General features: G+C 43.6%; 8 protein-coding genes across 17 annotated transcripts in view; 2 read left to right on the forward strand and 6 right to left on the reverse strand.

The window, feature by feature from the left end:
* sh3yl1 (SH3 and SYLF domain containing 1) overlaps window positions 1–11,466 on the reverse strand; it is a 15,836-nt gene extending 4,370 nt beyond the window's left edge. Inside the window, exons 1-7 of the mRNA XM_055008331.1 lie at window positions 11,327–11,466; window positions 8,774–8,884; window positions 8,586–8,699; window positions 3,189–3,253; window positions 1,706–1,818; window positions 399–527; window positions 181–325 (exon numbers count right to left, since the gene is read on the reverse strand). Of these exons, the coding sequence (XP_054864306.1) occupies window positions 181–325; window positions 399–527; window positions 1,706–1,818; window positions 3,189–3,253; window positions 8,586–8,699; window positions 8,774–8,884; window position 11,327 (678 nt within the window). The 5' untranslated portion in view covers window positions 11,328–11,466. The remainder of the gene's footprint in view (window positions 1–180; window positions 326–398; window positions 528–1,705; window positions 1,819–3,188; window positions 3,254–8,585; window positions 8,700–8,773; window positions 8,885–11,326) is intronic.
* A 13,321-nt stretch (window positions 11,467–24,787) lies between these two features.
* alkal2b (ALK and LTK ligand 2b) lies at window positions 24,788–34,255 on the reverse strand. 3 transcript variants are annotated; one of them, XM_023284470.3, is made up of 6 exons: window positions 33,899–34,254; window positions 33,039–33,271; window positions 30,981–31,034; window positions 30,798–30,878; window positions 25,474–25,550; window positions 24,788–25,226 (listed from the first exon to the last, which is right to left on the reverse strand). In XM_023284470.3, the coding sequence occupies exons 2-5, from the start codon at window positions 33,259–33,261 to the stop codon at window positions 25,486–25,488; spliced, it is 423 nt and encodes a 140-aa protein (XP_023140238.1). In that variant the 5' UTR covers window positions 33,262–33,271; window positions 33,899–34,254; the 3' UTR covers window positions 24,788–25,226; window positions 25,474–25,485. The 3 variants fall into 3 exon arrangements, with proteins under 3 accessions (XP_023140238.1, XP_054864325.1, XP_023140237.1); XM_055008350.1 differs by having other exon boundaries at window positions 24,788–25,550; window positions 33,886–34,255; XM_023284469.3 differs by having other exon boundaries at window positions 24,788–25,550; window positions 33,899–34,252.
* A 10,297-nt stretch (window positions 34,256–44,552) lies between these two features.
* nhsl1a (NHS-like 1a) lies at window positions 44,553–69,185 on the reverse strand. Of its 7 annotated transcripts, none has more exons than XM_035954713.2 (10): window positions 65,225–67,486; window positions 59,226–59,333; window positions 56,358–56,455; window positions 55,361–55,435; window positions 54,880–55,114; window positions 53,781–54,238; window positions 49,707–53,700; window positions 48,174–48,261; window positions 48,018–48,079; window positions 46,972–47,112 (listed from the first exon to the last, which is right to left on the reverse strand). In XM_035954713.2, exons 1-9 carry the CDS (start codon window positions 65,853–65,855, stop codon window positions 48,055–48,057), a joined length of 5,712 nt encoding a protein of 1,903 aa, XP_035810606.2. In that variant the 5' UTR covers window positions 65,856–67,486; the 3' UTR covers window positions 46,972–47,112; window positions 48,018–48,054. The 7 variants fall into 7 exon arrangements, with proteins under 7 accessions (XP_054864235.1, XP_035810604.2, XP_035810608.2 ...); XM_035954714.2 differs by having other exon boundaries at window positions 46,975–47,112; window positions 48,026–48,079; XM_055008260.1 differs by lacking the exons at window positions 48,018–48,079; window positions 65,225–67,486 and adding an exon at window positions 69,107–69,185 and having other exon boundaries at window positions 44,553–47,112.
* A 2,752-nt stretch (window positions 69,186–71,937) lies between these two features.
* On the forward strand, window positions 71,938–75,902 carry LOC111574198 (chromosome alignment-maintaining phosphoprotein 1-like). 2 transcript variants are annotated; one of them, XM_023278648.3, is made up of 3 exons: window positions 71,938–72,098; window positions 74,366–75,048; window positions 75,288–75,902. In XM_023278648.3, exons 2-3 carry the CDS (start codon window positions 74,367–74,369, stop codon window positions 75,647–75,649), a joined length of 1,044 nt encoding a protein of 347 aa, XP_023134416.1. In that variant the 5' UTR covers window positions 71,938–72,098; window position 74,366; the 3' UTR covers window positions 75,650–75,902. The 2 variants fall into 2 exon arrangements, with proteins under 2 accessions (XP_023134416.1, XP_054864303.1); XM_055008328.1 differs by lacking the exon at window positions 71,938–72,098 and adding an exon at window positions 72,870–73,006.
* Window positions 75,903–76,200: 298 nt separating this feature from the next.
* Window positions 76,201–85,115, reverse strand: fbxo3 (F-box protein 3). The gene is made up of 12 exons (XM_023278635.3): window positions 84,982–85,115; window positions 83,902–83,991; window positions 83,658–83,821; window positions 82,379–82,493; window positions 82,103–82,307; window positions 80,537–80,582; window positions 80,369–80,453; window positions 79,709–79,831; window positions 79,523–79,638; window positions 79,294–79,401; window positions 79,115–79,197; window positions 76,201–78,774 (listed from the first exon to the last, which is right to left on the reverse strand). The coding sequence occupies exons 1-12, from the start codon at window positions 85,080–85,082 to the stop codon at window positions 78,625–78,627; spliced, it is 1,386 nt and encodes a 461-aa protein (XP_023134403.2). The 5' UTR covers window positions 85,083–85,115; the 3' UTR covers window positions 76,201–78,624.
* A 1,786-nt stretch (window positions 85,116–86,901) lies between these two features.
* On the reverse strand, window positions 86,902–93,928 carry LOC111574205 (cyclin-dependent kinase 5 activator 2-like). The gene is made up of 3 exons (XM_023278661.3): window positions 90,104–93,928; window positions 89,342–89,479; window positions 86,902–87,613 (listed from the first exon to the last, which is right to left on the reverse strand). Exons 1-3 carry the CDS (start codon window positions 90,617–90,619, stop codon window positions 87,242–87,244), a joined length of 1,026 nt encoding a protein of 341 aa, XP_023134429.2. The 5' UTR covers window positions 90,620–93,928; the 3' UTR covers window positions 86,902–87,241.
* Window positions 93,929–94,057: 129 nt separating this feature from the next.
* Window positions 94,058–113,027, forward strand: fmnl2b (formin-like 2b). Its single transcript, XM_055008279.1, has 28 exons — window positions 94,058–94,692; window positions 96,457–96,540; window positions 96,655–96,735; window positions 96,854–96,930; window positions 98,532–98,615; window positions 99,242–99,385; window positions 99,467–99,593; window positions 99,858–99,934; window positions 100,608–100,701; window positions 101,335–101,409; window positions 101,501–101,611; window positions 101,796–101,945; window positions 102,031–102,132; window positions 102,213–102,433; window positions 102,679–102,782; window positions 103,056–103,241; window positions 103,358–103,378; window positions 103,662–103,786; window positions 106,146–106,348; window positions 106,651–106,885; window positions 107,142–107,210; window positions 107,346–107,426; window positions 107,558–107,687; window positions 107,993–108,148; window positions 108,242–108,348; window positions 108,495–108,593; window positions 108,675–108,798; window positions 110,969–113,027. The coding sequence occupies exons 1-28, from the start codon at window positions 94,576–94,578 to the stop codon at window positions 111,055–111,057; spliced, it is 3,273 nt and encodes a 1,090-aa protein (XP_054864254.1). The 5' UTR covers window positions 94,058–94,575; the 3' UTR covers window positions 111,058–113,027.
* A 91-nt stretch (window positions 113,028–113,118) lies between these two features.
* On the reverse strand, window positions 113,119–119,903 carry rgn (regucalcin). The gene is given in 9 exon segments (XM_055008372.1): window positions 113,119–113,667; window positions 113,813–113,967; window positions 114,319–114,450; window positions 114,543–114,657; window positions 115,022–115,116; window positions 115,208–115,328; window positions 118,075–118,166; window positions 118,263–118,474; window positions 119,718–119,903. Coding segments are annotated over 8 exon segments (924 nt in total). The 5' UTR covers window positions 118,426–118,474; window positions 119,718–119,903; the 3' UTR covers window positions 113,119–113,616.
* Window positions 119,904–122,028: the final 2,125 nt, after the last annotated feature.

Raw genomic sequence — 122,028 nt, forward strand, 5'->3', positions numbered from 1 at the left:
AGAAACTATACAAAACTACAAAACAGCCCATAACTGTCATAAACTGCCCACAGTGGGATGCAAAGCAACACAAAACTACCAACCAAAGATGCAAGATGACGACAAAAACAACCACAAAGTCCAACAGATGCTAAATATCCCCAGGGGGACCACCAACAGGAAGTAAAGACTGTCCACCACCTTCACCCTGGGGTTCTTGCTGGTCCAGTCTGCGGTGTAGGCCTCGGCGTAGGCATCCAGGATGTGGTAGAGGTCGTAGCACTCCGACGGCAGCTCCACGTCTCCGTTCAGAATGGCCGACGCTCGGATGTCCTGGCCATAGAACCTGCGATGGGATGACTCGGTTAAAGATTTGGACTTGAAGAAGGGAGCTACGAAGGTGGTGGTTATCTTCGTACTTGCGGTTGGTCTCTTTGCGTTCGATCAGGTAGGATCCCTCCAGAGAAATCCCAGCAAACAACCCTCTGGACCTGCAGTAGGTGAAGACTGCCGCCGTGCTGCGCAGAGCCACGTCAGCCTCCACGTTCCTGATGAGAACATGTCACCTCAACGTCACGACAACAACACATGAATCCATTAAAAGAGCAGGTAGGGTTAGTAGGGTTAGTAGGGTTAGTAGGGGTAGTAGGGTTGGTAGGGTTGGTAGGGTTAGTAGGGTTAGTAGAGTTAGTAGGGGTAGTAGGGTTAGTAGGGTTAGTAGGGTTGGTAGGGTTAGTAGGGGTAGTAGGGTTAGTAGGGTTAGTAGGGTTAGTAGGGCTAGTAGGGTTAGTAGGGGTAGTAGGGGTTAGTAGGGCTAGTAGGGTTGGTAGGGTTGGTAGGGTTAGTAGGGTTAGTAGGGTTAGTAGGGCTAGTAGGGCTAGTAGGGTTAGTAGGGTTAGTAGGGTTAGTAGGGCTAGTAGGGTTAGTAGGGTTGGTAGGGTTAGTAGGGGTAGTAGGGTAGTAGGATTAGTAGGGGTAGTAGGGGTTAGTAGGGCTAGTAGGGGTAGTAGGAGTAGTAGGGGTTAGTAGGGCAAGTAGGGGTAGTAGGAGTAGGAGTAGTAGGGGTAGTAGAGTTTGGGTTAGTGTTAGAGTTAGGGGGTGAGAGTTATGGGGCTGGGATTAGGGTTAGTGGTGTTCCACAGGGCAGGATCCTGAGTCCTCTGCTGTTCTGGTCTTAACTGGAGACACAACATTCATCTCGTCACAAAAAACACACACACACGTTTGTGGAAGCTTGTGTTGGTTTCAGAGAATGAAAAGAAGATACACAAAATGAAACAACTAACAGACACACAACAACCACATAAAGATGCAAAACTAATAGAAGCAAAAGAACTACAAAAACAACAAAGCGACGCAAAACGACCACAAAGGGACTAAAAATGGTTACAAAGGGATGGAAAATGATGGAAAACTAGGAAAAAAATACACAAAGACAAACTAAGCAACTACAAAGAGACACAAAAAGACACAAAACCACTGTAGAATGTCCTGGTTTGTGGCATCTGCCTGCAGGTGTTCATGATCCGGCTCCTGCTGATGTCATCATTCACCTGGGAGCCACATAACTGGCCCCTCCCACACACACCTGCCGACACATGTGCTCCTAAACCTGTTGAACTGCCCTGAAAGGCCTCTGACCTCCTCCTTCTAAAAATAACCTGCCGAGTCACAGGAAGCCTGAAAACACAGACTGTCATCAAACGCCTCGTGAGGCTCCACCTACCGGCCCATCGGCCCCACCGCCACCGTGCAGTTCCCACCCAGCGTCAGGTTCCCGCCCTTTGTGAACGCCTCGATGGCCCGGCGCTGGTTCAGGATGATCACCAGGTCAGATACCTGGAGGGAACCGACCAATCAGATGTGATTTAAGCAGGTAGGTGGTGCCTTCAAGGACAGACTGAACACGGGCAAAGCACTGCATTCAACAGCAAAAGAGATGCAAAGAAACGCAAAACAACCACAAAAAGACACAAAACAATCACAAAGAGACACAAAACGACCACAAAGAGACACAAACAACCAAAAAGAGACACAAGATGACTACAAAGAGACACAAACAACCACAAAGAGACACAAAACAACCACAAAGACACTCAACAACTACAAAGAGACACAAAACAACCACAAGAGACACAAGCCATCACAGAGACACAAAACAACCACAAAGAGACAACAAACAACCACAAAGAGACACAAGATGACCACAAAGAGATGTAAAACAACGACGAGACACAAACAACCACAAAGAGACACAAAACAACCACAAAGAGACACCAAACCACCACAAAGAGACACAAAACAACCACAAAGAGACAAAAAAAACACAAAGAGACACAAACAACCACAAAGAGACACAAACCGACCACAAAGAGACACAAACAACCACAAAGACACAAAACGACCACAAAGAGACACAAATAACCACAAAGAGACCCAAGATGACCACAAAGAGATGTAAAACAACGACAAAGAGACACAAACAACCACAAAGAGACTCAAAAATAACCACAAAGAGACACAAACAACCACAAACAGACACAAGACAACCACAAAGAGATGCAAAACAACCACAAAGAGATGCAAAACAACCACAAAGTCACAAAACAACCACAAACAGACACAAACAACCACAAAGAGACACAAAACAACCACAAACAGACACAAACAACCACAAAGAGACACAAACAACCACAAAGACATAAAACGACCACAAAGAGACACAAACAACCACAAAGAGACCCAAGATGACCACAAAGAGATGTAAAACAACGACAAAGAGACACAAACAACCACAAAGAGACACAAGATGACCACAAAGACATGCAAAACAACCACAAAGAGACACAAAACAACCACAAAGAGACACAAAACAACCACAAAGAGATGTAAAACAACCACAAAGAGACACAAAACAACCACAAAGAGACACAAAATGACCACAAACAGACACAAAACAACCACACAGACACAAAACGACCACAAAGAGACACAAACGACCACAAAGAGACGCAAGACAACCACAAAGACATGTAAAACAACCACAAAGAGCCACAAAACAACCACAAAGAGACACAAAACAACCACAAGAGACACTAAACAATGACAAAGAGACACAAACAACCATACAGAGACTAAACGATCTGGAACTCATGATTTACACAATCGATTTTATTTTTTCTCCTAAACTAAACCAGGAAGTGACTCACCTCCACGCCGATCTCGAAGCCTCCGCCCAGACCAGCGATGCCGATGGCCGAAGGTGCCGACCACCCTGGACACACAGAGACACACAGAGAAGCCCTCCAGATCAGCCGTTTGGGTCCAGCGTCCTGCTTTAATGTGAAAATCCAGAAAACCGACGGTTCGCCTGCAGACCAGCAGCAGATTTCTGGCAGCGCATCAAACCGCAACATCTGCCAGCTGCCGTGAAACACCCGACGCCTCAGCTGACTGCAGTACGAGCCCAGCGCCGTGGGGACGGCCGTTACCGCAGCAACGCAGGGCAACAACAACAAGAGCAGTGAGGTTACTGTGGGACACAGGAAGGTCCAAGAGACAGACCAGGACAGGGACCAACACAACAGAGGACACGACAAAACAACACAAGACTCAGTGACAAGACACAAGACTGGACGCAACATGAAAAGACACAACAAGACAAGACACAAGACTAGACGCGACATGAAAAGACACAAAGACAACAAGACAAGATACAAGACTGGACACAACATGGAAAGACACGACAAGACAAGACACAAGACTGGACACAACATGTAAAGACACAAAGACAACAAGACACAAGACTGGATGCAACATGAAAAGACACAACAAGACAAGACACAAGACTGGACACAACATGAAAAGACACAACAAGACAAGACACAAGACTGGATGCAACATGAAAAGACACAAAGACAACAAGACATAAGACTGAAAGCAACATGAAAAGACACAAAGACAACAAGACAAGACTGGACGCAACATGAAAAGACACAAAGACAACAAGACACAAGACTGGACGCAACATGAAAAGACAAAGACAAGACAAGACACAAGACTGGATGCAAAATGAAAAGACAAAAAGACAACAAGACAAGACACAAGACTGGACGCAACATGAAAAGACACAAAGACAACAAGACACAAGACTGGACGCAACATGAAAAGACACAACAAGACAAGACACAAGACTGGACGCAACATGAAAAGACACAACAAGACAAGACACAAGACTGGACACAACATGAAAAGACACAACAAGACAAGACACAAGACTGGACGCAACATGAAAAGACACAAAGACAACAAGACACAAGACTGGATGCAACATGAAAAGACACAACAAGACAAGACACAAGACTGGACGCAACATGAAAAGACACAAAGACAACAAGACAAGACACAAGACTGGATGCAACATGAAAAGACAAAAAGACAACAAGACAAGACACAAGACTGGACGCAACATGAAAAGACACAAAGACAACAAGACACAAGACTGAACGCAACATGAAAAGACACAAAGACAACAAGACAAGACTGGATGCAACATGAAAAGACACAAAGACAACAAGACACAAGACTGGACGCAACATGAAAAGACAAAGACAAGACAAGACACAAGACTGGATGCAAAATGAAAAGAAGAAAAGACAACAAGACAAGACACAAGACTGGACGCAACATGAAAAGACACAAAGACAACAAGACACAAGACTGGACGCAACATGAAAAGACACAACAAGACAAGACACAAGACTGGACGCAACATGAAAAGACACAACAAGACAAGACACAAGACTGGACACAACATGAAAAGACACAACAAGACAAGACACAAGACTGGACGCAACATGAAAAGACACAAAGACAACAAGACACAAGACTGGATGCAACATGAAAAGACACAACAAGACAAGACACAAGACTGGACGCAAAATGAAAAGACACAAAGACAACAAGACAAGACACAAGACTGGACGCAACATGAAAAGACACAACAAGACAAGACACAAGACTGGACGCAAAATGAAAAGACACAAAGACAACAAGACACAAGACTGGACGCAACATGAAAAGACACAAAGACAACAAGACAAGACACAAGACTGGACGCAACATGAAAAGACACAACAAGACAAGACACAAGACTGGACGCAACATGAAAAGACACAAAGACAATAAGACAAGACACAAGACTGGATGCAACATGAAAAGACAAAAAGACAACAAGACAAGACACAAGACTGGACGCAACATGAAAAGACACAAAGACAACAAGACACAAGACTGGACGCAACATGAAAAGACACAACAAGACAAGACTGGACACAACATGAAAAGACACAACAAGACAAGACACAAGACTGGACACAAGATGAAAAGACACAACAAGACAAGACACAAGACTGGACGCAACATGAAAAGACACAACAAGACAAGACACAAGACTGGACGCAACATGAAAAGACACAAAGACAACAAGACACAAGACTGAACGCAACATGAAAAGACACAAAGACAACAAGACAAGACTGGAGGCAACATGAAAAGACACAAAGACAACAAGACACAAGACTGGACGCAACATGAAAAGACAAAGACAAGACAAGACACAAGACTGGATGCAAAATGAAAAGACAAAAAGACAACAAGACAAGACACAAGACTGGACGCAACATGAAAAGACACAAAGACAACAAGACACAAGACTGGACGCAACATGAAAAGACACAAAGACAACAAGACACAAGACTGGACGCAACATGAAAAGACACAACAAGACAAGACACAAGACTGGACGCAACATGAAAAGACACAAAGACAAGACACAAGACTGGACGCAACATGAAAAGACACAAAGACAACAAGACAAGACACAAGACTGGACGCAACATGAAAAGACACAACAAGACAAGACACAAGACTGGACGCAACATGAAAAGACACAAAGACAATAAGACAAGACACAAGACTGGATGCAACATGAAAAGACAAAAAGACAACAAGACAAGACACAAGACTGGACGCAACATGAAAAGACACAAAGACAACAAGACACAAGACTGGACGCAACATGAAAAGACACAACAAGACAAGACTGGACACAACATGAAAAGACACAACAAGACAAGACACAAGACTGGACACAAGATGAAAAGACACAACAAGACAAGACACAAGACTGGACGCAACATGAAAAGACACAACAAGACAAGACACAAGACTGGACGCAACATGAAAAGACACAAAGACAACAAGACACAAGACTGAACGCAACATGAAAAGACACAAAGACAACAAGACAAGACTGGAGGCAACATGAAAAGACACAAAGACAACAAGACACAAGACTGGACGCAACATGAAAAGACAAAGACAAGACAAGACACAAGACTGGATGCAAAATGAAAAGACAAAAAGACAACAAGACAAGACACAAGACTGGACGCAACATGAAAAGACACAAAGACAACAAGACACAAGACTGGACGCAACATGAAAAGACACAAAGACAAGACAAGACACAAGACTGGATGCAAAATGAAAAGACAAAGACAAGACAAGACACAAGACTGGATGCAAAATGAAAAGACAAAAAGACAACAAGACAAGACACAAGACTGGACGCAACATGAAAAGACACAAAGACAACAAGACACAAGACTGGATGCAACATGAAAAGACACAACAAGGCAAGACACAAGACTGGACGCAAAATGAAAAGACACAAAGACAACAAGACAAGACACAAGACTGGACGCAACATGAAAAGACACAACAAGACAAGACACAAGACTGGACGCAACATGAAAAGACACAAAGACAACAAGACACAAGACTGGACGCAACATGAAAAGACACAACAAGACAAGACACAAGACTGGACGCAACATGAAAAGACACAAAGACAAGACACAAGACTGGACGCAACATGAAAAGACACAAAGACAACAAGACACAAGACTGGACGCAACATGAAAAGACACAACAAGACAAGACACAAGACTGGACGCAACATGAAAAGACACAAAGACAACAAGACAAGACACAAGACTGGATGCAACATGAAAAGACAAAAAGACAACAAGACAAGACACAAGACTGGACGCAACATGAAAAGACACAAAGACAACAAGACACAAGACTGGACGCAACATGAAAAGACACAAAGACAACAAGACACAAGACTGGAGGTAACATGAAAAGACACAAAGACAAGACACAAGACTGGACGCAACATGAAAAGACACAAAGACAACAAGACACAAGACTGGACGCAACATGAAAAGACACAACAAGACAAGACACAAGACTGGACGCAACATGAAAAGACACAAAGACAACAAGACAAGACACAAGACTGGATGCAACATGAAAAGACAAAAAGACAACAAGACAAGACACAAGACTGGACGCAACATGAAAAGACACAAAGACAACAAGACACAAGACTGGACGCAACATGAAAAGACACAACAAGACAAGACTGGACGCAACATGAAAAGACACAACAAGACAAGACACAAGACTGGACACAACATGAAAAGACACAACAAGACAAGACACAAGACTGGACGCAACATGAAAAGACACAACAAGACAAGACACAAGACTGGACGCAACATGAAAAGACACAAAGACAACAAGACACAAGACTGGATGCAACATGAAAAGACACAACAAGACAAGACACAAGACTGGACGCAACATGAAAAGACACAAAGACAACAAGACAAGACACAAGACTGGACGCAACATGAAAAGACACAACAAGACAAGACACAAAACTGGACACAACATGAAAAAACACACAAGACAAGACACAAAAAGATGCAACATGACAAAGCACAACAAGATGAGACACAACACATAAAGACACAAAAAGAAAAGACACAACACGACAAGATACAATGTGAGTCAAACCACAATAAGTTGAGACACAACACAATGTAACAACACAAGACAACAAGAAAAGACACAAGGCACCAAGAAAAGACACAAGACACAAGAAGACAAAACACAAAATGAAACAAACAAGAAGACATAACAGAATCGAACAGTTTGAACTCCATTGAGAGAAGCTTTGATTTTACAGCCGTACGTCTGTCAGGGAGACAGAGGACACAACAAGACAACAAGACGAGACAACAAGACAACAAAATGAGACAACAAGACAACAATACAAGACAACAAGACAACAATACAAGACAATAAGACAACGAGACGACACAATAATACAACAAGACAACGAGACAACGAGACAATGAGACAACAAGACGAGACGAGACGAGATGAGACGAGATAACAAGACAACAAGACAACAAGACGAGACAATGAGACGATGAGATGAGACAATGAGACGAGACAACGAGACGAGACGAGACGAGACAACGAGATGAGACGAGACAACAAGACAACAAGATGAGATACAGGATGAGACAATGAGATGAAACAACGAGAAATAATGACAAGGTCTGATGAGGTGACAAGACATGAAAAGACAAAAAGACACCACAACAACAGAACCAAACAGAACAGAACAGAACCAAACAGAACCAAACAGAACAGAACCCTCTAGAGGAATCCCTGGACTTCCTTACGTCTGTCGGGGAGTCTGGCGATGACGATGCCGCTGCCTCCTCTGGCGGTGATCATGAACCCGGCCTTGATGACGGAGATGATGGCCAAACCCTCGGCCTTGGCGATGACATGAGCTGCAACACAGACAGAGTGCACGTTAGAGTGCACATTCCAGATCTCCAGGAGGAAGTGGTCCTACTGGTCCTACCGGGGATGAGCTTGTCCGGTCCGTTCCGGTTGGAGATCTCGGTGAACTCTCTCAGGATCTTGGCGGCTTTCTTGGCCTCGGACTTGAGGTTGGACGGGATGGGGTTGCTCACTGCGAAGACAACGCTCTGCTGCTGTAGGAGGCATTAACTGGGAAAGCTTCACCTTTCAACCATCAATGAGCGCCTTGTTCTCTAATCTTATCTCCATCTGCAGCAAAAAAAACTTCCTCAAACCGTCCGACACTCGCAGCCTTGTTCAGAACCCTCATTCATCCTCCACACTGACAGAACATCATTGATCCAACTATCTGCTGCGATTCATGTCCATGAAGAACAGTTGCACAAGCAAAGAACACTCAATAGCTGGACTTGTTTCATCCGACAACAGTTCAAAACCACAAAGACACAAACGATTTCTGTCCCATTAAACCAAAAAAAGCAGAAAATATCTGTTTATTCAGCTGCAGCCATTTTTACAGAAGACTAAATAAAGAAATGATAGAAATAGAGAAAAATTAAACCACGAAGACACACCAAACAGCCACAATGAGAGAAAAACAACCACAAAGAGACACAAAACAACCACAGAGACACAAAACGACCACAAAGAGACACAAAACCAACACAAAGAGACACAAAACAACCACAAACAGACAGAAAAAAAATAAAGAAAACAACCACTAAGTGTCAGAAAGCTGCTGAACTTCCAGGTGAAACTAAAACGTGTTCGGACCTAAACAGACTTACTGAGTAGAACCTCGACTGTTTAAGATCCTCTCATCTAAACATTAGAACCTGAAAGCAAACAGATGAGCTGCCGTTGTTCTGCGTTCTCTCTGTCAGACAGGTTCAGATCCTGTTCAGCAGCAGCAGCACATTCCTGAAACATGACAGCACCGAGGCCACATCCACAGCAGAACACACTGGTTCCCACTAGAACCACAGTCCTCATAGTTCCCACGGCCTGGATGAGTTCCCAAACACCAAGGATCCACCCGGAAACAACCCACAGCCAAGGGAACAACTCCAGTGGGTTCTAGTCATCTACAGAGTGGATTCACAGGCCTTTAAATGTTTCTACGGGTCTTTTTAAAGGGTTCTAGACGTGAATAAGGAGGTTCTATAGGTGAATGACGAGATTCTAGAGGACTATGTTGAGATATTTTAGTTTCTAGTCATCTACAAGGTGGATTGGTTGGTTATTGAAGAGGTTCTGTGTCTTTTTCCAAGGTTCTAGTCCTAAATAGAGGTTCTACAGGTGACTGAGGTCCCTCTTGTCATGTAGAAGGAGGTTCTATTGGTGTTCCGAAGAGATTCTTGAGAACTATGTAGAGATATTTTAGTTTCTAGTCATCTACAAGGCAGGTTGGTTGGTTATTGAAGAGGTTCTGTGTCTTTTTACAGAGTTCTAGTCCTAAATAGAGGTTCTACATGCGTCTGAGGACCTTCTTGTCACATAGAAGGATGTTCTATTGGTGTTCCAAAGAGAATCTAGAGAACTTTGTGGAGATATTTTAGTTTCTAGCGTCTACAAAGCGGATTGGTTGGTTATGGAAGAGGTTCTGTGTCTTTTTAAATTGTTCTAGCTGTGAACAAAGAGGTTCTATACATTTCTGAGAAGGCTGCAGTGAGAGCTTAGGTTCTACTTATTTATGAAGAGGTCTTTGGGACGGTTTTGACATGAACCAGTAGTTTCTATAGGTGGTCTCCACAGAGGTTCCTTCAGTCTTTCAGTCTACTCCTCAGTAAGGAGGTTCTGTTACTGGCTGCTGAGGTTCTGGACACGAATGAGGAGATTCCTAGTGGTCATTTTGGCTCTAAGTATTTTGAAAAAAGCAGAAAAAAATGTTGATGAATCATCAGAAAAACGTTCAAAACACATTAATAAAACTTGAAATGAAAAATCAATGAAATGCATTTTTAAAAGTCGATAACAAAATAAATGATTTTCAGAAAAACGTTGCAAAAAATAAATGTTTGGAAATCTGCTGATATTCTCAAAAAAATGTCTGAAAAATATGAATCAGATGGATAGAAAATTTACTAAATTCAACAGTAAAATCTATATAATTACTATTATTATTATTGTTACTAATTATTATTCAGTATTATCATTATTATTATTGTTATTAGTCATTATTATTATTATTATTATTATTATTATTATTATTATTATTATTATTCAGTATTCTGCTGAAATCATCTTAAATGATAGGAAGAGGTCCAAAGAACATCAATAAAATGTACAAAAATGACTAAAATGATTGAAAAACACAGAAAGTCTGAAATGCATCAATAAAATGTTTAAAATAAGAGCAAATAAAATATTAAATATTTAGAGAAAATAACAATAAAATCTGTATAAATCTTAAAAACACAGATTAAACCTTTAATTTGCTGCTGAACTACTTCCTGTTAGTTCCTCCTGGACCCTCTGGAGGGCCTCCACCCGCACGTTGAACCACTGGACTGGACTCTGAGAACTAGAACCAGAACCGGACCCAGAACGAGCCCCGGTGGAACCCAGAACAACAGAACCCTGCTCCACTTACTGTTCTCCTTCCCCTGCTGCTCCTCTAGATGTCTACCTGCCGACAGGTGAGCCGCGCGAGCCTCTCTCCGCTCCTCTTCACTTCCGCCTCACCTGACTCTCGGAGCAGCCGCAAACTGCGCGAGCTCACAGCCGCGGGAGTGCGTGAGGCGCGCGGGAAGGTGAGGTGGGCGGAGCCTGCAGCAGGTGTGCATGAGCGGACGGTCACGCGCAGCAGCTGGTCCCGTGCCCGCGCGTTCCTCAGGGAAAAGGGAAATGCGCGCTTTTCCCTGAGTTCAGACTGTCAGACTTTAAACAGTTTGTTTGTCTGTTTGTTTGTTTACAACATGGAAGTCTGTTGTTTGTTTTTACTGAAGCTGAAGGAAACTGTTGAGTAAATATCTAAAAAACAATAAATAAAGAATACAATGATCTTAAAAATACATGAATGAAAAATATGTAGGATGTATGTATATATATGTATATATATATATATATATATATATATATATATATATATATATATATATATATGTATATATATATGTATATATACACACATACATACACATATATGTATATATATGTATGTACATATACATACATATATATGTATGTATATATGTATATATATAATTTTATATATATGATTATATATATATTTATATATATAAATTCAATTATAAAATGTCTAAAAAATGTTTTAAAACATCTAAGAAATATTGAAAAAACTAAAACATTTTTAAAAATATTAATGCATACTTCATTTCACTGTGCAGAAAAATAATTGTTTTAAAAATATTTAATGAAATTTATTTAGAAAATGAATTAGTTCAAAAATAAGTTACAAATAATGATCGATGAAAACTTGTAAAATATCTAAAAATGAGTAATATCTCAGAAAATAAAATGAAATGTGAAATATAGAATTTAAGATGGAACATAGAAACTATTGGACAAATATTAAATATGGAAAACCTGTTTTTAAAATATCTGAAAAACATGAACGGAATCAGTGACTCTTATTGACTCCCAGTGACTCTTATCGACTCCCAGTGACTCTTTTTGACTCCCAGTGACTCTCAATGACTCTTATTGATTCCCAGTGACTCTCAGTGACTCTTATTGACTCCCAGTGACTCCCAGTGACTCTTATTGACTCTTTTTGACTCCCAGGACTCTCAATGACTCTTATTGACTCCCAGTGACTCCCAGTGACTCTTCTTGACTCTCAGTGACTCTTATTGACTCCCAGTGACTCTCAGTGACTCTTATTGACTCCCTGTGACTCCCAGTGACTCTTATTGACTCCCAGTGCCTCCCAGTGACTCTTTTTCACTCCCAGTGACTCTTTTTGACTCCCAGTGACTCCCAGTGACTCTTATTGACTCCCAGTGACTCTCAGTGACTCTTATTGACTCCCTGTGACTCCCAGTGACTCTTATTGACTCCCAGTGACTCCCAGTGACTCTTTTTCACTCCCAGTGACTCGTTTTGACTCCCAGTGACTCTTATTGACTCCCAGTGAATCTCAGTGACTCCTGGTTGTTCGAGGCGAATGTGATTTTGTTCTGAAAGTATCTACACATCCTGTCTGCAGCTGGTGATGCTGTGACTGATGAATCAATCACACGCTTCCATCACAATGAAGTGATGTTGCGTAAAATCAGCAGACTGCCGACAGAAACAACATGAACATCTGTTCTGTTCCTAGTGGTTCCACTAACATTGGTTCCGCTAACATTGGTTCCGCTAACATTGGTTCCGCTAACTTTGGTTCCACTAACTTTGGTTCCGCTAACTTTGGTTCCACTAATTTTCACTGTTCCAGTCTGATGCTTGGACATACGCGTCATCACCCACGAAACTTTGTATTCATGTGTTTTAACAGACATTTTATTCGTAACGTCTGAACATCTGTTGGACATTTATTAGTGTTTTTTTTTTTTTCATCAGATTAATTAATATTTTGGAACATTTTTTAGACGTTTAATTCCTTCAGACAAATTGTTAATAATATTTAGATGCTTTATTAATATTTCTGACTTCATTTTGACATTCACTTGTATTTTTCTTCCAAAATAATTCATATTTTGAGGAAATTATTCAGTTGTTTTGTGATTTTCTTTAAATATATTGAGTTTTAATCATACTTTTTGGACATTATTCAGACATTAACATTTTTCAGACTTTGTAATATTAATTTTTTGCACATTTGTATGACATTTCTAAACATTTTTTCAGCATGTTATTGATAATTTCCATTTTCTTGGTATTTCTGGGTTATTTACATGGAATTTTATTATTATTTTTTCGAGAAATTTTTTAAATAATTTGGTAATACTTGTTTTGAAATACATTTTTTGTAATACATTAAATTAATGTTTTTGGGACATCAGATGTTGTTCAAAAGTATAAATATTTCAACAATCTACTTTGAACATATTTGAGACATTTGTGAATATTTTTGTCAGACCTTTGTTAACACCAGAGTTAATATTTTTGTGGATATTTACGACTTTCTTATGCAGATGATTTACTGTTTTATTTCTTTAATTTTACGGATATTATCTTGATTAAAGCGAATTAACGATAGAAAATGAACCAAAGACGAAAAGTCAGAAATAAAGGACTCCTTGTGTTTTAATGTTTCTTTTCTTCTCCTGATCTCTATCTAGTCATCTCCTTGTGTCTTTATCTTGTTTCATGATCGAGTCTCTTTAACAGCTGGAAAAACATCAGTCGTATCAAAGCCATTCATAGACTGGAGTGAAGGACTAGATGGACTTGGTGAAGACCTGGGATGGGATGTGACAATTTTTAAAAATACTGGTATAAAGCTGTGGAACTAGGAGGACTGTTAGGGGACTAGAGGACTTGAAAGTGACTAGAGAACCATGGTGTAGGACTGAAGATGAATTGCTGTGGACTGAAGGACTTGGTAAAGACTTGAATGGGTCTATTGGGGGAGGAAAGGACTGAAGATGACTAGAAACCTACTGTACAGGACTGACGTTGACTTGTTCTGGACTGAAGAATTCATAGCACTCGGGAAGGTACTAGAGGACTTGAAAGTGACCAGAGAACCACAATGTATGACTGAAGATGACTTGTAGAGAACTGAAGGACTCGAAGGTCTTGACAAAGACTTTGGTGGTACTAGACAACTTGGAGACGGACTAGTGTGAGGTTGTAGAACCGGGAAAATGAGTAATAAAGACTGGAGGACTTGAAATTGACTAGAAAACTTGGAGACTGAAGATGACTTGTAGAGGACTGAAGGACTGGAAAGACTTGGTTAAGAAATTGAAGGGACTATTAGGGGACTAGAGAACCACTAGACTGAAGATGACTTTCAGTGGATTGAAGAACTGGATAGACTTGGTAACAACTTGGTAGGGACTAGACGGGCTGTGGAACTGGAAAGACTGTTAGGGGACTAGAGGACTTCAAAGTGACTAGAGAACCACAGTTTGGACTGAAGATGAATTGCAGAGAACTGAAGGACTGGAAGGACTTGGTAAAATAATTGAAGGCACTATTAAGCGACGAGAGAACCACTAGACTGAAGACTGAATAATTACACAGACTTGGTAAGACTTGGTAGGGACTAGAAAACGTATAGAAAGACTAGTATGAGATTGCAGAACTGGAAAAAGTATTAAGGGACTAAAGAACTTGAAAATGACTAGAGAACTTCAGTGTAGGACTGAGGATGACTTGTAGGGGACTGAAGCATTGAAAGACTTGGTAAAGACTTCAAAATGACTATTAAAAGACTATAAGACTTGCAAGCGATTATATACCTACTAGACTGAAGATGACTTGCACTGGATTGAAGGATTGGAGGGACTTGGTAAAGACTTGAATTGGTCTGTTAGAGAAGCAGAGGACTTGAGAGTGACTAGAAATTTTCTATACAGGACTGAAAATGATTTGCAGTGGTCTGAAAGATTGAACAGACTTGCTAAAAACTTCAAAGGGACTATTAGGGAACTAGAGACCTTGAGAGCGACTAGAAAACTACTAGATTGAAAGCAACTTGCAGTGGACTAAAGAATTGGATAGACTTGGTAAAGACTTGGTACTTAGACTAGGCAACTTAGAGGATGAGCTTGAGGTTGTACAAGTGGGAAAATAAAACTAGAGACTAGAGATGACTTGTTGTAGGCTGAAGGATTGGTAGGACTTGGTGAGGGACTAGGGCACTTGAAATTGACTACAAAACTAGAGATTACTTTTAGTTGACAGAATGACTTGAAAGACTTGGCTGAGACTAGAGACTAGCATGGTATTATTAGGGGACTAGAGGACATTAAAACTGCATCTAGGATTGAAGATGACTTGTAGTAGACTGAAGGACTGGAAGGACTTGGTTAAGACTAGGATGGGGCTTTGAAGAACCTGGAGGACTTGACAATGACTAGAAAACTACCAAATAGGACTAGAAATGACTTGTAGTGGACTGAAGAATTGGAAAGACTTGGTGAGGTACTGGGACACTTGACAGTGAGTAGAAAACTACTGTATGGGACTGAAGATGACTTGTAATAGACTGAGGGATTGGAAGTACTTGGTGATGGACCAGAGGACTTGAAATTGACTACAAAGTTAGAGATGACTTATAGTGGACAGAATAAGTCATTCTGTCTTCAAGTCAAAGGACTTAGCTGGGCAGGGGACTAGAGAGCATTAAAACTACATACAGGACTAAAGATGACTTGTAGTAGACAGAAGATTGGAAGGACTTGGTTGAGACTAGGACGGGGCTTTGAAGAACCTAGAGGACTTGACAATGACTAGAAAACTACTGAATAGGACTAGAAATGACTTGCAGTGGATTGAAGAACTGGAAGGACTTGGTGAAGGACTAAGGCACTTGACAATGTCTAGAAATGTACTGCATAGGACTGAAGAGGATTTGCAGTGGACTGTAGAACTAGAAGCACATGGAAGACTTGGTCGACTCCCAGGTCCACAGTCTCATCCCAGTCCTTTTCAAAGTTCTCTTGTCTCCCCCGAGTCTTTCCTAAGCCTTTCAGAGCACTGCAAGTCACCCTGGTAAAGAAACAGTGAAAGCTTCATGCCACCTGACATCATCAGCGTCACATCAGACTCGTAACGAACTCGTCTGACCTGCAGCCAAACCACGACACTGCCTGGCCACGCCCCCCACCTGTCAGTCAACCCTCCCCACACAGGTATGCCAGGCAGGCGGTCTGAGCGCGCTCAGTGCAGGATCGTGTTTATTTAAGGGAAAGCAAGTCGGTAGCAGACTTGGCACCAAGTCAGGAGGTGAGTCAGTGCCTGCCACAGGTGTGAGTCAGTCCTCTAGTCACTGCTGCCAGTTCACCTCAGTGACCTCACCAATCCTCAGGACTAGAGTGACTCGGTAAAGACTCGAATAGGGCTATCGAGGGATGAGTAGACTCGAAAGAAGATTTCTGCTAATTTTCAAGTCCTCAAGTCTCTCAACAGTTATCCTAGTTCCACATCCCAATGTGTTCACCAAGTCATTCTGGTTCTTCAGTCCATTACAAGTCATCTTTGGTCCTATAGAGTACTTTTCTAGTCATTGTCAAGTGTCCTAGTCCCTCACCAAGTCCTTCCAGTTCTTCAGTCCACTACAAGTCATCTTCAGTACCACACAGTAGTTTTCTAGTCATTGTCAAGTGCCCTAGTCTCTCATCAAGTCCTCATTCAACCCTTCAGCCTACTACAAGTCATCTTCAGTTCCATTCAGTAGTTTTCTACTCACTGTCAAGTGTCCCAGTACCTCACCAAGTCTTTCCGATTCTTCAGTCCACTACAAGTCATCTGTAGTCCTATTTGGTAGTTTTCTAGTCATTGTCAAGTCCTCCAGGTTCTTCAAATCCCCGTCCTAGTCTTAACCAAGTCCTTCCAGTTCTTCAGTCTACTACAAGTCATCTTTAGTCCTATATGTAGTTTTAATGTCCTCTAGTCCCCTAAAAATACCATGCTAGTCTCTAGTCTTAGCCAAGTCCTTCAAGTCATTCTGTCCACTATAAGTCATCTCTAGCTTTCAAGTCAATTTCAAGTCCTCTAGTCCCTCACGAATTCTTTCTAATCCTTCAGTCTACTACAAGTCATCTTCAGTCCCATACAATAGTTTTCTAGTTATTATCAAGCCCTCTAAGTTCATTCAAAGCCCCATCCAAGTCTTAACCAAGTCCTTCCAATCTTCAGTCTACTACAAGTCATTTTCAGTCCTGTACAGTAGTCTTCGTGTCCTCTAGTCCCTTAAAAATCCCATCCTAGTCTCAGCCAAGTCCTGCCAGTCATTCTGTCCACTACAAGTCATCTCTAGTCTTATGCAGGAGTTTTCAGTTCATTTTCAAGTCCTTTAGGCCTTTCAATGTCCCATCCTATTCTTAACCGAGTCCTTCCAGTTCTTCAGTTTACGACAAGTCTTCTTCAGTCTAGTCATTTCCTTGTCATTTTCAAGTCTCTAGTCCCTTAAAAGGGCCATCGTGGTCTTTACCAAGTCCTTCAAACCCTTAAGTTTATTACAAGTCATCTTCAGTCCTCTACAGTAGTTTACAAGTCACTTTTGGATCATCTAGTCCCTCACCGAGTCGCTCCAACCCTTCAAGTCGCCTTCAGTCCTGTACCTGGGTTGTGTATCTTCACAGGTGAGTTATTACCTGCCACAGCTGTTAGTCACCTCCAGCTGTTTCTTTATTGAACTTTCCGTCTTTGTCATACTGAGGCGTTCACACGTGACGGTTTGGTTTAAGCTCTAAGGGTTCGAAGATAAAAATATTTCAGTTTTTTTAATCTTACATAAATTTACGTAAAGTGCTTCTGAGGCGTCTTGTGAATATTACAGAATCCTGTGGACAAACTGTCTGCTGTGTCTTCGTTCTTTATTTGGTCAGACCTCAGAAACATTCAGCTGATTGACCCGTTGGCGGTTTGATTTTCAGGATTTCAGCGCAGAGGACAAAAATCCATGAATAAACCCACAACTGCAGAATCCTGGTTTCTGAGGCCTCAGATGAGCCAAAAGTCATCACAAAGTGACAAAAAGTGAAAGCAAACAGCTGGAAAACATCTAGAAATGACGTGAAACCAACACAGAAACACAAAACAATCACAAAACAACATGAACAGACGACAAACCAACACTGAACAATCACAAACTGACAAAAAACGACTTCATAAAACAACAAAAAAATTAAAAACGACCTAAAACCGACATAAAATGACCAAAAATGTAAATTAAATGAAACACAAACCAACATAAAATCAACACAAACTAACAAGATATTATTTCAAAACAAGATAAAACAATCATAAATCAACAAAAACAACTACAAATGGACATAAAATAACAACATACGACATAAAACTATCAAAAAAAACATAAATTGACAACAAACTGACATACAACAACATACGACATAAACTGACCACAAAACAACATAAATCAACTACAAACTAACACAAAATGACCACAAACCGACATAAAATGACAACATGCAACATGAAAGTATCATAAAACAACATAAAACAACTGCAAACTGAAATAAAATCAACACAAACCGATATAAAATGACAACATATGATATAAACTGACCACAAAATGACATAAATCAACTACAAACTAACACAAAATGACCACAAACCGACATAAATTGACAGCATACAACATAAATCGCCTAAAAACTGACATAAAAAAGACATACATACCACCTAAATTGAGCAAATAACAACAAAAAACAACTACAAACTGACATAAAATGACAACATACGACATAAAATGATCACAAATCAACATAAATCAACTACAAACTGACATAAAATCAACACAAACCGACATAAGATTATTACAAAATGACATAAAACAACCATAAACCAACAAAATCAACTACAAAAAAATGACATAAAATGACAACTCACAACCTAAAACTACCAGAAAACATAAATCGACTACAACCTGACATAAAATGAAAACATATGACATGAAACAACCTCAAAACAACATAAAACGACTACAAACTGACATAAAATGACCACAAATGGACATAAAATGACCACAAATGGACATAAAATGACAACAAACGACATAAAATGACCATAAAACAAGATAAATCAACTACAAATTAGCCTAAAATCAACACAAACCGTCGTCAAAAAACTACCAACTGAAGATGAAAACACAACATAATAAAATCAGTTCTCTTTGAAAGGAAACCAAACATTTTGGGTGTTTTTTCGACTTCAGGAAATAATTTTTCATGTATTGACAACCTCATCCTGTGACTAGTTTTAAAATATCTCTAAATCTCTACGTTTCCACAGATGAAGACCAGTTTTACTGAAATCTGTGGCACCGAGCCAAGAACACAAGAACGATACGACGAATGAGAGCTGCTGCCAAGACTGCAGATGAGCTGGTTGGACTGCAAACACACACACACACACACACACACACACACACACACACACACACACACACACGCACGCACACACACGCACACACGCACGCACGCACGCACACACACGCACACACACGCACGCACGCACACACACACACACGCACACACACGCACACACACACACACACACACGCACACACACGCACACACGCACGCACGCACGCACACACGCACACACACACGCACGCACACACACACACGCACGCACACACACACACACACACAATAACACACAAACACACAAGTGACAGTTTGACTAATTACTATTAAATGACTGAAGGATATTTTGGGCACATGGCGACGAACACAGACAGACAGACAGACAAACGTATAATTACCTCGTTAAAGCAGCTGTAGATATTATTACTCCAACTGTAAAACACGACTATAAACTGACATAGAGTCTACAGACTGACATAAAGAGACTACAAGCTGACATAAAGAGACTACAAGCTGACAACAGATGACTATGAACAACATGAAAGACTGCTAACTGAAATAAAATGACTACAAACCAACATTAGACAACCAAATGACATAAGACTACAAGCGACATTAGGAGATAATAAACTGAAGTAATATGACTACAAACCACAGTAAAAACTACAACAAATGACATAAAGACATTAAAAACTGAAATAAAATGACTAAAAACCAACATTACAGACAAACAAATGACATAAAAAGACTACAAGCGACATTAGGAGATAATAAACTGAAGTCAAATGAAAACAAAACATAAGAAAACTACAATACAACATACAGATCAACATAAAAAGACTACAAACTGACATTAAATGACCCCAGATCGACATAAAAAGACTACAAACTGACATTAAAGGACCCCAGATCGACATAAAAAAAATACAAACTGACTTTAACTGACTCCAGATCAACATTAAAAGACTAAAAATGAATGTTCAGAGCAGGATCTCTACTTAAACCAAGAGGAATTTATTTCAAACAACAGCTGGAAGCTCAGTCAAAACGACCACAAACGTCCAGAAAATGATCACATAACAGAAACTATCATCACTAAATGCTGAACACCATTTGTCACCGTCGGCACAAAAGAAGATAAACAAGCAGATTTATTTCCCAGATCAAAGTAAAGTGGAATTACCCTGAAACCTCCTTGAACAGAGCTCGGGTTGTTTTCAGGACAACAAAATTCCAGTGGAACATCCAGTAATTCACAGAGGCCTCGCGGCTACACAGTCTTGTCCTACAAAAAAAAAAATGAAATTCCTCTTTCAGTGAGTAACAAGGCCAAACAACAACCTGACAAAACTGACAAACAAAATGCAAAACAAATACAAATTGCATGAAACGACCTGAATCCAACAAAACGACCATGAACTGACAGAAAACATCTGGAAACTGACAATGACCAGAATGTGACATAAAACGACAAAACTGAATAAAACGACCAGAAAACAACATAGAACAAACACAAAACTGAATGAAATGACTACAAACAACAAAAAACAAACACAATGTGACAAAAAATGAAAATAAACTGACATTAAATGACAACAAACTGACAGAAAGCAAACGTAAACAGACATAAAAAAAATACAAAACTAAATAAAATGATCCCAAAAAGACATAAAACAACTACAAACTAAATGAAACAACTACAAACGACATAAAACAACTAAAAAACTGGATGAAATAATCACAAACAGCATTAAACTACTACAAAAGTGACCACAAAACCACATTGAACTGTCCCAGGACGGAGCTCTCTCCTCCTCCAGCTCTATTCTCTCTCTCTCTCTCTCTCTCTCTCGCTCTCAGGTGTGTGTTGGTGCAGAAGGCTGCAGCAGGTGTTCTGAGTTGGTGATTGGCTGATTGTGTGCAGGTGGAAGTCGTGAAATCAAGCTGCTCCCGCTCTGCTTATAATCAGATGCCACTCTGTGAACAACGAACAGTCAGTGCTCTGCTCAGTTCATGTCTGTGCTGCTGTTTTCAGTTCTCTCAGTAATCCTGTTTACTTTGTTTAGTGTTGACTTCTGCCTGCTTCTGCTCCCGGATCCTCCACCTGGTTTCCTACCTCCTTTCCATCTCAGAGTCTCCTGGATGAAACACCTGCTGTCAGCCAGACCTCGCCACCTGAGACGCCATAAACATCCAGACGGGTTACAACCTCGTGGAAAGCTTGGACACCTTGTAGCCATACTTCTGCTCCAGCTGCTCCATCGTTGGTCCAAACACCTGCAAGAGGATTCACTACCTGGACTGGTTGGGTCCAGCTTTCCCTCCATCCTGAACTCTGTTCCTCCATGACAGCCAGTTAAGTCTCTGTTCCTGAGTAGCATCAGACTATTATTGACCAACGTTGGTATTTATAGCCATTCGTTAGTCGTATCCTGTAATATTCTCTGGTAAATAATTGTAGTTTGTAAATAGTTGTTTTGGGTTTAGGATTAGTGGGTTTTGGATTACTGTTAGTACTGATTTTGTTTTTTTTGTATTATTTAGGATTCCTGCCTTGGTGCTACTAAATGTGGGTTTTCATAGTTGTCTTAGTTTTGTGATTATTCCGTCAGCCATCTAGAGGGGCTATCTCCGTTCAGTAGGTCCTGGTTGGTTATACTTCCAGTTCTGTTTCCTGGTTTCTTCTGTTGTATTTCCTGTTACATATTGTAAATTAAAGCATTCTAAAAACATTACATGTGTTTGTATTCTCTTCCCTCCACCTGAGCCTTTGCACTCTCTGTAACGTGAATAAACGCAAAACTGAAACTACTTCAAATGACATAAAACGACTAAAAAACTGAATGAAATGGCCACAAACACAAAGCGACTGAAAATGAACTGAGATTAAATGATGACAAACTGACATAAAGCAAATGTAAAGAGACACAAAAGCTACAAAACTGAGTAAAATGATCACAAATACAAAGTGACAGAAAATTAAAATATACTGAGATTGAATAATGGCAAATTGACATAAATAGACAAAACTACAAAACTGAAACGACCACATACAACAAAAACACAAAGCGGAATAAAATGAACTGACATTAAATGACCGTAAACTGACAAAGCAAATGTAAACAGACAACAACTACAAAACTGAATGAAATTACCAAAAATAAGACAGAACTATGAAGTGACAAAATGAAAACAGATTAAATGATGACAAATTGACATAAAGCAAACAAACTAAAAAGTACAAATGTATAAAACATCTACAAAACTGAAATGATCACAAACATTAAGCAACTACAAAAGTGACATAAAATAAAAATAAACTGAGATTAAATGATGACAAATCAACATAAAGCAAACGTGAACAGACATAAAACTACAAAACTGACTGAGATGATGACAAATGGACATAAAACAACTACAAAGTGACATAAAATGGAAATAAACTGAGATAAAATGACATGAAACTGATATGAAAGGATGACAAAACTACATAAAATGAAAACAAAACAAATAAAAATGACTACAAATGACAGACTACAAACTGACATTAAAAGACTACAAACCAACATGAAAGAACTATAAATCAACATAAAATAAACTCACATCGACAGAAAATGACTGGGCAACAGAGGCAACAGAACATGAACATAAAGCGATGACAAACTAAATGATGACCAAACATCGTATCGACATATCATTTGTCACCGCCAGAGCGAATAGACATATATAAGCAGATTATTTTGCAGACAGACCAAAATAAAATGGAATTACCCTCCAGCTGAACAGTTCTCAGGACAAGAAGTTCTTTCACAAAGCCTGCAGCACAACAACCAAAGCTAAAATTCTAAATATCCACCAAGTATGTGTTTTTATTCCTGTTCCAAAATGAATTCAGGTCAAACAACCTGACTAAATCTCAGAACTGACATAATGACAAATTGTCATAAAAGAACAACAGACCAACGTAAAACAACTACAAACCAACATAAAAGAACTACAAACCGAAATAAAGAACTACAAACCATCATAAAAGAATTACAAACTGGCATAAAACAAATCCAAACCGACATAAAAGAACTACAAAACAATATAGAAGAACTACAAACTGACAAAAAGAACTACAAACCAAGATGAGACCTACATAAAAGATAAAAGAAATAAACATATAAAAATTACAAACCGACATAAAAAACTACAAACCGACATAAAAAACTACAAATTGATATAAAAGAACAACAGACCAATGTAAAACAACTACAAACCGACATAAAACAACTACAAAACAATAAAAGAACTCCAAACTGACATAAAAAATTCCAAACCAACATAAAAGAACACCAAAATGCCAAAACAGAACTACTAACCGACATAAAACTACAGACCAACGTATAAGAGTTACAAACCAACATAAAAGAACTACAAGCAGACATGAAACGAATAAAATGACAGGAAAGAACTACAAACAGACATAAAAGAACTAAAAATCAACATACAAAACTACAAACCGACATAAAACAACTACAAACCGACATAAAAGAACTCCAAACCGACATAAAACAATTCCAAACCAACATGGAAGAACTACAAACCGACACAGAACTACAAACCAACATAAGAGAACTACAAATCGGCATAGAACTACAAACCAACATAGAAGAACTACAAACTCACAAAGAAGAACTACAAACCGACACAGACCTACAAACCGACATAGAAGAACTACAAACCGACAAAGAACTACAAACCAACATAGAAGAACTACAAACCGACATAGAAGAACTACAAACTGACATAGAAGAACTACAAACCGACACAGAACTACACACCGACATAGAAGAACTACAAACCGACATAAAACAACTACAAACCGACATAGAAGAACTACAAACCGACATAGAAGAACTACAAACCAACATAGAAGAACTACAAACTGACATAAAACAATTACAAACCAACATAAAAGAACTAAAAACCAACATAAAAGAACTAAAAACCAACATAAAAGAACTACAAATCGACATCTGTTAGCTACGGTCCACCACTGAATGCTGACGGCACCAAAACAAGAACCAAAGCCAGAGTCTCTGTGAAACGTTTGCCTTTATTCCTCAGCATCAACAGAATAAATACACAGAATATTGTTGGAAACATCAGTTTTTAAGAAGTGGCTATGAAGCTTTGGTCCTCGGTTCCTCTAGAAAAGAACTTCATGGTCCAGGAAACCAAATCAGCCGTCAGTTGCACTCTGTTAGAACCCAGGAGAACCAGGTCCAGCACCGGATCGCTGATCCAGATTCCGTCCAAATTTAACTCCAGAAAAAAAACGGATCCGTTCGGTCCAGAGGCGCGAGCTGATTGGTCGTCTGACAGAACAGCAGAACAACAAACAGTAAAGTCGGCCGAGCCCATTGGCTGCAGCGCTGAGTTTCTATTGGCTGGAGAACTTCTACAGTGATGAACCTCATCGGTAAGCCCCGCCTCCTCCTTCTCATTGTCACAGTAACACTTCCTGTCCAGAGTCTGTAAAGAAGACATGAATGAAGAATCAAGTGATCGCTTTGTGTCTCTGTGGTTGTTTTGTTTCTCCTTGTGGTCGTTTTGTGTGTCTTTGTGGTAGTTTTGTGTCTCTTTGTGGTCTTTTTGTGTCTAAGTCCTGTCATCCAGCTGTAGTTCATCCGTCTCCACTGTAAACTGTGTTCCGTCTGGTGTCCAGTGTTCAGGACGTATATTTAGTTTTGTGTAGATGGATGTCTGAGCAGAGTCGTACCATCGTCGGTGTTTATCTCTCCGTACAGCGAGGGCTCTTGGCCAGTTGAGTCAGCAGACGAGCACATCTTTTAAAATCTGCAGAGGAGAACGACAACACAGAGTTAATCTGCAGCCGGAAAACAACAACAAACACAACAACAACAACAACAATAAAAACAACGGAATCACGAGGTCCAGGAGGTGTTGAGCCTAGCTTAGCATCAAGACGGGAGGAATAAAGACCAGGACTATGCATTCACTGTGGTAGTCCTGGTCAGTTATTTGTCATCTGACCAAAGAATGTTCTCCAACATCCACCAGACTTCTTCTCATGTTCTTCAGCAAACTTTTATCAGGACGCTCTGATTAGTGGTACTATGACTCCTGGGGTCCGTTTCACGAAGCAGGTTCAACAAACTCTGAGTTTAACCCTGAACTCTGAGTTGATCTACTCTGAGATAGAAAACTCTGAGTTTTCGGTTTCACAACGGCTGATTCGAGTTGGTTAAATCAACTCGGAGTAGTTTCACCCGGAGTTAAGCGCGTGCACCACAACTCTGAAAAGCCAATATCAATGGAGCGCCGATTCGACGAGTCGCCACGGCAACGGGGAAGCGGAGGACTACACCGTTTGAATTGGAAATCTTAATGCGCTTATATAGCGAGTTTGAGCACGTTTTTAGAAAGAAGTGCAACACCTGCAGCTGCAAAAGAGAGGGAGACGGTGTGGAAGAACATTGCTGCCTTGGTCAATGCGTAAGTTTAAATCACAATAATATTACAGGAAAACTGTTTGAATAGTAGACTATTAAGTTATGCATGTATGTATGTGTATATATATATATATATATATATATATATATATATATATATATATATATATATATATATATATATATATACACATATATATATATATATATATATATATATATATATACACACACACACACACACACACAGAGGCTTGATGGCTCTGACAGGTTTATGTCCAGGGAAAACGACAAAGATCGTCATTTCAGGGCCAGGCACACTTTTCTGACCATCCTACATGCAGTTGTCTTACTGAAGTGCTCTGCATCTCCTACATTATATAAAAAACTTCCATTTGCAAAGAACCGCAGCACATCACACAATATCTGCTGGGATGTGAGAGCATGACTGCGGTTGGTAATGTTGTAAATGTAAGGACGGATTAGGATGCGTATGTAGATTATGGACTGTGACGTGAAACGGTACCGCTCTAAAAGATAATTGTCTGGAAATGCGAGACCTTCTATGTGCGGTCTGATAACAATCTCCTGACGAATATTTAATTCTCTGCACAGTAATGCTGCTCCTTCATCCACTGGATCTTCATAAAAGGACATGACATTTTGACACACGGCAGAAGGATACGCCAAAACTCACCAGCTGAATGAATGGATGAGGAAATCAAATAGCGTGTGTGGCTGAAAGAGGGCCGAGACAGAGAGAAACTTGAGGTTTACTGAGATAAACCTGGTCCCGACCAGGTTAGAGTCATAGAGTCTGTTACTATGGTAACTGACCGAGAGTTTAAGTTACCCCTCTTTGTGAAACAGGCTAGAGTTACCCCTCTGTCTCTGGTTTGAGTTACTTCCCTTTGTGAAATGGAAAACCCAGAGTTTCCCTCATTTCAGGGTTAACAAACTCAGAGTTTTCACTAAACCTGCTTCGTGAAACGGACCCCTGATTAGTGGTACTATGACTCCTGATTAGTGGTACTATGACTCCTTCTAGACCTCCTGATTAGTGGTACTATGACTCCTGATTAGTGGTACTATGACTCCTTCTAGACCTCCTGATTAGTGGTACTATGACTCCTTCTAGACCTCCTGATTCGTGGTACTATGACTCCTTCTAGACCTCCTGATTAGTGCTACTATGACTCCTTTTAGACCTCCTGATTAGTGCTACTATGACTCCTTCTACAGGCTGAAGAATAAAAACTTCTTCAGATCTGAGTCGGTTCATGTGACCTTTCCGTGAAGTTCCAGAGGGTGGATTCTCCTCTGTCTGGTTTCTGTAAACAAACACTGAACATGTTTGAACCTCCAGAGCTCCTGAAGCTGCAGCTGGAAGCACCGAGTCAGAGCAGGAAGACGTGCAGATAAACCCCAGGACGATATTTAACATATTTAAGTGTCACGGCTCCTAAATGTCACGCCGGTCCTCATACGTGAGCTGGAACACGCATTTCTGAGCTCACACGGCGTCCAAGATAAACAGCGAGCGACACGCATGATTTAAGATCACAGGAGCTGCTGCTGTTCTGACACGATGGCAGCGATAACACGGAGTCTAGAACATGCCTCGTCCTGCTGCAGGCCCCAAACACACGCCTGCAGCAGCTCGACACGCAGCGGGAACTGAACCGGCAACTCTCCAGAGGACGCAGGGTTCTAATGAGGTTCTAATGTGGTTCTGATGAGGTTCTGATGTGGTTCTGATGTGGTTCTAATGTGGGTCTAATGAAGTCCTAATGAGGTTCTGATGTGATTCTGATGTGGTTCTAATGTGGTTCTGATGTGGTTCTAATGAGGTTCTGATGTGATGCTGATGTGGTTCTAAGGTGGTTCTAATGAGGTTCTGATGTGGTTGTAATGAGGTTCTGATGTGATTCTGATGTGGTTCTAATGTGGCTCTAATGAGGTTCTGATGTGGTTCTGATGAGGTTCTAATGAGGTTCTAATGTGGTTCTAACGAGGTTCTGATGTGATTCTGATGTGGTTCTAATGAGGTTCTAATGTGGTTCTGATGTGGTTATGATGAGGTTCTAATGAGGTTCTAATGTCATTCTAATGAGGTTCTATTGTGGTTCTAATGTGGTTCTAATGAGGTTCTGATGTGGTTCTAATGATGTTCTGATGTGGTTCTGATGATGTTCTAACATGGTTCTAATATGGTTCTGATGAGGTTTTAATGTGGTTCTAATGAGGTTCTTATATGGTTCTGATGTGGTTCTAATGAGGTTCTGATGAAGTTCTAATGTGGTTCTAATGAGGTTCTAATTTGGTTCTAATGAGGTTCTGATGAGGTTCTAATGTGGTTCTGATGAGGTTCTGATGTGGTTCTAATGAGGTTCTACTGTGGTTCCGATGCGGTACTGATGTAGTGCTCATGAGGTTCTGATGTGATTCTAATGACGTTCTAATTTGGTTCTGATGTGGTTCTAAAGAGGTTCTGATGTGGTTCTGATGTAGTTCTCATGAGGTTCTGATGTGGTTCTAATGAGGTTCTAATGTGGTTCTGATGTAGTTCTAATGAGACATTGATGTGGTTCTGATGACATTCTAATGTGGTTCTGATGTGGTTCTAATGAGATTCTAATGTGGTTCTAATGTGGGTCTGATGCGATTCTAATGTGGTTCTAATGAGGTTCTGATGTGGTTCTGATGAGGTTCAGATGAGATTCTAATGTGGTTCTGATATGGGTCTAATGTGGTTCTAATGATGTTCTAATGTGGTTCTAATGTGGTTGTGATGTGGTTCTAATGAGGTTCTAATGGGGTTCTGATGAGGTTCTAATGATGTTCTGATGAGGTTCTAATGATATTCTCATGTTGTTCTGATGTGGTTCTAATGAGGTTCTGATGAGGTTCTAATGATGTTCTGATGAGGTTCTAATGAGGTTCTGATGAGGTTCTTATGAGGTTCTAATGATGTTCTCATGTTGTTCCAATGTGGTTCTAATGTGGTTCTAGTGAGGTTCTAATGATGTTCTCATGAGGTTCTCATGAGGTTCTGACGAGGTTCTGATGTGGTTCTAATGAGGTTCTAATGATGCTTGAAGCTGCACCAACCTGATATTTGTTGTTTTAAAGGTGTGTTTATGGTTTAAAGAGCGGCTCTTTCAAAGCTTTTATTGTTCTAATAGCCAAAATATTTTCATTTTATTTATTCATTTATTTTTAAAATGGGACAATTCGTATTAATGTACATTTTCATGTAAATACAACAGATTGTAGCCATACGGCTAATTTCCGTCTCAAGTCCCATTGGCAGATCAAAATTAGAGAACATCATATGAAAACATCAAGAACCACTTGGATCAACTAAACTTTTCAGATGTTTAAAACTCGTGTTTGTAACTCAGTAAGCAGCGATTCAGTGTTTAGAAATAATGAACTTAAAATTGTTTCTGCAGCCGTCCTGAATCACTGAAGAAGTTCAGGAAGCAATGAGTTTTAAACCATTTATGAACTTTCAAACTTTGTAATTCTGTAATTAGTGAGAAAATACCTTTCATTAACGAGGAAGTACTCATTAGAACAAGAACATTTTATTAGTAACTGACTTTAGAACCTGTCTTTATTCTGTCAAGAAATAAAAATGAATTAAGTCAATAAGTGAACACAATCAGGAACCAGCAGGAGCTAACAGGAGTTAACAGGACCTAACAGGCATTGACAGGCGCTAACAGGAGCTAATAGGCATTAACAGGAGCTAATAGGAGTTATGTTTAGCTAACAGGACCTAATAGGAACTAAAATGAGTTAACAGGAGCTAATAGGAGTTATGTTTAGCTAACAGGAGCTAACAGGAGTTATGGTTAGCTAATACGAGCTAACAGGTACTAATAGGAGTTATATTTAGCTAGCAGGAGCTAACAGAAGTTATGTTAAGCTAGCAGCAGGTGACAGGAGCTAACAGGAGCTAATAGGAGTTCACAAGAGCTAACAGGAGTTATATTTAGATAGCAAGAGCTAACAGAAGCTATGTTTAGCTAACAGGAGCTAATAGAAGCTAACAGGAGTTAACAGGAACTAACAAGTGCTAATAGGAGTTATATCTAGCTAGCAGGAGTTAACAGGAGCTAGCAGGAGCTAGCAGGAGTTATGTTTAGCTAACATGAGCTAACAGGAGCAATATTTAGCTAGCAGGAGCTAACAGGTTATTTGTAGTTCGGTGGTAAAACCTAAGGTGTCGTAACTCACAGACGATGTAAACTGGTGTGTTATTAATAATAATAATAATAATAATAATAATAATAATAATAATAATAATAATAATAATAATAATAATAATAATAATAATATATAATAATAATAATATTGAACATTTGTCTTTTCCTTGAGCCCAAACATCATTTTTTGTGTTTCTGAGGGCTGTTTCAGAGCTCAGACGTGGTTTTAGGATCCAGTTCATGATGACGTTGCATCAGAACCTGATTTCTGCATCATGGATAGAACCCTAACTTCTAACAGACTGGACCGTTGGAGACGCTGAGGGAATGGAACTGACGGTGTTGGTACCCTGAGTGATGGTGTTGGTACTCTAAGTGACGGTGTTGGTACCCTGAGTGATGGTGTTGGTACTCACAGGCAGGAACCATACAGTCCCTGGTGTTGTAGTACAACCTGTAGAACTGCTTCCTGCACTTTGGGTCGAAGGACAGCGGACCTGAAGACAGAAGGAGCAGAGCAGTAGATGAAAGCTGAGCAGCATCCAGTGGTTCATTTATTGAAGCTTTATTTCAGCAGCTGTGGGTAATGGTGGTCCTACCTGTCAGGTGGATGATGAACTTCTCCTTGTGCTGCCGATCTCTGAGGTGACCCTCTGAAAAAACAGTTCAAATATAGCATCAGCCGTAGCAGCAGTATGAAGACATTCACGTTTACTGATGTTTTCAAGAACAAACATTTAATTTCCAGATGATTTATGATCTCCATGTTCAACAACGTCTCTGAAATTTACTAGATTCAGTCGAGAAGCAAAGTTTCATCCACTGAAGTCCATCAACCCATCAATCTATAGACTCTACTGACTGCTAGAACTCTGGATTTATGATGGAACCATTGAAACATGAATAAACAACCATTCATTCTGGTTCGTTCTTAGATTTATTAAAGTTGTTCTGGAAATATGACTGCTGGATCATAAATAAACATCAATTTAATGATCAGTTTTGTTGATGTAGAACTTTGTGTTGATTAGATTTTGCTGTAAATGGTAGATAGTAGATTGTAGATGTAGACTGTAGATGTAGACTGTAGATAGTAGATGTTAGACTGTTGATCAGATTTTATTGGGTTCATGACCTCTTAACTTCTCCTGAGTGATTTCAGTCGACTACAGCTGCTGACTCCTCTGATCCAGACTGTAGATGGTAGACTGTAGATGGTAGACTGTAGATAGTAGACTGTACATTGTAGACTGTAGATGGTGGACTGTAGATGGTAGACTGTAGATGGTAGACAGTAGACGGTAGACTGTAGCTAGTAGACTGTAGACTGTGCATTGTAGACCGTAGATGGTAGACTGTAGACTATAGACCGTATACGGTAGACTGCAGATGGAAGACTGTAGATGGTAGATGCTCAACTGTAGACTGTAGATTGTAGACCGTAGACGGTAGACTGTAGATGGGAGACTGTTGACATAAACAGATGGTAGATGTAGATGGAGACTGTATTTGGTAGACTGTAGATGGCAGACCGTAGACGGTAGACTGTAGATTGTAGACTGTAGATTATAGACGGTAGACGGTAGACTGTAGATGGTAGACTGTAGATGATAGACTGTAGACTGTAGATGGTAGACTGTAGATGGTAGATGGAAGATTGTAGACCGTAGACGGTAGACTGTAGATGGTACACAGTAGACTGTAGATGGTAGACTGTAGACTGTACATTGTAGACCGTAGGTGGTAGACCGTAGATGGTAGACAGTAGACGGTAGACTGTAGATGGTTGACTGTAGATGGTAGACTGTAAATTGTAGACAGTAGACGGTAGACTGTAGATTGTAGACTGTGGTTGGTAGACTGTAGACTGTAGATGGTAGACTGTAGATGGTAGACCGTAGACGGTAGACTGTAGCTGGTAGACCGTAGACGGTAGACTGTAGATTGTAGACAGTAGACTGTAGATAGTGGACCGTTGATAGTAGATGGACTGTAGACGTTGACACGTTTCCATCAGAACTGACCATTTTCCAGCTAATCTCTAACTTTGTGGCTCCAAACTGTCCTGACTGAAGATCCTGAAGATGTTTGTCTGATGGAGGCTGTGAGAGACTTTCATGATCACTGAGTTTTCAATAGTCTTTTCAGTAGTACCAGTAGTATTTTTGTAGTATCAGTAGTATTTTCAGTATTTTTTTCAGTAGTACCAGTAGAATTTGCTGTTGTATTGTCAGTAGTACCAGCAGTATTTCAGTAGTATTTTCAGTAATACCACTAGTATTTTCAGTAGTACTCACAGTATTTTCAGTAGTACCAGTTGCTTTTTCAGTAGTATTTTCAGTAATACCAGTAGTATTTTCAGTAGTACCAATTGCTTTTTCAGTAGTATTTTCAGTAATACCAGTAGTATTTTCAGTAGTACCAGTAGTCTTTTCTGTCGTATTTTTAGTATTATTTTCAGTAGTACCAGTAGTATTTTCTGTAGTATTTTCAGTAGTATTTTCAATAGTACCAGTATTATTTTCTGTAGTATTTTCAGTAGTATCTTTAGTAGTATTTTCAGTTGTACCAGTCGTATTTTCAGTAGTATTTTCAACAGTATTTTAAGTAGTAACAGTAGTATTTTCTGTAGTATTTTCAGTAGTACCGGTACTGACCCAGTCCGTGGTGAGACCGGCCTCCTCTCTCCGGGGCTTTGGCTCCTTCAAGCCCCGCCGCGGCCCTCTCAGATCGGCCGACTGGCTCCAGCGCTCCCCGGCCTTCCTCCGGACCCTCCGGCCGGCTGCCGGAGCCTCTGAGCAGCGCCGCCGCGGTGCAGCGACCCGCAGCCAGCAGCAGGACGAGGAGGGCGGACAGAACCGGCAGCCGCGGGAGGAGCATCTCTGCGGGCCTGCAGGGACACGGACAGCCGGTGATTGATTGATTGATTGATTGATTGATTGATTGATTGATTGATTGATTGATTGATTGATTGATTGATTGATTGATAAAAATGTCTTTTCAGATTATTTTAATTACTACAATTAAGAACACGTGTTATTAAGTTGTTAAAGTTACTCCAGTTACAGCTTAAATATGTTTTATTATTATTATCATTTTAAATATTAAACAGAATAAATATGAGCTGAAATTAAAACCAACATTAAAACATTTTAAAAAGTTGGTAAATCTTATTTTAAAGCTGCTGCAAGTAGTTTTTTCCGCATTAATTAAGACAAAATTTTAAAAATGAAGTTTTTCCAGATAGTTTTTTTTCTTTTTCATGTTTTTGTTGAAATCATTGAACTCAGTGACTTTAAATGGCTAAATTATTATAATTTCACTCCAACTAACATGAATTAAATTACAGATCCAAACCAAAGTTCAGCAAAATAAACTTGATTTTTAAAGTTTTTTAAAGTTAAACTGAGTTTTTGCTGATATTGTTTCTTTAAAGTTCGTTTTCTCTTTTTGAGGATCATTTCACCTGTGAGTTTTCTTGCAGCATAAAGAGGAAACTCGGACCTGCTCTGCTCACCTCCGGCTCTCTGCGGCTCCTTGCGGCTCCCTGCGGCTCCGCCCCACGCCGCTCCCTCTCTGGTCCCGGGCTCTGCCTCCCGGTTCGTCCCGCAGACCGTGGCCGAGTGTGAGTGAGTCTATCCGGGGTTGGTGTGGATCAGAGCCGCGTGTGGAGCTCCGGGGCCCGGTGGCATCTTAGACTGGTCTCCGCGGGACCTTCATCACCATCAGCTGGCCCCACCTGCAGCAGAGGACGCACAGCTGCACGGGCTCATGCCTCTGACTCCGGTATCGATCCTCTATTGATCTGATTGATCAGCTGAGGGCAGCGCGCGCTCCGAGTCCTGCTGCGAGTCTGGAGCCTGAAGGATCAGAGTACGGAAATACAGAGGAGGAGGAGGAGGAGGAGGAGGAGGAGGAGGAGGAGGAGGAGGAGGAGGAGGAGGAGGAGGGGAGTGCGTGCATGCGTGCGTGTTTGGACAGTTAGCGTGCGTACCCACACGCACGCGCACCGTGTGACAGACGAGAGTAGCAGCGGTGCAGCACTCCCTCTCAGCGGGAAGAAGGAAAAACGCTGCAGCTCATCAGAAGATCAGTCAGAAAATCCAAGAAGATCAATAAGAATCCTAAAATCTGTTCTAGAATAAGAGGAACCAGCAAGAACAAGAACTTTAGAACGTCTGCATCATGGCTCCACGTGGAAAAGAACTGATCAGAGGAAGTGGAGTCATAGTGCCACTAATCAGGAGATAAGGAGCCATAGTAGCACTAATCAGGAGGTCTAGAAGGAGTCATAGTAGCACTAATCAGGAGGTCTAGAAGGAGTCATAGTAGCACTAATCAGGAGGTCTAGAAGGAGTCATAGTAGCACTAATCAGGACATAAGAAGGAGTCATAGTAGCACTAATCAGGAGGTCTAGAAGGAGTCATAGTAGCACTAATCAGGACATAAGAAGGAGTCATAGTAGCACTAATCTGGAGGTCTAGAAGGAGTAATAGTAGCACTAATCAGGACATAAGAAAGAGTCATAGTAGCACTAATCAGGAGGTCTAGAAGGAGTCATAGTAGCACTAATCAGGACATAAGAAGGAGTCATAGCAGCACTAATCAGGACATAAGAAGGAGTCATAGTAGCACTAATCAGGAGGTCTAGAAGGAGTCATAGTAGCACTAATCACGACATAAGAAGGAGTCATAGTAGCCCTAATCAGGAGGTCTAGAAGGAGTCATAGTACCACTAATCAGGAGGTCTAGAAGGAGTCATAGTACCACTAATCAGGAGATAAGAAGGAGTCATAGTACCACTAGTCAGAAGTCATAGTACCACTAATCAGGAGGTCTAGAAGGAGTCATAGTACCACTAATCAGAGCTTGGTACTGTGGTTCTGTAACAGCTCAGATGGAGTCCAGATGTTTGATGAGAACCTGACCAGAACTAGTCCTGACAGTGAAGCATGGAGGTGGGAGTGTGATGATGTTGAAGACATTTCTAGAAGCAGCATGAAGGTCTGAGGAGGAACCAGAATACTGGCTGACCAGATGAAGAAGAGGAACGTTCCAACAGGAGAACATCCAGAGAACAACATCACACCAGAACTTCTCCTCTAGAACCAAGTGGAACCAGAATGTCCTCAGTGACTCAAAGACTGATCAACATGACTTTAAATTGGTCCAAAATAAAACTGAAACTAATCATGAATGACACAAAATGTTTCTCCAAAATTACTCAAACCCTGAATGTTCCGATGGAAAACGGATCCACAGTAAACGCTTAGTCCTGACAGCGGAGAACAGAGTGACGGTTTAATATCAGAGGTCAGATTCTACTGTTCTGCTTTACACAAATGTACGACAAAGAAACACAAAGCAACCACAAAGAGACACAAAACAACCACAAAGAGACACAAAACAACCACAAAGAAACACAAAGCAACCACAAAGAGACGCAAAACAACCACAAAGAGACACAAAACAACCACAAAGAAACACAAAGCAAACACAACGAGATGCAAAACAACCACAAAGAGACACAAAACAACCACAAAGAAACACAAAGCAACCACAAAGAGATGCAAAACAACCACAAAGAGACGCAAAACAACCACAAAGAGACGCAAAACAACCACAAAGAGACGCAAAACAACCACAAAGAAACACAAAGCAACCACAAAGAGACACAAAACAACCACAAAGAGACACAAAACAACCACAAAGCGACGCAAAACAACCACAAAAACACAAAACCACAGACGCAAAACAACCACAAAGAGACACAAAATAACCACAAAGACACACAGAGCAACCACAAAGAGATGCAAAAAATCAAAAGAGAGATTCAAGAGATTCAACAAAAAACGACCAGAAAGCGACATGACACCAACCCAGAAAATGAAGAAACTAACCTGAATAGAAACACAACAACATGATGGAACCAAACAAAAAACCAAACAAAGGACCACAAAAGAGCCACAACAACAACACAATGACGCAAAATGACGACAACGAAGCACAAAAGGAGCAGAAAGAGACAAACAATGACCCTGAGGAACCCCATGTTTCTCCCCAGTCATCTTGATGACCTCTGAAACCTCCTTCAAAGACGTGAAGAAAGTCTGTAGAACGTCAGGACGTTCCTCTGAAGACGTCAAAGATCTTATCAGTCAGAAATCAAACAATCAGGAAACACACGAACCAACAGCCGACGGCTCTGGAGGCCTGAGCATCTCCAGCAGCTGCTCAGTCAGAAGGTCTGCAGGCTTCAGCGACCACAGGACACGCTCATTTCCTGTCACTGCACATCTTCAGACCAACATCTCCACACTGGAGAGGAGCAGCTGGACCACAACTAATTCACTGATTTCCACAGTACTCGGGGAGCTTTCAGAGGGCTTCTGAAGAACCGTTTGCACTGGTTTGACATCTAAAGGGGGTTTTATGGACGCTCTCTGGGGCTTTTGGTGTTTATGAGGATTCAGTAGGTCTTTGAAGGTCCCAGAGAAGGTCAAAGAGGTCCAACAAGGAGCACCTTTTCACCTGGACTTCTTTGTAGGAGTTTAGAAGCTTCTTTAAAAAGGTACCAGAGATTCTTGAAGAGGTTTCACAGGTTATTTAGGGGTTCCAGGAGGTCTTGCGAATGTTTCAGGGGTTTTCAAGGCACCTAGTGAGGTCTCTGAGAAGGTTTCAGGAGATTCCTGGAAAGTTTTGTTGAATTTTGACTCGTCTGGGAAATGTTTCTGATGTTCTCTGAAGGTTCCTTAGGTCTTGGAAGGTTCAGGAGCGTCAATGAGGAGCATCTCATTGACATTTTCTGATTTTGGAAACTCTTTGAAAAGATGCCTCTGATGCCTGAAGACATTTCAGTGGTTGGTCGTGGACTTCATCAACAGGTTTAGGGGAGTTCTGGAGTTTTTTGGGAATGATTTAGATTTTCCTGAAGATTCATCAGATATTTGAAGGTTGTCCAAAGGTTCTGCAGGTCCAACAAAACATATCTGAGGAGGGTTTTGCGATTATTTGTTCACGTCAAGTTATGAGACTCTGGAAGTTTAAACATCTGAATTCACTGAAGGGTGCACAAAAGAGCTTCATGTAAGAAAGTACGAGAACATTACAGTCAAATAAAACTGGTTTAAAGTCCACAAAGACACACAAAGCTATCACAAAGAGACACAAAATATCCACAAAGAGACACAAAACAACCACAAAGGGACACAAAATGATCACAAAGAGACACAAAACTATCACAGAGATACAAAACATCCACAAAGAGACACAAAACAACGACAAAGAAACAAAAACAACTACAAACAGACACAAAACTACCACAAAGAGACACAAAACAACGACAAAGAGACACAAAACAACCACAAAGAGACACAAAACATCCACAAAGAGACAAAAACAACTACAAAGAGACACAAAACTACCACAAAGAGGCACAAAACTATCACAGAGATGCAAAATGACCACAAAGAGACACACTCTAGAAGGTCATTTGGTTGTTCTGGTTGGAGAACTTGTGATTGTTTAGGAGAACGTTCAGCTCAAACCTCGGTGGAACCACAACACGATTAGATTGGCTCTAGAACTGTGAGGCAGGAGATGAAGAACCATCAGAGAACAGCTGCTGGTTCTGTTCACACGGTTCCACCCTTATTTGTTCTTCTACTGCCTTCACATCCTGAAGATCTCAACAAACACTGGAGATACGACGCAGGAGTTTCTGCTGAGGATCTGGAGGAACCGAAGTTATCAGGGCTGTAGGAGAGAACACGGCTGGGTCACGTGTGTGTGTGTGCGTGTATGTGTGTCTGTGTGTAGACTGTACGTGTGTGTCTGTGTGTGTGCGTGTGTGTGTAGACTGTACATGTGTGCGTTTGTGTGTGTGTCTGTGTGTGTGTGTGTGTGTGTGTGTGTAGACTGTACATGTGTGTGTGTCCATAACGTGTGAGTGTTTATTCCACCTGTATTTATTCAGGCTTTCAGGTGTTTGTTCATGCAGGTCACTCCAGTACAAACCAGGTTTCTCACGGCCAGTTACTCCGTCTCTCCGCATAGATCCAGACCTGCAGCGTTCCTCCAGGCTCTGCTTTGGAACATCTCCAAGAACCCCTGGAACCTCCCCTGGGAGCCCGTTACCTGCCTTTAAGGACACTTCAGACCGTTCTAACCTCACCAACGGACCTCTGGGCTCCCACAAGGAGGTCTACAGGAACCTTCTCAAAGACCCCACAGAACTCAAGAACCCCCTGATGTGTCTGGAAAGTTCTACTCAGGAAAACCTCCTTCATCACCTCTGGGTTGTCTTCAAGAACTCCAACTTTATTAAAAACGACAAAAACCTCCAAGAACCTCAAAGAGACCCAGAAACCCACTGATGGACTTCATCTGGAACGTTCTACGGGTCTCTAAGAGCACTAGAACATGTCGGAGGGTTCCACCTGACAGTCTGAAGGAACATTCGTTGGCAGTTTGGGACTGAGCGCACTCCGTTCTGCCAGCTTCACTTCCTGTTATCATTCCACACACCAATCTGCTGTCAGCACCCCGTTACCACGACGACAGAGCATTTACCTGGTGATGTCACGAACCAACAACACCAGGGGTGTCAAGATCTCTCCTGTTCTTTAGGCAGGGAGGAACCACAAAGAGATACAAAACGACCACAAAGAGACACAAAACAGGCACAAAGAGACACAATATGACCACAAAGAGACACAAAACAACCACAATGAGACACAAAACAGCCACAAAGAGACACAAAACAACCACAAAGAGACACAAAATGACCACAAAGAGACACAAAACTAGCACAAAGAGACACAAAACAACCACAGAGATACAAAACGACCACAAAGAGACACAAAATAGCCACAGAGAGACACAATATGACCACAAAGAGACACAAAACAGCCACAAAGAGACACAAAACAACCACAAAGAGACACAAAATGACCACAAAGAGACACAAAACTAGCAAAGAGACACAAAACAACCACAAAGAGATACAAAATGACCACAAAGAAACACAAAACAACCACAAACACATGCAAAACAACCACAAAGAGACACAAAACAGCCACAAAGAGACACAAAACAGCCACAAAGAGACACAAAACAACCACAAAGAGACACAAAGAGATACAAAACCACCACAAAGAGACACAAAACAACCACAGAGACACAAAACCACCACAAAGAGACACAAAACAACCACAAAGAGACACAAAATGACCACAAAGAGACACTAATCTTCACAGGTTTGGTTCTAATGATGATCCTCGGTGAAGAACATGAACTTGATCAGGTTCCTGCAGAGGAACAACGTTAGAACATTGAAGTTCTGCTGTTTTTTTCTCCACCATGAAGGTCGCTGAGGGTCGCAGTAAATCTGAGATGCTCTAATGCAGCAGAACCAAACGGTTTCGTCGATAAATCTGTCAGTGATTTACTTCATCGTTCCGCTCAGATGTGAAGCCTCAGAACCAAACTAACAGCCAGCAGTCACACGGTTCCACTTCCACCCTCACATTAAGCCTCATCGCTGAACGTCTCGTGTCTTTGGAGGGAAAAAATAAATGGTGTATGTTTGGGTTCTCCCTCCAGGACACTGCTGCAGCCTCCAACAGTACCACGATTGTCTGGCTGCTGCATCTGACCTCCACCACAGAGAAACAGCTGCAGGCCACCCCAGCTACAGAAGGTCCGCTTGTTCCGTCCTGGATCCACTTAGAACTGTGTGATGAGGCCTTTATGGGAAATGCCCTGAAATGTACTCAGAACCTGCTTCTTGTTTAAAAACATTTCCTCAGCCTCCTCAGACACCTTCAGAACACCGTTGGAGGCCGTGAAACCTCCTCATGAACCTGTGCAGTCAGCTTATAACCGAAGAAACATCTCCTCAGGAGATTGGAAACATCTCCAGAACTTTTTAAAGAGCAAGAAATGTCTAGAAAAAGAACGTTCAGACCCTCCTAAGATCTCTGTAATCTCACTGGAACCTCAGGAACATCCCCAGGAACCACCTAAACCTCCTCAAATACATTTTCTCAAATATAGGTGGAACCGCTGGCCTTAAAACTTGTGGAACCTCCACAACAACCTCACGAACATCACCAAGAACCTCTAAAACCTTGAGAATAAGCCTGAAAGCTTCACTCTTACAATCTCAAAATGGCCTATAAACTCTTATAAACCTCGACATCATAACCACATAAACCTCTCCAAATCCTGAAGAACTTGTTCATCATTCTCCTGGAGAACCTGTCAGACGCTGTAAAGCAGTTCTGAAGGCTCCTAAAGGATCTTCTAGTGTTCCAGAATATCCCCCGAACCCTTTAGACATCCTAAAGAACCATTAACTTCACAAAAACTTCTGGAACCCTTTTACTGGACAACCTTGGAACGTTCTTCATGGAACTCAGTCACGTAGAACCAAAAGCCATAAATCATCTTCAGATTTTAAAGAAGGTTTTCAGATTCTTTGCGCCTCTGGAACATCCACAGGAACCACTGAAGCTTGTTTAAGAACCTTTTTTCTTCTGGAACTTCTGCGATGTCTGAACCTGTAGAACCAAACCGAGCACCGGGTGCACCCAGGAGAACCTGTGGAACATCACTGCAAACATCTGGAACATTATGAGGAGTCTCTGTGAAATCCAAAGTTCTGAATTCTTTAGAAGTCTTTAGACCTTCTCCACCAACTACCTAAACTGTTGTGAACATCTGGAAGCCTCCAATAACAAGAACCTCCATGAAAACATTTTCTTCCATTTCTTAAAAGAGCCTTCTCAATCAACTGAGGGCCTCTAAGATCCTTTAAGCACTCAGAACAATTTCTTAAACTTCACAGCAGTTCACCGTGGAACCTCCTTAAAACCTCTCAAACACATCCACTCCCCCTAAGAACCTCATAAACATTATCATGGATCATCTAGAACCTCGTCGAGGTTCCAGACGTCTGCCAGGAACAGCTGAGGACTGGATCCGTGGAACACCGTCTGGAGAACTCTGCAGATCCAGGATGGATCCACAACTCCACCCAATGGTCAGAGGTCTGAACTGCACCCGAACGCAACAGCAAGTCTGTCTGCTGAGTTTTACAGTTTTAAAGCCATAGTAGTACTTCTGTTCAAGTACTTGTGGGTCTAAAGGATTTCTACGCTCAAATAGTACTTTCTAATAAACACATTATGGTTTAAAAGATTTAATTCCAGCCAAAATACTACATTCTGTCCATGTACTTGTAGTTTTATTGGTTTATTCTACTCAAAATACTACTTTCTGTCCAAGTACTTGTGGTTCTAAAGGTTTGCTACACCAAAATAGTACTTTTTAACTAATATGTTATGGTTTAAAAGATTTATGTCATCAAAATACTATGTACTGTCCACGTACTTGTATTTTTAAATGTTTTTTAATGGCCAAAATACTACTTTTTGTCCAAGTGCTTGTGGTTCTAAAGGTTTGTTACCCCAAAATAGTACTTTCTAACTAAGAAGTCATGGTTTAAAAGGTTTATGTCAGTCAAAATACTACATTCTGTCGATATACGTGTAGTTGTAAATGTTTTCTCCAGTCAAAATACACACGTGGACAAAATAGTTGGTACCCCTCGGTGAATGAAAGAAAAACCCACTATGGTCACAGAAATAATTTGAATCTGACTAAAGTAATAATAAATATAAATTCTATGAAAATTAACCAATTAAAATTAGACATTGCTTTTGAACCGTGGTTCAACAGAATTATTGTAAAAAATAAACTCTTGAAACAGGCCTGGACAAAAATGATGGTTCCCTTAACTTAATATTTTGTTGCACAACCTTTTGAGGCAATCACTGCAATCAAACCATTTGTGTAACTGTCAGTGAGACTTCTGCACCTCTCAGCAGGTATTCTGGTCCACTCCTCATCAGCAGACTGCTCCAGTTGTCTCAGGTTTGAAGGTTCCTTCTCCAGACGCCATGTTTCAGCTCCTTCCACAGATGTTCAATAGGATTTAGATCAGGGCTCATAGAGGCCACTTCAGAATAGTCCAATGTTTTCCTCTTAGCCATTCTTGGCTGTTTCTAGCTGTGTGTTTTGGCTCATTATCCTGTTGCAAGACCCATGACCTGCGACTGAGACCAAGCTTTCTGACACTGGGCAGCACATTTCTCTCTAGAATACCTTGATAGTCATGAGATTTCATTGTACCTGCACAGATTCCAGACACCCTGTACCAGATGCAGCAAAGCAGCCCCAGAACATAACAGAACCTCCTCCATGTTCCACAGTAGGGACAGTGATCTTTTCTTCATATGCTTCATTTCTGCATCTATGAACATAGAGCTGATGTGCCAGAAAGTTCCAGTTTTGTCTCGTCTGTCCACAGGACATTCTCCCAGAAGCTTTGTGTCTTGTCAACATGCAGTTTGGCAAATTCCAGTCTGGCTTTTTTATGATTTATTTTCAACAATGGTGTCCTCCTTGGTCGTCTCCCATGAAGTCCACTTTGGCTCAAACAACGATGGATGGTGTGATCTGACACTGATGTACCTTGACCTTGGAGTTCACCTTTAATGACTTTAGAGGTTGTTCTGGGCTCTTTTGTTTCCATTCGTATTATCCGTCTCTTCCATTTGTCATCAATTTTCCTCCTGTGGCCACGTCCAGGGAGGTTGGCTACAGTCCCATGGATCTTACATTTCTGAATAATATGTGCAACTGTAGTCACAGGAACATCAAGCTGCTTGGAGATGGTCTTCTAGCCTTTACCTTTAACATGCTGGTCTATAATTTTCTTTCTAATCTCCTGAGACAACTCTCTCCTTGGCTTCCTCTGGTCCATGTTTAGTGTGATACACACCATGTCACCAAACAGCACAGTGACTACTGTAACCCTATAAATAGTCCAACTGACTGATTACAAGTTTGTAGACACCTGTGATGCTAATTAGAGGACACACCTTGATTGAACATGTCCCTATGGTCACATTATTTTCAGTCTTTTCTAGGCGTACCATCATTTTTGTCCAGGCCTGTTTCATGAGTTTATTTTTTAAAATAATTCTGTTGAACCACAGTTCAAAAGCAATGTCTGATTTTCATTGGTTAATTTTCATAGAATTGTTATTATTACTTTTGTCAGATTCAAATTATTTCTGTGACCATTGTGGGTTTTTCTTTCATTAACTGAGGGGTACCAACAATTGTGTCCACGTGTGTACTACATTTTGTCCAAGTACTTGTAGTTTTATTGGTTTATTTTACTCAAAATATTATTTTTTTGTCCAATAACTTGTGATTTTAAAGGATTGCTACGCTCACATAGTACTTTCTAAATAATACATTATGATTTTAAAAGATTTATTCCAGCCAAAAAACTACACTCTGTCCAATAAATATTTTTAGAGGTTTGTTCAATCCAAAATACAACATTCTGTCCATATACTTGTAGTTTTATTGGTTTATTCTACTCAAAATACTACTTCTGGTCCAATAACTTGTGGTTCTAAAGATTTGCGATCCCAAAATAGTACCTTCGAACTAAAAAGTTAGGGTTCAAAAGATTTATGCCAGCCAAAATATTACAATCTGTCCAAGTACTTGGAGTTTTCAAATGTTTATTCCACTCAGAATAGTGCTCTCAGTTCAGAGACAAACTACAGACGAATAATCATATAAAAGTCCTGAACCAAGACCAGGATCCTACAGTGGACAGAAACCAGTAGAGACCAGTTACATTCCAACAGGACTCCTTGGATGTACTTCATCACAGACACACTGACCTGTCAGAGGTTTTCCTGAGGTTCTCCTGAGGTTCTCCATGTTTCCATGGGAAACACCTGCTGTGGCTTCATTCAGACCTGGAAGTTCCATGTTCTCAGTTCTCAGTTCTCCGACTATAACGAAGCAAGAATCAATTTTTAAAAAGTGAAGTAAAACTACTACAAATAATGAAATGATCATTTTAAAACACAAAAAAAACACAAAGAGACACAAAGCAACCACAACGAGACAGAAAACTACAAAAGATGCAAAACAACCACAAAGAGACACAAAACAGCTACAAAGAGACACAAAACAACCACAAAGAGACACAAAATGACCACAAAGAGACACAAAACAACCACAAAGAAACACACATGAAAATATTCCAGTACACAGACAGAATAATCAACACCTCCAGTCTTCTTTTGTCCTTTATTGCTTTCATTTTCACGTTTCGCTTTAATTTTTTTACAAATAACATTTCCATTCCATTCAGACTATTTCTTGTTTCGCTCTGATTGGTCGCTTCCTTTTCTTTCCTCTGCAGTTTCCTTTTTCCACTTACATTTATTCATATTAGGGTTAATACAGTAGAGCAGAGCCTCTCACATTCATACAGAGAAGAAAACGTCTGAAACGCTACAGAAAAAACGCCGTAGAAAGAAGAACAAACATGAGAGAGAAGGATGTATTAGGAGTATTTACAGCTTAGGACCAACTACAGGCAGTGTAGCTGGTGACAATTAGAAAAATCTGACTTTTATATGGTTAAAGTCAAAATAAAACATGAGTGGAATGAGTTCAGCAGGATTTAAACAGGAAGTAGAATCCTAAACCCCATATAATGACTCAGAAGTGAGCATTTCACCAACACTCAAAGCGTCTCTATAGGCTATAGATATTAAATCACATTCAATCTTTAATTATTGCTCGTTAAAATGATCCTCAGAGGAACTGTTTGGGGGATCTTTAACATATAACTGCTGTGTTTCTTTATGTTATTACATTCTAAAATGGGATCCCAAGAAAAAAACAAGCCCCTCATGAGATTAAAAATACATCAATTTCTGGTCAAAACTAAAATAATGTAGTGTCTTAATGAACTACAAGATCTTCTGACAGGAGAACACAATTCAAATTTAATTAGTTTGGTGTTTAAATGGTGCTTTTTGGGATTAAAAACAAATTAGTTCCTCAACCATTAGACAGAAACCATGAGGAAGAAGTAGAAAAACAGTTGTGGCGAGCCGTTTTAACAGTTTATAGTTGAGTTTGACAACAACATCATTGTTTTGACCCATAAGAACCACAGCTCAAGATCTTTTTAGTTTAGTTTGGGATTTGTTCCAATGAAAGTTGTTGAAGCCACTTATCAGACACTTATAGTTCAGTCCTGACATCCCTCGTTAGATGTTGCAGATGAGTTTAACTTCCTAGGATTAAAATTACAGACGTCAACAGCGTCATATTTACTAATTACACCATGACTAATAGTTTTTATTCCAGATATGTCAAACGTAACTCCGAACAGTTCAAATCCCAGTTAGAGATCTCTGTAACTGATAATCGCAAATACCACTTAGCAGACACTTAGAATGCAGCCTTGAATTAAAGTTACAGATATCAGTAACATCTTTTTGACTCATAAGAACCACAGTTTAAGATCTTTTTAGTTTAGTTTTACATTTCTTCCAATGAAAGTTGGAGACACCACTTGTCAGTGGAGTTTTAACAGTTTATAGTTGAGTTTGACATCAACAACATCATTTTAACCCATAAGAACCACAGTTCAAGATCTTTTCAGTTTAGTTTTGGATAATAGTTGTAGACACCACTTATCAGACACTTATAGTTCAGTCCTGATGTCACTTGTCAGGCATTTTAGATGAGTTTAACTTCCCAGGACTAAAGTTACAGTCTATTGACTAATTACACCATGACTAAGAGTTTTTATTCCAGATATCTCAAACGTAACTCTGAACGGTCCAAGTCCCAGTTAGAGATCTCTGTAACTTAGCATTTATAGTCGCAGATACCACTTAGCAGACGCATAGAATACAGCCTTGAATTAAAGCTACGGATATCAACAGTGTCGTTTTGACTAATTACACGATGACCAGTCAGATCTCAGACGTCATTATAACTAGTTGTGATGATCATGTGAGGCTTGGAACGTGGATGGGTAGAAAACGCTGTGCAGACCTCAAATGTTCTTCTTGACCAGTTAAATGACAGATATCGGCAGTACGCATCCAGTCTGGATGTTAAATCAGTTCACCGTTCACGTCTTTTTCCAGCTGCTTGACGAGATGTGCTTCGGTGCATTCAGTTCAACGATTCAGGTGTGAGTCAGTCCGTTTTAAATACATTCAGGTAAGATTTTTCTCCCAGTCCATCATGAAATCTCAACCAATCTCAGGTTCGATTCTCCGGTGTCTCTGAAAACCTCCTCCTCCTCGCCGTCCCCTTCAGAGATGGCCGTCATGGGGGTGGCGAAGAGGCGTCGGCGGGCGGCGAAGCGTCGGCTGGCCGAGCAGGGAGGGGTGAGGGAGCGAGGTCGCACAGGGGAGGGGGAGGTGAGGAAGTAGAAGGGCGAGGACGAGGAGGTGAGGAGGAGGTGAGTCAGGTCATTGTCGAACATCGCAGAGAAGTCCTGAACACTCGGAGACTTGGGCGGCAGGATGAAGGGCTGGATAGGGTCTGGAGGCTTCGTCTGGAGCTCAGCGGTGGGCGAAGGTGCAACTTTACGGAGCTGCTCGACCGCCGACACCCGAGACGATGCGTCAGTCCGACTCCCCTTCCTCAGCAGGAGAGCCTTAAAGCTTTCACTTCTCGGACACCTTTGGCCTCGGAGGGCTGCAGGTCGAGTCGGGCGAGGCAGGGGGTCGGTAGGGGTCACCGGAGAGGACGAAGAGGAGGACAATGAGCGGTTCCTGACGTCTTTCGAATCCCTTCGACCAAACATCTTCCTCTTAGACCTGAGGCACAAAGACAAGACGTCAAAACATTCAGGCAGAAGCTTCTTACATCAGGCTCCACCTCCTGATTCAGATGTCATTGGCCCATTGATGGAGCTCAGTTATCATCTTATTTAATGGTGGTTGAACCATGATTTTACACTTATAAAGAGGAATAACTGTTGTGATTTGTTGGTTGGAGGAGGCATAAGCTAGCGTACTTTTACCATCATGACTTCAAGACCCAATAGTTTTGACTTACATTTTTATTCATTGGTTTTAGGATGGTGTTTGGTTGTATTTAGGCACCAAAAATACTTGGTTTGGTTGCGGAACCAAAGATGCTTGGTTAGATTTAAGCACTAATACTACTCAGTTAAGTTTAAGAACCAAAACTATTTGGTTTAGTTTTGGCACCAAAAGTCCTTAAGAAGTTTAGGTGCTAAAACTGCTCAGTTAAATTCAGGAACCAAAACTTCTTGGTTAATTTTACATCTTGAAAGTACTTGGTTCATTGTAGTGACTAAAACTACTTTGATAAAATCTCGATGGTTTGGTTACAATACAGTCTTTATGTTACAAACCTCCATTTTGTTTATTTCCAGGGTAGCAACTCCACCAAAGATTTTACATGAACTCATTCACTTGACATCATTGGGGTTATTTCCTATTCATCACTGATCAGAATGGAAGATAAAGTGTCTACTGAGCCACTGGAAGGTGGAGAATGACCCTACAGGCTCTAAACAGAGAAGGTTCCTGTCGAAAAGGAAACAAGGTGGAGAAGATAGCTAGTTGGGGAACATTTAAAGACCAGAATCTTCCATCTAGGGTACAATAAACCAGGGTCAGATTCTAGATCTAACAGGAGAAAACCAAGGTTACTGGTGAAGGACTTAAACTCCACTTGCTACGACTTCACTTACAGCTTTACCTGCAGCCAAACCCCGACTACCGGAGCTTTCACGCCGTTCCTTCCCATACTGCACTGCTCCACAGACAGAGGAACCAAGCAGACATGTGAGGATGTGGTTTAAGGTTTGGCTCAGTAACAGTGTCCGGTAATGTTTGTGTGTTTCTACCTGTGGATGACAGCGAATAGATCCTCCGTGGTTCGGGGCTGACCGGGGACGAACATCTGATCTGCCGACACATTGACGAACAGTTCGGCTGGGAAACAAACAAAGAGAAAACTGAAGATTAATTGCTGTCGTTTCAACAGTTGAAGTATTTGTCTTAAGTTTTCCTAAAAATGGAGTCAGAGAGGTGATTAAACGAGCATTTTTTTCCTAATCTAGTACCAGACTCTGAATGTCAGGGTGTGTATTACAAGTTTAAGCAGATTATTATTCCACAGACCATTTATAGCAGGAATCTAAGCTCTTATTCAGCAGCTTTCTGACTCAACTGGACCATGCTGGATATCTTATCTCCACTTACAGCTTGTTTGAGCAGAAACCTGGCCTACTTTACCACACACCTGCAAATATATCAGGTCTACTGAAATTTATCATGGTGGCCCTGAAGGCAGCAGAGGAGCCCAGTTTAAGGACAACTGGTACTTTAAAGGTACAGCTACAGAAAACACCTGCATAAATATCTTGACTCTCATGGAAAAGGTCCCAAACTCAGGCTAGGAGTACATAAATAGTGCCCAAGTAAAAGTACTGTCTTAATCAGCAACAAAACAACAACAAATAGTGGCTGGATGCAACTTCAGTTGTAAGAGCACGAAGGAAACAGAATAATAAAGGTTTGTTAAGTTAGCCTAGGGGCAGGTCTTGTGTAGTGGCCTATAGAGACAGGAGGCACCGCTTCTGAGGTACTTATAATGCAGTACTGACATGCTCACAGTCCTGAGGAGGCAGTTTCAACCTGTTAACACCTTGAATCATGCAAGTCTTTGGCCCACAGCATATTTCAGTGGAAAATACACTTCTTATCTTTCATGTAGTTGTCTATGCCATGCTTTTCAAGATGCTGCCAGATTCACGGCACCAATACCCATAATCCCTGTTGGGTCATGGGTTCCATAGATGTTTTCTAAGGTGCTGCTGGTCTCATTCCGGGTTTCCGAGGTGCCTACCATCCCCAAAGTACCAGTGATCCCCAATGTACATATCATTCCAGAGGTACCCATGGACCCAGAGGTACCCATGGACCCAGAGGTGCTCATGGACCCAGTGGTGCCCATGGACCCAGAGGTACCCATGGACCCAAAGGTGCTCATGGACCCAGTGGTGCCGATGATCTTGACTCTTGAACAGTGAACATGGTCCTATTCAGTCTACAACATGTAGACATTGGTCTGCTACAGTTGCATAGAACCTTATGTTGAACACTCAAAAAAACCCACAACAAAACTCTAAATACAGCAACTGCTACCAACTAGACTGTAGCACTGAGGTGAGGGCAACCAAATTTATGTCTCAGGTATGCTTGTGGAAAGCATGAATAGACCTTACATGGCTTCATAATTAACTTTCTTAGTTGTCTTTTATTTGTTTTAAAAAGCCAGTTGTAATGAGTCTACAAAGCAGTGCCGGTTCACTTGGTGGTTCTACCTGGTTCCAGAGAACAGAACCAGTTCTAGAGCTACTACTAACCCGACTTACCATCTAAAGATCCACTGGCCTCCGTCTGCTTCCCTCTCCTCTGGGTTCCTTCGTTTCTTCGCTCCTCCTCTTCCTCGTCTGGTTCCTGGATCAGGAGGTCTGGAAGTGACAGCTCCCCCCGCAGGCTGTCAGTGGACAGTGCGCTGCTGAGCGAGTACCTGCTCTGACCAATCAGAGCGCAGGAGCTTTCGGAGTCACTCGTCTCTTGATCGCACACTTTCATTGCTTTCTTCTGAGTCACTTGCATTATCCTGTCTTTTGTCACATCTCGCTCATCTCCAGACGAGGATGAAGAGGACGACGACGATGATGATGATGACGATGAGGGGGAGGGTGCCATTGTCGATGACATCATCAGCAGTTGCCTGCCTGGCCTCCGCTTCCTCCTCTTCCTTGCTTTGTCTTTTATCTTTGTAGATGATGTCGTCATCATCATCATTGCCTTCATCCCTCTCTCTAATGCCCTTTCCTTCTCATCTTCCTCTTCATCTTCAGCCAGTGATGACCTCATCATCCTCCTTTGAAATGTTTTCTCATCACCCTGATAAAGTCTTGTCTTGGTGATCCTCGTTACCCCAGTTTGGGAGCCCCCTGTCCAGATGTAAGCAGCTGCATGGAACCCTGAGCTCCCCAAGGTGCTGTAGGTACCATGACCCACAATCCCTGATGGGTCATGGGTTCCATAGATGGTTTCTAAGGTGCTACTGGTCTCAGTGTTTCTGGCCCCTGCAGTACCCATGATTTCCGAGGTGCTCATCATCCCCAAAGTACCAGTGATTCCCAGTGTGCCTATCATTCCCGAGGTACTCATGGTCCCAGAAGTTCCCATGGTCCCTGAGGGGCCCATGAACCCAGTGGTGCCCATGTACCCCATGATGCCCATGGACCCCGAGGTGCCCATGTACCCAGATGTGCCCATGATCCCAGAGGTCCCCATGGACCCCGTGGTGCCCATGGACCCAGTGGTGCCCATTGACCCAGTGGTGCCCATGATCCCAGAGGTGCCCATGGACCCAGAGGTGCCCACAATTTCTAAAGTGCTACTGGTCCCTATGGTGCTCTGAGTCTGTGAAATACCACTGGTCCTGGAGGTTCCTTTGAAATCCCTTTTTTTATTCTTAGATGCAAAGAGAGGTTCAGTTGTTTGGGGTGAGGTCAATAAGAGATCTGGCTTCCTGTGCAAAATTGGTGGTTTCTGCCGTGGAGGGGAGCTGGCAGGTGACAGTGTGGCAATGTCTGCAGTTGCTGCGTTCATCAAATGTGCAGGTGTCACCGAGTTGTCAGCGGTGCACGTCAAGTGCTTTGGTGGAGGTGCACTGTGGGTCACGTGTGTGTGCAAACAATTGTCCAGTGAATCCGCAGGGAGCTCCAAAGAAAGAGCTGAAATTTTTTCCCTGCTCTTCCCTCCATCTTGTCCTCGCCTGGTCTTGGGGGAAGCCATGACACCCAGGATACAAAGATCAGGCTTCTTTGGTGGAACTGGCTTCTCTGGAGAGCGGAGCTTCTTTGGGCTACTTGTCCTGAAGTTACTGTTAATGGTTTTCATATCAGCATAGGCCAAATCAGCAGCACTAAGACTCTGCATTCGTGATTTACTCTTGTCATTTTTCTCTACTGATAGTACTGTTTTGCTTGCTCTATATGTCTCTACATGCTCTGTTAGCTTAGCATCTGTCAGCATTGTATCTTTAACCTGCTGTTGTGAAGGTGCATGTTGGATAATTGTGTCAATGTGATTTTCGTCATAAGATATTTTTACCCAAGGACTCTCAGAACTGACGACTTGATTGCTTACAAGTGTAGCATACATGTCTGAGTCTTCCCTCCCCCGTTCATCAGACTGGATGTTTTGAGGAGTTTCATCATTGCTTGTCTGAGGCCCAGAGCTTCTCTGGTTAGCTGGGCTAGAAATAATGCCTTTTAAGTTCTGAAGATGAGAATAAACTGACTCACTGTCGGGTGTCACCATCTCAACTTCTGCTTGTCTGTAATCATTGTGATTTGATTTGAGTCCAGGTTGCTTTGCTTCAGCATCGACTGGGTCTTTAGGGCTAGCATTACTCATTAACGCACAAGCTATGTTAGCTTCATTGTGAGGTACATCACAGATAGCATGTTGTGATCCCGGTCCAGCTAGTTCCACGTCGGTGTTGGCAAGGCAATCAAGATTTACTTTATCAGACATAGCAGATGGTTGGTCCTGGTCAGTATTAGCATGGTTAGCATTAGCTGATGACATGTCAGCATGGATTTGGACTGCACCATTAGGAGATGCAGCATTGGCCAGCGGGGCATCCGGGTTCTTCACAGAGCGAAGCTTGATGCCCTGCAGAGCTTTGGCGGTGACCAGAGGGCATGGGGACGTGGCCACTTTAGCACAATTAGTTGGAGAGGGGAGGGGAAAGGCAGAGGGCATGGAGAGAGGAGGAAGAGGAGGAGGTGGCGGTGGAGGAGGAAGATCAGCGATCGGCATGTCTGGGAGTTCTAAAGACGGTGGAGGAGGTGGAGAAGCTGGGGGAGGAGGGTAGCTGCTGTGTCTCACAGCAAAGGAGTAGGGGGGAGGAGGAGGTCGGGAGAAAGGAGGTAGAGGAGGAGGAGGTGGAGGAGGAGGAGATGAAAGTGGAGGAGGAGCTACAGAGAGTTTGGTGAGAAGAGGAGGAGCAGGAGACAAAGGCAAGGAAGATTCTGGCAGAGGAGGAGGAGGAGGAGGAGGCAGGAGAGGAAGTTTGGCTGAAGATTCTAAGGAGGTGCAGGATGAGAGGGAGGAGGTGGATGAAAAGGAGGATGACAGGGAGGACAGGAGTGATGACTTCCTCTCTGGCACCGGAGGCTTCAGCTTCCCATCGGCCCGAGACCTTGTCCTGGGCAGGGAGGAGGTGACGGGTGAAAGGGGGAAGGAGGATGAAGTGGAGAAAGGGGAGGGTGGGGGGAGGGAAAAGGCTCCAGGACTGGCTGTGAGAGGGGAGGAAGGGGTGAGGGGGGAAGACAGTGGAGTGCCAGGAGTTGGGGTGTTGGACTGGCTGGAGTAACCACTGGAGGGCGAAGCGAGGTGCTGGAGCCCTGCCACAGAGGAGCCAGCAGGCTGGGGGTTGAGAGTAAGTCTGAGGCCTTCCTGTCCTGAACCTGGAGATGCTGGGGTGTGGACAGGAGGGTGATCGGGGGTGGTTGGTTGGTGATTAGGAGTAGGAGACTCAGCAGACGCCTGGCAGTCTGGGCTTAGAGGTTCAAAGGTTGTGACGGTCCCACAGTTCAGCCCACTCTGGCGTCTTTTGATCCGGGGCACCCAGGGATCGTGGTAGGTCTGGGGAGATGACTTGCACTTGGTGGTGTGCTCCAGGCGGGGACTGGTGGAATAGCGGGAGGGTTTGGTCCGACCGGATCGTCGTCTCAGAGAGTCTGAGCGTAGCGGCGGAGGAGGTGGGCGCTTGGACTTGCGGAGGGAAATGCTGCGGGTTGCAGTGCGATAATAGGAGGTGGAGGAAGAAGCGCTGGACCTCGTTTTCTCTCGGTTTAGCGAGAGAGAGGAGGTCATCTTCTCAGAGAACAATGAGTTGCTGTCAGTGCAAGAGGGGGTGGAGCGACCGGAGGAGAGCAGGGGGTTGCAGTTCCAACCATCCTCAGAAACACATCTTGTGTCCTGGGTGGTGCCGCTGTGGACACTGGAGCTGGGGGACAGGGGCTGGTAGCTCCATGTCTCCCCGCTGTAAGAGTCACAATCGTAGAAATGCTGAGCGATCTGGTGGGTCGGGGTCTGGTCATCCAGAGCCTGGTAGCTAAACTGAGACTCTGAATCAGTGATGGAGGAGCAGAAGAGGTAGTGGGTGGACGAAGGACCCTCATTCAGGGGCTTATCTCTGGGGTAAGACCACTCTGATGTTGGGGGTGAACCATGGATGGACGAGGAAGGGAAAGGAGACTGCGGCACAACTCTGGCCGTGGAGTCAAATGGCAGCAGGGGCTGGAGGTCACTGGGGAAACCCTGGAGATCTTGTGACTGGAGATGAGAAGAACAAAGTTAAGCAAACTTTTGTAATATTTAAAAAAATCAACTTTACTGAATTCCACTTCACTGACCTGGTAGCAGGACGAGGAGGCGCTGAGTGTCCTGTAGGAGGCGCTGGTGCAGCTGGCCTCAGAGTTAAGAGAGGAGTTGGCTGCCAGACGGGGGAGGCTGTGGAACTCTGAGGAGTGGCCTTTGACACGGGGGGAGGAAGTAAGGGAGGCCATGAGGCTGGACATCCCTTCTCCTCGAGGGGCTCGGATCCTCCTCGACTGTCCGTCCTTCCTGATTCCTCCATTCTCCTCCAACTCCATGTCCTGTGATTGGTTGGGGGAGCTGCAGGAGGCGGAGGCAGGTCGACCCACGGTGGAAAACTGACCAGGAAGAACCTTAGAGACCGAAGGCTTGGGGCTGACATCATTCGGTATTCCAGTAACCGTCTTACGGCGGTTGAGGTTACGGGGTCGTCTGGTTAGCGAGTCAGCATTGGAAAGCGTCCTTCGAAAACTGGCCTGACGATCAAAACTCTCACCTGAAATGTAAACAGATGAAAATACAACATCAGAAACCGAGTCTTCACAAGTCCTAAATCCAGCTATATGTCCAAGTTTAACCTTGGAACTGAGTTGGGTCAAATGTTAGGGTCGAGTTTGAAGGCAAAGGTCTGAGTTAAAGCTCAGATCCAAGTCCTGTCCCAGGTTCAAGTTTAGTTTCAAGTATTGTCCCAAGTCCAGGTCAAATCCCAAGTTCAAGCTGAGTTTACTGCGAGTCACAAACCAAGTCAAAGTCAAAGTCAAGATCAGTCACAGGTCCGAGTTAAACCCCAATTTTAGATCAAAACTCAAGCTTGTCTTGAGTCCCAAGTATGAGCCCTGAGTTCAGGTTCAAGTGGAGATAACAAGTCCGAATCAAGTCTCAGTTTTGCAACAGGTTTTATGTATGAGATTAATTCTGAGTCAGAGTCACATCTTAAACCAAAGTCAAATCTCAGTTGAAGGTCATGTCAAAGTCCAAATTCAGTCTTACGTCAAAGTTATATTAAAAGTCCGGATCAAATCCCAAGTTGGGTCGAGTCTGAACTGATAGTTCCACATCAAGTCTAAAGTTGAATCCCAACTTTAATCTTGAATTCTGAGTTTAATCTTGAGTTGGAGGTTTGAAGTGCAGCTGTACCCGTTACGTTGATGGGGACGACATCAGCAGCGACCGCCTTCGCCTGCTGCCTCATCCTCTCCTCCGGCGTTGGCAGTCGAGGCGGTGGCTCCATCTCCACGCCCACCGTTGGCTCGTAGGCCGGCGCGAAGACGTCCCAGCAGGAGGTGAGCTGGACGGGGTTCAGGACCAGCGGGGTCAGAGGTCGCGTGTTGTTCAAGATGAACCTCTCGTCTTCGTCTGAGGATGTTGACGACTGACAAACACAAAGAAGCTTCATTAAACCAGGTAAAGTCTGGATACAGCTCAGCCAAATTTAAGCTAGCTGGACTCTGATCTAGTCTGGACCGGTTGAGTTCAAACTTTATGTTGAGTCATCTTTAGCCTCATTAGCTTAGCATAGAGGGTTCTAGTACCTCAGTAGTCTAGTTAGTCGGATAGGCACTACTACTCTACTTCAGGGGGTTCTAGTCTACTTTAGAGAAGTTCGATCGATGTTTACCTTCCTCCTCCAAACTGAAAACTTGAAACAAACTGAAAAACAAGACTGAGAGAGAAAGTCCAAGACCCTGGACCTCTGAGGAGAGACATGAAGGAAGACAGGAATGGTGAGAAACAGAATAAAAAAGAAAAGCAATGGTGTCAGCTCTCCAGTTTGACCAGCAGGTGGCACTAAAACATATCGATTCTCCAAAACCAGAACCACAGCTGAGCCAAACGGGCCTAAAGGGTCACATCTGTTTGTTTAGATAATAAATATAAAGAATAAAGTCTTGAAATAATCATCTTCTGATTTAGGAAGCTGAAACCATCAATATTTATGATTGTCTTTTTAAGAAACAGTCAATCAATACATTGCCAATAATGTTGATCAATTAATAAATAGTTTTACTTCTAATTTTGATTCATTTTATAATGGAAAGTCAAACAATAACATGCAAAGTGACCAGAAAAAGCCTAAATTAGCATAAACAGACTAAAACAACCAAGAAAAGACTTACAAATGATGAGAAAGAGTCAAAAAATGGTGACAAGAAGAAGCAAAACAAACACAAAGTTACTGCAAGGAGATTAAACCAGCCTGAAGAGACACAAAACCAACAAAAAAACAACACAAGATGACCACAAAAAGGCAGAAAATCAGTAAAAATAGTCAAAAAATGACAAAATTAGCTTAAAGAAACACATAAACACAAAGAAACACGCAACAAAAAGTGAACCACAGAAAGAATAAAAATGATGACAAAAAGAAACACAACGATCAGAAAAAGACAAAACAATCAGAAAGGGACAAAATCAAGTTGAAAAGACAAAAAAACGACGACGAAATGAAGTAAAACAACTAAAGAGATGCAAAATTATCACAAGACGACGAGAAAGTGACTTTAAAGACACTAAATGGAGTGCTCTGATTGGTCGGGGCCTTCCAGACGTCCTGATTGGCTGAGCAGTCTGTGGGGGCTCATTAATATTCATGAGGCAGCAGCACTGCGTCTCACCATCTTCCTGCCTTTGTCCCGCCAGCGCCGCCGCGAGCTGCCCTCTGATTGGTCGAGGCCGGGGCTCTGTGGGCGGGGCCGAGCCGATCCAGGACACGCTGCAGACAGAGAACCAGAGGTTACCATCGATCAGACTGAGTTCTACTGCGGCGACATGCAGCTGCAGTGCTGCATTCACAACCCTGCAGCGCTGCAGTCGGTTCTACGGAGAACGTCAGAGAACAAACACAAAGCTGGGAATCTGATCATCACATCCACAGTGTGTAGCAGAAGGAGGCTGGAACTTATTATGACAAGAATGTGCAAAATGGTGACAAAAACGCACAAAACAACCACAAAGAAGCATTAAAAAATGAACAAAAAGAGACAAAATGACCACAAAGAGATGAAAAGTCACCGTGGAGAAACGCAAAATGGCCATAAAGACATGCAAAATGATGCTAAAAATACAAAAAATTAACACAAAGAGACAAAATCACTCCAAAAAAAGATGAGACACGAAACAACCACCAAAAAAAACATAGAAAATGAGCACAAAGAGGCCAAACAACCACAGACAAATGCAAAGTGGCCACAAAGAGACACACAATAATGGGAAATATATGCAAAATGGTGACAAAAAAGGCACAAAGCAACCACAAAGAAACATAGAAAATAAACAAAAAAAGACAAAACAACCATAAACGGATGCAAACAACCACGAACAAACACAAAATGGCCACAAGGACACAAAAAATGCAGCTAAAAAAGCATACCAAACTAACACAAAGAGACAAAATCTCCCCAAAAAGATGCAAAACAACCAAATGAGACACAAAACAACCACTAAAAAAAACATAGAAAATTCACACAAAGAGACAAAACAACCCCAAAAATACAAAAAACAACTATGAACAATCACAAAACAACCACAAAGAGACACAAAACAACCACAAGAGACACAAAACGAAGACAAAGAGACACAAATCGACCACAAAGAGACACAAAACAACCACAAAGAGACACAAAATGATGGTAAAAACACAAAAAACTAACACAAAGAGACAAAATCACCCCAAAAAAGATGAGACACAAAACAGGCCACCAAAAAAAAAATAGAAAAGGACCACAAATAGATGTAAAACAACCACGAAAAAACACAAAAATGGCCACGACACACAAAATGAAGCTGAAAAAACACACAAAAACATACAAAACTAACACAAACAGACAAAATCTCCCAAAAAAGATGTAAAACAACTGAATGAGACACAAAACAACCACAAACACACATAGAAAATGAACAAAAAGAGAGAAAACGACCACAAAAAGACAAGAAAGCAACTATGAACAATCACAAAATGGCCACAGATACAAAATTTTAAGAAAAAGGTGCAAAATGGTGACAAAATGGTACAAAACAATCACAAAGAGACACAAAACAACCACAAAGAGACATAAAATGACCACAAAGAGATACAAAACGACCACAAAGAGACACAAAACGACCACAAAGAGACACAAATCGACCACAAAGAGACAAAATCACCCCAAAAAAGATGCAAAACAACAAAATGAGACACAAAGCAAAATCCAAAAAACAGAAAAGGAGCCCAAAGTAACAAAACAACACAAAAAGATGCAAAACAACCACAAACACAAAAGGGCCACAGAGACACACAAAATGACACTAAAAAACATACATAACTAACATAAATAGACAAAATCACCCAAAAATGATGCAAAATGACCGTGGACAAATACAAAATGGCCACAAAAAGACACAAGATTATGAGACAAATGTACAAAATAGTGACAAAGAGACACAAAACAACCACAAAGAAACAGAAAACTATCAAAAGAAACAAAATGGCCACAAAAAGATGAAAAACCACCAAGGAGAAACACAAAATGGCCACAAAGACACACAAAATGACGTGAAAACACAAAAAAAGGAAACACAAAGAGACAAAATCAGCCCAAAAAAAGATGACACAAAACAACCACCAAAAAACACAGAAAATGAGCACAAAGAGACCAAACAACCACAGACATACGCAAAATGACCACAAAAAGACACACAATAATGGGAAATATATGCAAAATGGTGACAAAAATGCACAAAAGAACCACAAAGAAACATAGAAAATAAGCAAAAAGAGACAAAATGACCACAAAAAGATGCAAAACAACCACAAAGAGACATGAAACAACCACAGAGGGACAAAATGATCAGAGAGAGGCACATAATGACCACAAAGAGACACAAAACAACCACAAAGAGACACAAAACTAACACAAAGAGACAAAATCACCCCAACAAGGATGCAAGACAACAAAATGAGACACAAAACAACCACTAAAAAACAGAAAAGAAGCCCAAAGAGACCAAACAACCACAGACAACCACAAATTGCCCTCAAAGAGACAGAAAACTATGAGAAAATTATGCAAAAGAGACACAAAACAACCACAAAGGAGCATAGAAAATGAACAAAAAGATGCAAAACGACACAAAATAAACAAGGAGACAAAAAACACACAAAAAGCCGCAAAATGGCCACAAAAGGACACAAAATGGCCACAAAAAGAACCATAACAGGCATAAGAAAGCAAAAAACAGACACAAAATCTAAACAAAACACACAAAACTAAAACAGAAGCACAAAATACGATGAACAAAAAGACATGAAATGACCACAGAACACTGTAAGCACTTCCAAGCGTTCAGTCTCTGTTTTTTGTCGTACATTTTGGGGCTAATGACAAATTTTCCAACCAGAAATGTTTCGTTGAATGTTCCTGCTTTTAAGTCTTTTCAGTAGAAGATAGTTTTTAGTTGTTGCTCTGAAAGGATCGGTCAGGTGAAGTCAGTTTTTTGACACTCACCTCGCAGGTCATCGGCGATTCCTGATTGTTTCTTCCCGGGGATGAAGCGTAGACCCTGCCGGGGCTTCTGGGTAGTGTAGTGAACGGACCACCTGCTGTCGCCGTCTCCTGCAGCACAAAGAAGAAGAACAAGAGTTCATGAATCCATTCACCCAGCAGCAGCCTCAGCACTCCTCAAGGTCACCTCCACTGGGCTTTTATTGCGAAGGAGACAGGTATCTAATTAACACACAACATTATTCTGAATCTCTGGATCTTTTGCCTCTTAGACGTCGCCTCGCTGTGTGTAGCTATACCCAAAAATACTCACAATAATCACAAATTCACAAATTTTTACTTCCTCTTCTGCAAAAACTTCAACAAAGCAAGAACAAAAACACATTTTTACTTTAAAGTTTGTCACACACAAACAAATACCAGCTAAGGAGACAAGAACTGGACTCCAAGAGGTTCCTGGCATCCTCAAGGGGGACCATAGGTCCTTGAAGAGGCTCCTAAAGAGGCTAAAACGAATCTTAAGGGTCCACATACAGGGTTAGAGATCAAAGATGAGGCTTTAAGTGGTTCTTTAGAAAAACCCAAGGTCCTTGAGGAGGTCCTACAAGTACACGAGAGTTCTACAGATTACCGAGGTCTGATAGGTCTTTGAGAATCCACAGTTTGTCCTTCACCAGGTACCAGAAGTTCTTAAAGAGTCTAAAATGGTTCTAGAGCTGATTCTGTGTCACAAAAGGATATACATCACAATGGGATATACAAGGGTCTCGAGGAAGGTCCTGGGGTCCATGAAGGACTTCCAGGAGCCAAAGAGAAGTTACCACAAGACCTTAAACAGGTCCTTAAAAAACATATATCCTTAAGGTGTCCATGCAGAGCCTTGGGGTGGTTCTATGGTTCTTTGAGGCTGAGATAATTCTTAAGGTTTCTGAAACACTGCCAAATATCCATGATGGACCCAAGGAGAAGGTACCACAAGTTCTTCAGCAGGAGTTCCCAAAGAGCTTCCAGGGATCCTTGAGAACTGTAGACGTCCTTAAGGAGTCCTTTCCGAGTCTTGAGGTGGTTCTATGAGTAGTTTTCACTGAAATGGCCCTTGTAGAAGTGTCAAAGTTACTTAAATATTCCCAGTAATCATCAGGAGCGTGAAATAGATGTTTGAGAAGCTGCAGTTTGTCCTTCAACTGGTACCATGCGGTCTTCAAGAGGGTTAGATGAACCTGAAGTGTACTGATATGATGTCCGAGAGTCAAGATGAGGCTTGAGGGAGTGCAGATACAAGGGCGTTCCAGAAACCATGCAGAATGTACAGCAGATGTTTGAGAAGCTGCAGTTTGTCCTTGAGGAGGTACCTCAGATTCTCAAAGAGGCTGTGATGCTACCTAAGCTCAAAGATCCATGATGGGGCCACTGAGATGATACCATAAGATCTCTAGCAAGAGTTTCAAGGAGCTTCCAGGGGTCCTTGGGTCTTCTCATGTCCTTAAGGAGTCCATCCAGAGTCTTGAGGTGGTTCTATGGGTCGGATAAAGTCTTCGGTGACATCTAAAATTTAGATGAAAGTTTTCTAGAAATCATCGAGAAGGTGTAAAAGATCTTTGAGAAGCCTCCATTTGTTGTTCAGTGGGTAACACGTGTTCTTAAAGAGGTTTAGATGGTTCTGTAGGAGGTTCTGAAATCACATAGCTTCTCAGTGAAGGTCTTGAAGTTCTTAAAGGAATTCTGGGTCACGAAGAAGGTACCTCAGGTTGTTAAGTATGTCGTAAGTGTCACTCAGAAGTTTTGAAGGATCTTTAAGAACAGGTACATGTCCTTAAAGAGTCCTTGAGGTGGATCCAGGGGCCCCTGAGAAGCCTTAAGCTGTCCTTGAGCAGATACTGAAGGTCTTAAAAGAGGCCAAAACGGTCTTACAATGGTTCTAGGCCACAGTGAAATATAACGACCCTTGAAATGGTCCAAGAGACCTTGAAGGGGTTCTAGATCCATGAAGGCGGTACCACAAGTCCTTGGACATGTCCAAAGAGTGTTCCTTGGTTTCCAGGGACCCTTGAGAAGACAGAAAAGTCAGAAGCCTCAATGGATATTTAAGAGATTCTGGGCATTACAGAGACATGGCAAGGTCCCTGAGGGAGGTCCTGAAGTCCCTTAAAGGAGTCCAGTGGGCACTGAGAAGGTACCACAGATTTCCCAGGAGTCTTTGAGAAGAAAAGGAGATCCTTTGGGGTATTTAAGGATATTCAAGGGGCCTCTGAGGAGACTCCAAGGGTCCTTGAGAAGGTTCTGAGAGCTATAAAGCTCTTGAATAGGGTCTTGGAGTACAGGGAGACTCCAGGGGTCCTGAAAGAGATTACAGGATTCGTTGAGGACTTTCCTTGGGTCCTTGAAGAGATTCCAGGTATCCTTGAGAATATTCCTGGTATTGTGAAGAAATTCAAGGGGCCCTTGAGAAGTAACAGGATTCATAGAAAAGCTTAAATGGTACCTGAGAAGGTTGTGGGAGTCTTGAAGAGGATGCCAGAGTCCTTAAGGAGAGTCCAGGGGTCCTTGAGGAGACTCCAGGGGTCCTTGGGGAGATTTCAGACGTTCTTGAGCAGCAACGTTTCCTTAGAGAAGCTTAAATGGTTCATAAGGAGGCTGTGAGACTTACAAAGCCTTGAAGACGGTCCTGGAGTCCTAAAGAAGACTTCAGGGGTCCTTGAGGAGTCCTTGAGAGGTAATGGGTTCCTTAGATTGGCTTAAATGTTACCTTTGAAGGTTGTAGGAGTCTCGAAAAGGGAGACTCCAGAGGTCCTATAAGAGGTTCCAGGGTCCTTGAACATGTGCCAGAGGTACCATCAGTGGTCTGCGGGTGTTCCAGGGTTTTGGAGGGTCCTGGAGTCCCTGAGGAGGGTCCTTGAAAGCGTGTTGCCATGGTAACATGCAGTGCACAACAGGCCGGCTCTCATGCAGGTAACCGCAGCGACCTGAACAGCAAAACATGCGGCCAACAGCCAATCACAGAGCGGCAGGCTATGAGGTCATCTGTGGGTTTTAGACTCACCGCGACTCTGGCTGAGGAGTCTGAGGACGGACTTGATGGCTGCTCCGATCAGAACCATGACGATGCTGCTCAGATGCACAACAGACACACAACAGACCCACAACGGCACACACAACAGACCCACAACGGACGCACAGCAGACCCACAACAGACGCACAGCAGACCCACAGCAGATGCACAGTCCTGCGGCTGCAGCAGACAGCAGCAGTAATGCAGCTCGACTCACTGCAACGCTGCTGCTGCTGCTCTCCTCCCACCGCTCTCTCGCTGCTCTCTGACGGTGTCGCTCGCCCCCCCTCCTTAAATCTACACACACACACACACACACACACACACACACACTTATACAGACACACACACACACACACACTATGTTGGCGTCCTGCCAGCACACGTGTGTCCTTCATGTGTGTCTTCAGGTGATGAAGATGACACACAAAAAACACTGAATGAACACACACTGTGTCTGTACATGTGTGTGTGTGTGTGTGTGTGTGTGTGTGTGTGTGTGTGTGTGTGTGTGTGTGTGTGTGTGTGTGCGTGTGTGTGTCCACTCTTCATCTACTATTCTGTGTGTTGCTGTATTTCTGAGGACTAAACCAACTACTGTAGAGGATTAACTATGTGATAAAACACAGAGAGATACAGAAAATAACATTCAGCAGAGTTACACATGACAGTTTGTCTCTTTGTGGTCGTTTTGTGTTTCTTTGTGGTCATTTTGTGTCTCTTTGTGGTCGTTCTGTGTCTCTTTGTGGTTGTTTTGTGTCTCTTTATGGTTGTTTCGTGTCTCTTTGTTGTCGTTTTGTGTCTCTGCGGTCGTTTTGAGTCTCTTTGTGGTTGTTTTGTGTCTCTTTGTGGTTGTTTTGTGTCTCTGTGGTCGTTTTGTGTTTGTGGTCATTTTGTGTCTCTTTGTGGTCGTTTTGTGTTTCTTTGCGGTGGTTTTGTGTCTCTTTGTGGTTGTTCTACATCTGACTGAGGCTCTGGATCGTGGCCTTGGATCTCCTGGATGTAGAACGTTGATGGTTGACGGAGGTGACACGTGACCTTCATGGTGAAAGTGAAAGTGTGTCGACTATGTGGGCCAGTGGAGCAGCTAATTACCGTCAGTCTGTCTGTCTCCACCTCGCAACACTCATAATTAGCTCCAGTAATTAGACAGTAAGTAGGTCATCATTACTTCATGCTGTTATACACACAGGAGGAGCAGCTAACGGAGGCTAACAGAAGCTAACGGACAGCTCCAGGTGTGCTTCACCTGGCCGACATTCAGCTGCAGGTGACAGGTGAAGCCGACAGGTAGCACCTGCTGCCGCTACAAAGCTACTCATCTGCTAATGCAGGAATTAGCCATTAGCCTTGCATATGGAGCTGCTGCTAATCCCTGCACACACACACACACACACACACACACACACACACACACACACACACACACACACACACACACACACACACACACACACACACACACACACACACACACACAGAGAGAGCAGATTATGCTCATGAAGACAGACTGAGGAGAACTGCTGTGTTTCTGTTCAGTCTCTGAGACAAAAACATCAGTGATCAGTGACACCAGATTGAGCCAGAACCACCAAATCTGGACCAGAACTACCACATCTGGTACCAGAACTACCACATCTGGACCAGAACCACCACATCTGGACCAGAACCATCACATCTGGACCAGAATTGATCAAAACTGACCAAACTGATATCAAGTCAAATCCTTGATATCTGTCACCAGGTGGGAGAGAACTGAGCCAAAACTTTAATATCTTACACCAAAACCTAAACATTTCGCACCAATGCCAAATCTGGCAACAAAATCCAGATATCTGGCACCATCTAGGACCAAACTAAGTCAAAACTTTAATATCTGGCACCTATACCAGGACATCTTACACCAAAATTACGTTTGCCACCAACACCATATATGGCACCATCTAGGACCAAACTGAGTCAAAATTTTAGCATCTGGAACCAAAATCTGGATATCTGTCACCAACCAGGACCAAACTGGGTTAAGATGTTGACATTTGCCACAAAAACAATGATATTTGGCACCAACACCATATATGGCACCAAAACCATTACATATGGTGCCTGTACCATGACATCTGTCACCATCTTGGGCCAAACTGAGCTAAAACTCTAATATCTGGTACCATCTAGGGCCAAAATTAGCCAAAACCTTTATATCTAGCACCAAAACCCTGACATCTGGCACCATCTAGGGCCAAAATGAGCCAAAAGCTTTATATCTAACACCAAAACCATGACATCTGGCACCATCTAGCGCCCACCTAAGCCAAAACTTTACTATCTGGCACCAAAATCTGGATATCTGTCGCCAACCAGGACCAAACCGAGCTAGAACCCATCTGGCACCAAAACCACAACACTTGGCAACAACACCAGGACATCTGGCACCAACCAAGACCAAATTGAGCCAAAAAATTGCTATTTGGCACAAAAACCACAATATTTGGCACCAACACAATATATGGCACCACCTAGGACCAAACTAAGCCAAAACTGTAGTATCTGGCACCAAAACCAGGACATACAGGTCTATACCATGACATCTGGCACCATCCAGGACCAAGTTAAGCCAAAACTTTAAGATCTGGCACCAAAACAACAACATTTGGTACCAACATCATATCTGGCACCAAAACCGTGACATACGGTGCCTGTACCATGATATCTGGCACCATCTAGAGCCAAACTGAGTTAAAGACTTAATATATGACACAAAACCAGGACATCTTGCACCATTTAGGACCAAATTAAATCAAAACAACAACATCTGGCACCAAACCGTAGGACGGTCGAACATGTGACCCCAGCTAGTCTAGCTGTTCTGGACCAAACTGGGCCAATCAGCAGCAGCGTTTGTTGTTGTAAAGGTTCTACTAGAAACAGTTCAACTACCCAGAATTCCTAGCAGTACCTCTCAGCAGAAGGGGCGTGGTCTGCTGGGCCTCCTGTCTGGAGCTCCGTCCCTGTCGCTGCTTGAACCAGAGGAATCCGGTGCGGCGCCTCCTGCTGGGCCGGTAGCGGTACTGCGGCGGTACTTCTGGCTCCCTGAAGCCCGGCGGGACGCTGAGCGGGGACGGGACAGGTAGGGCGTACCCGGGGCGGGGCTCTGGCATCGGGGGGCAGGAGCTGGTCCGGCGCCGCTGGCCGAGGACGGGGCAGGAGGGGCGCTGCAGCTGGAGGTGCGGTGGCGGTGGCAGCTTCCCATGAGCCTCAGGGGCCAGGAACAGTTTCCCATGAGCCTCAGGGGCGAAGGACGGGTGGACGTGGGGGCGTGGGGGTAGATGCTGGGGACGGTACCAGGGGCTTTTGGACTGCAGGTGTGGTGGGAGGGGCTTCCTGTCGCCCCAGATGGCCTGGTGGTGCTGGTGGATCTTGGCGCTGAGGAGGCGCCGCCGCAGGCTGCCCTCCGTCTTCAGCTGCAGGGCGGCCATCTTACGTGGGAGGAGCTCGTCGCGCTCGTCGTCGGGACTCGAGTTCCAGCAGCGAGACGCCACGCCAGGCCCCGCCCCCTCACCGCTCAGACACTCCACGTATGAAATCATCCTGTCCTAAGAGCTGATTGGCTGTCAGATGGTCTGCTACTTCCTCCTTTGTATGTTCATCTTTCACAATAAAACCCCAGAAGATTTCTAACCCTTCATGTTTTCATTATCTTTCCCTTCACAATGAAAGTCCAAACAACGTTTAATCATCGCTGGTCGCTCAAAAAAAAGTCCTCACTAAATGGTTGGAGAGCCTTTAGTCGTTCTGTCATTCAGAGTAAGAGACGCTTTTTTTCACTTCAAAATAAAAGAAATGTGATAAAATCCCCAGAAGGCAAAATTTTCACAATAAAACATCCAAAATGCCAGACTTTCACAATAAAATCCCTCAATGTCAGTCTTTCACAACAAAATTTCACAATAAAATCCCCCAAAAGGTCAGTTTTTCACAACAATAGTCCCTAAAAGATCAGATTTTCACACTCAAATTTTTACACTTTCACAATTAAAATGCCCAAAAACATTAGAATTTCTCAATTTAAAAAAAACCCCAAAAGGTCAGACTTTCACAATAAAATCCCAATATGTTGACAATAAAAGAAACCCCAAAATATCAGAATTTCACAATAAAACTACTCCAAAGGTCAGACCTTCACAATAAAATCCCTCAAAACGTCAGAATCTCCCAATAAAATCCCTAAAAGACTTTCAAAGTAAAATCCCCCTAAAAGGGGAGTTTTCACAATTATAATCCATAAAAGATCAAACTTTCAAAATGAAATCCCCAAAAGATTAGGCCTTCACAATAAAATTCTTCGAGATGTCAGACTTTGACAAAAAAATTCACAATAAAATCCCTAAAGCATCAGAATTTTACAATAAAACTTTCACAATAAAGTCCCCCAAAATGTCAGTTTCTTACAATAATAATCCGCAAAAGGTCAAAGTTTCACAATAAAACAATCCCAAACGTCATAATTTCACAATAAAACCTCCAAAATGTCAGACTTTAACAATAAAATCCCCCAAAACATCAAACTTTCAAAATTAAAACCCAAACAGGTCAGACTTTCAAAATAAAATCCGCAAAATGTCAGTCTTTCACAAAGAAATTTCCCAATAAAATCCCTAAAAGGTCAGACTTTCACAATAAAATTCCCGAAAACATAAGAATTTCCCAATAAAAAATGAAAAGATCAGACTTTCAAAGTAAAATCCCTAAAAGATTAGACCTTCACAATAAAATCTCCCAAAAGGTTAGTCTTTCACAAGAAAATCGCCTCACAGTCACAATAAAAACCCAAAACATCAGAATTTCACAATAAAATCCCTAAAGTGTCAAATTTTTGCATGAAAACTCCAAAAATGTCTGCCTTGTAGTAAATAAAAACACTTCCTGTGTCTCCTTCTCAGACATTCTTCAGAGGAATTCCATAAAAAGACGTTTTTTCTAAACTTCTGGAGACATTTTGCATCTTCACAAACCTGCCTCACACTTCTTCACCCAACAGCTCCGAACATTTCACAATAAAAGAATCTCCAGACAGCATAAAAACTCCATAAAGCTAGATTCCTGCTGCTCCTCTTCCTCCACATTAAAACATTAAACTGATCTAGACCCAGAGCTGCTCCTGGTGGAGGTGTTGGACAGAGGATGTTTCTGTGGTGCTGCGTCTCCTCTCCAGGACTCTAATCTACAGGATTATCCAGGTCTGCAGATGGCAGGTATTTACTCCACATGCTGCCTCCCACTCCATGAGGAGGATTCTAACGACAGAAGGTCGCAGCTTAATTAAACTTCACCTGAACAGCTGCTCACATTCTGCTGCTGGAAACAAATCAGGTAGCAGCCAACAGGTGGATTCATACGCCGCTGAAAATAGACCCCAGAAAACGCACTGCTGCTTCCTGTTTAGGTGATAAATTCAACATTTTAGTAAGTTTGTAAGAACAACCAGAGGCTACAAGAAGATACAAAACAACCACAAAGAGACACACAACGACCTCAAAGAGACACAAAGAGACAAAAAATGACCACAACGAGACACACAACAACTCAAAGAGAAATAAAACAACCACAAAGACACAAAACAACCACAAAGAGACACAAAACAACCAAAAGGAGAAGCAAAACGACCACAAAGAGACACAAAACAACCACAAAGAGACACAAAACAACCACAAAGACACACAACGACCTCAAAGAGACACAGAGAGACAAAAAACGACCACAAAGAGACACAAAGCCCAGCCGTGTTCCAGCTTCAACAGACACACAAAAACTGAAGAACATCTTCTGACCCAAAACGTTCACTGCAACCCACAAACATTCAGCCTGTACACAAAATACTACCACCAGCAGTACTACTACTACCAGTACTACTACTGAATACACAGACATGATGGTTATGTATTGATCAGTACCTCAATGTTTAGCTGATCCTGAGTGGAGGAATGCTGCTGTTATAAAGGACTTTATTATTATTATTATTATTATTATTATTATTATTATTATTATTATTATTATTATTATTATTATTATTAATAATAATAATAATAATATAATAATAATAATAATAATAATAATAATATAATAATAATAATAATAATAATAATAATAATAATAATAATAATAATAATAATAATAATAATAATAATAATAAAGTGTTTTAGCTGATCCTGAGTGGAGAAATGCTGCTGTCATAAAGGACTTTATTATTATTATTATATTATTATTATTATTATTATTATTATTATTATTATTATTATTATTATTATTAATATTAATAATAATAATAATAATAATAATAATAATAATAATAATAATAATAATAATAAAGTGTTTTAGCTGATCCTGAGTGGAAGGATGCTGCTGTTATAAAGGACTTTATTATTATTATTATTATTATTATTATTATTATTATTATTATTATTATTATTATTATTATTATTAATAATAATAATAATAATAAAGTGTTTTAGCTGATCGAGTGGAAGGATGCTGCTGTTGTAAAGGACTTTATTATTATTATTATTATTATTATTATTATTATTATTATTATTATTATTATTAATATAATAATAATAATAATAATAATAATAATAATAATAATAATAATAATAATAATAATAATAATAAAGTGTTTTAGCTGATCCTGAGTGAGCGTCTGACAGTGAATTTAATCACGATTAAATATTTCAGTCGTTGCCCAGCACTTGAAGCAGTAACCATAGCAACGGCTGCACAAAGGGACACACACACACACACACACACACACACACACAGAACGTCTACATGAATTCTCTCTCACCTTTTACACACAGCATGCTGTCCTCTCTCACCCGGCGTCCATCAACATGTTTGTGTGTCTGTTGTGTGTCTGTTGTGAGTCTGCTGTGAGTCGACAGACTGAAGTAACTCCAGATTCCTCTCTGGGTCTCCCCTCCCTCTCGTATCTCCTCACTCATCCCTCCCCTCAGCATGGCATCGCTTTGTGTCTCTTTGAGGTTGTTTTGTGTCTCTTCTCTTGTTGTTTTAAGTCTCTTTGTGCCTGTTTGTAGTTGTTTTACGTGCCTTTGTGTTTATTTTGTGTCTCTTTGCGGTCGTTTTGTGTCTCTTTGTGTCTGTTTGTGGTTTTATGTGTCTTTGTGGTTGTTTTGTGTCTATTTGTGGTTGTTTTGTGTCTCTTGGTAATTGTTTAGTGTTTTTTTATGGTTGTTTTGTGTCTCTTTGTGGTTGTTTTGCATCTCTTTGTGGTTGCTTTGTGTCTCTTTGTGGATGTTTTTTTAAATATTTTCTATCTTTGTGGGAGGCTCTGAGAGAACAGCGGCTGCAGCAGGGGATGATGGGAGATGTAGTTTGGCGTCTCCTCAGCAGGTATTTGTCTCTGCAGACAGAAATAGCTTCATTAATCACCTCAGTGTCACCCAGTTACTGAGCCGCACACAATGTCCTCCTCATGTGACCCACAACAACCCAGTAGTCTGTAGAATGCAGGCCTCATAGCAGAGAAGACTTTAGATCTGGCATCATTTCATGGTTTCATTAGTGGTGGTTTAGTGATTGTTGATGAACTGGATCATGAAGTTTACTGATGGAACTATGATGATGTGGAGCCCCCTGCTGGTCACTGAGGACAACACACACTGATACACAGTACACAAACTAACACACACTGATACACAGTACACAAACTAACACACACTGATACACAGTACACAAACTAACACACACTGATACACAGTACACAAACTAACACACACTGATACACACATTAGTACACAAACTAACACACACTGATACACACATTAGTACACAAACTAACACACACTGATACACAGTACACAAACTAACACACACTGATACACAGTACACAAACTAACACACACTGATACACAGTACACAAACTAACACACACTGATACACAGTACACAAACTAACACACACTGATACACACATTAGTACACAAACTAACACACACTGATACACACATTAGTACACAAACTAACACACTGATACACACATTAGTACACAAACTAACACACACTGATACACACATTAGTACACAAACTAACACACACTGATACACACATTAGTACACAAACTAACACACTGATAAACACATTAGTACACAAACTAACACAACAAAACTAATCCAGCAGTCTGAAGCAAAACCACCTCAGAGTCAGTTTGTGTGTTTTTGTTCACATTTTCTGAGTGTTTGTGATTGTTTTGTGTCTTTTTGTGGTTGTTTTGTGTGTTTTGTGGTCATTTTGTGTATTTTTATGGTCATTTTTGTATATTTGTGGTTGTTGTGTGTTTTTGTGGTCGATTTGTGTTTTTGTCGTTATTTTGTGTGTTTCTGTGGTCATTGTGTGTTTTTGTGATTTTTTTGTGTTTTTGTGGTCATTTTTGTGTTTTTGTGGTCGTTTTGTGTATTTTTGTGGTTGTTTTATGTGTTTTTGTGGTCAATTGGTGTGTTTTTGTGATTGTTTTGTGTCTTTTTGTGGTTGTTTTGTGTGTTTTGTGTGTTTCAGTGGTCCTTGTGTGTTTTTGTGATTCTTTTGTGTGTTTTGTGGTCGTTTTGTGTGTTTCAGTGGTCCTTGTGTGTTTTTGTGGTTGTTTTATGTGTTTTTGTGGTTGATTTGTGTGTTTTTGTGATTATTTTGTGTGTTTTTGTGATCGTTTTGTATGTTTCTGCAGTTGTTTTGTGTGTATATTTGGTCATTTTGTGTTTTTGAGGTCGTGTTGTGTGTTTATGTGGTTGTTTTGTGTCTCTGTGATTATTTTTGTGTGTTTTTGAGATCGTGCTGTGTGTTTTTAATGTTGTTTTTTGTGTTTTGGGGGTCGTTGTGTGTATTTTTATTGTTGCTTTGTGTCTCTTTGTGGTTATTTTTTGTGATTTTGAGGTCGTGTTTTGTGTTTTTGTTGTGCTTGTGTCTTTTTGTCGTTTTTTTGTGTCTCTTTATTGTGTTTCTCAGATAGTATTCGGGCTGAATGTTGGCTGATAGATATCTGGGTCATGAATCTGCTCCTTTCAAAATCGACAGAAGCTGTTTTATTGTTGAAAATTAAGGCAGACAGGAAGTGAATTAAATGAATATATTAAATATTTACAATCTTTTGGTTTTGCACCGGGCTGCACAGTGGGTAGTGGTTAGCACTTTCGCCCTGCAGCGAGAAGGTCCCTGGTTCGCGTCCCGGCTTTCCCGGGATCTTTCTGCATGGAGTTTGCATGTTCTCCCTGTGCATGCGTGGGTTTTCTCCGGGTACTCCGGCTTCCTCCCACAGTCCAAAAATATGCTGAGGTTAATTGATTATTCTAAATTGCCCGTAGGTGTGAATGTGAGAGTGCTTGTTTGTCTTTGTATGTAGCCCTGTGACAGACTGGTGACCTGTCTAGGGTGTCCCCTGCCTTCACCTGAGTCAGCTGGGATAGACTCCAGCACCCCCCGCGACCCTAGTGAGGATTAAGCGGTGTATAGATAATGGATGGATGGATGGTTTTGCACCGATAAAAAAAAAAAAAAAGAAACCGCTGAAAACTCACTGAACCAGAAGTCTCGCGATAAAAAAAAAAATCTCGGGTGAGAACTCGGTCGGAAGAACGACTGTTATTGGTCTGTGGCGGGCGGCTGCAGCGAGCTGATTGGCTGTGCAGGAGGTAAACACGGAAGTCAGCGTGTGTCTGTTGTTCGGTGGTTGGGTCCGAACATGGAGCTTTAAAACGGGTCACATTCCTCCACCGGAGCCGCTGTTTGGGTCTGCAGGTCCGGGAGCTCCGAGACGGATCAGCCCAGCCGGTAGGAGACCGAACCGGAGCATCAGACCTGCAGTTATTAGCCTGTTAGCCCGTTAGCTGCGGTCCGTTCCTGCATCAGAGCGGGTTTATAACGACCGAAACCGGTATTTTACACTTGATATAAAAAATCAGAGGACAATCAGTAGTTAATTTGTTCTTATTTATTATTTTTAACCCGTTGTGTTGTCTTCAGATCCTATGCACTTCCCTTGTCTTCAGGGTCAAAAATGAGCCGCCTCCACCGAGCCTCTAAAATAGAGCAGCTTCGTTGAATTTTCAACCAAAAATCTATTTTACATGAAGAAACAACCTGTCATGCATCACACACTTTGTGAATGTCTGACGTTTTTTGCTCTTCAGAAGGCAGAAAGGCTGCATTATTGCATCACACGTGCTAAAACTGTTTTCTTTGCTCAAGTAGAGGTTTATTATCACTGTTATTGTTGTTAAAGGTACTGCATAGGTGTAAACATTATTTATTTAGCAAGAGATAGTACTTCTGTATCCCAAGAAAATACCAGAAATGTGCAGAAAGTAGCTTTAAATGCATTTTTGAAGAGAAACAACAGTGTATACTGTACAATGGAATGGAAAACTACAAAACTCCACTGCAAAATGCAGTCTTCTGACATCTTTTGAATCATTGTTCCCATTCACAAGGTACATAACATTAATACAAATAAAATGAAATAATAGATGTAAAACAAAAATATGAAGAACATATTAAGCTCTAATTAGCATGTCAGACAGTATACAGGTGTGAGGCATGGACTTTATAAATGTATTTCTCTTCTATGCAGCACACAGGATCTGTTTTACAGTCCTTGTTACTCCTGGATGTGTGAAAAAAATCTGACCTGCTATGACCTGCTGTGTGCTGAAAACTACACTCATGGCTTCAGCAAAGAGGTGATTGTGGTGAAATCATCTTCAGCACCTTTATAGCCTCTGAACACATTCCCTGTTAGGAAACGATGCTTTCAGGAAATGTTTCATTTGTTTGAATTGTTAAACCTTGAGATTTGTTGTTGCTGGGTAATGTGACACCTGTACAAGAAAGTTTTACTTTTTCTGAGATCAATCAGTAGCACGCAATCTAAATTTTTCATTCTGTGTGTGTGTGTGTGTGTGTGTGTGTGTGTGTGTGTGTGTGTGTGTGTGTGTAATAAAGCGGCGGTGGGGCAGTGTCGGGGCAATTAGCGCCCAAATTCACATCAGAGACGACGTTAGCAAACAGACGACGAGCGCTAATTAGTACAGAAACCATCAACACAGTGTGTGTGTGTGTGTGTGTGTGTGTGTGTGTGTGTGTGTGTGTGTGTGTGTGTCGTTGTGGTTTTAGACCTGTGTGTGATGTGAGTGTGTGCTTTAGTTCACTGTGACTGTGATTTTTAACTGCCGGGTCAAAAATGACCCGAAGACCATCTAGGTCTTGTTGATGTGCAGCTTTGATGAAAATATAAACAAAAACAATGTTTCACTTTTTCTAATGTTGGGGTCATTTTAGGAAAACTGATCGAATTTCGAGTTGAAAAAAGGTCATTTAGGGGGTTTTCTATGCTATTAAACATGTTTTCAGGTCAAAAATGACCCAAAGACAACACAAGGGTTAAATCAATTTTTTTAATGACTCTAGTCTCTTAGTTGCCGTTTTGTGTGTCTTTGTGGTCGATTTGTAGGCGCGTGTCGACAACCAGACCAGCATGCAACATGCGGTGTTCTTCCAGCTGTGATCCGGTGTGTTTACCTGCAGCTCATTTGCATGAAGTAGACTGGACTTCTACTTTATGCAAATTCGATGCGGCGTGTGGAGATTCTACGCATCATGAAACTGTCCTCAAACATCTAAACCAGCCATTGGTGACATAAAACCAGGACAGATTCAGCTGCTGCACAGATTATTTCTCACCTCAAATGCTTTCATACTTTTCGCTGAAGTGTTTTCTAAATAAAAGGGAAAGTTTGCAGCCGAGCCGCTGTGTTTATCCGACTCGTGTCAGACCGTCAAGCTGAAAGCTCGGTCATGTGACCACGTAGTGACCTGCTGTTGCTCCAGATGTCATGTGACCACGTAGTGACCCGCTGTTGCTCAGCGCTGTCATGTGACCATGTTGTGGTCCACTAGTGACCGCCCGCCATCCATGTGATTTTCAGATGCGTGTTGCCGTGCGGGAAAATTACATCTAGTGGACACATGGCTTGTGTCTCTTTTTTGTTAGCTTTGTGACTTTGATGTCTTATGATGTGATTATCTGTGTTGTTCTTCAGGATGTCGGTCATCGTACACACTCGTGGTGAGGCCGGCGGTGGCGTCGCTGCCCACCTCCAGTGCCCCCACTGTGGACACTTCTCCAGGAGCCATGCCCACCAGCTGACCCACATGGCGGCAACCCACCCCGCCTGCCTGGACGGCGTGGTGGTCGGTCGCCTCGGCAACATCCTGATGTACCAGAGCAGCGCCCGGCTGTTCCACTGCTGCGACTGCTTCTACACCAGCCGCGACTTCACCAAGATCTACAAGCACCTCGTCACCAAGCACTGTGTGGCCGGGGACGGAGGGGATGGGGGGAAGGACGCCGCTGAGAGGAAGAGCAGCGTGGAGGTGGAAGAGGAGGAGGATGAAGAGGAGGCGAAGGACGAGGTGAAGAAGAGCGTGCTAATGTTCGACGGCGGTGGCTACCGCTGTCTGATCTGCGGTTGGAGGAACAAGCTGAAGGCGCTGGGCGTCAACCACGTGGTCCGCAAACACGACATCCCCAAAGCCTACGCCTCCCAGGCCGTCACACGGGACGCCGCCGCAGCCAATCAGATGCAGCCGCCGGAGGACGACGAGGTGGCCGGGCTGAGCGGCGAGATGCTGAGGGAGGAGATGGAGGCCATGGCCAAAGTTATAAGATTCACCTCCAACCGCTTCGTCTGCCTGATCTGTGGCTGGAAGACCAAACTCAGAGGTACCGACTAGTCTGTGTCTCTTTGTGGTTGTTTTGTGTCTCTTTGTGGTCGTTTTGTGTCTCTTTGTGGTCATTTTGTGTCTTTTTGTTGGTTTTATGTTTGTCTCAATTATTTCTACTAAATTTCTTTCTATTATTATTTCATCTATTTAATAATTCTGTCATTTAGTTTCTTTTATCTCTTCTTGTTATTTGTGATATTTTGTTGTTCCTTACCGCACTGTTTGTTTGTGTCACAGGTTTCGCCATCAGTCACGTGGTGCGTTACCATGACGTCGAGCGTCCCTACGGTTGCAAGGACTGCAGTCGCAGCTTCTTCTTGCCCAGCCGGCTGCAGCAGCACGTCAGGGCGTCCCACCGGCCCGGACGCTACGCCTGTCCCTTCTGCTGCTTCAGGTCCCACTTCCTGGGAGGATTCATGAGGCACTGCAGCCGCTGCAACGCCCGCGAGGAGGGGGAGGACGGAGGAGGAGGAGGAGGAGCAGGAGCAGGGGAGGAGGAGGAGCACGACCGGGACGAAGACACCAAGCAGACCAGAGGAGCCAGGAAACGAAAGAGGACAGAGAGGCTGGTGGAGGAGGACGACGAGGATGACGACTGACGGGGGATGTCCAGGAAGTAGACCACACCCAGGGAGTAGATTACATCTAGGAAGTAGACTAGACTCAGGAAATAGACTACATCCAGGACGTAGACTAAATCTAGGGAGTAGACCACACCCAGGGAGTAGATTACATCTAGGAAGTAGACCACACCCAACTAAACTGAACTCTGTGTTTTTATTGTCAGTGATGAGACCAAAAGATTCAATTACAAATAAACGTCTTTTTTAAATAATAAAATGTTCTGGTGGAGTTTGTGTGTCTTCGTGCATCTTTCAGTCGTTCTGTGGTGTCCTGGGCTCATTTTGTGTGTCTGTAGTCACTGATGTTGTACAGCAGGTTGAACTAGTCGGTTTTATTTTGTGATCGGAGGTGAAATGTCTCATGCCTCTAAACGTCGAGTGTTTGATGCTGAAACTCACCTTCATGCAGTCGACTGAAACCTCAGAGCTCCAGCAGGTGAAGAATCCATCGGTTCTGCTGGAACCTGAGAGATGTTAAACAAACCAACTAGACCCACAACCTTCAACACAACAGGAAATGGAGCGTCTGCATGAATATCTGTCTTTTATTTAGTCCAAACATACAAAAGCCCGCGTCATGATGCTAAGTTCAGGAAAACACTGAAACGCTGGAAGCTAAATAAACCCAGAGTCCTTCCAGAAGTCCACACTCTGGTGCAACACAAAGACCACAAAGCAACACGTTAGCCATTAGCGTTAGCCGCTGCACTTTAATGAGCCCACACCACCACCATTTAGCATCTCCATCGTGTCTTTAAGACGTTTTCGGATCCTCTGGAAGCTACAACGTCATTCTGGTAGTGAACTTGAGGTTTGTAGTGGACTTGTTTTTGGACCAGCAGGTTTCTTCAGATGTTAATGAGGACCAGAACTGTTGTTCTCTGCCTTTTTGTGGCCACTTTCCATCTTTACAACAGTTTTAGTCACTTTGTTGTCCACAGAAACCACAAATCCATAGAAATAGTTCGACTGTAGCTTGAAACCTGCTGGTCAAATTAAAACTCTTTGCAAAAGACTCTTTTCCAACAGCTGCAGCACCACGTTTTTCCACCGGGGGCACTAACAACTGATACCATGATGGTAAACGTGTCAAATAATTTAGATCATTAACCTTTCAAGCAGAAATCCCTCATGGATTTCAGCATCTGAGAAGATCTTCAGGCTGTTCTTGGACACAACGAGGATGTTTCTTTAATCAAATATCTGAATGATTAGCGGACGTACAGCCCTGTGGAACATCAGTTTAGCGTCAAATGATCCTAAACTGTATCAGCAGACAATCAAAAACAAACCCTATATTTATAACTCAGGCCCCAAAGTAGAAACCCAAAGCAACCAAAGACTAGAACTGGTCCAACATCAATGACATCAGTCCTCAAACAGCTCAAAATCTACCCAAGATTACTTAAAGGTTGTCTGAAACGACTCAAAACTCATCAAAAGTGACTCAAAACCTGAACTAAAGTAAAAATGCTCCACAATGCTAAAAAAAAATGGCTCAAACTTTGTCCAAAATAACATGATTGAACACAGGAAGTAAAAAATCTGACTGAGACTCGACAAAGATCAAGAAAGATCAGTAGGAGTCGTCATAGTATCACTGGTTCCATGAAACTACAGTGAACGCATCGTCCTGACAATGAAGAACAGCAGAGGGAGCGTGACGATAAACTGTTACTTTTAGTTCACTTAACGGCCATTTTGTATCACTTTACGGCCATTTTGTGTCACTTTATGGCCATTTTGTGACTTTATAATCATTTTGCGCCACTTTTTCGTCATTTTGAGTCACTTTATGGTCATTTTGCGTATTTTTTGCCATTCTGTGTCCCTTTACGGCCATTTTGTCACTTTATAATCATTTTGTATCACTTTATGGTCATTTTGCGTCACTTTTTTGTCATTTTGTGTCACTTAACGGCCCCTTTGTCTTACTTTATGGTCATTTTACGTCACTTTTTTGACATTTTGTGACACTTTACAATCATTTTACGTCACTTTATGGTCATTTTGTGTCACTTAACGGCCATTTTGCGTCACTTTACGGTCATTTTGCGTCACCTTTTTGTCATTTTGTGTCACTTTACGGTCATTTTGTGTCACTTTATGGCCATTTCATGTCAATTTACAGCCATTTCATGTCACTTCACGGTCATTTTACGTCACTTTATAGTCATTTTGAGTCACCTTACGGCCATTTTGTGTCACTTTACGGTCATTTTGCGACACTTTATAATCATGTTACGTCACTTTTGTCATTTTGTGTCACTTAATGGCCATTTTGTGTCACTTTACGGTCATTTTACGTCACTTTATGGTCATTTTGTGTCACTGAACGGCCATTTTGTGTCACTTCACGGGCATTTTACGTCACTTTTTTGTCATTTTGTGTCACTTTACGGTCACTTTGCATCACTTTACAGCCATTTTATGTCACTTTATAATCATTTTGCACCATTTTTTTGTCATTTTGTGTCTCTTACTTTACTTACTTAGAATGCTACTCCACTTAGTAGTAATCTGATTACTGTGAGCTGATACAGTTGAGAATCATTTGACATTTACTGCACAGGCCTGTAGGCTGTGATCTGTTGATGGAAATGATCAGATTCTCCTCCCATCACTTTGTTTAGATGCTAATAAACGCCATGAAGAGCGAGTTCGTCCTGAAAACAAAGCGAGGTGGTCTGAAGAACCTCATCTGAAACACCATCTAACCTCCTGCTTCCTCTAAAGCCTCAGCAGTGGGCGGAGCTTCCTCTAAAGCCTCAGCAGTGGGCGGAGCTTCCTCTGTGTTCGATAAAACTCAAAACTGGAGCGCCACCATCCCACAAAAACACCAAACAGAAAAGTTTCCAATAAAACTGCACCCTGATAGTTTGTTTCCTCGGCAGCTGGAAGGTGATTGGGTCCCTGTCCGTCCCATGATGCCCTGCTGTGGGGGTCGGGGGTCAGATGTGTCGAGGGCACCAAGCTCCCTCCAGGGCGGCCATGTTGATTCCTCTCAGGTCTCCGAAGTCGTCACCGTCTCCGTCGCAGTACTCACCGTCGTCGTCGTGGTCGTCGAACCGAGCGCTGTAGCTGGAGGACGAAGCCTTCTGCTGCAGAGACACAACCGAAGGGTTGATTTTAGAGGATGAAAACATCGCAACACAAGACCTAAAAATACTGTCTGAAATAGTAGTGTGTCTCTTGTGGTTGTTTTCTTTGTGGTCGTTTTGTGTCTCTTTGGGGCTGCTTTGTGTCTCGTGGTTTTTTTGTGTCTTCTTGTGGTTCTTTTGTGTCCTGTGGTTCTTTTGTGACTCGTGGTAGTTTTGTGTCTCGTCGTGGTTCTTTCATGTGTCGTTGTGGTTCTTTCGTGTGTCGTTGTGGTTCTTTCGTGTCTCGCTGTGGTTCTTTTATGTCTCGTTGTGGTTCTTTTGTGTCTCTTTGTACTCTTACCGTTCGAGTCACCGGCTCTCTGAAGGGAGGACACACCATGTGGAAGCGAGGGATGGCTACCTGGAAAACCTCCTCCTTATTGGCTGCAGGAGAAAATGACATCAGGGCATCGACCAAACATGGAGGTGTGGTTTGAAAAGTGTTGTGTTTCTTTGTGCGTCTGTTTGTGTTGCTGTTACCCAGTCTGTGGAAGGTGTAGTGACCCTCCATGTACTCTGATGGGGTGGAGAAGGTGGTGCAGCTGGCGTATTCATGCACCTTTCCAGGTGTCATGACGGGAAACTCTCCTGCAGACACACAAACACACACGTCTGCAGTCCTTTGTGGTTGTTTTGCATCTAGTTATAGTCTGTCTGTGTCTCTTTATATTCATGTTGTGTGTCTTTCTAGTGTCTCTGTGTGACGTACCGACCACGCCGGGCCCCTGGACCTCCTCCACGTTGCCGTCAGAGGTGGTGATCTTCCAGTAGCGGCTGTCCAGCTGGCAGGCGACTTCAGGCGAGGCGCTGCTGGACATTTCTATTCTGTAAAAACACATTTCAGCGGTTAGAACGGAGCTATGAGGTGGAACCCTAAAGCCAGACGGACACGTACCTGATCCGGTAGGTGAAGAAGAAGTGTGGCGGGTGGACGGACGAAAGCTCAGGCAGGAAGGAGGTAGAAACGGAGACGGTGATGTCACCAGTGGTCGCCACGCAACCTTTGTCGTGTACGTACCTGGAGATAAAAGAACAGGTGGAACCGATGAAATTAACACAGGAAGAGTGATGAAGGATCTTTGTCGCTGGTTTGAAGTCATTTTGAGTCTCTTAGCGGTCATTTTGTGTCGGGCTGCAACAACAAATTTATTAAATCGATTAAAATCGATTGATGAAAGCGTGGGCAACGAATTTCATTATCAATTCGTTGTGTCACGCGATTCATGCAACACTCGCCATGTCGCAGAGCCGTCTACTCCACCTGCAGAGCTTTGTCAATGCTGGCTGACTGAAATAAAGTTTTGGGTTATTTTATATATATATATATATATATATAGTGGATGTTTTGTGTCTCTTTGTGGTCGTTTTGTGTGTCTTTGTGGTTGTTTTGTACATCTTTGTGGTCGTTTTGTGTCTCTTTGTGGTCCTTTTCTGTCTTCTATGAATCTCTTTTTAAACAGCAGCTGAACTGATCTTCTGTATATTTATAAATAACAACCCTAACAGACTAAAAACCAGTGTTGTGTGACAACGTGAGTGTGCAGGTGTGCGTTACCTGAAGATCTGGTCTCTGATGATTGGATATTCTCCAGTAACCACGTTGTGGACGTAAGTCGTGAACCACTCCAGGAAACAGGAGCCTGAACACAGACACACAACACTCCCGTCAGGTTTACCAGGTTTACCTCTGGAACTCTTCATGTATGGCAGAAATGGAACAGACCTGTGATGAACATGTCGATGGCCGACGGATCTTGAGCCGTCTGATCCTGAAAGACAGAAGACCTCGTCAGATGTTTCACTGAGATGTTCATCTTTAACAACAAACTCCCCGTCACAGAATAATTCACCATCAGAGCTACAAGAAGAAGCAGTTTTCACCCCGAAGGAGGCAATAAACGGCTTCAGTTGAGGATCAAACGTCATTGATTTAATGTTTCACTGCAGCATGAAGTTCTTCATCCCTATTTCAGTCATTCTCAATCAGAGCTTCAGTCATTTGGCGCATCTACACAACCAGTCTAGAAACCTACCAGGAACCATCTAGGAACTACACAGGAACCATCTAGGGACTACCCAGGAACCTACCAGGAACCATCTAGGAACTACCTAGGAATCTACCAGGAACCATCTAGGAACTACCCAGGAACCACCAGGAACCATCTAGGAACTGCCTAGGAACCTACCAGGATCTACCCATGAACCATCTAGGAACTACCCAGGAACCTACCAGGAACCATCTAGGAACTGCCTTGGAAACTACCAGGAACTACCCATGAACCATCTAGGTACTACCCAGGAACCTACCAGGAACCATCTAGGAACTACCTAGGAACCTACCAGGAACTACCCATGAACCATCTAGGAACTACCTAGGCACCTACCAGGAACCATCTAGGAACTACCTAGGAACCTACCAGGAACTACCCATGAACCTACCAGGAACCATCTAGGAACCTACCAGGAACTACCCATGAACCATCTAAAAACTACTTAGGCACCTACCAGGAACCATCTAGGAACTACCTAGGAACCTACCAGGAACCCAGGAACCTACCAGGAAGTAGTTCAGTCTCTAAAACCATCCAGCGCTATGACCAAACTGGCTCCCATGAGGACGCCCCAGGAAAGGAATACCAAGACCAAACTGTAGTAGACTTTTGCCATTTTTAAACTTTAGTAGTTTTCTGTCTAATTTTCATAACTTTCTGTATAGAATTAGTCGTTTTGTCTCATTTCAGTCCAATATTTGTCATTTTGTGTTTCATTTGTTATTTTCTGTCCAATTTTAGTAGTTTTGTCTCTCTTTTTAGTAGTTTTCTGTCTAATTTTTGTCATTTTGTCTCTCACTTTATTCGTTTTCTCGTTCAGTTTTGTTGTTTTGTCTATTTCTTTCGTTTTCCATCTAATTTTTCCATTTTCTGTCTTGTTTTAGTCATTTCCTGTCTTTATTAAGTCATTTTGTCTCATTTGTGTTGTTTTCTGTCTAATTTTAGTAGTTTTGTCTCTTTTTTTACTAGTTTTGTGTCTCATTTCTGTTGTTTTCTGTCTAATGTTTGTCATCTTGCATGTCTTTTTCTTATTTTTCCTTGACATTTACATGATTTCCTACTTCTCTGCTCCCTCCCGGTTGTGGTGTTGTTGTACTTTGTGTAGCAGTGAGATACGTAGGGTCTCTTCCCTCCCTCCTGGTTGTGTTGTCGTACTTTGTGTAGCAGTGAGATACGTACGGTCTCTCCCCTCCCTCCTGGTTGTGTTGTTGTACTTTGTGTAGCGGTGGGGTACGTACGGGGCAGGGGTAGAAGCTCTCGAACATGCGGCGCCCCTCGGCCGGCTCCAGGGCCATGTACTGGCTCAGGCCAGTGTGGAAGCAGAAGGTCAGCGGCAGGCAGCGCCTCATGCCCTTCCTCTGCTGGAAGCCTCCGGCTGCCGTCTCCACGTCCAGCAGCACCTCGGACCGGTAGTGGTTGGACAGAGACATGCTGCCCATCAGCCTGAAGACACAACAGGAGGTGGTGAAGCCGGGAAGGACTGGAGGAGGCCCGATCCGTCCGCCGGTACTCACCCCGGGATCACCAGCTTCTGGCCGTTATGGATCCGGTATGAGCAGCGGTAGTCGTCTGGAAGTCTGCAGCCGATCTGGGCCTCGATGTCGTTCAGCTCCACCTCCGAAGCTCCGTCTGAGCCCACAATGAGGAAAAATGTACCAACAATGAGGAAAAAAATTTACCCACAATGAGGAAACATGTACCCACAATGCGGAAAAATGTACCCACAATGAGGAAAAACATAGCCACAATGAGGAAAAACATAGCCACAATGAAGAAAAACGTACCCACAACGAGGAAAAAGGTACCAACAATGAGGAAAAATGTACCAACAATGAGGAAAAAGGTACCCACAATGAGGAAAAAGGTACCCACAATGAGGAAAAAGGTACCCACAATGAGGAAAAAGGTACCCACAATGAGGAACAATCTACTCACAATGAGGAAAAAGGTACCCACAATGAGGAAAAAGGTACCAACAATGAGGAAAAATGTACCAACAATGAGGAAAAAAATTTACCCACAATGAGGAAAAATGTATCCACAATGAGGAAAAATGTACCCACAGTGATGACAAACGTACCCACAATGAAGAAAAAGGTACCCACAATGAAGAAAAAGGTACCCACAATGAGGAAAATGTACCCACAATGAGGAAAAATGTACCAACAATGAGGAAAGAGGTACCCACAATGAGAAAAAGGTACCCACAATGAGGAAAAACGTAGCCACAATGAAGAAAAAGGTACCCACAATGAAGAAAAAGGTACCCAATGAGGAAAAATGTACCAACAATGAGGAAAAACGTACCCACAATGAGGAAAAACGTGCTACGAGTGATTAAAAATGAGCCAATAGTGATTAAAATGAGCTAACAGTTAGTTAAAATGACCTAACAGTGATTAATAATGAACTAAGTGATTAATAATGAGCTAATAGTGAGCTAAAACGAGCTAACAGTGATGAAAACGGGCAAACAGTGAGTTAAAACTAGCTAATAGTGAGTTAAAATGAGCAAACAGTGATTAATAATGAGCTAACAGTGAGTTAAAATGAGTTAACAGTGAATTAAAACTAGCTAACAGTGAGTTAAAATGAGCTAACAGTGACCTAAAATAAGCTAACAGTGATTAATAATGAGCTAACAGTAATTAATAATGAGCTAATAATGAGCTAAAATGAGCTAACAGTGAGTTAAAATGAGCTAACAGTGATTAAAATGAGCTAACAGTGAGCTAAAATGAGCTAACAGTGAATTAAAATGAGCTAACAGTGATTAAAACCAGCTGTCGTCACCTTTCAGAGACGCGATCATGCGAGGACATCTCTGCTGCAGGAAGTCCTTCAGCTGCTGCCAGGCTCTCTTCAGTACCGGGTAGTACTGGATGTACCGGCCCAGGTCCCCGTAATACTGCCTGAACAGACAGTACCAGGACACACCGCTCTGCAGCCGGTCGGCACTGCACACACACGCACGCACAGACAGACAGTTAACCTGCAGCATTGTGTGTTTCCAGGTGGGTAAATGAGCTCCACTCACTCTGACAGCAGCCAGTGTTTGCAGCACAGAGACTTCCACAGCGGGTTGTGTTTGGACAGATCGTTCAATCTGCGGCTCACGTAGCTGCACCTGGAGGGGGCGGGGTCATGTGGTGGGTGCGGGGCCAGACACCGATGAAATCAAAACATTGAAATGACGACGTCACTTTGACCTACTGAAGAGGATTTTTGTACAGTTTTGTGTCTCTTTGTGGTCGTTTTGTGTGTCTTTGTTGCTAACATTCAACATGAATTTCAAATTACCCGAAACAATAATAGAAGTCGTCCAAAATAATTGAAATTGTTCCAAAACGACAACTATGAAGAAATTCTCCCAAATGACTCAGTTTGATGGTGGAACATCTACAGATGATGGTGGGACATCTACAGCAGATAAAATGGATTTTTATCTAGTAAAATATGTTGATTCCAGAATTGTTGAAAAATAAATAATCAAAGAAATTCAAGTTTAGGTTTCACAAAAAGAAATGATAAAAACCCGCAAAACAACCAGAAAACCAGAGACACAAAAAATCCAATGGTCCACCTACATGTAAAACCAGTATATAGACTTTAAACTATGTGAAGTAAAACATGCAGGACTGGTAGTACATGATGCAGTATTTCTACATGACATGCAGTAAACCCATCAAAGCTCTAAATAATGACAGTACAAGTACCTCAGTACTACTTTGATCAGTAGTTACAGAACACTCTGGGTTTAAAGGAACTAACCAGCTGAGCTGCAGCCAAACAAACAAGCTGATAGCATCTGTTAGCATGCGGCTAACTGTAAACAAGATCTCTATCTGGGTTTAAAGTCGCGATGTTAGCTCGGTGCTCCCTGACAGCCAGAGACAGAGTCTCCATCTATCCAACACTCTCTGTAAACAGCTGTCAGCAGCTCCTTTCTCTGTCTTTATTAGAAATGACAACAAACACAGCAGCTAACTGAGCTAACTAGCTGCTGGAGTTTGGGGCTGTTAGCCGACCGTTAGCTGCGCAGCTTAGTCCCGTTCCTCTCCGTCTCTGCTCTCCAGGTAACAGCCGGTGTTGGCACCGTTAGTCCCGGGGTACGTACCGGACCAGGTCCCTGAAGCCCAGGTAGGACAGGACGTGCAGCAGTGGGTCTGAGGGCAGCTCGTCCATCCGTAACTCCGGGGAAGATGCCATTGTTAGCATTAGCAACGCTTCTTCTTCTTCTCTTCTGAGCTTCAAGCAGCTGGAAGCTGCATACCGCCCGCTGCTGCGCAGGAGTGTACTGCGCATCATTCTTCTTCTCTGGACTAATAAACATCCTGACTGTTATTAACTGTGTTTAAATTACTGCTGGAAAACAACAACTGCGTACTATACTACACTATACTATACTGTACTGTACTGTACTGTACTGTACTATACTACACTATACTATTTATAGATATTCTTTTCCTATTCTTTTCAGGTTCTGGTTCTGGTTCAGGTTCAGGTTCAAGTTCTGGTTCAGGTTCAGGTTCTGGTTCTGGTTGTGGTTCTGGTTTTGGTTCAGGTTCTGGTTCAGGTGTAGAATTGTCTGACTACCCCTCATCATCATTCTGCTGCTTGTTTCTGTTTCTGTCCTGATCCAGATGTTCGCTGGGTTCTCCTCAGTCAGAACTCTGGTTCTGGTGCCTCCAGTGGAGGAACAGCGCCACCTGTCTGCTGGAGCTGTCAGGAGGTTCTCAGTGTGTGAGCTGACTGAGATCAGAAAGAATATTAACGTTCTAAAGAGGATTTATTGCCAAACAGGTGATTTCTGCTGTTTTCTGGAAGCTCTGAACATTTTACAGGAGATAGCTGAGATATAAAGCCATCCTCTGGAGTCAGGCCTGAAAACATCTGGAACATCTGGAGCATCGCCAGGTTTCTGTTCATACTTTGAGTTTTTACATCTGTCATCGCTCTCTCTCTGCAGCAAATCTGGACCAATCAGCAGCGAGCAGCACCGCACCATGTGACCGGTCTGAGCTGTTCCCATGCAGCGGAGCAGCGATGCAGCAGAGAGTCAGCAGGATTACAGCTGCAACATCTGGACAGGAGCTGCTCCCATCACAGGGAGATCATCATGTTCTCATGTTTAAAGAACTTTATTATCACTGCAGCTCCGTTATTTCCCTTCATCATTAACAGGAAGCTTCAGTTTTACTCCTGGAGGACAGATTTCACCAGCAGACCAACCACAAACCAGCAGAAAACGTCATCAAAATTATTTAGTATTTTACAGATTATTGAACATTTACTTTTATTTATTTAAAAAATGTATTTTACAGATTATTTGACCTTAGTCCACCACCTAGATGCTTAATAAAACACTGAAAATGAGCAATATTTAGTGGAAAATGTCTCTTTTTGTTTTGTTTTTACTGTTAGTCAGTTCTGGTCCATAAGAGCTGTCAGGATATTATTATTTATCACATTTTATGGATTTATTTAACTTTTACTGTTGCTTTTTTACCATTTGTGCAAAATTAAAAATACTTAAAGTATTTCTTTTAAATATAAAGTCAAGATAAAAATACAGAAAATTGTCTGTTTTTTATTGTTGATTTTATTGTTTTATTTTAGAAAATGTTTTGTTTGTTTTGCTATTCATATATTCTGTTTAAGAGTGAAAACATTCTTTTTTTTTCTAGAATCACCATTTTAAAAAATTCTATTATTTTTTTTACTGTTGTTAGACCATTAATACATCTTTAAAATGATTTGTACTTTATTGTTTTTTTTTACTGTAGTTACACCGTTTAAAATGTGAATGTTTGCTACAATAAAATCATCATTAAAATGCAGAATATTGTATTTTATTCTCCAGATTCATGGATCAGGATGTGATCTTCCAGCTGGAATCATGACTATTTATTAATCCATAACATACAGAACTACAGTGAGAACTACATTCTGAACTACAGTCATCATGCGTCTCCGAGGACAACAGAACAGGAAATAGAGGACAGACTCTTGTTCCGACTGACTCTACATCATGACAAACTGTTCAGACTTTTATTCTGAAAGGAACCATTTACATTCAGGAAGGAAGTCCAACATGTCGTGTGAATTAAAGTTCAGGAACGAAGCGACTTCCTGCCGCGGAACTAAAAATAAGGCTGGCGGTTGGTTGCGTGTGCAGTTGCCATGGTAACACGTCCACGATGGTGCGTTGGCTTTGATTGACAGCATGCAGTTAGGGGGAGCGGGCGTCCACGTCTCGGGGGGTCGCTGCTCGTCGGTTGCCATGGTAACGGCGGCGACCAGCCACCGGTTTACATTCAGCGGGCCGCCGGGCGAGTCTCATTGACGAACACTAGCGTCTCCTGTCTCTCTCTCTCTCAGCGGTCCAGGTCGTCTCTGCCTCCTTCCTCCTTGGCGTCTTTGTCCCTGTCCTCCTCCCTCGTCCCCTGTCTCTTCAGGTCCTGGAACACCTCGGTGAAGAAGTGCGGGTCGGCGTTGAGGCGCAGCATGTCACCGCTCAGACGCTCGATGGCCTCCAGCGCTCGCTCCCAGAACGCATCACGGCTCGACTCCACCAGGAAGGGTTTCAGAGGGTATGAAATCTCATTGCCCAGGTACGAGTAGGACAGGTAGAGACATGTCAGGAAGGTGGCATGGAGCTCCTGCTCTGAAGACGTGTCCTCGTCCACCACGTCCCTGCACAGCAGGTACACGAAGACCAGACTGGCAGGACTGATGAAGCACTGATCCTGGAGGGGACAGGAAAGGATGGGTAGGACTACAGGACAGGACAGGTAGGACTACAGGACAGGACAGGTAGGACTATAGGACAGGACAGGTAGGTCTACAGGACAGGACAGGTAGGACTACAGAGACAGGACAGGTAGGACTATAGGGACAGGACAGCACAGGTAGGACTACAGGACAGGTAGGACTACAGAGACAAGACAAGTAGGACGACAGAGACAGGACAGGTAGGACTACAGGACAGGTAGGACTACAAGACAGGTAGGACTACAGGACGGGACAGGTAGGACTACAGAGACAGGACAGGTAGGACTACAGGACAGGACAGGACAGGTAGGACTACATAGACAGGACAAGTAGGTCTACAAGGCAGGACAGGTAGGACTACAGAGACAGGACAGGTAGGACTACAGGGATAGGACAGCACAGGTAGGACTACAGGACAAGACAGGTACGACTACATAGACAGGACAAGTAGGACTACAGGGACAGGACAGGTAGGACTACAGAGATAGGACAGGTAGGACTACAGAGACAGGACAGGTAGGACTACAGGGATAGGACAGCACAGGTAGGACTACAGGACAAGACAGGTACGACTACATAGACAGGACAAGTAGGACTACAGGGACAGGACAGGTAGGACTACAGGGACAGGACCTGACAGGTAGGACTACAGGACAGGACAGGTACAACTACAGAGACAGGGCAAGTAGGTCTACAGGACAGGACAGGTAGGACCACAGAGACAGGACAGGTAGGACTAGAAGGACAGATAGGACTAGAGGGACAGGTAGAACTACCGGACAGGTAGGACTACAGGGACAGGACAAGACATGTAGGACTGCAGGACAGGATAGGTACGAGTACAGAGACAGGACAGGTACGACTACAGGACAGGACAGGACAGGTAGGACTACAGAGACAGGACAGGTAAGACTACAGGACAGGTAGGACTGCAGGACAGAACAGGATAGGTAGGACTACATAGACAGGACAGGTAGAACTACATAGACAGGACAGGTAGACCTACAGGACAAGACTGGACAGGTAGGACTACAGGACAAGACAGGACAGGTAGGACTACATAGTCAGGGCAGGTAGATCTACAGGGACAGTACAGGTAGGACTACAGGACTGGACAGGTAGGACTACATAGACAGGACAGGTAGGATTACAGGGACAGAACAGGTAGGTCTACAGGGACAGAACAGTTGGGACTACAGGACAGGACAGGTAGGACTACAGGACAGTACTGGACAGGGAGGTCTACATAGACAGGACAGGTAGGACTACAGGACAGGACGGGTAGGACTACAGAGACAGGACAGGTAGGACTACATACACAAGATAGGACAGGACTACAGAGACAGGACAGGTAGAACTACATAGATAGGACAGGACAGGACTACAGGACAAGACAGGTAGGTCTACAGGACAGGACAGGTAAGACTACAGGGACAGGACAGGTAGGACTACAGGACAGTACAGGACAGGTAGGTCTACATTGACAGGACAGGTAGGACTACAGGACAGGACAGGTAGGACTACATAGACAGGACAGGTAGGACTACAGGACAGGGCAGGTAGAAGTACTTCTCCTCTGTGAGGATCAGTACTGATCTGATCAGAATAAATCAGGATTCTACACCATAAAATGGTAATGTGACCTTCAGCCATAAAACAAACAAACAAACAAGCAAACAACAATAACAACAACAGCACATTACCTGCCAGCCCTGAACCAGCAGTGCCCGGTCCACAGTCCGGAACCAAACCACGATCTGATTGGACGAAATCTCCTTCAGCTTGACACAACGACGAACCAGGAAGTCTGAGAGACACCGGAGGAGCTCACCTGTGGACGCCTGAGGACACAAGGAGACAAGAAGGGAGGAGACAAGAAGACAAGGAGAAAAGGAAACAGGGAGGAGACAAGCAGACAAGGAAGGAAGGAGGGAAGGAGGGAGGAGACAAGGAAGGAGGAGATGAGGAGACAAGGAAGGAAGGAGGGAGGAGACAAGGAGATAAGAAAGGAAGGAGGGAGGAGACAAGAAGACATGGAGACCAAGAGACAAGAAGTGAGGAGAGAAGGAGGGAGGAGACAAGGAGGGAAGGAGGCAATGAGGGAAGAGACAAGGAGGCAAGGAGGGAAGGAGGGAGGAGGCAAGGAGGCAAAGATGGAAGGAGGCAATGAGGGAAGAGAGAAGGCGACAAGAGAAGGAGGGAGGAGACAAGGAGGCAATAAGTGAGGAGACAAGGAGGCAGGAGACAAGGAGGCATGGAGGGAAAAGACAGGAAGGGAGTAGACAAGGAGGCAAGGAGGGAGGAGGACAGACAGTAAAGATGTCTCATGAACAGAATCAGTTAAATTCTTTCAGATGTTTTAAACTTTAAATCCTTCTAACTGGTTCTCTATGGTTCTAACTGGGTCTCTCTGGTTCTAACTGGTTCTCATCCTGACTCTCTGAACCGGACCATGCAGCACCGACCTGAACCACCACCCTCGGCGGGGACACGGGGAGCTCCGGCCGGCCCTGCCTCTGCCGGTGGCCTCGCTCCGGGACGGTGGGGACGGGCACCGGGATGGGTCCGTGCCTGTGTCCGGCCTTGGGCGCTCTATGCCCGGCGTCTGCGTCGGGCTGCTCCCGCCGCTGCTGCTCGGTCACCGGCTTCACCTTCTTGCCGCCCTTCCTCTTGGCTCGCGCGGCCACGAGGCGCTTCTTCCAGGTGAGCGCGTGCAGCAGCAGCGCGTGCCGCTTCTTCTTTTTCTTCTTCGTCTCCTTCTCCTCTTCATCCTCAGCATCCTCCTCCTCCTCCGGCGGCTCCTGCACCGAGAGCTTCTCCGGTCCACGAGTCGCGGCTTTCCGCGAGCCCGGAGACAGAGACAGCACCGTTCCCATGACGACAACCGGACCGAGGGGCGCGAGCCTCTGCAGCAGCAACGGAGGAGGAGGAGGAGGAGGAGGGGGGAGGAGGGGGGAGGCTGTCCACCTGTCTGTCTGCATCCTCACCTGTCTGTCTGCATCCTCACCTGTCTGTCTGCATCCTCACCTGTCTGTCTGCATCCTCACCTGTCTGTCGCTCTCTGATACACAAACATGACTCACAACCTGTCAGAAATCACTCAGATTAGACCCAAAACACTCAAAACCTGCTCATCATGACATGAAATGAGTCAAAGAAAGACTCAGATTAAGTCAACATGACTCAAATTTTGAGAAAAAATATTAAAAATGGTGCAAAATGACTCAAAATTATTCAAAAATAACTCAAATTAGTCCAACATGACTTAAAACTCACCCAAACTATCTCAAATCTGGATACAAATGACACAGAATCTGTCAGAAATGACTCAATATTTGCCCAAAATGTCTTGGATCCTGCTCATCATGAACCAAAATTAGTAAAATCAAGATTTAGATTAGGTTAATGTGACTCAAATGTTGCCCTAAACAACTCAAATCTTGATCAAAATGTCTTGAAACCTGCTCAGCATGACTCAAAATTAGTCCCAACTGACTCAAATTTTGTGAAAAATTATTAGAAATAGCATAAAATAGCTCAAATTTATTTTAAAAATAACTCAAATTAGCTCATCATGACTCCAAACTTGCCCAAACTGACTCAAAATTAGACCAGAATGACTCAAAATTTTAATATCATGACCCAAGATTACTAAATAAAGACTTAGATTAGGTCAACATGACTCAAATGTTGTCCTAAACTACTCAAATCTTGATCAAAATGTCTTGAAACTGCTCAGCATGTCTCAAAATGAGTAACAAATGATTGAAATTAGCCAAACATGACTCTAAATGTGTCCAAACTGACTCAAATTTGGATCCAAATAATTCAAATTTTGTGAAAAATTAATAAAAACAGCATAAAATGGCTCAAAATTATCCAAAAATAACACAAATTATCCCAACATGACTGAAATCTAGATCAAAATTACACAAAATCTGTCAGAAATGATTCAACATTAGATTAAAATGACTGGAAACCTGCTCATCATGACTCAGTATTAGTAAATAAAGACTCACATTAGGTCAAAATGACTGAAGTATTGATCAAAATGCCTTGAAACCTGCTTATCATGACTCAAAATTATTAAAAAATGACTTAAATTTTGTGAAAATTTACTAAAAATGCAACAAAATGGCTCAAAATTACTCAATATGACTCAAAACGTGTCTATTATGACCCCAATATAGTCAAATAAAGACTCAGATTAGGTCAACGTGACTCAAATGTTGTCCTAAACAACTCAAATCTTGATAAAAATGTCTTGAAACTGCTCAGTATGAATCAAAATGAGTCCCAAACGGCTCAATAGCACCAAATGACTCAACAATATTTCTAAATAACTCCAGTTTTGTCCAAAATTACTGAAAATTTGTCCAAAAACAAAAGATTCAAAGTCATCTTGTCAACCTTGTACTGACATTAGAGCCTCAACAGCTGGTGGAATGTAATAGAATCATGGGTCCATCCATAGAAGACCAGTGACAGGACCTTCATGGAGACACTAGACCAGCCTGGTCCACCTTCCATCACCGCTGCTTTCATTCTGGAGCTTTAAATGTCTCCTCAGTTTTCTTTAAGGTGGTCAGAGGATGGTCTGAGCTGCAGCGTCCACCAGAGGGAGCCTGATGACGATGAAGAAGATGAAGATAAAGCCTTTTAAATGCTTCAAACCATCACCGGTTCTTCCTGGACTTGATCTGGAACCAGGTGGAAGTGAGACAGAATTATCCAAAAGACATAAACCTGTCCTCAATGACCCAAGATTTGTCCAAAAAGACTCTAAAATGTCCAAAAAAAGACCCTAAATAACTCAGAATTGCTGTCTAAAATTACATAAACCTGACCATAACAGTCAAAAATGTCAAAAAAGACTCAACATTTATCCAAAATAAGATAAAATGTCCAAAATGACATAAATTTTACCAAAAGAGTCACATAAGGCCCAAGAAGATTCAAACTTTACCCACAACGACTTTAAGCTGGTCCATAATGAGATAAAGATTGTCTAAGATGACTTGAGACTGTCCTAAAGGAGTCAAAACTGACCAAAAGACTTAAAATTGCCCAAAAAGACTCAAGATTTGTCCAAAAAAGACTTAAAATTGTCAAAAAAACCCTAAATAACTCTGAATTGTTGTCCAAAATGACATAAACCTGACCACTAGAGTCAATAATGTCCAAGAAGTCTCAAACTTTACCCACAATGACTTTAAGCTGCTCCACAATGAGAGAGATTGTCCAAGATGATTTCAGACCGTCCTATAGGAGTCTAAACTGCCCAAAATGACTCAAAAAATTACCACAAAGACTCATGATCTGTCCAAAATGACTCAAAAGCATAGGATAAAAAATGTCCTCAATGATCCAAGATTTGTCTAAATTAAGATTTTAAAAAATATCCAATATGACTCAGTCCACAAAGATTTAAAATTGTCCAGAAAGACTCAAAGATGTCCTGAAAGAACCGAAATAGCTCAGAATTGTTGCCCAAAATGACTCAAGAGTTGTCCAAAATAAGACTTTAAAAAATGTCCAATAAGACTCAAACTTTCCCCACAATGACTTTAAGATTATCCACATGAACATAAAGGCTGTCCAAGATGACTTGAGACCGTCCTAAAGGAGTCTAAACTGTCCAAAATGACTCAAAAGCTGTCCAACATAGGATAAAAATGGTCCTCAATGATTCAAGAGTTGTCCAAATTGTGGACTCTAAATTGTCCCACAATTACTCAAAATTAACCTCAAAGACTTAAAATTGCCCCAAAAGACTAAAGATTTGTCCAAAAGAGCCCCAAAAATGTTCAAAAAGACCCTAATTGTTGTTCAATATGACATAAACCTGACCACAAGAGTCAAAATTTACTCACAATGATCTTGAGTTTGTCCACAATAAGATAAAGATTGTCCAAGATGACTTGAGACTGTCCTAAAGGAGTCTAAATTGTCCACAAAGAGTCAAAAATGTCCTAAAAGAATCGAAATAGCTCAGAATTGTTGCCCAACAAGACTCAAAAATGTCCAAGAAGACTCAAAATAACTCAGAATTCTTGTCCGGAATGACATAAACCTGACCACTAGAGTCAATAATGTCCCAGAAGACTCAAACTTTACCCACAATGACTTTAAATGTGTCCAAAAAGACTCAAGATTTGTCCAAAACAAGATGAAAATTTGTCCAGAAAGGCTGAAGTTGAACCTGAAATCATCTGAATGTGTCCAGAAGACTCGAACATGTAACCTATGTTGTAGTGTTATAGAGAGTGTGTATTTCAGGGTGTGTACTGTAGAGTGTGTGTGTATTCCATAGTGTGTGTGTGTGTGTGTGTGTGTGTGTGTGTGTGTGTGTGTGTGTGTGTGTGTGTGTGTGTTGGGGGCGGGGCCAGCTCCAGCAGCTCCTCCATTGTCTGAGGCTGAGGGAGGCTCTGGTCTGGTCTAAGCGGAGCGGAGCATCGCTGCGGAGACAAAGAGGGGGGAGGCAGACTCGCTTTCTTTCTTCGTGTGGGGGAGGAGAGGGGGGAGGATTAGACCGGCTACACGCACATCTCATGCTAACACACACACACACACACACACACACACACACACACACACACAACACACGGACACACAACAACACGGCGGCGAAGCGGAGCATCATCTGGACCAGCAGCATCAGGACCAGGACCGGCATCAGCATCAGGACCAGGACCAGGACCGGCGGCAGGACCGGGACCAGGACCGAGACCAGGACCGGGACCAGGACCGGCACCGGAGGAGACAAAGAGACAGACAGACAGGCAGACAGACAGACAGACAGGCCTTCTCTCTCCGTCATGGCCGACCACATGTTCCGCTGCTTGTGTGTCTGAGTGTGTGTGTGTGTGTGCTGCTGGTGGGTGTGTTCGCTGTGTGTGTGTCCGTGTGTGTCGGCGTGTGTGTCCGCCTGCGTGCGATGGGGAACGCGGAGAGCATGGAGAGCCAGCTGGCCGTGATCCGGTCCAGAGCCGCCCCGGTCCGACTCCCGATGCCCGACCCGGCGGAGCTGGAAGAGAGGTTCTCCATAGCGCTGGTAGGTACACAAAATACACAACAAATACACAATATATACACTACACACACAGGAGAGGTTCTCTATAGCCCTGCTAGGTCCAAATACACAATAAATACACAACAAATACACAATATACACAACATATACACAATATATACACTACAGACAGGAGAAGTTCTCCATAGCCCTGGTAGGTCCAAATACACAAAAAATGCACAATAAATACACATTATACAGAATAAATACACAATATATGCACAGTACACACAATATACACACAATATACACACTATATATATACACAATATACAATATACATAAGAGAGGTTCTCCGTGGCACTGTTGCATACACAAGACACAATAAATACACACTATACACACAACATATACACACTACATACACTTCCTGTGTTTCCACCTGGATTTACCTGAGCCAACAGGTGAGCTCCTTCCATTGGAGAATTACTGCAGTGATGAAACATCTTCTTTAACCCTCGAGCTGATTGTCATTCCTAAACAACCATGGTGGAAAACGCATCCTGTGGTCATGGAAGGACATTAATCTGTCTCAGTCTCTGGTTTAGAACTGGTTTAGAACTGGTTTAGAACTGGTTTAGGACTGGTTAAGGACTGGTTAAGGACTGGTTTAGGACTGGTTAAGGACTGGTTAAGGACTGGTTTAGAACTGGTTTAGAACTGGTTAAGGACTGGTTAAGGACTGGTTTAGGACTGGTTTAGAACTGGTTAAGGATTGGTTTAGAACTGGTTTAGGACTGGTTTAGGACTGGTTAAGGACTGGTTTAGGACTGGTTTAGGACTGGTTTAGAACTGGTTAAGGACTGGTTAAGAACTGGTTTAGGACTGGTTTAGAACTGGTTAAGGATTGGTTTAGAACTGGTTTAGGACTGGTTTAGGACTGGTTAAGGACTGGTTTAGGACTAGTTAAGGACTGGTTTAGAACTGGTTTAGAACTGGTTTAGGACTGGTTTAGAACTGGTTTAGGACTAGTTAAGGACTGGTTTAGGATTGGTTAAGGACTGGTTTAGGATTGGTGTTGCAATGACTTGGACTTTTTTAGGAGTACTTTAGGTTTCATTTTGGTCCTGATTTTAGACTTTTTGACGACTGGTTTCAGACTGTCTGTGGCAGGTCTTGGACTTTTTAAAACCCCAAGAACACCAAACATACCACCAAGCATGGTGGTGGCAGTATCATGCTCTGTGGAACTGAAGCTTTACACAAAGTAAATGGAATAATGAAGAAGGAGGATCACCTCCACGTTCTTCAGGAAAACCTAAGACCATCAGCAGAAGGTTGATCTTGGACACAGTTGGATGTTTCAACCAGACAATGAGCCCAAACACACATCAGACGTGGTAACGAAATGGTTCCATCAGGCTGGAATGAAGTTCTAGACTGGTCTCCTCAAAGCCCCGACTTAGACCCATCAAGAACCTGAAGAACCAAGTCAGAAAGACAACAAATGTAGTGGAACTGTGGAAATGTTCCACTACATTTGTTGTCTTTCTGTCTCAGACTTGAGTCAGTTAAATTGATATTATAATGATACTGCCACCTCCATGCCTGACGGTAGGTATAGAGTCCAGAGGAGTTGAAGATAAACAAGCAGATGGGTGCATCAGGGTATCTACAAGTCTTGGTGGCCTCCCTCTCTAGTCTCTTTCTCCTTCAGAGGAGTCATAGGAGTCTTGGTGGCCTCCCTCACTAGTCTGAGATGTATTCAGGTTCCATGTTCTTCCATTTCTTCACTCTATGTTCCAGAACTCCATGAACCTGCCTCCTGATAAGGTGCGTCTGCTGCGTTCCTATGACAATGAGAAGAAGTGGGAGCTGATCTGTGACCAGGTGGGTGGTGTTGAAGAGGTCGCTGTTTCAACCTGTCCACACCTGAAGGTGCAGGGGGGTGGGGCCTCGTGTCTGACACTGTCCAATCACGTTGTGTGTCTGTGTGTGATGCAGGAGAGGTTCCAGGTGAAGAATCCTCCTCACACCTACATCCAGAAGCTGAGAGGGTTCCTGGACCCGGCCGTGACCCGCAAGGTGACTGTCTGTCTGTCGTTTACCGTCTGTCTGTCTGTCTGTCTGTCTGTCTGTCTGTCTGTTATTAACCTGTCTGTCTGGTATTAACCTGTCTGTCTGTCTGTCTGTCTGTCCACAGAAGTTCAGACGGAGAGTTCAGGAGTCGACTCAGATGCTCAGAGAGTTGGAGATTTCTCTTCGCACAAACCACATTGGGTACCTGTCTGCCTCAACACCTGTCTGTCTCTCTCTTCAACCTGTCTCTCTCTTCAACCTGTCTCTCTCTCTACCCCCCATCTATCCATTTTCTTCTTATCCGGGGTCGAGTTTTGGTATGTCGTTCTCCTCAACACCTTCCAGTTCTTCCTGAAGGATCCCGGGGCGTTCCCAGGTCAGATGAGAATTGTGATCCCTCCATCCCCCTCAGGGTGTCTCCTCCTAGTTGGACCAACCTGGAGAACCTCCACAGGAAGTTGTCCATCCTGATCAGATGTTGAACCATCTAACTGGTTTCTTTTAATGCAGAGGATCAGCTACTTTAATCCCACGTCTCATCGTTTGGTTGCCACCCAGAGCTCCTGACCATCGGTCAGCACTGGAACGTGGACTTGGAGACCTAGAGCTTTGACCTCCAGCTCAGCTGCTTCTTCACCTCCACAGTTTGGCACAACACCTGCATCACTGCTGATGTCACCCTGAGACACCTGTCCATCTCACAGCTGACTTCCTAGTCCCTGTGAACAGAATCCCAAGATATTTATACTCTTTCTCTTGAACAGCACCTCAACCCCAACCTAGAGGATGTCCTCCTCAGCCCGACTGTGCCCTGCGACCCTGTCAATGAACATCACAAATAGTACTGGAGATGAGGGTCAACAATGGTGGAGCCTGGTGGTGGTGGCAGCATCATGGTGTGAAGCACGGTGGTGGTAGCATCATGGTGTGAAGCACAGTGGTGGCAGCATCATGATGTGAAGCACGGTGGTGGCAGCATCATGGTGTGAAGCACGGTGGTGGCAGCATCATGGTGTGAAGCACGGTGGTGGCAGCATCATGATGTGAAGTATGGTGGTGGCAGCATCATGGTGTGAAGCACAGTGGTGGCAGCATCATGATGTGAAGCACGGTGGTGGCAGCATCATGGTGTGAAGCACGGTGGTGGCAGCATCATGATGTGAATGAAACATGGTGGTGGCAGCATTATAATGTGAAGCACGGCGGTGGCAGCATCATGGTGTTCCTCAGCAGCAGGTCCTGTACAGGTAGAGGGTAAATGTGTTGGACTTTGTGCTGAGGACAGGAACCCAGCTCTACTAGGACCATCTGGCTGGTACCAAAGGTCCAGGTCCTCAAGGTCCCTCAGGACCCCTTCCTAAACCTTCTCCAAGTCCATCCTTCAACCACAGCTGCAGCTCCTCTGATTCTTCTTGGTCCCCGTCTGCTGCTTCAGGAGACCAAGAGCTAAAGGACAAACCAAGCTGCTATCAACAGTCAGACGTTTTCTCTCTGAAACTCTGAACAGTGAGGAGGAGACCATTGGTTCTCCAGGGAGAGCTCATCCTAGCAGCACCCAGCCATGTTCTCCTCAGCATGGGTCAGGAGGAGAACGCCTCTCCAGGATTCTGGTTCCAGTACCTCTGAAATGTGCTGATGTCGACCCAACCAGATCTGATCGGTTCCTTCACTTCCTGCACCAGAAACACCCCAACACCTGACCCCAATGACTCACCTGTCTGTCTCTACCTGTCTGACTCTTACCTGTCTGACTCTCACCTGTCTCTCTCTTACCTGTCTGACTCTCACCTGTCTGTCTGCAGGTGGGTCAGGGAGTTCCTGAACGAGGAGAACCGAGGTCTGGATGTTCTGGTGGAGTATTTGTCGTTCGCTCAGTACGCCGTCACGTGAGTTGAGAATGTTTCCATGGTTACAGGCAGACTCTAATGATCGGCTGTTGTAGGAACCAGTAGGAACCTCCACTAGATGTTTCTAGAACCTGCATTAGATGTTTCTAGAACCTCAACTAGATGTTTCTAGAACCTCCATTAGATGTTTCTAGAACCTGCATTAGATGTTTCTAGAACCTCCACTAGATGTTTCTAGAACCTGCATTAGATGTTTCTAGAACGTGCCTTAGGTGTTTCTCTAGCCTCCATTAGATGTTTCTAGAACCTCCACTAGATGTTTCTAGAACCTGCATTAGATGTTTCTAGAACGTCCACTACATGTTTCTAGAACCTGCATTAGGTGTTTCTCTAGCCTCCATTAGATGTTTCTAGAACCTCCACTAGATGTTTCTAGAACCTCCATTGGATGTTTCTAGAACCTCCATTAGATGTTTCTAGAACCTCCACTAGATGTTTCTAGAACCTCCATTGGATGTTTCTAGAACTTCCACTAGATGTTTCTAGAACATCCACTAGATATTTCTAGAACCTAAACCAGATATTTCTAGAACCTCCATTAGATGTGTCTAGATACTTCTAGAACCTCCATTAGATGTCTCTAGAACCTCCGCTCTAATGTTCAGGTTCGATGGGGAGCAGTTGGACGCTGGAACAGAGGTGTCGTCCATCGACTCCCCCTGGAGCCGCTCCATAGAGGATCTCCATGGCGACTGCAGCCTCCCCTCCCCGTCCTCCTCAGCACCGCGAGCAGCTCGACACTCCATCAGGTAGCAGGAAGTAGAGGAGAACCAGGTGAGCTCACCTGTTGACCTGCTCAGGTGATCTCTGACTTGTCTGTCTGTCCTCAGCTCCACTCTGGTGACTCGATCCAACACGCTGCCGAGTCGCCGCACGCTGAAGAACTCGAGACTCGTCTGCAAGAAGGATGACGTCCACGTCTGCGTCATGTGTCTGAGAGCCATCATGAACTACCAGGTACACCACAACACAGTACTCACCTGGGTAGTACTAACTAGTACTCTAACTAGTACTGACTCACCTGGATAGTACTAACTAGTACTATAACTAGTACTCAAACTAGCACTGACTCACTTGGTTAGTACTCTATCTAGTACTAATGCACCTGCTTAGTACTCTAACTAGTACTTACTCACTTGGGTAGTAATCTGTCTAGTACTAAAACACCTGGGTAGTACTCTAACTAGTACTAATACTGAAACGTGTCCTCGTGCTCCTCAGTATGGATTCAACATGGTGATGTCTCATCCACACGCCGTCAACGAGATCGCTCTGAGCCTCAACAACCGCAATCCCAGGTACTACCAAAATTACTACTACTACTAGTATTACTGCAAATAGTGTTACTTACTAATACTACATCTACTAATACAACTACTAATAATACTACTACTGTCACTACTAATAAAACTACTGCTACTGCAAATGCTGTTGGTGCAAATACTGCTACTACAAATACTACTACTGCTGCTGCAAATACTACTACTGCTGCTGCAAATACTACTACTGCTGCTGCACATACTACTACTGCTGCTGCAAATACTACTACTGCTGCTGCACATACTACTACTGCTGCTGCAAATACTACTACTGCTACTACAAATACTACTACTGCTGCTGCACATACTACTACTGCTGCTGCAAATACTACTACTGCTACTGCAAATACTACTACTGCTGCTGCAAATACTACTACAGCTACTACAACCACAACTGCAGACACAAATCTACTAAATATAAAACTACAAACTACTGCTGAAAGTACACCTGAGAAATAGAAACACATTTTAAACATATTAATACTACACCTGTCTCACCTGTCTGTCCTGTCTCACCTGTCTCACCTGTCTCTCCTGTCTCACCTGTCTGTCCTGTCTCTCCTGTCTCACCTGTCTCTCCTGTCTCTCCTGTCTCACCTGTCTGTCCTGTCTCTCCTGTCTCACCTGTCTCTCCTGTCTCTCCCGTCATCAGGACGAAGGCTCTGGTCTTGGAGTTGTTGGCGGCCGTTTGTTTGGTCAGAGGAGGACATGAGATCATCCTGTCAGCCTTCGACCACTTTAAAACTGTAAACAACAACAACAACATACTGTAAACAACAACATCACTGTAAACAACAACATCACTGTAAACAACAACAACATACTGTAAACAACAACATCACTGTAACCACAACAACACTGTAAACAACAACAACACACTGTAAACAACAACATCATACTGTAAACAACAGCAACACACTGTAAACAACAACAACACAATGTAAACATCACTGTAAATAACAACAAATCATTGTAAACAACAACACTAAACAATAACAATGTACTGTAAACAACAACACACTGTAAACAACATCACACTGTAAACAACAACACAGTGTAAACAACTGCAACACACTGATCACTGATACAATACTATACATGCTGATTGATTGATTGATTGATTGATTGTTTCATTGATTGATCGATTGTTTCATTGATTGATTGATTGAGTGTTTCATTGATTTATTGATTGATTGATTGATTGATTGATTGATTGATTGATTGATTGATTGATTGATTGATTGATTGTTTCATTGATTGATTGATTGATTGATTGATTGATTGTGTCATTGATTGATCGATTGATTGATTGATTGTTTCATTGATTGATTGATTGATTGATTGATTGTTTCATTGATTGATTGATTGATTGGTTGCAGGTGTGTTCTGAGTCGATGCGTTTTGAAAAGCTGATGGAACATTTTAAGAACGAAGACGACAACATTGACTTCTTGGTAACGTTCATTTACTTTCAGTTAATTTGCATAATTAAGGGCCACACCTGGTCGCTAACGAGCTTTCTGTTGCCGTGGAAATGGTGGTCAGGTGGCCTGCATGCAGTTCATCAACATCGTGGTGCACTCTGTGGAGGACATGAACTTCAGAGTCCACCTGCAGTACGACTTCACCAAACTCAACCTGGACGACCACCTGGAGGTAACCTGCTCACCTGGCCGGCTCTCAGCCAATCACACGACACGTCTGACATCCCTCTTCACGACATTTAAGCTGATGTTTACTGACAACAAGCTGACCTGTCTCCCCTCCTGTCTCCCTACCTGTCTCCCCACCTTTTTCTCCACCTGTCTCCCCACCTGTCTCCCTACCTGTTTCCCCTCAGCGGTTGAAGCACACAGAGAGCGACAGGCTGCAGGTCCAGATCCAGGCTTACCTGGACAACGTGTTTGACGTTGGGACGCTCCTGGAGGACGCCGAGACCAAAACTGCTGCTCTGGAGAGAGTGGAGGAACTGGAGGAGAACCTGGGGACGGTAAGACATCTGTCTGTCTCTCAGCAGACCAACCAGCTGCAGACAGACAGACAGGTGTGATACTGACTCGTCTCCCTGTCCTCAGATGTCCGAGCGTCTCCTGGATGTGGAGAACGAAGCGATGCTGAAGATCGTGGAGCTGGAGAAGCAGCTGATGCAGACCAACAAGGAGCTAGACCAGATGCGGGTTAGTTACTGTCACCACACAAACGGTTACCATGGAGACGGAGATGTTGATACTAAGCCCCGCCCCCTTTACCTGTGCAGGATGTGTACGCGAGCGCCAACTCTCAGGTGCACACCCTGAGGCGGATGGTCCGGGAGAAGGACCAGACGATCCGACGCCAGAGCCGCCTGGAGCGTCAGGCCCAGGAGGCCCAGCAGGCCGGAGGTCCTGGAGCCCCTCAGCCCCAGAGAGGGGAGGGGGACGGGGGCGTGGCCGACTCCGCCTCCCCCTCACCTCCACCCTGCCCCACCCTGTCCCCCAGGTGAGTGATCTGACCCCCAGAGGGTTAAACCAGTAAAACCAGTTAAACCAGTGAAACCAGTTAAACTATTAGACTCCCAGAGGGTTAAACCAGTTAAACCAGTGAAACCATCAAACTCCCAGTGAGTTAAACCAGTCAAACCAGTTAAACCATCATACTCCCAGAGGATTAAACCAGTTAAACCAGTGAAACCAGTTAAACCAGTAACCGTCGCTGACTGGTCTGTTGTTGATTGACGTCTGCAGCCCAGAGACGGTAGCCTATCACAGCATGGGACCGGGGATGGGCGGAGCTCCAGACATGCCCCCCCCGCCCCCCCCCCCTCCTCCTCCACCAATGCCAGGCTCAGGTGAGTTTCTGCTCGACCAATCAGATTTCTAGTTTGAAGCGCAGTTAAGGATGGTGATACTGCGAGTACTCCAGTATGGAGTACTACTACTACATACAACCAGTACTACATACAACCAGTACTACACAATGTGTGTAGTAGTAGTACTCCAGTGTGGAGTACTACTACTACATACTACCAGTACTACACACTGTAAGTACTGCTCCTGATACTGAGTACTGCTAAACGTGTGTACTTTGTGTACTAACCAGGTGTTTTTTCTTGTCTCTAAAGTGTCCAACGGGCCTTACCCCGCCCCTCCCCCCCCGGGTCCCCCTCCCCCCCCTCCTCCCCCTCCCCCCCCCTGTCGGACCAGTGAGCTCTCCTCCGTCCCCCTGCCCCCCCCTCCTCCCCCCGTGGCCCCGCCCCTCCCGGGGTCGGGGGGGTCGCCGACGGTGATCTTCACCTCCGGACTGGCAGGTGAGCTCAGGTTACCACGGTGTGTTCAGGGCTTGCTGGAAATCACAGAATCCTACAGAGAAACTTCCTGTTGTTGTGATTCTAACATGTGTTCTGTTTCCTCCTGCTGCTGACAGAGGGTCCACTCAAGCTGTTCTGTATGTCACCTTTCCTCTTCTTCCAAAAATCACCTGGTACCTGGAAACCAGCTCTGATTGGCTGGTTTCCAGGTACCAGGGTCATATGTCTGTTCAAACTGACAGGTCGAATACAGAGCAACAATGTTCATCGTCAGCCTGAACACACAGCTCCATCCATTCACACCTGTCTGTCTGCTCACCTGTCTGTCTGCTCACCTGCTCACCTGTCTCTCTGCTCACTTGTCTGTCTGCTCACCTGTACACCTGTCTGTCTGCTCACCTGTGCACCTGTCCCCTGCAGCCGTGAAGATCAAGAAGCCGATCCAGACCAAGTTCAGGATGCCGGTGCTGAACTGGGTCGCTCTGAAGCCCAGTCAGATCAACGGAACCGTCTTCAACGACATCGACGACGAATCCATCCTGCAGGTGAAGAATGCTTTAGACTGAAACCAGGGCTAAAGAACTGACTCCCACCTGTCTGTCTATCACCTGTCTGACTCCCACCTGTCTGTCTATCACCTGTCTCTCTCTTACCTGTCTGTCTATCACCTATCTGACTCTCACCTGTCTCTCTCTTACCTGTCTGACTCCCACCTGTCTGACTCCCACCTGTCTGACTCTCACCTGTCTCTCTCTTACCTGTCTGACTCTCACCTGTCTGTCTATCACCTGTCTGTCTATCACCTGTCTGACTCTCACCTGTCTGTCTATCACCTGTCTGACTCTCACCTGTCTGTCTATCACCTGTCTCTCTCTTACCTGTCTGACTCTCACCTGTCTGTCTACCACCTGTCTGACCCCCACCTGTCTGTCTATCACCTGTCTCTCTCTTACCTGTCTGTCTATCACCTATCTGACTCTCACCTGTCTCTCTCTTACCTGTCTGACTCCCACCTGTCTGACTCTCACCTGTCTCTCTCTTACCTGTCTGACTCTCACCTGTCTGTCTATCACCTGTCTGACTCTCACCTGTCTCTCTCTCACCTGTCTGACTCTCACCTGTCTGTCTCTCACCTGTCTGACTCTCACCTGTCTGACTCTCACCTGTCTGACTCCCACCTGTCTGACTCCCACGTGTCTGACTCTCACCTGTCTGTCTCTCACCTGTAACTCTCACCTGTCTGACTCCCACCTGTCTGTCTCTCACCTGTCTGTCTATCACCTGTCTGACTCTCACCTGTCTGTCTATCACCTGTCTCTCTCTTACCTGTCTGACTCTCACCTGTCTGTCTACCACCTGTCTGACCCCCACCTGTCTGTCTATCACCTGTCTCTCTCTTACCTGTCTGTCTATCACCTATCTGACTCTCACCTGTCTCTCTCTTACCTGTCTGACTCCCACCTGTCTGACTCTCACCTGTCTCTCTCTTACCTGTCTGACTCTCACCTGTCTGTCTATCACCTGTCTGACTCTCACCTGTCTCTCTCTCACCTGTCTGACTCTCACCTGTCTGTCTCTCACCTGTCTGACTCTCACCTGTCTGACTCTCACCTGTCTGACTCCCACCTGTCTGACTCCCACGTGTCTGACTCTCACCTGTCTGTCTCTCACCTGTAACTCTCACCTGTCTGACTCCCACCTGTCTGTCTCTCACCTGTCTGTCTCTCACCTGTCTGACTCCCACCTGTCTGACTCTCACCAGTCTGTCTATCACCTGTCTCTCTCTTATCTGTCTGACTCTCACCTGTCTGACTCTCACCTGTCTGTCTATCACCTGTCTGACTCTCACCTGTCTATCACCTGTCTGACTCCCACCTGTCTGACTCTCACCTGTCTGTCTATCACCCGTCTCTCTCTTACCTGTCTGACTCTCACCTGTCTGTCTATCACCTGTCTGACTCCCACCTGTCTGACTCTCACCTGTCTGTCTATCACCTGTCTCTCTCTTACCTGTCTGACTCTCACCTGTCTCTCTCTCACCTGTCTGATTCTCACCTGTCTGTCTATCACCTGTCTGTCTCACACCTGTCTGACTCTCACCTGTCTGTCTCTCACCTGTCTGACTCCCACCTGTCTGACTCCCACGTGTCTGACTCTCACCTGTCTGTCTCTCACCTGTCTGACTCTCACCTGTCTGACTCCCACCTGTCTCTCTCTCACCTGTCTGTCTCTCACCTGCCTGACTCCCACCTGTCTGACTCTCACCAGTCTGTCTATAACCTGTCTCTCTCTTACCTGTCTGTCTCTCACCTGTCTGACTCTCACCTGTCTGACTCCCAGCTGTCTGTCTCTCACCTGTCTGTCTCTCACCTGTCTGACTCCCACCTGTCTGACTCTCACCAGTCTGTCTATCACCTGTCTCTTTCTTCCCTGTCTGACTCTCACCTGTCTGACTCTCACCTGTCTGTCTATCACCTGTCTCTCTCTTACCTGTCTGTCTATCACCTGTCTCTCTCTTACCTGTCTGACTCTCACCTGTCTGTCTATCACCTGTCTGACTCCCACCTGTCTCTCCTTACCTGTCTGACTCCCACCTGTCTCTCTCACCTGTCTCCCCTTACCTGTCTGACTCCCACCTGTCTCTCTCTCACCTGTCTGTCTCTCACCTGTCTCTCCTTACCTGTCTGTCTCTCACCTGTCTCACTCTCACCTGTCTCTCTATCACCTGTCTCTCTCTTACCTGTCTGACTCTCACCTGTCTGTCTCTCACCTGTCTGACTCTCACCTGTCTCTCTCTCACCTGTCTCTCTCTCACCTGTCTCTCCTTACCTGTCTGACTCTCACCTATCTGTCTCTCACCTGTCTGACTCCCACCTGTCTGTCTCCCACTTGTCTGTCTCTCAGGACCTGGACGTGGAGGAGTTTGAGGAGATGTTTAAGACGAAGGCTCAGGGTCCGGCTGTGGACCTGACTCTGTCCAGACAGAAGCTTCCTCAGAAAGCTCCGTCCAAAGTGTCTCTGCTGGAGGCCAACAGGGCCAAGAACCTGGCCATCACCCTGAGGAAAGCCGGCCAGGGGTCAGAGGTCATCTGCCGCGCCATTCACACGTAGGTCAACCTGCACCGGTACACCTTAAAAACACCAGTAGTACCAGTAGAAACACCTTATCAACACCAGTAATGCCAGCACCACACACCTTACCAACACCAGTAATGCCAGTACCACACACCTTACCAACACCAGTAGTACCAGTAGAAGCACCTTACCAACACCAGTAGTACCAGTAGAAACTCCTTACCAACACCAGTAACACCAGTAACACCCGTACCAAACACCTTCCCATTGGTTAGTCAGTCAGAGTTAGCCTGTGAGGTGAACCTGATCCCAGCGGTCCGTGTCGTCGCTGCAGGTTCGACCTCCGGACGGTCCGGGTCGACTTCGTAGAGTGTCTGATGCGTTTCCTGCCGACGGACTCCGAGGTGAAGCTGCTGCGGCAGTACGAGAGAGACAGGAAACCTCTGGAGGCTCTGAGTGACGAGGACCGATTCATGCTGCAGTTCAGCCGCATAGAGAGGCTCAGCCAGCGCATGAACATCATGACCTTCATGGGCAACTTCACCGACAACGTCCAGATGTTAACCCCGGTAAGACAGAACAACGTCCAGATGTTAACCCCGTTAAGACAGAACAACGTCCACATGTTAACCCCAGTAAGACAGAACAACGTCCAGATGTTAACCTCGGTAAGAGAGACAGATGGAGAGACAGACAGATGGAGAGACAGGTAGACAGACAGATGGACAGACAGACAGGCAGACAGGCAGGCAGGCAGGCAGACAGACAGGCAGGCAGACAGACAGACAGATGTGACCTGTCTCACTATGCTGTGTTTCCTTTCAGCAACTCCACGCCATCATCGCTGCTTCAGTTTCTATAAAATCATCTCAGAAGCTCAAGAAGATCCTGGAGGTCAGTCTGCTGCTGTGGAACACCAGATTATCTATGAAGCCTGGTTCTATGTTTTATTGATACTCGTCTATGAGATCTGGCTCTATGTTTTATTGATCCACACCTATGTGATCTGGCTCTATGCTGTTGCTGCAGATCATCTTGGCTCTGGGAAACTACATGAACAGCAGCAAGCGAGGAGCCGTGTACGGATTCAAACTGCAGAGTTTAGACCTGGTAACACACACACCTGTCAGATATTGATCCATGATTGGTTCTGCTTGTCACCACAGCACTGATTGACTGGTGTGTGTGTGTGTGTGTGTGTGTGTGTGTGTGTGTGTGTGTGTGTGTGTGTGTGTGTGTAGCTCCTGGAGACCAAGTCGACTGACAGGAAGCAGACGTTGCTTCATTACATCGCCAACGTTGTCAGAGAGAAATATTCCTCTGTGTCTCTGTTCTACAACGAGCTGCACTACGTGGACAAGGCTGCTGCAGGTGAGTCTGTCGGCCAATCAGATCGCTGTGTGTGTCCACCTCTGTGTGTTTACCTGTGTTTACCTGTGTGTTTACCTGTGTTTATCTGTGTGTTTACCTGTGTGTCTACCTGTGTTTACCTGTGTGTTTACCTGTGTTTACCTGTGTGTCTACCTGTGTTTACCTGTGTGTCTACCTGTGTTTACCTGTGTTTACCTGTGTGTCTACCTGTGTTTACCTGTGTGTTTACCTGTGTTTACCTGTGTGTCTACCTGTGTTTCTACCTGTGTGTTTACCTGTGTCTACCTGTGTCTACCTGTGCTCAGTGAGTCTGGAGAACGTGCTGTGTGATGTGAAGGAGCTGCAGCGAGGGATGGAGCTCACCTGGAGAGAGTTCAGTGTGTCACACAATGCCACGCTCAAAGACTTCATCAGCAGAAACGAATCACGGCTCAGCAAGCTACAGGAAGACGCCCGCATCGCTCAGGTGAGACGCCACAGCTGAGCTCACCTGTTCCATCCAGACAGGTGGGCTCAGGTCACAGGTAAAGTGTGTTTTTGTGTTTTTGATGAACCTCAGGACGCCTTCGAGGACGCGGTGAAGTTTTTCGGAGAGAGTTCCAAGACAATGCCGCCGTCTGTCTTCTTCCCCATCTTTGTCCGGTTCATCAAAGCCTACAGGGTGAGTGACATACAGGCCACGCCCCCTTCAGAGGGGGTGTGGCCTGCAGGGCAGAGGTTCCTCCCACATCCTGATTACAGCATTTATTTATAACACAATCATCGAACCTGAAACAAGACCAGGAGTAACACTGCTGTAACTTTCAGCTGGCGGAGGAGGAGAACGAGCAGCGCCGGCGTCAGGAGCAGATGTTGCTGGAGAAGCTGGAGCAGGAGGAGCAGCTGCAGGAGGAAGAGGAGACCAAGGTGAGTCCCCACACACCCGTTACATCATCGCCAACGCCGCCTCTGATTGGTCAGACTAAAGCAAAACCCCGCCCCCTCCAGTCTCCGTCCCACAGGGGGAAGCGGCAGCAGCAGGAGCTGATCACGGAGCTCCGACGGCGGCAAGGAAAGGACAGCCGGCACGTTTACGAAGGGAAGGACGGCGCCATCGAGGACATCATCACAGGTACTGTCCCATCCAAGATCCATCCAGAAGCGAGATGTTTTTACAAAAAGCAGGTTACAAAATGATTCAACCCCCTACAAACAAGACTAACTGCAGTCCAACTCTAATCCATCCACCTGTATGAATACATCTGGAGGTGAATCCAGCGGGGACACATCTTAAACACTGGCTAATACTCATGTCTATAAAATGGGGACACTTTCTCCTCCAGCAGCACCATGGTTCAGACCAGAGAGACGTCCTGAAGTTTAGAGAGGAGATAGTTGCTTTGAAATGGACACGAGAAGATCTTCAAGCTATAGAATGTTCCCAGAGACTCTGGTAAGTTCAAAGCCACTGCTACTGTGGCTACGCTACATGGTGGGAAAAAGAAGCTGTCGGTGAGAACATCAAGATTTCTGATGGATGGACAAGAACCATAGGCAGACTGCCAAGGAAGGAAGGAAGGAAGGAAGGCGTGAAGGAAGGAAGGAAGGAGACAAGGAAAGAAGGAAGGAAGACAAAAAGGAAGAGGGGAAGAAAGAAAGGAAATAAGGAAGGAAGGAAGGAAGAAAGGAAAAAAATAAGGAGGGAAAGAAAGAAGGAAGGAAGCATACAGGCAGGAAGATGTGTCTGGAAGAAGAACTGATGTTTCTGTGGACACACTCCATGCTGAAGGGCTTCATGCCAGATCCCCTAGATGGACACACCACAAGTATAATGGTCTCCAGTCTGCTAGAAGCAACCTATCAAAGCCACAGAAGTTCTGGGAGACGGTTCTATGGACTGATGAGACCAAACTAGAGCTCTTTGGTCCTCTGGATCAGAGGAATGTCTGGAAGGCAGAACGAGGAGAAGAACATCCTGCGTACTGTGGAGCATGGAGGTGGATCTGTGATGTTCTGCTTCTAATGGAACCAGGAATCTCCAACGTGTTGAAGGCACCATGGATTCAGGAAGTACAAGGATATTCTGGACAAGAACGTCCCTCAATCTGTGAAGAAGTTGAAGCTAATTGGACGTTCCAGCAAGACAACAACCCCAAACACATCAGAACCAACTAAGGCTGGTTAGAGAAGAAAGTCTGGAAGGTTCTAGAGTGCACATCACAACCTCCAGAATGAAACCCAATAGAGAACATGTGGTGGATCTGAAGAAAGCTGCTGCAGCATGTAGACCTGAGAACATCGCTGAGCTGGAGAACATCGCCCACAAGGAATGGAGCGCTGCCAGAAGCTTGTTAGAGATGATACTTCCGTCTACAGTAGGTCATTGGAGCTAAAGGCTCCTGAAGATACAGCCTCACAGAGCTGAAGATACAGCCTCATAGCTGAAGATACAGCCTCACAGAGCTGAAGATACAGCCTCATAGGAGCTGAAGATACAGCCTCATAGCTGAAGATACAGCCTCATAGGGTGAAGATACAGCCTCATAGCTGAAGATACAGCCTCATAGGAGCTGAAGATACAGCCTCATAGAGCTGAAGATACAGCCTCATAGATGAAGATACAGCCTCATAGATGAAGATACAGCCTCATAGATGAAGATACAGCCTCATAGAGCTGAAGATACAGCCTCATAGATGAAGATACAGCCTCATAGATGAAGATACAGCCTCATAGATGAAGATCCAGCCTCATAGATGAAGATACAGCCTCATAGAGATGAAGATACAGCCTCATAGAGCTGAAGATACAGCTTCATAGGAGCTGAAGATACAGCCTCATAGAGCTGAAGATACAGCTTCATAGATGAAGATACAGCCTCATAGATGAAGATCCAGCCTCATAGATGAAGATACAGCCTCATAGGGGGTTGGATCTTTCTGCATGCTACTGTAGACAGCTGCTAATGTGTCTGTGTGTATTTATGTGTGTCTTTATGTATTTGTGTGTATCTGTGTGTAATTGTGTGTATTTGTGTGTCTTTGTGTGTGTCTCTGTGTATTTGTGTCTTTGTGTGTATATATGTGTCTTTGTGTGTATATATGTGTGTAATTGTGTGTATTTGTGTGTCTGTAATTGTGTGTATCTGTGTGTCTTTGGGTGTATTTGTGTCTATGTGTGTAATTGTGTGTATTTGTGTGTATTTATGTGTGTCTCTGTGTGTATTATGTGTGTATCTGTGTGTATTTGTGTCTATTTATGTGTGTATAGTTGTGTATCTGCTGACGGGTTCTTGTGTCTCCAGCTCTGAAGACCGTCCCCTTCACGGCTCGGTCGGCCAAACGCAGCTCGCGCTTCTTCTGTGACCCCGCCCACTCCGAGGAGCACTACTGATGACGTCACGGAGAGCGGGAGGAGGCCACGCCCACTTCTAATCGATGGGACCAATTAGCACTTTCTGATGATCGATGTGAACTGATGACATCATGTTTTCTCTGTTATTCTATTGGTCAGTTGGTGCACAGACCAGGCGCCCAGACGCCAGCAGACCTCGGGGCCCCGGGTCAGAACTTCTCCCTCCGTCCAAACCACGTAAAGTGTCTTAGCTGAGAACCGAAGTTCTGAAGCGGAACATCTGGAGCTTTTGACCAGACCACATGATCTTCCTCGGCACTCGGAGGCGCCGATTGTTGTCGACTTCCTGGTGTTCAGGTTTCCAGTTTTCAGAGCACTTTAAAGAAATAGAAGTTCATCGTTAAATGAAAGAAAGGGGAACGAGAACACCTCCAGCTGGAACACAACCGGACCTCTGAGGAACACCATGTGGTCCATGGTCAAAAGCCCGGGTTCCTCAAAACTCCTGAAATAATAGAAATAATCCAACCAGTAAATTAAGGAAAGCTGTGAAGAGAACCTTCAGACATCACGGTGCTAAAACCCCTGACGTTCCTCACAGCGCTCCAAATCGTGCCTCGTTTTTAAAGCCCCACCACTGGTGGCGCCGTAGAGCAGCATCCCCATAAGTCGGGTTCTGGTGTTCTATGTCGGACCAGAACCCGGACGCGCCTTTTTAAACCACATGAGGGCTAACAGTGGCTAAACATCGGCTTCAGAGTCCTGGTTCTGGGTCAGCAGGTCTGTGGTTCTCTTGTTGTTCTGGGTTCCTTTGGTCTGTGTCTTTAACTGGATCTTGTACAGGGTTCTACTCCTTTCACTACATTGTGTTCTACTGTGTTCTACTGTATTTATTCGCCTTATGGAGCCAGGATACACAGAGTCTGGCAGTTTACAAACCAGGAACAGTGTTAGCACAAAGCATTCAGATTCACGGAACCTTGTCTGACCGACGGAACCACGTCTGACCGACGGAACCTCGTCTGACCGACAGAACCTCGTCTGACAGACAGAACCTCATCCGACAGACCATGTCCAGCTGACGAATTAATGTACAACTGACAGAACCAAGTCCTACTTATGGAACCAAGCCCCAGTGACGGAACCATGTCTTACTGACAGAACCATATGCGACCGACTGAAACATATCTAACAGAACTGCATCCGACTGACGAAACAAAGGCAGACTGATGGAACCATGTCCTACTGATGGAACCAAATCCTATTGACAGAACCACGTGCGACTGATAGAACCAAGTCTTACTGATGGAACCATGTGCGACTTATGGAAACATATCTGACTAACAGAGCTGTATCTGATTAAAAGAAGAAAGACTGACGGAACCAAATCCTACAAACAGAACCACTGGCGACTGATGGAACCATGGGCAACTGATAGAACTGTGCCAGACTAACAAAACACTGACAGACTGACAAAATCACATGTGACTGACGGAACCACATCAGCCTGTTCTTAGAGCCAAACTCTGTATATCTGTGACTCTCAGTCCCTTCAGAACGTCTCTGCACCCGTCAGCAGCAGAACCACACGAGCAGAAACCTACAAACTGACGACGAGACGCTTCAGCAAACAGAACGTCGGGTTCGCCATCACTGTGTTTGGAAGGCTGAAGGCCAGAGCTGCAGTTTGAGGTGTCACATTGAGGGGGCGCTGTGTGGACCATGAGGTGGGTCTGCTGGTGAGGCTCTGGACTCACCTGTAAAAACACCTGGAGGACAGAGCCGTGGAGCTGTCCGGTCCGAGCGGTCGACACCACCCTCCCTGTCCTGAAACCCCAACCCTCACCCCTTATTTTAAATGGAAACAAGAGAAGAATCAGCAGCACAAAGTTTTCTACGTGTACAGATGTTTTCTAGGAAGCCGTGTAGCCATGCTCGTCCTGTCTGGTGTTTGTTGGTTGTTGGTGGTGATTCTGCACTTGGTGTGTAAATAAAGCGCACCCTGTCGACATGAGCGTATGTTATTAACTGGTTATATTACCCACAATCCTCCATGACTGTTTATTATTATTATTAACTGATGCACTACATTACCCAGAATCCTCCATAACTGTTTATTAACTGATGCACTACATTACCCACAATCCTCCATAACTGTTTATTATTAACTGAGGCACTACATTACCCACAATCCTCCATGACTGTCAATTATTAATTGAGGCACTACATTACCCACAATCCTCCATGACTGTCGATTATTAATTGAGGCACTACATTACCCACAATCCTCCATGACTGTCGATTATTAATTGAGACACTACATTACCCACAATCCTCCACAGTAAAAGTTTCATAATCAAGTTCCAAAGGTTCTCGGACTCTGACTGGTCCACTATCATGTCAGATTTTCCATGTTTCTGATTGGCTCATTAGCTACACATACAGCAGGTGAGCTCCGTATTAATGTGAAGCCCTCATTAATAAAGTTATTGATCCAGTTATTGATGCAGTTATTGATTGATCCTGTAGTGCAGGTGATCTGTGCTGTGATTGGATGGATGGTGATCAATGACAGGTCGAGTCTCCGCCTCCTGGAGGTCATCCAGAGAACGAGTGTGAAGGTCGACCTTTGACCCCGAGTCCCGTCACCTGTACACACACACACACACACACACACACACACACACACACACACACACACACACACACACACACACACACACACACACACACACTGGTCAGCAGGTGTTACCATAGTAACCTCAGGTAGCCGACAGGTGAGCATCTGACTCACCCTGAAGGTGTGTCCCGCCTGCGGCTGGTGCTTGAGCTCTGATTGGTCGAGGCCCAGACTGGCTGAGGTCACGTAGAGGTCGCTGTAGTCTGGACCTCCGAAGCAACACGAGGTGGTCTTAGTGGCAGGAAGGGGGATGGTCTGGAGACGCACACCTGGAGAACCGACAGGTAGATCATAGAACCAAAGAACACACAGGAACCAGGACCAGTAGGACCAGTAGAACTAACCAGTATAACTAACCAGCAAAACCAGTGTAACCAGTTATAACCAGTATAACTAACCAGTATAACCAGTAGGGCAGTAGAACCAGTAGAACTACCCAGTAGCAGGGTCTATGTTGATGACCAGTATAACCAGTCTAACCAGTATAACCAGTCTAAGCTGTATAACTAACCAGTCTAACCAGTATAACCCACCAGTAGCAGGGTCTATGTTGATGACCAATATAACCAGTCTAACCAGTATAACCAGTCTAAGCTGTATAACTAACCAGTCTAACCCACCAGTAGCGTTGTCTATGTTGATGACCCGTCCTCCATTATAACACGCCACCCAGAGACGACCTCCAGCGTCCATCGTCATCCCATCAGGAAGCCCCTCCCCCTCCTGCATCCGGTATACCACACGACGGTTACCTAGGCAACGCACACACAACACACAATACAACATCAACACACCTGTACTGCAGTAATAGTACACCTGTACTGCAGTACTAGTACATGGTCACCTATCTTTCCGGTGGTCACGTCGTAGTCGAAGGCATCAACAGTCAGAGACAAACTGTCAATGTAGAAAAACGTCTTCTGGTCCAGAGACCAGTCCATCCCATTAGAGATGTCCACCTGGAGGGGACAGGGACAGGTGAAGTACTGGTACAGGTAGAGTTACAGGTAGAGGTACAGGTAGAGAGACAGGTACAGGTAGAGGTAGAGTTACAGGTAGAGGTACAGGTACAGGTAGAGTTATAGGTAGAGGTAGAGGTACAGGTAGAGAGACAGGTACAGGTAGAGGTAGAGTTACAGGTAGAGGTACAGGTAGAGAGACAGGTACAGGTAGAGGTAGAGTTACAGGTAGAGGTACAGGTAGAGGTACAGGTAGAGGTACAGGTACAGGTAGAGTTATAGGTAGAAGTAGAGGTACAGGTACAAGTACAGGTAGAGTTATAGGTAGAGGTAGAGTTATAGGTAGAGGTAGAGGTGAGGGTACCTGGCTCAGGTGTTTGGTCACAGTGAGGTCAGAGGTCACAGAGAACAGAGATCCCTGCTTCCTGTCGTCCTGTTGGCCCTCGGCCACCATCGTACCTGAGACACACCATAGCGTTACCATAGCAACACAGATGAGGACGGGAAGAGGTGACCAGGTGGTACCTGAACAGGTAGGTAGCAGACTGACCTGCCCAAAGGCGTCCAATCGGATCCACTTTCCCATCGTTCAGGCGAGTGTTCAGTTTGTCTTCATCAACAACAGCTGGTGCACGGATGTGACTGTGATCTCAAAACACTGTTCTCCTGCTCTGGAATATCTCTTCATTCACTGCAAGCCCTTTTACTCCCCACGAGAGTTTTCCTCCTTTGTTCTGGCCGCAGTTTACATCCCGCCACAGGCAGACGTGCGTGAGGCTCAACGCGCTCTGGCGGATCAGATTCAACAAGTGGAGGGGGCCCTTCCGGACTCCCTGGTTATTGTACTTGGCGACTTTAACCAGGCGAACCTGAGCCACGAACTACCCAAGTATAAACAGTTTATTAAATGCCCCACCAGAGAGGAGAACACGCTGGATCACTGTTACACTACAGTGAAGGACGCTTTTCGCGCGATTCCCCGCGCTGCACTGGGACTGTCAGACCACGTGATGGTCCACCTCATCCCCACTTACACACAGAGACTGAAGCTCACAAAGCCTGTTGTGAGCAAAGCAAAGAAGTGGACTGGTGAGGCTGTGGAGGAGCTGCGCACATGCTTGGAGACAACTGACTGGGACGTGTTTAAAGGAGCCACAGTCAATCTGGACGAGTACACGGACACTGTGACCTCATACATCCACTTTTGTGAGGAGCGCATTCTGACAACGCGCACCAGGGTGAGTTATGCCAATGACAAGCCGTGGTTCACACCCAGACTCAGACAGATTAGGAAGGAGAAAGAAGCAGCGTTCAGGAGCGGAGACAGAGACTGCTACAAGGAGGCTAAATACCGTTTTAGCAGGGAGCTGAGGAGAGCTAAGACTGTGTATTCAGAGAGACTCCAGCAGCAGTTCACTGCTAATGACTCTGCTTCTGTGTGGAGAGGACTGAGGCAGATCACCAACTACCGGCCTCAGGCTCCTAAAGGACAGGACGACAAAGCCCTTTGTCAGAAACTGTCCCAGCACTACGCCCGCTTTGACACCTCGTCAGCTGTGCCCAGCACCTCCCCTCCCCCCAGCACCTCCACTGCTGCCACTGTCACTTCATCAAAGGCAGTCCCCCCCACATCCCCCCATGCCTTTTCCCTCTGTAAGCAGGATGTGCACAGACAATTCAGCAGACTGAACCCGCGCAAGGCCCCAGGTCCTGATGGTGTTTCTCCCTCCACTCTGAGACACTGCGCGGAGGAGCTGGCTCCTGTCTTCACGGACATTTTTAACACCTCTCTGGCGTCATGCCACGTGCCGGCCTGCTTCAAATCTTCTACCATTGTCCCCGTCCCCAAGAAGCCACGGATCACAGGACTCAACGACTACAGACCTGTGGCGCTCACCTCTGTAGTCATGAAGTCCTTTGAGCGCCTGGTCCTGTCCCACCTCAAGACCATCACCACCCCTCTCCTGGACCCACTGCAGTTCGCCTACAGAGCCAACAGGTCTGTGGACGACGCAGTCAACCTGGCCCTCCACTCCATCCTGCAGCATCTGGACTCCCCAGGAACCTACGCCAGGATCCTGTTTGTGGACTTCAGCTCTGCTTTCAACACCATCCGCCCTGCTCTGCTCCAGGACAAGCTGTCCCAGCTCAACGTGCCCGACTCCCTCTGCAGGTGGATCATCGACTTCCTGACGGACCGTAGGCAACACGTGCGGCTGGGGAAGACTGTCTCGGACTCGGTGAGCATCAGCATCGGTTCCCCCCAGGGCTGTGTACTTTCCCCCCTGCTCTTCTCCCTGTACACCAACTGCTGCACCTCCAGCCACCAGTCTGTGAAGCTGCTGAAGTTCGCAGATGACACCACCCTCATCGGGCTCATCTCAGACGGTGATGAGTCCTTCTACAGGAGGGAGGTGGCCCGGCTGGTGTCCTGGTGCAGCCACAACAACCTGGACCTGAACGCCCAGAAGACAGTGGAGATGATCGTGGACTTTAGGAAAGTCACAGCCCCACCACCCCCCCCTCACCCTCACTGACTCTCCCATCTCCACCGTGGACTCCTTCCGCTTCCTGGGCACCACCATCACCCGGGACCTCAAGTGGGAGCTGACCATCAGTTCCCTCCTCAAGAAGGCCCAGCAGAGGATGTTCTTCCTGCGGCAGCTGAGGAAACTCAAGCTGCCCACCAAGATGTTGGTGCAGTTCTACACGGCCATCATCGAGTCCATCCTCACCTCCTCCATCACTGTGTGGTACGCTGGAGCCACCATCAGGGACAGATTCAGACTGCAGCGCATTGTGCGCACTGCTGAGAAGGTGATCGGCTGCAGACTTCCATCTATGCAGGATCTGTACGTCTCGAGGACCCGGAGGCGTGCAGGTCGGATCATTGCCGACCCCTCTCACCCTGGACACAGACTGTTCACCCCCCTCCCCTCAGGCAGGAGACTAAGGTCCATCCGGACCAGAACCTCCCGCTACATGAACAGCTTCTTCCCCTCTGCCATCAGACTGATGAACACTAGATGACTCTACGTCACACACACGTGCCTATGTTCAGCAGCTCAGCACCGACTCATCAACAATTACCACTGTTTTTTGCACTACAATATTTGCACTACGTGGTGGCCCCCACCACCTGCTGCTACTGGTCACTTTATTCACTTAGTCACTTTTTTGTTGTACAGTGTACTTAGTTGTTAGTTTTTATTATAGTAGATGTTAGCTTTTATTATAGTATTTACTTTATCTTTATCTTTATTTTTATCTTTATTTTTATCTCTACTATTTGTTAAATGTTTAATGTAGCAGCATTGCACCGAGTCAAATTCCTCGTTTGTGAACCTCATGAACAATGGCAATAAAACTCATTCTGATTCTGATTCTGATTCTGACTCTGGCCAGTGATGTCATCACCTGAGTCGACCAATCAACAGCCACAATGCTGCGGCCCACACCTGCTACATAACCACCTGACCTCCGAGGAACCGCGAAGCCCACCGGGTCAGCTGAGGAGAGACAGGAGGGAGGAGTCAGACAGACAGGTGAGACGGGGGAGGAGTCAGACAGACAGGTGGGGTAGGGGAGGAAGCTGATTGGCCGACCTGTCTCCACAGACTGGATCTGATTGGTGGCTGGGTTCCAGCGGTGGATCTTATGACCTGGGATGTCGACGAATAGCAGCGTCTGCTCTGGCTCCTCCCACACCGGCCCTTCACCAACCAGAGCGCTCACCTCCACCACACTCTCCACCTTCACCGATGACATCACCGCCTGACTGTCTGGACCAATCACAGGGCAGGAAGCTCCTCACGAGCTGTCACACCGTTACCATGGAAACAACACATTATCCCGGTACTACACAACATAATACTAAACAATATGTACAAGTACTATATTACAGTACTACTACACAATATACAACTTAATACTACACTGTATGTTCCAGTACTATTCTGTGTACTTCATATTATACAACATATACAAGATAGTACTATGTAGTGTATTGCAGTACTACACTGTGTACAAATACAGTATCCTTCAAGCTGTACTGTATTTGTATCACAGTACATGACATAATAGTGAACGCTAGAACAGAATACCACACAGTATTATACAGTACTGATACTATAAATACTACATAATACAGTAGTACATAAAGTAGTACTACACATTGATAGTATAAAGACTGCATAATAGAGCAGTATATGAAGTAGTACTACATATTGACAGTATAAATACTCTATAATGCAGTAGTATATAGAGTAGTACTACACATTGATAGTATAAATACTACATAATAGAGCAGTATATGAAGTAGTACTACATAGACAGTATAAATACTATATAATGCAGTAGCATATGAAGTAGTACCACATATTGACAGTACAAATACTCTATATTGCAGTAGTATATAGAGTAGTACTACACTTTGGCAGTATAAATACTACATAATGCAGTATTATATAGAGTAGTACCACATATTGACAGTACAAATACTCTATAATGCAGTAGTAGTACTTCATGACTGCATTATTCTGACCTGTTGTTTATTAACCAGGTCAGTTAACGTTTAAACTGTGTTCACTGCAGGTTTTTCTGCCACCAGACTCTGTTCACATTCGGTCATTTTGTGCTGCTGCCTTGCTCAGCGGCAGCGGCCAGAGCGGCTGGACTCTAACTACAGGTCTAAAGGCTGTCCTGCTGAACTCGGCTCACACATTTCATCCATAAATACTCTAAATATCTGTTTTAGGAGCAAATCAGGCTGTTGTTTGCCGCCAAAAGACCGTAGAAAGTCGCATAAAATCAGGTGAAAGTTAAACGGAGTTTGGACTGCAAGAAAACATCAAGTACACAACTTGTACACGCAGTACACACATTTTAAGGTGTAAAGTAGTAGTTTTTAATGGACTCAGGCGTGTTGTAGCTCCTGCCGAAAACACATAGTACAACTTCAAGTACCCGAGTACTTTGTTTGGAGTTAAACTACATGTATGCACAGTAAAACTCGCCTAGCTGTGTTCTCTGTGTACAAATACACTTTAAAGCAGACCTACCTGTAGCAGCGACGTAGGGATCGCAGTACTTTGAAGTACTCCGAAGTATTTCTCGGTGTGTCTGCTGTTATTGGGGAGATAGCTCCGCCCCTCCCGGAGGATCACTTCCATCAAACGCACCCGAAAAGTGTCAATTTATTGATTTTCCAAAGAAAATTAAAATCACCAAAATCCCACCATTTTTTAGAACTACGACCTGTAAAAATAGAAAAATTCTGCAGATTTTTACCTTTTAAACAGCCTTCAAACTAATAATCTGTCACGTGTGACTCCATCAGGAAAATTATCAGAATCTAGATTTAAAGATTTAAATTTAGTCTGGTTTATAAGACCTCCAGCATGTCTGAAAGACACTTTTACTTTTAAAATCACCAAAATCACACCCTACTATAGAGCTACGAACTGTAAAAACACAAAAATTCTGCAGATGTTTACCTTTCAAATAGCCTTTAAACTAATAATTTGTAACATGTGACTAAATCAGGAAAATTATTCAAATCTAGACTTAAAGATTAATATTTAGCCTGGTTTATGGCTCTCCTAAAGACCTCCAGTGAGTTTAAAAAGTGTGTTTTCCTCTAAAATCACCAAAATGACACCATATTTTAGAGCTACAAACTGTAAAAACGGAAACATACTGAACCTTAACCCAGTGGTTTATCACTCAGTAGAATCTGGTCCCAGTAGGAGACGGTTCAACCTGCAGATCATTTATTAAAACCGTTAGAACTTCCAACCCTCCCAGACAGATGCTCCCTCTAAGGCATGGTCCTCAAAAGGTATTAAATCTACCTCAAAGCTGTATTTTAATGGTGAATCTGGATCATTTACCAGCTCTCTCAGTTATTTAACCCTCCTGTTGTCTTCATTTACAGGCACCAAAAGATATTGTTCCCTTGTCTGAAAAAAATCAAAAAATTCAGCAAGAAAAATTATCCAAATTTACAAAAATTTGCAAAACCTTCAGGAAGAAAATTCTTTAAAAAATACTTAAAAGTTTCCCTTGACATTTAATTTGTTTTGAAAAAATCCTCAAATTTGGCAAGAAATAAAAATGTAAAAAATAAAAAACATTAAAAATTGTAAATATTTTCAAGAAATGAATAAAAATCTTCCAAAAAAAATCCTAAAAATATCTAAAGTGATTACATATATATCAGTAAAAGTTCTAATATTTTCTTTAAGAACATTCAGAAAAAAAAAAGGTTTTTTTTATGAATGTTCTTAACTATTGTGTCGTCCTGTGGGTCAAATTGATCCGTTTTAAAGTTTGAAAATGTGGAAAAATATATATATTTTCACAGTGAAACTTCTGATGTCCACATTTTCAGAATTTTTGGGAAACTTCTGGACATTTTTTGGTGAAAAAAAAGAAACGTTAAAAATGTTTCTTAAGAACATTCACAAAAAAAATCAACCAAAATCCAGCGAATTTTGCCAGACTTTGGTTGATTTTTATGTGAATGTTCTTAAAGAAATATTGGAAGTTTTGCTGATATTTATGGAATCACTTTAGATATTTTTAGGATTTTTTGAAAGATTTTTACGTATTTTTTGAAAATATTTACAAGAATTTTCTTGCCACATTTGGGGGATTTTTTAAAAATGAATTTTTTTTTTTTTTTTGTCTGCATTTGTTCTCATTGTTTAACTCCACAAAAGGGGAGTCAACATTGTATGAGATCGATGCATATTTTAGTCTTGCAGCCAAATATTTTAATATTTAGTGCATGTGTGTGACCATCACCAGCCCTCCCTGAAAGCTAAGCAGACATTCTTTATTAGAATTCCCTATTATAAGCCAGGGAGGGCAGTGCTACAAAAGTGCTAAAAAAAAAAAATGAAATTTTTAAGGGAAACTTTTAATCTACCCAACGCTACATCTTTCCCTGATCTCCGAACAAAGACAACAGCTGACATTCTGTCTTCTTCTCCACACTAAACCTCTAACCTCTGTCTTATTTAGATAAATGTGTTCCTCACTCATTCAGGGAATCAGGAGACTTTGTGAAGGTGACCTTGGCAGATAAATGAAGCCAGCGAATAAACAAATAAATCCCTCCCTCTGTGCTGGGCTCCGCCTGGTCCAGCTGAAGATGGAGTTGAAGGAGGCTGGAGAACATTTGACCGACTACAGATCCTTCATGTCCTCGTCGTCAAGGACAACCTGCAGATCACACGTTCTAATCTTGTCTGAGACTTGATACGTTTTGGTCCAGCTTTTCTGGTGAATTTACTACGATGTTTCACTCCCTATCCCATGTGTGTCTTATCTACATATAGCCAGGAGACTTACTTAAAGAAAACGCTC

Source organism: Amphiprion ocellaris, chromosome 24 (genome assembly GCF_022539595.1).
Source record: "Amphiprion ocellaris isolate individual 3 ecotype Okinawa chromosome 24, ASM2253959v1, whole genome shotgun sequence".
Lineage (NCBI taxonomy): Eukaryota > Metazoa > Chordata > Actinopteri > Pomacentridae > Amphiprion > Amphiprion ocellaris.

Coding starts and splice junctions, on each gene's coding strand:
- alkal2b (XM_055008350.1), bottom strand. CDS start 33,261: ATGCTCCTCCCGCGGCTGCCGGTTCTGTCCGCCCTCCTCGTCCTGCTG. Junction 30,879..30,980: donor GTTCATCATCCACCTGACAG/GTAGGACCACCA, acceptor TTCTGTCTTCAG/GTCCGCTGTCCTTCGACCCA. Junction 25,551..30,797: donor GGACTGTATGGTTCCTGCCT/GTGAGTACCAAC, acceptor TCTCCTCTGCAG/ATTTTAAAAGATGTGCTCGT.
- nhsl1a (XM_035954711.2), bottom strand. CDS start 65,855: ATGATTTCATACGTGGAGTGTCTGAGCGGTGAGGGGGCGGGGCCTGGC. Junction 59,334..65,224: donor CACGCCCCTTCTGCTGAGAG/GTACTGCTAGGA, acceptor TTTGTGCTGCAG/GAGACGGCGACAGCAGGTGG. Junction 55,436..56,357: donor GGGACAAAGGCAGGAAGATG/GTGAGACGCAGT, acceptor GTCTCTCCTCAG/AGGTCCAGGGTCTTGGACTT.
- LOC111574198 (XM_055008328.1), top strand. CDS start 72,960: ATGACCTGCTGTGTGCTGAAAACTACACTCATGGCTTCAGCAAAGAG. Junction 73,007..74,365: donor CTCATGGCTTCAGCAAAGAG/GTGATTGTGGTG, acceptor GTTGTTCTTCAG/GATGTCGGTCATCGTACACA. Junction 75,049..75,287: donor CTGGAAGACCAAACTCAGAG/GTACCGACTAGT, acceptor TTTGTGTCACAG/GTTTCGCCATCAGTCACGTG.
- fbxo3 (XM_023278635.3), bottom strand. CDS start 85,082: ATGCTAACAATGGCATCTTCCCCGGAGTTACGGATGGACGAGCTGCCC. Junction 82,308..82,378: donor CAGAAGCTGGTGATCCCGGG/GTGAGTACCGGC, acceptor TTGTGTCTTCAG/GCTGATGGGCAGCATGTCTC. Junction 79,639..79,708: donor TTCTTCACCTACCGGATCAG/GTACGTGTCCGT, acceptor GTGTTTTTACAG/AATAGAAATGTCCAGCAGCG.
- LOC111574205 (XM_023278661.3), bottom strand. CDS start 90,619: ATGCAGACAGACAGGTGGACAGCCTCCCCCCTCCTCCCCCCTCCTCCT. Junction 89,480..90,103: donor CGCCGAGGGTGGTGGTTCAG/GTCGGTGCTGCA, acceptor TTGTGTCCTCAG/GCGTCCACAGGTGAGCTCCT. Junction 87,614..89,341: donor TGCTGGTTCAGGGCTGGCAG/GTAATGTGCTGT, acceptor TGTCCCCTCCAG/GATCAGTGCTTCATCAGTCC.
- fmnl2b (XM_055008279.1), top strand. CDS start 94,576: ATGGGGAACGCGGAGAGCATGGAGAGCCAGCTGGCCGTGATCCGGTCC. Junction 96,541..96,654: donor GGGAGCTGATCTGTGACCAG/GTGGGTGGTGTT, acceptor TGTGTGATGCAG/GAGAGGTTCCAGGTGAAGAA. Junction 99,594..99,857: donor GAGCCATCATGAACTACCAG/GTACACCACAAC, acceptor CGTGCTCCTCAG/TATGGATTCAACATGGTGAT.